This window comes from Schistocerca nitens, unplaced genomic scaffold (genome assembly GCF_023898315.1).
Source record: "Schistocerca nitens isolate TAMUIC-IGC-003100 unplaced genomic scaffold, iqSchNite1.1 HiC_scaffold_468, whole genome shotgun sequence".
In the NCBI taxonomy this organism is placed as follows: Eukaryota; Metazoa; Arthropoda; class Insecta; order Orthoptera; family Acrididae; genus Schistocerca; species Schistocerca nitens.
Window position 1 is genome coordinate 7369178 of NW_026046001.1, and position 134367 is coordinate 7503544.

Below are 134367 nucleotides of genomic sequence, written 5' to 3' on the forward strand. Positions count from 1 at the left end.
TGCGCAGCTGTTTCTGCGCAGCTGTTCCTGCGCAGCTGTTCCTGCGCAGCTGTTCCTGCGCAGCTGTTCCTGCGCAGCTGTTCCTGCGCAGCTGTTCCTGCGCAGCTGTTCCTGCGCAGCTGCTTCTGCGCAGCTGTTCCTGCGCAGCTGCTTCTGCGCAGCTGCTTCTGCGCAGCTGCTTCTGCGCAGCTGCTTCTGCGCAGCTGCTTCTGCGCAGCTGCTTCTGCGCAGCTGCTTCTGCGCAGCTGTTTCTGCGCAGCTGTTTCTGCGCAGCTGCTCCTGCGCAGCTGCTTCTGCGCAGCTGCTTCTGCGCAGCTGCTTCTGCGCAGCTGTTTCTGCGCAGCTGTTCCTGCGCAGCTGTTTCTGCGCAGCTGTTCCTGCCTAGCTGTTCCTGCGCAGCTGTTTCTGCGCAGCTGTTCCTGCGCAGCTGTCCCTGCGCAGCTGTTTCGGCGCAGCTGTTTCTGCGCAGCTGTTTCGGCGCAGCCGTTTCTGCGCAGCCGTTTCTGCGCAGCCGTTTCTGCGCAGCCGTTTCGGCGCAGCCGTTTCGGCGCAGCCGTTCCTGCGCAGCCGTTCCTGCGCAGCCGTTCCTGCGCAGCCGTTCCTGCGCAGCCGTTCCTGCGCAGCCGTTCCTGCTCAGCCGTTCCTGCGCAGCCGTTCCTGCGCAGCTGTTCCTGCGCAGCTGCTTCTGCGCAGCTGTTCCTGCGCAGCTGCTTCTGCGCAGCTGCTTCTGCGCAGCTGCTTCTGCGCAGCTGCTTCTGCGCAGCTGCTTCTGCGCAGCTGCTTCTGCGCAGCTGCTTCTGCGCAGCTGTTTTTGCGCAGCTGTTCCTGCGCAGCTGTTCCTGCGCAGCTGCTTCTGCGCAGCTGTTTCTGCGCAGCTGTTTCTGCGCAGCTGTTCCTGCGCAGCTGTTTCTGCGCAGCTGTTTCTGCGCAGCTGTTCCTGCGCAGCTGTCCCTGCGCAGCTGTCCCTGCGCAGCTGTTTCGGCGCAGCCGTTTCGGCGCAGCCGTTTCTGCGCAGCCGTTTCTGCGCAGCCGTTTCGGCGCAGCCGTTTCGGCGCAGCCGTTTCGGCGCAGCCGTTTCGGCGCAGCCGTTTCGGCGCAGCCGTTTCGGCGCAGCCGTTTCGGCGCAGCCGTTTCTGCGCAGCCGTTCCTGCGCAGCCGTTTCTGCGCAGCCGTTTCTGCGCAGCCGTTCCTGCGCAGCCGTTCCTGCGCAGCCGTTCCTGCGCAGCCGTTCCTGCGCAGCCGTTCCTGCTCAGCCGTTCCTGCGCAGCCGTTCCTGCTCAGCCGTTCCTGCGCAGCCGTTCCTGCGCAGCCGTTCCTGCGCAGCCGTTCCTGCGCAGCTGCTTCTGCGCAGCTGTTCCTGCGCAGCTGCTTCTGCGCAGCTGCTTCTGCGCAGCTGCTTCTGCGCAGCTGTTTCTGCGCAGCTGCTTCTGCGCACCTGCTTCTGCGCAGCTGCTTCTGCGCAGCTGTTTCTGCGCAGCTGCTTCTGCGCAGCTGTTTCTGCGCAGCTGTTTCTGCGCAGCTGTTTCTGCCTAGCTGTTTCTGCGCAGCCGTTTCTGCGCAGCCGTTTCTGCGCAGCCGTTCCTGCGCAGCCGTTTCTGCGCAGCCGTTTCTGCGCAGCCGTTTCGGCGCAGCCGTTTCGGCGCAGCCGTTTCGGCGCAGCCGTTTCGTCGCAGCCGTTTCTGCGCAGCCGTTTCGGCGCAGCCGTTTCTGCGCAGCCGTTTCGGCGCAGCCGTTTCGACGCAGCCGTTTCGGCGCAGCCGTTTCGGCGCAGCCGTTTCTGCGCAGCCGTTTCGGCGCAGCCGTTTCGGCGCAGCCGTTTCCGCGCAGCCGTTTCCGCGCAGCCGTTTCCGCGCAGCCGTTTCCGCGCAGCCGTTTCCGCGCAGCCGTTCCCGCGCAGCCGTTCCCGCGCAGCCGTTCCCGCGCAGCCGTTCCCGCGCAGCCGTTCCCGCGCAGCCGTTCCCGCGCAGCCGTTCCCGCGCAGCCGTTGCCGCGCAGCCGTTGCCGCGCAGCCGTTCCTGCGCAGCCGTTCCTGCGCAGCCGTTCCTGCGCAGCCGTTCCTGCGCAGCCGTTCCTGCGCAGCCGTTCCTGCGCAGCCGTTCATGCGCAGCCGTTCATGCGCAGCCGTTTATGCGCAGCCGTTTATGCGCAGCCGCTTCTGCGCAGCCGCTTCTGCGCAGCCGCTTCTGCGCAGCCGCTTCTGCGCAGCCGCTTCTGCGCAGCCGCTTCTGCGCAGCCGCTTCTGCGCAGCCGCTTCTGCGCAGCCGCTTCTGCGCAGCCGCTTCTGCGCAGCCGCTTCTGCGCAGCCGCTTCTGCGCAGCCGCTTCTGCGCAGCCGCTTCTGCGCAGCCGCTTCTGCGCAGCCGTTCCTGCGCAGCCGTTCCTGCGCAGCCGTTCCTGCGCAGCCGTTCCTGCGCAGCCGTTCCTGCGCAGCCGTTCCTGCGCAGCCGTTCCTGCGCAGCCGTTCCTGCGCAGCCGTTCCTGCGCAGCCGTTCCTGCGCAGCCGTTCCTGCGCAGCCGTTCCTGCGCAGCCGTTCCTGCGCAGCCGTTCCTGCGCAGCCGTTCCTGCGCAGCCGTTCCGGCGCAGCCGTTTCTGCGCAGCCGTTTCTGCGCAGCCGTTTCGGCGCAGCCGTTTCGGCGCAGCCGTTTCGGCGCAGCCGTTTCGGCGCAGCCGTTTCTGCGCAGCCGTTTCGGCGCAGCCGTTTCGGCGCAGCCGTTTCGGCGCAGCCGTTTCGGCGCAGCCGTTTCGGCGCAGCCGTTTCGGCGCAGCCGTTTCGGCGCAGCCGTTTCGGCGCAGCCGTTTCGGCGCAGCCGTTGCTGCGCAGCCGTTGCTGCGCAGCCGTTCCTGCGCAGCCGTTCCTGCGCAGCCGTTCCTGCGCAGCCGTTCCTGCGCAGCCGTTCCTGCGCAGCCGTTCCTGCGCAGCCGTTCCTGCGCAGCCGTTCCTGCGCAGCCGTTCCTGCGCAGCCGTTCCTGCGCAGCCGTTCCTGCGCAGCCGTTCCTGCGCAGCCGTTCCTGCGCAGCCGTTCCTGCGCAGCCGTTCCTGCGCAGCCGTTCCTGCGCAGCCGTTCCTGCGCAGCCGTTCCTGCGCAGCCGTTATTGCGCAGCTGTTCCTGCGCAGCTGTTCCTGCGCAGCTGTTCCTGCGCAGCTGCTTCTGCGCAGCTGCTTCTGCGCAGCTGCTTCTGCGCAGCTGCTTCTGCGCAGCTGTTTCTGCGCAGCCGTTCCTGCGCAGCCGTTCCTGCGCAGCCGTTCCTGCGCAGCCGTTCCTGCGCAGCCGTTTCGGCGCAGCCGTTTCGGCGCAGCCGTTTCTGCGCAGCCGTTTCGGCGCAGCCGTTTCGTCGCAGCCGTTTCGTCGCAGCCGTTTCGTCGCAGCCGTTTCTGCGCAGCCGTTTCTGCGCAGCCGTTTCTGCGCAACCGTTTCTGCGCAGCCGCTTCTGCGCAGCCGCTTCTGCGCAGCCGCTTCTGCGCAGCCGCTTCTGCGCAGCCGCTTCTGCGCAGCCGCTTCTGCGCAGCCGCTTCTGCGCAGCCGCTTCTGCGGAGCCGCTTCTGCGCAGCCGCTTCTGCGCAGCCGCTTCTGCGCAGCCGCTTCTGCGCAGCCGCTTCTGCGCAGCCGCTTCTGCGCAGCCGCTTCTGCGCAGCCGCTTCTGCGCAGCCGCTTCTGCGCAGCCGCTTCTGCGCAGCCGCTTCTGCGCAGCCGCTTCTGCGCAGCCGCTTCTGCGCAGCCGCTTCTGCGCAGCCGCTTCTGCGCAGCCGCTTCTGCGCAGCCGCTTCTGCGCAGCCGTTTCTGCGCAGCCGCTTCTGCGCAGCCGTTTCTGCGCAGCCGCTTCTGCGCAGCCGCTTCTGCGCAGCCGTTTCTGCGCAGCCGTTTCTGCGCAGCCGTTTCTGCGCAGCCGTTTCTGCGCAGCCGTTTCTGCGCAGCCGTTCCTGCGCAGCCGTTCCTGCGCAGCCGTTCCTGCGCAGCCGTTCCTGCGCAGCCGTTCCTGCGCAGCCGTTACTGCGCAGCCGTTACTGCGCAGCCGTTTCTGCGCAGCCGTTTCTGCGCAGCCGTTCCTGCGCAGCCGTTCCTGCGCAGCCGTTCCTGCGCAGCCGTTCCTGCGCAGCCGTTCCTCCGCAGCCGTTCCTGCGCAGCCGTTCCTGCGCAGCCGTTCCTGCGCAGCCGTTGTTGCGCAGCCGTTCCTGCGCAGCCGTTCCTGCGCAGCCGTTCCGGCGCAGCCGTTCCTGCGCAGCCGTTCCTGCGCAGCCGTTCCTGCGCAGCCGTTCCTGCGCAGCCGTTCCTGCGCAGCCGTTCCTGCGCAGCCGTTCCTGCGCAGCCGTTTCTGCGCAGCCGCTTCTGCGCAGCCGCTTCTGCGCAGCCGCTTCTGCGCAGCCGCTTCTGCGCAGCCGCTTCTGCGCAGCCGCTTCTGCGCAGCCGCTTCTGCGCAGCCGTTTCTGCCTAGCTGTTTCTGCGCAGCTGTTTCGGCGCAGCCGTTTCGGCGCAGCCGTTTCGGCGCAGCCGTTTCGGCGCAGCCGTTTCGGCGCAGCCGTTTCGGCGCAGCCGTTTCGGCGCAGCCGTTCCTGCGCAGCCGTTCCTGCGCAGCCGTTCCTGCGCAGCCGTTCCTGCGCAGCCGTTCCTGCGCAGCCGTTCCTGCGCAGCCGTTCCTGCGCAGCCGTTCGTGCGCAGCCGTTTGTGCGCAGCCGTTTGTGCGCAGCCGTTTGTGCGCAGCCGTTTGTGCGCAGCCGTTTGTGCGCAGCCGTTTGTGCGCAGCCGTTTGTGCGCAGCCGTTTCTGCGCAGCCGTTTCTGCGCAGCCGTTTCTGCGCAGCCGTTTCTGCGCAGCCGTTTCTGCGCAGCCGTTTGTGCGCAGCCGCTTCTGCGCAGCCGCTTCTGCGCAGCCGCTTCTGCGCAGCCGCTTCTGCGCAGCCGCTTCTGCGCAGCCGCTTCTGCGCAGCCGCTTCTGCGCAGCCGCTTCTGCGCAGCCGCTTCTGCGCAGCCGCTTCTGCGCAGCCGCTTCTGCGCAGCCGCTTGTGCGCAGCCGCTTGTGCGCAGCCGCTTCTGCGCAGCCGCTTCTGCGCAGCCGTTTCTGCGCAGCCGTTTCTGCGCAGCCGTTTGTGCGCAGCCGCTTCTGCGCAGCCGCTTCTGCGCAGCCGCTTCTGCGCAGCCGCTTCTGCGCAGCCGCTTCTGCGCAGCCGCTTCTGCGCAGCCGCTTCTGCGCAGCCGCTTCTGCGCAGCCGCTTCTGCGCAGCCGCTTCTGCGCAGCCGCTTCTGCGCAGCCGCTTCTGCGCAGCCGCTTCTGCGCAGCCGCTTGTGCGCAGCCGCTTGTGCGCAGCCGCTTCTGCGCAGCCGCTTCTGCGCAGCCGCTTCTGCGCAGCCGCTTCTGCGCAGCCGCTTCTGCGCAGCCGCTTCTGCGCAGCCGCTTCTGCGCAGCCGTTTCTGCCGAGCTGTTTCTGCGCAGCTGCTTCTGCGCAGCTGCTTCTGCGCAGCTGCTTCTGCGCAGCTGCTTCTGCGCAGCTGCTTCTGCGCAGCTGCTTCTGCGCAGCTGCTTCTGCGCAGCTGTTTCTGCGCAGCTGTTTCTGCGCAGCTGTTTCTGCGCAGCCGTTTCTGCGCAGCCGTTTCTGCGCAGCCGTTTCTGCCTAGCCGTTTCTGCGCAGCCGTTTCTGCGCAGCCGTTCCTGCGCAGCCGTTCCTGCGCAGCCGTTCCTGCGCAGCCGTTGCTGCGCAGCCGTTGCTGCGCAGCCGTTCCTGCGCAGCCGTTCCTGCGCAGCCGTTCCTGCGCAGCCGTTCCTGCGCAGCCGTTCCTGCGCAGCCGTTCCTGCGCAGCCGCTTCTGCGCAGCCGCTTCTGCGCAGCCGCTTCTGCGCAGCCGCTTCTGCGCAGCCGCTTCTGCGCAGCCGTTTCTGCGCAGCCGTTTCTGCGCAGCCGCTTCTGCGCAGCCGCTTCTGCGCAGCTGTTTCTGCCTAGCTGTTTCTGCGCAGCTGTTTAGGCGCAACTGTTTCTGCGCAGCTGTTTCGGCGCAGCTGTTTCGGCGCAGCTGTTTCTGCGCAGCTGTTTCGGCGCAGCTGTTTCGGCGCAGCTGTTTCGGCGCAGCTGTTTCTGCGCAGCCGTTTCGGCGCAGCCGTTTCGGCGCAGCCGTTTCGGCGCAGCCGTTTCGGCGCAGCCGTTTCGGCGCAGCCGTTCATGCGCAGCCGTTCCTGCGCAGCCGTTCCTGCGCAGCCGTTCCTGCGCAGCCGTTCCTGCGCAGCCGTTCCTGCGCCGCCGTTTGTGCGCAGCCGTTTGTGCGCAGCCGTTTGTGCGCAGCCGTTTGTGCGCAGCCGTTTCTGCGCAGCCGTTTCTGCGCAGCCGTTTCTGCGCAGCCGTTTCTGCGCAGCCGCTTCTGCGCAGCCGCTTCTGCGCAGCCGCTTCTGCGCAGCCGCTTCTGCGCAGCCGCTTCTGCGCAGCCGCTTCTGCGCAGCCGCATCTGCGCAGCCGCTTCTGCGCAGCCGCTTCTGCGCAGCCGCTTCTGCGCAGCCGCTTCTGCGCAGCCGCTTCTGCGCAGCCGCTTCTGCGCAGCGCAGCCGTTTCTGCGCAGCCGCTTCTGCGCAGCCGCTTCTGCGCAGCCGTTTCTGCCTAGCTGTTTCTGCGCAGCTGTTTAGGCGCAACTGTTTCTGCGCAGCTGTTTCGTCGCAGCTGTTTCGGCGCAGCTGTTTCTGCGCAGCTGTTTCGGCGCAGCTGTTTCGGCGCAGCTGTTTCTGCGCAGCTGTTTCGGCGCAGCTGTTTCGGCGCAGCTGTTTCGGCGCAGCTGTTTCGGCGCAGCCGTTCATGCGCAGCCGTTCCTGCGCAGCCGTTCCTGCGCAGCCGTTCCTGCGCAGCCGTTCCTGCGCAGCCGTTCCTGCGCAGCCGTTCCTGCGCAGCCGTTTCTGCGCCGCCGTTTGTGCGCAGCCGTTTGTGCGCAGCCGTTTGTGCGCAGCCGTTTGTGCGCAGCCGTTTGTGCGCAGCCGTTTGTGCGCAGCCGTTTCTGCGCAGCCGTTTCTGCGCAGCCGTTTCTGCGCAGCCGTTTCTGCGCAGCCGTTTCTGCGCAGCCGTTTCTGCGCAGCCGTTTCTGCGCAGCCGTTTCTGCGCAGCCGTCTTCTGCGCAGCCGCTTCTGCGCAGCCGCTTCTGCGCAGCCGCTTCTGCGCAGCCGCTTCTGCGCAGCCGCTTCTGCGCAGCCGCTTCTGCGCAGCCGCTTCTGCGCAGCCGCTTCTGCGCAGCCGCTTCTGCGCAGCCGCTTCTGCGCAGCCGCTTCTGCGCAGCCGCTTCTGCGCAGCCGCTTCTGCGCAGCCGCTTCTGCGCAGCCGCTTCTGCGCAGCCGCTTCTGCGCAGCCGCTTCTGCGCAGCCGCTTCTGCGCAGCCGCTTCTGCGCAGCCGTTTCTGCGCAGCCGCTTCTGCGCAGCCGCTTCTGCGCAGCCGTTTCTGCGCAGCCGTTTCTGCGCAGCCGTTTCTTCTGCGCAGCCGTTTCTGCGCAGGCCGTTCCTGCGCAGCCGTTTCTGCGCAGCCGTTCCTGCGCAGCCGTTACTGCGCAGCCGTTTCTGCGCAGCCGTTTCTGCGCAGCCGTTTGTGCGCAGCCGTTTGTGCGCAGCCGCTTCTGCGCAGCCGCTTCTGCGCAGCCGCTTCTGCGCAGCCGCTTCTGCGCAGCCGCTTCTGCGCAGCCGCTTCTGCGCAGCCGCTTCTGCGCAGCCGCTTCTGCGCAGCCGCTTCTGCGCAGCCGCTTCTGCGCAGCCGCTTCTGCGCAGCCGCTTCTGCGCAGCCGCTTCTGCGCAGCCGCTTCTGCGCAGCCGCTTCTGCGCAGCCGCTTCTGCGCAGCCGCTTGTGCGCAGCCGCTTGTGCGCAGCCGCTTCTGCGCAGCCGCTTCTGCGCAGCCGCTTCTGCGCAGCCGCTTCTGCGCAGCCGCTTCTGCGCAGCCGCTTCTGCGCAGCCGCTTCTGCGCAGCCGCTTCTGCGCAGCCGTTTCTGCCGAGCTGCTTCTGCGCAGCTGCTTCTGCGCAGCTGCTTCTGCGCAGCTGCTTCTGCGCAGCTGCTTCTGCGCAGCTGCTTCTGCGCAGCTGCTTCTGCGCAGCTGCTTCTGCGCAGCTGTTCTGCGCAGCTGTTTCTGCGCAGCTGTTTCTGCCTAGCCGTTTCTGCGCAGCCGTTTCTGCGCAGCCGTTCCTGCGCAGCCGTTCCTGCGCAGCCGTTCCTGCGCAGCCGTTCCTGCGCAGCCGTTCCTGCGCAGCCGTTGCTGCGCAGCCGTTGCTGCGCAGCCGTTCCTGCGCAGCCGTTCCTGCGCAGCCGTTCCTGCGCAGCCGTTCCTGCGCAGCCGTTCCTGCGCAGCCGTTCCTGCGCAGCCGCTTCTGCGCAGCCGCTTCTGCGCAGCCGCTTCTGCGCAGCCGCTTCTGCGCAGCCGCTTCTGCGCAGCCGCTTCTGCGCAGCCGCTTCTGCGCAGCCGCTTCTGCGCAGCGCTTCTGCGCAGCCGCTTCTGCGCAGCCGCTTCTGCGCAGCCGTTTCTGCGCAGCTGTTTCTGCGCAGCTGTTTAGGCGAAACTGTTTCTGCGCAGCTGTTTCGGCGCAGCTGTTTCGGCGCAGCTGTTTCGGCGCAGCTGTTTCGGCGCAGCTGTTTCGGCGCAGCTGTTTCGGCGCAGCCGTTTCGGCGCAGCCGTTTCGGCGCAGCCGTTTCGGCGCAGCCGTTCATGCGCAGCCGTTCCTGCGCAGCCGTTCCTGCGCAGCCGTTCCTGCGCAGCCGTTCCTGCGCCGCCGTTTGTGCGCAGCCGTTTGTGCGCAGCCGTTTGTGCGCAGCCGTTTGTGCGCAGCCGTTTGTGCGCAGCCGTTTCTGCGCAGCCGTTTCTTCTGCGCAGCCGTTTCTGCGCAGCCGTTTCTGCGCAGCCGCTTCTGCGCAGCCGCTTCTGCGCAGCCGCTTCTGCGCAGCCGCTTCTGCGCAGCCGCTTCTGCGCAGCCGCTTCTGCGCAGCCGCTTCTGCGCAGCCGCTTCTGCGCAGCCGCTTCTGCGCAGCCGCATCTGCGCAGCCGCTTCTGCGCAGCCGCTTCTGCGCAGCCGCTTCTGCGCAGCCGCTTCTGCGCAGCCGCTTCTGCGCAGCCGCTTCTGCGCAGCCGTTTCTGCGCAGCCGTTTCTGCGCAGCCGCTTCTGCGCAGCCGCTTCTGCGCAGCCGCTTCTGCGCAGCCGCTTCTGCGCAGCCGTTTCTGCGCAGCCGTTTCTGCGCAGCCGCTTCTGCGCAGCCGTTCTGCCTAGCTGTTTCTGCGCAGCTGTTAGGCGCAACTGTTTCTGCGCAGCTGTTTCTGCGCAGCTGTTTCGGCGCAGCTGTTTCGGCGCAGCTGTTTCGGCGCAGCTGTTTCTGCGCAGCTGTTTCGGCGCAGCTGTTTCGGCGCAGCTGTTTCGGCGCAGCTGTTTCGGCGCAGCTGTTTCGGCGCAGCCGTTCATGCGCAGCCGTTCCTGCGCAGCCGTTCCTGCGCAGCCGTTCCTGCGCAGCCGTTCCTGCGCAGCCGTTCCTGCGCAGCCGTTCCTGCGCAGCCGTTTCTGCGCCGCCGTTTGTGCGCAGCCGTTTGTGCGCAGCGTTTGTGCGCAGCCGTTTGTGCGCAGCCGTTTGTGCGCAGCCGTTTGTGCGCAGCCGTTTCTGCGCAGCCGTTTCTGCGCAGCCGTTTCTGCGCAGCCGTTTCTGCGCAGCCGCTTCTGCGCAGCCGCTTCTGCGCAGCCGCTTCTGCGCAGCCGCTTCTGCGCAGCCGCTTCTGCGCAGGCCGCTTCTGCGCAGCCGCTTCTGCGCAGCCGCTTCTGCGCAGCCGCTTCTGCGCAGCCGCATCTGCGCAGCCGCTTCTGCGCAGCCGCTTCTGCGCAGCCGCTTCTGCGCAGCCGCTTCTCTGCGCAGCCGTTTCTGCGCAGCCGCTTCTGCGCAGCCGCTTCTGCGCAGCCGCTTCTGCGCAGCCGTTTCTGCGCAGCCGTTTCTGCGCAGCCGTTTCTGCGCAGCCGTTTCTGCGCAGCCGTTTCTGCGCAGCCGTTTCTGCGCAGCCGCTCCTGCGCAGCCGTTCCTGCGCAGCCGTTTCTGCGCAGCCGTTACTGCGCAGCCGTTCTTCTGCGCAGCCGTTTTCTGCGCAGCCGTTTCTGCCTAGCTGTTTCTGCGCAGCCGTTTCTGCGCAGCCGTTTCTGCGCAGCCGTTTCTGCGCAGCTGTTTCTGCGCAGCTGTTTCTGCCTAGCTGTTTATGCGCAGCTGTTTATGCGCAGCTGTTTATGCGCAGCTGTTTCTGCGCAGCTGTTTCTGCGCAGCTGTTTCTGCGCAGCTGTTTCTGCGCAGCTGTTTCTGCGCAGCTGTTTCTGCCTAGCTGTTTCTGCGCAGCCGTTTCTGCGCAGCCGTTCCTGCGCAGCCGTTCCTGCGCAGCCGTTTCGGCGCAGCCGTTTCGGCGCAGTCGTTTCGTCGCAGCCGTTTCGGCGCAGCCGTTTCGGCGCAGCCGTTTCTGCGCAGCCGTTTCTGCGCAGCCGCTTCTGCGCAGCCGCTTCTGCGCAGCCGCTTCTGCGCAGCCGCTTCTGCGCAGCTGCTTCTGCGCAGCCGCTTCTGCGCAGCCGCTTCTGCGCAGCCGCTTCTGCGCAGCCGCTTCTGCGCAGCCGCTTCTGCGCAGCCGCTTCTGCGCAGCCGCTTCTGCGCAGCCGCTTCTGCGCAGCCGCTTCTGCGCAGCCGCTTCTGCGCAGCCGCTTCTGCGCAGCCGCTTCTGCGCAGCCGCTTCTGCGCAGCCGCTTCTGCGCAGCCGCTTCTGCGCAGCCGCTTCTGCGCAGCCGCTTCTGCGCAGCCGTTTCTGCGCAGCCGCTCCTGCGCAGCCGCTCCTGCGCAGCCGCTCCTGCGCAGCCGTTCCTGCGCAGCCGTTCCTGCGGAGCCGTTCCTGCGCAGCCGTTCCTGCGCAGCCGTTCCTGCGCAGCCGTTCCTGCGCAGCCGTTCCTGCGCAGCCGTTCCTGCGCAGCCGCTTCTGAGCAGCCGCTTCTGCGCAGCCGCTTCTGCGCAGCCGTTTCTGCGCAGCCGCTTCTGCGCAGCCGCTTCTGCGCAGCCGCTTCTGCGCAGCCGCTTCTGCGCAGCCGCTTCTGCGCAGCCGTTTCTGCGCAGCCGTTTCTGCGCAGCCGTTTCTGCGCAGCCGCTTCTGCGCAGCCGCTTCTGCGCAGCTGTTTCTGCCTAGCTGTTTCTGCGCAGCTGTTTAGGCGCAACTGTTTCTGCGCAGCTGTTTCTGCGCAGCTGTTTCGGCGCAGCTGTTTCTGCGCAGCTGTTTCGGCGCAGCTGTTTCGGCGCAGCTGTTTCGGCGCAGCTGTTTCTGCGCAGCCGTTTCGGCGCAGCCGTTTCGGCGCAGCCGTTTCGGCGCAGCCGTTTCGGCGCAGCCGTTCATGCGCAGCCGTTCCTGCGCAGCCGTTCCTGCGCAGCCGTTCCTGCGCAGCCGTTCCTGCGCAGCCGTTCCTGCGCAGCCGTTCCTGCGCAGCCGTTCCTGCGCAGCCGTTCCTGCGCAGCCGTTCCTGCGCAGCCGTTCCTGCGCCGCCGTTTGTGCGCAGCCGTTTGTGCGCAGCCGTTTGTGCGCAGCCGTTTGTGCGCAGCCGTTTCTGCGCAGCCGCTTCTGCGCAGCCGCTTCTGCGCAGCCGCTTCTGCGCAGCCGCTTCTGCGCAGCCGCTTCTGCGCAGCCGCTTCTGCGCAGCCGCTTCTGCGCAGCCGCTTCTGCGCAGCCGCATCTGCGCAGCCGCTTCTGTGCAGCCGCTTCTGCGCAGCCGCTTCTGCGCAGCCGCTTCTGCGCAGCCGCTTCTGCGCAGCCGCTTCTGCGCAGCCGCTTCTGCGCAGCCGCTTCTGCGCAGCCGCTTCTGCGCAGACGCTTCTGCGCAGCCGTTTCTGCTCAGCCGTTCCTGCGCAGCCGTTTCTGCGCAGCCGTTCCTGCGCAGCCGTTCCTGCGCAGCCGTTGCTGCGCAGCCGTTCCTGCGCAGCCGTTCCTGCGCAGCCGTTCCTGCGCAGCCGTTCCTGCGCAGCCGTACCTGCGCAGCTGTTCCTGCGCAGCTGTTCCTGCGCAGCTGTTCCTGCGCAGCTGTTCCTGCGCAGCTGTTCCTGCGCAGCTGTTCCTGCGCAGCTGTTCCTGCGCAGCTGTTCCTGCGCAGCTGCTTCTGCGCAGCTGTTCCTGCGCAGCTGCTGCTGCGCAGCTGTTCCTGCGCAGCTGTTCCTGCGCAGCTGTTCCTGCGCAGCTGCTCCTGCGCAGCTGCTCCTGCGCAGCTGCTCCTGCGCAGCTGTTTCTGCGCAGCTGTTTCTGCGCAGCTGTTTCGGCGCAGCTGTTTCGGCGCAGCTGTTTCGGCGCAGCTGTTTCGGCGCAGCCGTTCATGCGCAGCCGTTCCTGCGCAGCCGTTCCTGCGCAGCCGTTCCTGCGCAGCCGTTCCTGCGCAGCCGTTCCTGCGCAGCCGTTCCTGCGCAGCCGTTTCTGCGCCGCCGTTTGTGCGCAGCCGTTTGTGCGCAGCCGTTTGTGCGCAGCCGTTTGTGCGCAGCCGTTTGTGCGCAGCCGTTTGTGCGCAGCCGTTTCTGCGCAGCCGTTTCTGCGCAGCCGTTTCTGCGCAGCCGTTTCTGCGCAGCCGTTTCTGCGCAGCCGTTTCTGCGCAGCCGTTTCTGCGCAGCCGCTTCTGCGCAGCCGCTTCTGCGCAGCCGCTTCTGCGCAGCCGCTTCTTCTGCGCAGCCGCTTCTGCGCAGCCGCTTCTGCGCAGCCGCTTCTGCGCAGCCGCTTCTGCGCAGCCGCTTCTGCGCAGCCGCTTCTGCGCAGCCGCATCTGCGCAGCCGCTTCTGCGCAGCCGCTTCTGCGCAGCCGCTTCTGCGCAGCCGCTTCTGCGCAGCCGCTTCTGCGCAGCCGCTTCTGCGCAGCCGCTTCTGCGCAGCCGTTTCTGCGCAGCCGCTTCTGCGCAGCCGTTTCTGCGCAGCCGCTTCTGCGCAGCCGCTTCTGCGCAGCCGTTTCTGCGCAGCCGTTTCTGCGCTGCCGTTTCTGCGCAGCCGTTTCTGCGCAGCCGTTTCTGCGCAGCCGTTCCTGCGCAGCCGTTTCTGCGCAGCCGTTCCTGCGCAGCCGTTACTGCGCAGCCGTTTCTGCGCAGCCGTTTCTGCGCAGCCGTTTGTGCGCAGCCGTTTGTGCGCAGCCGCTTCTGCGCAGCCGCTTCTGCGCAGCCGCTTCTGCGCAGCCGCTTCTGCGCAGCCGCTTCTGCGCAGCCGCTTCTGCGCAGCCGCTTCTGCGCAGCCGCTTCTGCGCAGCCGCTTCTGCGCAGCCGCTTCTGCGCAGCCGCTTCTGCGCAGCCGCTTCTGCGCAGCCGCTTCTGCGCAGCCGCTTCTGCGCAGCCGCTTCTGCGCAGCCGCTTGTGCGCAGCCGCTTGTGCGCAGCCGCTTGTGCGCAGCCGCTTGTGCGCAGCCGCTTCTGCGCAGCCGCTTCTGCGCAGCCGCTTCTGCGCAGCCGCTTCTGCGCAGCCGCTTCTGCGCAGCCGCTTCTGCGCAGCCGCTTCTGCGCAGCCGTTTCTGCCGAGCTGCTTCTGCGCAGCTGCTTCTGCGCAGCTGCTTCTGCGCAGCTGCTTCTGCGCAGCTGCTTCTGCGCAGCTGCTTCTGCGCAGCTGCTTCTGCGCAGCTGCTTCTGCGCAGCTGCTTCTGCGCAGCTGTTTCTGCGCAGCTGTTTCTGCGCAGCTGTTTCTGCGCAGCTGTTTCTGCCTAGCTGTTTCTGCGCAGCCGTTCCTGCGCAGCCGTTCCTGCGCAGCCGTTCCTGCGCAGCCGTTGCTGCGCAGCCGTTCCTGCGCAGCCGTTCCTGCGCAGCCGTTCCTGCGCAGCCGTTCCTGCGCAGCCGTTCCTGCGCAGCCGTTCCTGCGCAGCCGTTCCTGCGCAGCCGTTCCTGCGCAGCCGCTTCTGCGCAGCCGCTTCTGCGCAGCCGCTTCTGCGCAGCCGCTTCTGCGCAGCCGCTTCTGCGCAGCCGCTTCTGCGCAGCCGCTTCTGCGCAGCCGCTTCTGCGCAGCCGCTTCTGCGCAGCCGCTTCTGCGCAGCCGCTTCTGCGCAGCCGCTTCTGCGCAGCCGTTTCTGCCTAGCTGTTTCTGCGCAGCTGTTTAGGCGAAACTGTTTCTGCGCAGCTGTTTCGGCGCAGCTGTTTCGGCGCAGCTGTTTCGGCGCAGCTGTTTCGGCGCAGCTGTTTCGGCGCAGCTGTTTCGGCGCAGCTGTTTCGGCGCAGCCGTTTCGGCGCAGCCGTTCATGCGCAGCCGTTCCTGCGCAGCCGTTCCTGCGCAGCCGTTCCTGCGCAGCCGTTCCTGCGCCGCCGTTTGTGCGCAGCCGTTTGTGCGCAGCCGTTTGTGCGCAGCCGTTTGTGCGCAGCCGTTTGTGCGCAGCCGTTTGTGCGCAGCCGTTTCTGCGCAGCCGTTTCTGCGCAGCCGTTTCTGCGCAGCCGTTTCTGCGCAGCCGTTTCTGCGCAGCCGTTTCTGCGCAGCCGCTTCTGCGCAGCCGCTTCTGCGCAGCCGCTTCTGCGCAGCCGCTTCTGCGCAGCCGCTTCTGCGCAGCCGCTTCTGCGCAGCCGCTTCTGCGCAGCCGCTTCTGCGCAGCCGCATCTGCGCAACCGCTTCTGCGCAGCCGCTTCTGCGCAGCCGCTTCTGCGCAGCCGCTTCTGCGCAGCCGCTTCTGCGCAGCCGCTTCTGCGCAGCCGCTTCTGCGCAGCCGCTTCTGCGCAGCCGCTTCTGCGCAGCCGTTTCTGCGCAGCCGCTTCTGCGCAGCCGCTTCTGCGCAGCCGCTTCTGCGCAGCCGCTTCTGCGCAGCCGCTTCTGCGCAGCCGCTTCTGCGCAGCCGTTTCTGCGCAGCCGCTTCTGCGCAGCCGCTTCTGCGCAGCCGTTTCTGCCTAGCTGTTTCTGCGCAGCTGTTTAGGCGCAACTGTTTCTGCGCAGCTGTTTCGGCGCAGCTGTTTCGGCGCAGCTGTTTCTGCGCAGCTGTTTCGGCGCAGCTGTTTCGGCGCAGCTGTTTCTGCGCAGCTGTTTCGGCGCAGCTGTTTCGGCGCAGCTGTTTCGGCGCAGCTGTTTCGGCGCAGCCGTTCATGCGCAGCCGTTCCTGCGCAGCCGTTCCTGCGCAGCCGTTCCTGCGCAGCCGTTCCTGCGCAGCCGTTCCTGCGCAGCCGTTTCTGCGCCGCCGTTTGTGCGCAGCCGTTTGTGCGCAGCCGTTTGTGCGCAGCCGTTTGTGCGCAGCCGTTTGTGCGCAGCCGTTTGTGCGCAGCCGTTTCTGCGCAGCCGTTTCTGCGCAGCCGTTTCTGCGCAGCCGTTTCTGCGCAGCCGTTTCTGCGCAGCCGCTTCTGCGCAGCCGCTTCTGCGCAGCCGCTTCTGCGCAGCCGCTTCTGCGCAGCCGCTTCTGCGCAGCCGCTTCTGCGCAGCCGCTTCTGCGCAGCCGCTTCTGCGCAGCCGCATCTGCGCAGCCGCTTCTGCGCAGCCGCTTCTGCGCAGCCGCTTCTGCGCAGCCGCTTCTGCGCAGCCGCTTCTGCGCAGCCGTTTCTGCGCAGCCGCTTCTGCGCAGCCGCTTCTGCGCAGCCGCTTCTGCGCAGCCGTTTCTGCGCAGCCGTTTCTGCGCAGCCGTTTCTGCGCAGCCGTTTCTGCGCAGCCGTTTCTGCGCAGCCGCTCCTGCGCAGCCGTTCCTGCGCAGCCGTTTCTGCGCAGCCGTTTCTGCGCAGCCGTTACTGCGCAGCCGTTTCTGCGCAGCCGTTTCTGCGCAGCCGTTTTCTGCCGAGCTGTTTCTGCGCAGCTGTTTCTGCGCAGCTGTTTCTGCGCAGCTGTTTCTGCGCAGCTGTTTCTGCGCAGCTGTTTCTGCCTAGCTGTTTATGCGCAGCTGTTTATGCGCAGCTGTTTATGCGCAGCTGTTTCTGCGCAGCTGTTTCTGCGCAGCTGTTTCTGCGCAGCTGTTTCTGCGCAGCTGTTTCTGCGCAGCTGTTTCTGCCTAGCTGTTTCTGCGCAGCCGTTTCTGCGCAGCCGTTCCTGCGCAGCCGTTCCTGCGCAGCCGTTTCGGCGCAGCCGTTTCGGCGCAGCCGTTTCGTCGCAGCCGTTTCGGCGCAGCCGTTTCGGCGCAGCCGTTTCTGCGCAGCCGCTTCTGCGCAGCCGCTTCTGCGCAGCCGCTTCTGCGCAGCCGCTTCTGCGCAGCCGCTTCTGCGCAGCCGCTTCTGCGCAGCCGCTTCTGCGCAGCCGCTTCTGCGCAGCCGCTTCTGCGCAGCCGCTTCTGCGCAGCCGCTTCTGCGCAGCCGCTTCTGCGCAGCCGCTTCTGCGCAGCCGCTTCTGCGCAGCCGCTTCTGCGCAGCCGCTTCTGCGCAGCCGCTTCTGCGCAGCCGCTTCTGCGCAGCCGCTTCTGCGCAGCCGCTTCTGCGCAGCCGCTTCTGCGCAGCCGCTTCTGCGCAGCCGTTTCTGCGCAGCCGCTTCTGCGCAGCCGCTCCTGCGCAGCCGCTCCTGCGCAGCCGTTCCTGCGCAGCCGTTCCTGCGCAGCCGTTCCTGCGCAGCCGTTCCTGCGCAGCCGTTCCTGCGCAGCCGTTCCTGCGCAGCCGTTCCTGCGCAGCCGTTCCTGCGCAGCCGCTTCTGAGCAGCCGCTTCTGCGCAGCCGCTTCTGCGCAGCCGTTTCTGCGCAGCCGCTTCTGCGCAGCCGCTTCTGCGCAGCCGCTTCTGCGCAGCCGCTTCTGCGCAGCCGCTTCTGCGCAGCCGTTTCTGCGCAGCCGTTTCTGCGCAGCCGCTTCTGCGCAGCCGCTTCTGCGCAGCTGTTTCTGCCTAGCTGTTTCTGCGCAGCTGTTTAGGCGCAACTGTTTCTGCGCAGCTGTTTCTGCGCAGCTGTTTCGGCGCAGCTGTTTCTGCGCAGCTGTTTCGGCGCAGCCGTTTCTGCGCAGCCGTTTCGGCGCAGCCGTTTCGGCGCAGCCGTTTCGGCGCAGCCGTTTCGGCGCAGCCGTTCCTGCGCAGCCGTTCCTGCGCAGCCGTTCCTGCGCAGCCGTTCCTGCGCAGCCGTTCCTGCGCAGCCGTTCCTGCGCAGCCGTTCCTGCGCAGCCGTTCCTGCGCAGCCGTTCCTGCGCAGCCGTTCCTGCGCAGCCGTTCCTGCGCAGCCTTTTCTGCGCCGCCGTTTGTGCGCAGCCGTTTGTGCGCAGCCGTTTGTGCGCAGCCGTTTCTGCGCAGCCGCTTCTGCGCAGCCGCTTCTGCGCAGCCGCTTCTGCGCAGCCGCTTCTGCGCAGCCGCTTCTGCGCAGCCGCTTCTGCGCAGCCGCTTCTGCGCAGCCGCTTCTGCGCAGCCGCTTCTGCGCAGCCGCATCTGCGCAGCCGCTTCTGCGCAGCCGCTTCTGCGCAGCCGCTTCTGCGCAGCCGCTTCTGCGCAGCCGCTTCTGCGCAGCCGCTTCTGCGCAGCCGCTTCTGCGCAGACGCTTCTGCGCAGCCGTTTCTGCTCAGCCGTTCCTGCGCAGCCGTTTCTGCGCAGCCGTTCCTGCGCAGCCGTTCCTGCGCAGCCGTTGCTGCGCAGCCGTTCCTGCGCAGCCGTTCCTGCGCAGCCGTTCCTGCGCAGCCGTTCCTGCGCAGCCGTACCTGCGCAGCCGTTCCTGCGCAGCTGTTCCTGCGCAGCTGTTCCTGCGCAGCTGTTCCTGCGCAGCTGTTCCTGCGCAGCTGTTCCTGCGCAGCTGTTCCTGCGCAGCTGTTCCTGCGCAGCTGTTCCTGCGCAGCTGTTCCTGCGCAGCTGCTTCTGCGCAGCTGTTCCTGCGCAGCTGTTCCTGCGCAGCTGTTCCTGCGCAGCTGCTCCTGCGCAGCTGCTCCTGCGCAGCTGCTCCTGCGCAGCTGTTTCTGCGCAGCTGTTTCTGCGCAGCTGCTTCTGCGCAGCTGTTTCTGCGCAGCTGTTTCTGCGCAGCTGTTTCTGCGCAGCTGTTTCTGCGCAGCTGTTTCGGCGCAGCCGTTTCGGCGCAGCCGTTTCGGCGCAGCCGTTTCCTCGCAGCCGTTTCGGCGCAGCCGTTTCGGCGCAGCCGTTTCGGCGCAGCCGTTTCGGCGCAGCCGTTTCGGCGCAGCCGTTTCGGCGCAGCCGTTTCGGCGCAGCCGTTTCGGCGCAGCCGTTTCTGCGCAGCCGTTTCTGCGCAGCCGTTTCTGCGCAGCCGCTTCTGCGCAGCCGCTTCTGCGCAGCCGCTTCTGCGCAGCCGCTTCTGCGCAGCCGCTTCTGCGCAGCCGCTTCTGCGCAGCCGCTTCTGCGCAGCCGCTTCTGCGCAGCCGCATCTGCGCAGCCGCTTCTGCGCAGCCGCTTCTGCGCAGCCGCTTCTGCGCAGCCGCTTCTGCGCAGCCGCTTCTGCGCAGCCGCTTCTGCGCAGCCGCTTCTGCGCAGCCGCTTCTGTGCAGCCGCTTCTGCGCAGCCGCTTCTGCGCAGCCGCTTCTGCGCAGCCGTTTCTGCGCAGCCGTTTCTGCGCAGCCGCTTCTGCGCAGCCGCTTCTGCGCAGCCGTTTCTGCCTAGCTGTTTCTGCGCAGCTGTTTAGGCGCAACTGTTTCTGCGCAGCTGTTTCGGCGCAGCTGTTTCGGCGCAGCTGTTTCTGCGCAGCTGTTTCGGCGCAGCTGTTTCGGCGCAGCTGTTTCTGCGCAGCTGTTTCGGCGCAGCTGTTTCGGCGCAGCTGTTTCGGCGCAGCCGTTTCGGCGCAGCCGTTTCGGCGCAGCCGTTAATGCGCAGCCGTTCCTGCGCAGCCGTTCCTGCGCAGCCGTTCCTGCGCAGCCGTTCCTGCGCAGCCGTTCCTGCGCAGCCGTTCCTGCGCAGCCGTTTCTGCGCCGCCGTTTGTGCGCAGCCGTTTGTGCGCAGCCGTTTGTGCGCAGCCGTTTGTGCGCAGCCGTTTGTGCGCAGCCGTTTCTGCGCAGCCGTTTCTGCGCAGCCGTTTCTGCGCAGCCGTTTCTGCGCAGCCGTTTCTGCGCAGCCGTTTCTGCGCAGCCGTTTCTGCGCAGCCGTTTCTGCGCAGCCGCTTCTGCGCAGCCGCTTCTGCGCAGCCGCTTCTGCGCAGCCGCTTCTGCGCAGCCGCTTCTGCGCAGCCGCTTCTGCGCAGCCGCTTCTGCGCAGCCGCTTCTGCGCAGCCGCTTCTGCGCAGCCGCTTCTGCGCAGCCGCATCTGCGCAGCCCCTTCTGCGCAGCCGCTTCTGCGCAGCCGCTTCTGCGCAGCCGCTTCTGCGCAGCCGCTTCTGCGCAGCCGCTTCTGCGCAGCCGCTTCTGCGCAGCCGTTTCTGCGCAGCCGTTTCTGCGCAGCCGTTTCTGCGCAGCCGTTTCTGCGCAGCCGTTTCTGCGCAGCCGCTCCTGCGCAGCCGTTTCTGCGCAGCCGTTCCTGCGCAGCCGTTACTGCGCAGCCGTTTCTGCGCAGCCGTTTCTGCCTAGCTGTTTCTGCGCAGCTGTTTATGCGCAGCTGTTTCTGCGCAGCTGTTTCTGCGCAGCTGTTTCTGCGCAGCTGTTTCTGCCTAGCTGTTTATGCGCAGCTGTTTATGCGCAGCTGTTTCTGCGCAGCTGTTTCTGCGCAGCTGTTTCTGCGCAGCTGTTTCTGCGCAGCTGTTTCTGCGCAGCTGTTTCTGCCTAGCTGTTTCTGCGCAGCCGTTTCTGCGCAGCCGTTCCTGCGCAGCCGTTCCTGCGCAGCCGTTTCGGCGCAGCCGTTTCGGCGCAGCCGTTTCGTCGCAGCCGTTTCGGCGCAGCCGTTTCCGCGCAGCCGCTTCTGCGCAGCCGTTTCCGCGCAGCCGCTTCCGCGCAGCCGCTTCCGCGCAGCCGCTTCTGCGCAGCCGCTTCTGCGCAGCCGCTTCTGCGCAGCCGCTTCTGCGCAGCCGCTTCTGCGCAGCCGCTTCTGCGCAGCCGCTTCTGCGCAGCCGCTTCTGCGCAGCCGCTTCTGCGCAGCCGCTTCTGCGCAGCCGCTTCTGCGCAGCCGCTTCTGCGCAGCCGCTTCTGCGCAGCCGCTTCTGCGCAGCCGTTTCTGCGCAGCCGTTTCTGCGCAGCCGCTTCTGCGCAGCCGCTTCTGCGCAGCCGCTCCTGCGCAGCCGTTCCTGCGCAGCCGTTCCTGCGCAGCCGTTCCTGCGCAGCCGTTCCTGCGCAGCCGTTCCTGCGCAGCCGTTCCTGCGCAGCCGTTCCTGCGCAGCCGTTCCTGCGCAGCCGTTCCTGCGCAGCCGTTCCTGCGCAGCCGTTCCTGCGCAGCCGCTTCTGAGCAGCCGCTTCTGCGCAGCCGCTTCTGCGCAGCCGTTTCTGCGCAGCCGCTTCTGCGCAGCCGCTTCTGCGCAGCCGCTTCTGCGCAGCCGTTTCTGCGCAGCCGCTTCTGCGCAGCCGCTTCTGCGCAGCCGCTTCTGCGCAGCCGTTTCTGCGCAGCCGTTTCTGCCTAGCTGTTTCTGCGCAGCTGTTTATGCGCAGCTGTTTCTGCGCAGCTGTTTCTGCGCAGCTGTTTCTGCGCAGCTGTTTCTGCGCAGCTGTTTCTGCCTAGCTGTTTATGCGCAGCTGTTTATGCGCAGCTGTTTCTGCGCAGCTGTTTCTGCGCAGCTGTTTCTGCGCAGCTGTTTCTGCGCAGCTGTTTCTGCGCAGCTGTTTCTGCCTAGCTGTTTCTGCGCAGCCGTTTCTGCGCAGCCGTTCCTGCGCAGCCGTTCCTGCGCAGCCGTTTCGGCGCAGCCGTTTCGGCGCAGCCGTTTCGTCGCAGCCGTTTCGGCGCAGCCGTTTCCGCGCAGCCGCTTCTGCGCAGCCGTTTCCGCGCAGCCGCTTCCGCGCAGCCGCTTCTGCGCAGCCGCTTCTGCGCAGCCGCTTCTGCGCAGCCGCTTCTGCGCAGCCGCTTCTGCGCAGCCGCTTCTGCGCAGCCGCTTCTGCGCAGCCGCTTCTGCGCAGCCGCTTCTGCGCAGCCGCTTCTGCGCAGCCGCTTCTGCGCAGCCGCTTCTGCGCAGCCGCTTCTGCGCAGCCGCTTCTGCGCAGCCGCTTCTGCGCAGCCGTTTCTGCGCAGCCGCTTCTGCGCAGCCGCTTCTGCGCAGCCGCTCCTGCGCAGCCGTTCCTGCGCAGCCGTTCCTGCGCAGCCGTTCCTGCGCAGCCGTTCCTGCGCAGCCGTTCCTGCGCAGCCGTTCCTGCGCAGCCGTTCCTGCGCAGCCGTTCCTGCGCAGCCGTTCCTGCGCAGCCGTTCCTGCGCAGCCGTTCCTGCGCAGCCGCTTCTGAGCAGCCGCTTCTGCGCAGCCGCTTCTGCGCAGCCGTTTCTGCGCAGCCGCTTCTGCGCAGCCGCTTCTGCGCAGCCGCTTCTGCGCAGCCGTTTCTGCGCAGCCGCTTCTGCGCAGCCGCTTCTGCGCAGCCGCTTCTGCGCAGCCGTTTCTGCGCAGCCGTTTCTGCGCAGCCGCTTCTGCGCAGCTGCTTCTGCGCAGCTGCTCCTGCGCAGCTGCTCCTGCGCAGCTGCTCCTGCGCAGCTGCTCCTGCGCAGCTGCTCCTGCGCAGCTGTTCCTGCGCAGCTGTTCCTGCGCAGCTGTTCCTGCGCAGCTGTTTCTGCGCAGCTGTTTCTGCCTAGCTGTTTCTGCGCAGCCGTTTCTGCGCAGCCGTTTCTGCGCAGCCGTTCCTGCGCAGCCGTTTCGGCGCAGCCGTTTCTGCGCAGCCGTTTCGGCGCAGCCGTTTCTGCGCAGCCGTTTCGGCGCAGCCGTTTCTGCGCAGCCGTTTCGGCGCAGCCGTTTCGGCGCAGCCGTTTCGGCGCAGCCGTTTCGGCGCAGCCGTTTCGGCGCAGCCGTTTCGGCGCAGCCGTTTCGGCGCAGCCGTTTCGGCGCAGCCGTTTCGGCGCAGCCGTTTCGGCGCAGCCGTTTCGGCGCAGCCGTTTCGGCGCAGCCGTTTCGGCGCAGCCGTTTCGGCGCAGCCGTTTCTGCGCAGCCGTTCCTGCGCAGCCGTTTCTGCGCAGCCGTTCCTGCGCAGCCGTTCCTGCGCAGCCGTTCCTGCGCAGCCGTTCCTGCGCAGCCGTTCCTGCGCAGCCGTTCCTGCGCAGCCGTTCCTGCGCAGCCGTTCCTGCGCAGCCGTTCCTGAGCAGCCGTTTCTGCGCAGCCGTTTCTGCGCAGCCGTTTCTGCGCAGCCGTTCCTGCGCAGCCGTTCCTGCGCAGCCGTTCCTGCGCAGCCGTTTCGGCGCAGCCGTTCCGGCGCAGCCGTTTCGGCGCAGCCGTTCCGGCGCAGCCGTTCCTGCGCAGCCGTTCCTGCGCAGCTGTTCCTGCGCAGCTGTTCCTGCGCAGCTGCTTCTGCGCAGCTGCTTCTGCGCAGCTGCTTCTGCGCAGCTGCTTCTTGCCAGCTGCTTCTGCGCAGCTGCTTCTGCGCAGCTGTTTCTGCGCAGCTGTTCCTGCGCAGCTGCTTCTGCGCAGCTGTTTCTGCGCAGCTGTTTCTGCGCAGCTGTTTCTGCCTAGCTGTTTCTGCGCAGCTGTCCCTGCGCAGTTGTCCCTGCGCAGCCGTTTCGGCGCAGCCGTTTCGGCGCAGCCGTTTCGGCGCAGCCGTTTCGGCGCAGCCGTTTCGGCGCAGCCGTTTCGGCGCAGCCGTTTCGGCGCAGCCGTTTCGGCGCAGCCGTTTCGGCGCAGCCGTTTCGGCGCAGCCGTTTCGGCGCAGCCGTTTCGGCGCAGCCGTTTCGGCGCAGCCGTTTCGGCGCAGCCGTTTCGGCGCAGCCGTTTCGGCGCAGCCGTTTCTGCGCAGCCGTTTCTGCGCAGCCGTTCCTGCGCAGCCGTTCCTGCGCAGCCGTTCCTGAGCAGCCGTTTCTGCCTAGCTGTTTCTGCGCAGCTGTTTCTGCGCAGCTGTCCCTGCGCAGCTGTCCCTGCGCAGCCGTTTCGGCGCAGCCGTTTCGGCGCAGCCGTTTCGGCGCAGCCGTTTCGGCGCAGCCGTTTCTGCGCAGCCGTTTCTGCGCAGCCGTTTCTGCGCAGCCGTTTCTGCGCAGCCGTTCCTGCGCAGCCGTTTCTGCGCTGCCGTTCGTGCGCAGCCGTTTCTGCGCAGCCGTTTCTGCGCAGCCGTTTCTGCGCAGCCGTTTCTGCGCAGCCGTTTCTGCGCAGCCGTTTCTGCGCAGCCGTTTCTGCGCAGCCGTTCCTGCGCAGCCGTTCCTGCGCAGCCGTTTCTGCGCAGCCGTTCCTGCGCAGCCGTTCCTGCGCAGCCGTTCCTGCGCAGCCGTTCCTGCGCAGCCGTTCCTGCGCAGCCGTTCCTGCGCAGCCGTTCCTGCGCAGCCGTTCCTGCGCAGCCGTTTCGGCGCAGCTGTTTCGGCGCAGCTGTTTCTGCGCAGCTGTTTCTGCGCAGCTGTTTCTGCGCAGCTGTTCCTGCGCAGCTGTTCCTGCGCAGCTGTTCCTGCGCAGCTGTTCCTGCGCAGCTGTTCCTGCGCAGCTGTTCCTGCGCAGCTGTTCCTGCGCAGCTGTTCCTGCGCAGCTGTTCCTGCGCAGCTGTTCCTGCGCAGCTGTTCCTGCGCAGCTGCTTCTGCGCAGCTGTTCCTGCGCAGCTGCTTCTGCGCAGCTGCTTCTGCGCAGCTGCTTCTGCGCAGCTGCTTCTGCGCAGCTGCTTCTGCGCAGCTGCTTCTGCGCAGCTGCTTCTGCGCAGCTGCTTCTGCGCAGCTGTTTCTGCGCAGCTGTTTCTGCGCAGCTGTTCCTGCGCAGCTGCTTCTGCGCAATGCTTCTGCGCAGCTGTTTCTGCGCAGCTGTTCCTGCCTAGCTGTTCCTGCGCAGCTGTTTCTGCGCAGCTGTTCCTGCGCAGCTGTCCCTGCGCAGCTGTTTCGGCGCAGCTGTTTCTGTGCAGCCGTTTCGGCGCAGCCGTTTCTGCGCAGCCGTTTCTGCGCAGCCGTTTCGGCGCAGCCGTTTCGGCGCAGCCGTTTCGGCGCAGCCGTTTCGGCGCAGCCGTTTCGGCGCAGCCGTTTCTGCGCAGCCGTTCCTGCGCAGCCGTTCCTGCGCAGCCGTTTCTGCGCAGCCGTTCCTGCGCAGCCGTTCCTGCGCAGCCGTTCCTGCGCAGCCGTTCCTGCGCAGCCGTTCCTGCGCAGCCGTTCCTGCTCAGCCGTTCCTGCGCAGCCGTTCCTGCGCAGCCGTTCCTGCGCAGCCGTTCCTGCGCAGCCGTTCCTGCGCAGCCGCTTCTGCGCAGCTGTTCCTGCGCAGCTGCTTCTGCGCAGCTGCTTCTGCGCAGCTGCTTCTGCGCAGCTGCTTCTGCGCAGCTGTTTCTGCGCAGCTGTTTCTGCGCAGCTGTTTCTGCGCAGCTGTTCCTGCGCAGCTGTTTCTGCGCAGCTGTTTCTGCGCAGCTGTTTCTGCGCAGCTGTTCCTGCGCAGCTGTTTCTGCGCAGCTGTTTCTGCGCAGCTGTTCCTGCGCAGCTGTTCCTGCGCAGCTGTCCCTGCGCAGCCGTTTCGGCGCAGCCGTTTCGGCGCAGCCGTTTCTGCGCAGCCGTTTCTGCGCAGCCGTTTCGGCGCAGCCGTTTCGGCGCAGCCGTTTCGGCGCAGCCGTTTCGGCGCAGCCGTTTCGGCGCAGCCGTTTCGGCGCAGCCGTTTCGGCGCAGCCGTTTCTGCGCAGCCGTTTCTGCGCAGCCGTTCCTGCGCAGCCGTTCCTGCGCAGCCGTTCCTGCGCAGCCGTTCCTGCGCAGCCGTTCCTGCGCAGCCGTTCCTGCGCAGCCGTTCCTGCGCAGCCGCTTCTGCGCAGCCGTTCCTGCGCAGCCGCTTCTGCGCAGCCGCTTCTGCGCAGCCGCTTCTGCGCAGCCGCTTCTGCGCAGCCGCTTCTGCGCAGCTGCTTCTGCGCAGCTGCTTCTGCGCAGCTGCTTCTGCGCAGCTGCTTCTGCGCAGCTGTTTCTGCGCAGCCGTTTCTGCGCAGCCGTTTCTGCGCAGCCGTTTCTGCGCAGCCGTTCCTGCGCAGCCGTTCCTGCGCAGCCGTTTCTGCGCAGCCGTTTCTGCGCAGCCGTTTCGGCGCAGCCGTTTCGGCGCAGCCGTTTCGGCGCAGCCGTTTCGGCGCAGCCGTTTCGTCGCAGCCGTTTCTGCGCAGCCGTTTCTGCGCAGCCGTTTCGGCGCAGCCGTTTCGGCGCAGCCGTTTCGGCGCAGCCGTTTCCGCGCAGCCGTTTCCGCGCAGCCGTTTCCGCGCAGCCGTTTCCGCGCAGCCGTTTCCGCGCAGCCGTTTCCGCGCAGCCGTTCCCGCGCAGCCGTTCCCGCGCAGCCGTTCCCGCGCAGCCGTTCCCGCGCAGCCGTTCCCGCGCAGCCGTTCCCGCGCAGCCGTTCCCGCGCAGCCGTTCCCGCGCAGCCGTTCCCGCGCAGCCGTTCCCGCGCAGCCGTTCCCGCGCAGCCGTTCCCGCGCAGCCGTCCCGCGCAGCCGTTCCCGCGCAGCCGTTCCCGCGCAGCCGTTCCCGCGCAGCCGCTCCCGCGCAGCCGCTCCCGCGCAGCCGCTCCCGCGCACCCGCTCCCGCGCACCCGCTCCCGCGCACCCGCTCCCGCGCACCCGCTCCCGCGCACCCGCTCCCGCGCACCCGCTCCCGCGCACCCGCTTCCGCGCACCCGCTTCCGCGCAGCCGCTTCCGCGCAGCCGCTTCCGCGCAGCCGCTTCCGCGCAGCCGCTTCCGCGCAGCCGTTCCTGCGCAGCCGTTCCTGCGCAGCCGTTCCTGCGCAGCCGTTCCTGCGCAGCCGTTCCTGCGCAGCCGTTCCTGCGCAGCCGTTTCTGCGCAGCCGTTTCTGCGCAGCCGTTTCTGCGCAGCCGTTTCTGCGCAGCCGTTTCTGCGCAGCCGTTTCGGCGCAGCCGTTTCTGCGCAGCCGTTTCGGCGCAGCCGTTTCTGCGCAGCCGTTTCTGCGCAGCCGTTTCGGCGCAGCCGTTTCGGCGCAGCCGTTTCGGCGCAGCCGTTTCGGCGCAGCAGTTTCTGCGCAGCCGTTCCTGCGCAGCCGTTCCTGCGCAGCCGTTCCTGCGCAGCCGTTCCTGCGCAGCCGTTCCTGCGCAGCCGCTGTTGCGCAGCTGTTCATGCGCAGCTGTTCCTGCGCAGCTGTTCCTGCGCAGCTGTTCCTGCGCAGCTGTTCCTGCGCAGCTGCTTCTGCGCAGCTGCTTCTGCGCAGCTGCTTCTGCGCAGCTGCTTCTGCGCAGCTGCTCCTGCGCAGCTGCTCCTGCGCAGCTGCTCCTGCGCAGCTGCTCCTGCGCAGCTGCTCCTGCGCAGCTGTTCCTGCGCAGCTGTTCCTGCGCAGCCGTTTCTGCGCAGCCGTTTCTGCCTAGCTGTTTCTGCGCAGCCGTTTCTGCGCAGCCGTTTCTGCGCAGCCGTTCCTGCGCAGCCGTTCCTGCGCAGCCGTTTCGGCGCAGCCGTTTCTGCGCAGCCGTTTCGGCGCAGCCGTTTCTGCGCAGCCGTTTCGGCGCAGCCGTTTCGGCGCAGCCGTTTCGGCGCAGCCGTTTCGGCGCAGCCGTTTCGGCGCAGCCGTTTCGGCGCAGCCGTTTCGGCGCAGCCGTTTCGGCGCAGCCGTTTCGGCGCAGCCGTTTCGGCGCAGCCGTTTCGGCGCAGCCGTTTCTGCGCAGCCGTTTCTGCGCAGCCGTTTCTGCGCAGCCGTTCCTGCGCAGCCGTTCCTGCGCAGCCGTTCCTGCGCAGCCGTTTCTGCGCTGCCGTTCCTGCGCAGCCGTTCCTGAGCAGCCGTTTCTGCGCAGCCGTTTCTGCGCAGCCGTTTCTGCGCAGCCGTTCCTGCGCAGCCGTTCCTGCGCAGCCGTTCCTGCGCAGCCGTTCCTGCGCAGCCGTTCCTGCGCAGCTGTTTCGGCGCAGCTGTTTCGGCGCAGCTGTTTCGGCGCAGCTGTTTCGGCGCAGCTGTTCCTGCGCAGCTGTTCCTGCGCAGCTGTTCCTGCGCAGCTGTTCCTGCGCAGCTGTTCCTGCGCAGCTGTTCCTGCGCAGCTGCTGCTGCGCAGCTGTTCCTGCGCAGCTGCTTCTGCGCAGCTGCTTCTGCGCAGCTGCTTCTGCGCAGCTGCTTCTGCGCAGCTGCTTCTGCGCAGCTGCTTCTGCGCAGCTGCTTCTGCGCAGCTGCTTCTGCGCAGCTGTTTCTGCGCAGCTGTTTCTGCGCAGCTGTTTCTGCGCAGCTGTTCTTGCGCAGCTGCTTCTGCGCAGCTGCTTCTGCGCAGCTGTTTCTGCGCAGCTGTTTCTGCGCAGCTGTTCCTGCGCAGCTGTTTCTGCGCAGCTGTTTCTGCCTAGCTGTTTCTGCGAAGCTGTTTCTGCGCAGCTGTCCCTGCTCAGTTGTCCCTGCGCAGCCGTTTCGGCGCAGCCGTTTCTGCGCAGTCGTTTCGGCGCAGCCGTTTCTGCGCAGCCGTTTCTGCGCAGCCGTTTCGGCGCAGCCGTTTCGGCGCAGCCGTTTCGGCGCAGCCGTTTCGGCGCAGCCGTTTCGGCGCAGCCGTTTCTGCGCAGCCGTTTCTGCGCAGCCGTTCCTGCGCAGCCGTTCCTGCGCAGCCGCTCCTGCGCAGCCGTTCCTGCGCAGCTGTTTCTGCCTAGCTGTCTCTGCGCAGCTGTTTCTGCGCAGCTGTCCCTGCGCAGCTGTCCCTGCGCAGCCGTTTCGGCGCAGCCGTTTCGGCGCAGCCGTTTCGGCGCAGCCGTTTCGGCGCAGCCGTTTCTGCGCAGCCGTTTCTGCGCAGCCGTTTCTGCGCAGCCGTTTCTGCGCAGCCGTTCCTGCGCAGCCGTTTCTGCGCTGCCGTTTCTGCGTAGCCGTTCCTGCGCAGCCGTTTCTGCGCTGCCGTTCCTGCGCAGCCGTTTCTGCGCAGCCGTTTCTGCGCAGCCGTTTCTGCGCAGCCGTTTCTGCGCAGCCGTTTCTGCGCAGCCGTTCCTGCGCAGCCGTTCCTGCGCAGCCGTTTCTGCGCAGCTGTTCCTGCGCAGCTGTTCCTGCGCAGCTGTTCCTGCGCAGCTGTTCCTGCGCAGCTGTTCCTGCGCAGCTGTTCCTGCGCAGCTGTTCCTGCGCAGCTGTTCCTGCGCAGCTGTTTCGGCGCAGCTGTTTCTGCGCAGCTGTTTCTGCGCAGCTGTTTCTGCGCAGCTGTTGCTGCGCAGCTGTTTCTGCGCAGCTGTTCCTGCGCAGCTGTTCCTGCGCAGCTGTTCCTGCGCAGCTGTTCCTGCGCAGCTGCTTCTGCGCAGCTGTTCCTGCGCAGCTGCTTCTGCGCAGCTGCTTCTGCGCAGCTGCTTCTGCGCAGCTGCTTCTGCGCAGCTGCTTCTGCGCAGCTGCTTCTGCGCAGCTGTTCCTGCGCAGCTGCTTCTGCGCAGCTGCTTCTGCGCAGCTGTTCCTGCGCAGCTGCTTCTGCGCAGCTGCTTCTGCGCAGCTGTTTCTGCGCAGCTGTTCCTGCGCAGCTGTTTCTGCGCAGCTGTTCCTGCCTAGCTGTTTCTGCGCAGCTGTTTCTGCGCAGCTGTTCCTGCGCAGCTGTCCCTGCGCAGCCGTTTCGGCGCAGCTGTTTCTGCGCAGCCGTTTCGGCGCAGCCGTTCCTGCGCAGCCGTTTCTGCGCAGCCGTTTCTGCGCAGCCGTTTCGGCGCAGCCGTTTCGGCGCAGCCGTTTCGGCGCAGCCGTTTCGGCGCAGCCGTTTCGGCGCAGCCGTTTCGGCGCAGCCGTTTCGGCGCAGCCGTTTCTGCGCAGCCGTTCCTTCGCAGCCGTTTCTGCGCAGCCGTTTCTGCGCAGCCGTTCCTGCGCAGCCGTTCCTGCGCAGCCGTTCCTGCTCAGCCGTTCCTGCGCAGCCGTTCCTGCGCAGCCGTTCCTGCGCAGCCGTTCCTGCGCAGCCGTTCCTGCGCAGCCGCTTCTGCGCAGCTGTTCCTGCGCAGCTGCTTCTGCGCAGCTGCTTCTGCGCAGCTGCTTCTGCGCAGCTGCTTCTGCGCAGCTGCTTCTGCGCAGCTGCTTCTGCGCAGCTGCTTCTGCGCAGCTGCTTCTGCGCAGCTGCTTCTGCGCAGCTGCTTCTGCGCAGCTGCTTCTGCGCAGCTGCTTCTGCGCAGCTGTTTCTGCGCAGCTGCTTCTGCGCAGCTGTTTCTGCGCAGCTGTTTCTGCGCAGCTGTTTCTGCGCAGCCGTTTCTGCGCAGCCGTTCCTGCGCAGCCGTTCCTGCGCAGCCGTTCCTGCGCAGCCGTTCCTGCGCAGCCGTTCCTGCGCAGCCGTTCCTGCGCAGCCGTTTCGGCGCAGCCGTTTCGGCGCAGCCGTTTCGGCGCAGCCGTTTCGGCGCAGCCGTTTCGTCGCAGCCGTTTCGTCGCAGCCGTTTCTGCGCAGCCGTTTCTGCGCAGCCGTTTCGGCGCAGCCGTTTCGGCGCAGCCGTTTCGGCGCAGCCGTTTCGGCGCAGCCGTTTCGGCGCAGCCGTTTCCGCGCAGCCGTTTCCGCGCAGCCGTTCCCGCGCAGCCGTTCCCGCGCAGCCGTTCCCGCGCAGCCGTTCCCGCGCAGCCGTTCCCGCGCAGCCGTTCCCGCGCAGCCGTTCCCGCGCAGCCGTTCCCGCGCAGCCGTTCCCGCGCAGCCGTTCCCGCGCACCCGCTTCCCGCGCAGCCGTTCCCGCGCAGCCGTTCCCGCGCACCCGCTTCCCGCGCACCCGCTTCCCGCGCACCCGCTTCCCGCGCACCCGCTTCCCGCGCACCCGCTTCTGCGCACCCGCTTCTGCGCACCCGCTTCTGCGCACCCGCTTCTGCGCAGCCGCTTCTGCGCAGCCGCTTCTGCGCAGCCGCTTCTGCGCAGCCGTTCCTGCGCAGCCGTTCCTGCGCAGCCGTTCCTGCGCAGCCGTTCCTGCGCAGCCGTTCATGCGAAGCCGTTCCTGCGCAGCCGTTCCTGCGCAGCCGTTCCTGCGCAGCCGTTTCTGCCTAGCCGTTTCTGCGCAGCCGTTTCTGCGCAGCCGTTTCGGCGCAGCCGTTTCTGCGCAGCCGCTTCTGCGCAGCCGCTTCTGCGCAGCCGCTTCTGCGCAGCCGCTTCTGCGCAGCCGCTTCTGCGCAGCCGCTTCTGCGCAGACGCTTCTGCGCAGACGCTTCTGCGCAGACGCTTCTGCGCAGACGCTTCTGCGCAGCCGCTTCTGCGCAGCCGCTTCTGCGCAGCCGCTTCTGCGCAGCCGTCTCTGCGCAGCCGTCTCTGCGCAGCCGTCTCTGCGCAGCCGCTTCTGCGCAGCCGCTTCTGCGCAGCCGCTTCTGCGCAGCCGTTTCTGCGCAGCCGTTTCTGCGCAGCCGCTTCTGCGCAGCCGCTTCTGCGCAGCCGCTTCTGCGCAGCCGCTTCTGCGCAGCCGCTTCTGCGCAGCCGCTTCTGCGCAGCCGCTTCTGCGCAGCCGCTTCTGCGCAGCCGGTTGTGCGCAGCCGCTTCTGCGCAGCCGCTTCTGCGCAGCCGTTTCTGCGCAGCCGTTTCTGCGCAGCCGTTCCTGCGCAGCCGTTCCTGCGCAGCCGTTCCTGCGCAGCCGTTCCTGCGCAGCCGCTTCTGCGCAGCGGCTGTTGCGCAGCTGTTCCTGCGCAGCTGTTCCTGCGCAGCTGCTCCTGCGCAGCTGCTTCTGCGCAGCTGCTCCTGCGCAGCTGTTTCTGCGCAGCTGCTCCTGCGCAGCTGCTCCTGCGCAGCTGTTCCTGCGCAGCTGTTCCTGTGCAGCTGTTCCTGCGCAGCTGTTCCTGCGCAGCTGTTCCTGCGCAGCTGTTCCTGCGCAGCTGTTCCTGCGCAGCTGTTCCTGCGCAGCCGTTTCTGCGCAGCCGTTTCTGCGCAGCCGTTTCTGCGCAGCCGTTTCGGCGCAGCCGTTTCGGCGCAGCCGTTTCGGCGCAGCCGTTTCTGCGCAGCCGTTTCGGCGCAGCCGTTTCGGCGCAGCCGTTTCTGCGCAGCCGTTTCGGCGCAGCCGTTTCGGCGCAGCCGTTTCGGCGCAGCCGTTTCGGCGCAGCCGTTTCGGCGCAGCCGTTTCTGCGCAGCCGTTTCTGCGCAGCCGTTTCTGCGCAGCCGTTCCTGCGCAGCCGTTCCTGCGCAGCCGTTCCTGCGCAGCCGTTCCTGCGCAGCCGTTTCTGCGCTGCCGTTCCTGCGCAGCCGTTCCTGCGCAGCCGTTCCTGCGCAGCCGTTTCTGCGCAGCCGTTCCTGCGCAGCCGTTCCTGCGCAGCCGTTCCTGCGCAGCCGTTCCTGCGCAGCCGTTCCTGCGCAGCCGTTTCGGCGCAGCCGTTTCGGCGCAGCCGTTTCTGCGCAGCCGTTCCTGCGCAGCCGTTCCTGCGCAGCTGTTCCTGCGCAGCTGCTTCTGCGCAGCTGCTTCTGCGCAGCTGCTTCTGCGCAGCTGCTTCTGCGCAGCTGCTTCTGCGCAGCTGTTTCTGCGCAGCTGCTTCTGCGCAGCTGCTTCTGCGCAGCTGTTTCTGCGCAGCTGTTCCTGCGCAGCTGCTTCTGCGCAGCTGCTTCTGCGCAGCTGTTTCTGCGCAGCTGTTTCTGCGCAGCTGTTCCTGCGCAGCTGTTTCTGCGCAGCTGTTTCTGCCTAGCTGTTTCTGCGCAGCTGTTTCTGCGTAGCTGTCCCTGCGCAGCTGTCCCTGCGCAGCCGTTTCGGCGCAGCCGTTTCTGCGCAGTCGTTTCGGCGCAGCCGTTTCTGCGCAGCCGTTTCGGCGCAGCCGTTTCGGCGCAGCCGTTTCGGCGCAGCCGTTTCGGCGCAGCCGTTTCGGCGCAGCCGTTTCGGCGCAGCCGTTTCGGCGCAGCCGTTTCGGCGCAGCCGTTTCGGCGCAGCCGTTTCGGCGCAGCCGTTCCTGCGCAGCCGTTCCTGCGCAGCCGTTCCTGCGCAGCCGTTCCTGCCTAGCTGTTCCTGCGCAGCTGTTTCTGCGCAGCTGTCCCTGCGCAGCTGTCCCTGCGCAGCCGTTTCGGCGCAGCCGCTTCTGCGCAGCCGCTTCTGCGCAGCCGCTTCTGCGCAGCCGCTTCTGCGCAGCCGCTTCTGCGCAGCCGCTTCTGCGCAGCCGCTTCTGCGCAGCCGCTTCTGCGCAGCCGCTTCTGCGCAGCCGCTTCTGCGCAGCCGCTTCTGCGCAGCCGCTTCTGCGCAGCCGCTTCTGCGCAGACGCTTCTGCGCAGACGCTTCTGCGCAGACGCTTCTGCGCAGCCGTCTCTGCGCAGCCGTCTCTGCGCAGCCGTCTCTGCGCAGCCGCTTCTGCGCAGCCGCTTCTGCGCAGCCGCTTCTGCGCAGCCGCTTCTGCGCAGCCGTTTCTGCGCAGCCGCTTCTGCGCAGCCGCTTCTGCGCAGCCGCTTCTGCGCAGCCGCTTCTGCGCAGCCGGTTGTGCGCAGCCGCTTCTGCGCAGCCGCTTCTGCGCAGCCGTTTCTGCGCAGCCGTTTCTGCGCAGCCGTTTCTGCGCAGCCGTTCCTGCGCAGCCGTTCCTGCGCAGCCGTTCCTGCGCAGCCGTTTCTGCGCAGCCGTTCCTGCGCAGCCGTTCCTGCGCAGCCGTTCCTGCGCAGCCGTTCCTGCGCAGCCGTTCCTGCGCAGCCGTTCCTGCGCAGCCGTTCCTGCGCAGCCGTTCCTGCGCAGCCGCTTCTGCGCAGCCGCTTCTGCGCAGCCGCTTCTGCGCAGCCGCTTCTGCGCAGCCGCTTCTGCGCAGCCGCTTCTGCGCAGCTGTTTCTGCGCAGCTGCTTCTGCGCAGCTGCTTCTGCGCAGCTGTTTCTGCGCAGCTGTTCCTGCGCAGCTGCTTCTGCGCAGCTGTTCCTGCGCAGCTGTTCCTGCGCAGCTGTTTCTGCGCAGCTGTTTCTGCCTAGCTGTTTCTGCGCAGCCGTTTCTGCGCAGCCGTTCCTGCGCAGCCGTTTCGGCGCAGCCGTTTCGGCGCAGCCGTTTCTGCGCAGCCGTTTCTGCGCAGCCGTTTCGGCGCAGCCGTTTCGGCGCAGCCGTTTCGGCGCAGCCGTTTCGGCGCAGCCGTTTCGGCGCAGCCGTTTCGGCGCAGCCGTTTCGGCGCAGCCGTTTCGGCGCAGCCGTTTCGGCGCAGCCGTTTCTGCGCAGCCGTTTCTGCGCAGCCGTTTCTGCGCAGCCGTTTCTGCGCAGCCGTTCCTGCGCAGCCGTTCCTGCGCAGCCGTTTCTGCGCTGCCGTTCCTGCGCAGCCGTTCCTGAGCAGCCGTTCCTGAGCAGCCGTTTCTGCGCAGCCGTTTCTGCGCATCCGTTTCTGCGCAGCCGTTTCTGCGCAGCCGTTCCTGCGCAGCCGTTCCTGCGCAGCCGTTCCTGCGCAGCCGTTCCTGCGCAGCCGTTCCTGCGCAGCCGTTCCTGCGCAGCCGTTTCGGCGCAGCCGTTTCTGCGCAGCCGTTTCTGCGCAGCCGTTTCTGCGCAGCCGTTTCTGCGCAGCCGTTCCTGCGCAGCCGTTCCTGCGCAGCCGTTCCTGCGCAGCCGTTCCTGCGCAGCCGTTCCTGCGCAGCCGCTTCTGCGCAGCTGTTCCTGCGCAGCTGCTTCTGCGCAGCTGCTTCTGCGCAGCTGCTTCTGCGCAGCTGCTTCTGCGCAGCTGCTTCTGCGCAGCTGCTTCTGCGCAGCTGTTTCTGCGCAGCTGTTCCTGCGCAGCTGCTTCTGCGCAGCTGCTTCTGCGCAGCTGTTTCTGCGCAGCTGTTCCTGCGCAGCTGTTTCTGCGCAGCTGTTTCTGCGCAGCTGTTTCTGCGCAGCTGTTTCTGCCTAGCTGTTTCTGCGCAGCTGTTTCTGCGCAGCTGTTCCTGCGCAGCTGTCCCTGCGCAGCCGTTTCGGCGCAGCCGTTTCTGCGCAGCCGTTTCGGCGCAGCCGTTTCTGCGCAGCCGTTTCTGCGCAGCCGTTTCGGCGCAGCCGTTTCGGCGCAGCCGTTTCGGCGCAGCCGTTTCGGTGCAGCCGTTTCGGCGCAGCCGTTTCGGCGCAGCCGTTTCTGCGCAGCCGTTCCTGCGCAGCCGTTTCTGCGCAGCCGTTTCTGCGCAGCCGTTCCTGCGCAGCCGTTCCTGCGCAGCCGTTCCTGCGCAGCCGTTCCTGCGCAGCCGTTCCTGCTCAGCTGTTCCTGCGCAGCTGTTCCTGCGCAGCTGCGTCTGCGCAGCTGCGTCTGCGCAGCTGTTCCTGCGCAGCTGTTCCTGCGCAGCTGCTTCTGCGCAGCTGCTTCTGCGCAGCTGCTTCTGCGCAGCTGCTTCTGCGCAGCTGCTTCTGCGCAGCTGCTTCTGCGCAGCTGATTCTGCGCAGCTGATTCTGCGCAGCTGATTCTGCGCAGCTGCTTCTGCGCAGCTGCTTCTGCGCAGCTGCTTCTGCGCAGCTGCTTCTGCGCAGCTGTTTCTGCGCAGCTGCTTCTGCGCAGCGGTTTCTGCGCAGCCGTTCCTGCGCAGCCGTTCCTGCGCAGCCGTTCCTGCGCAGCCGTTCCTGCGCAGCCGTTTCGGCGCAGCCGTTTCGGCGCAGCCGTTTCGGCGCAGCCGTTTCGGCGCAGCCGTTTCGGCGCAGCCGTTTCGGCGCAGCCGTTTCGGCGCAGCCGTTTCGGCGCAGCCGTTTCGGCGCAGCCGTTTCGGCGCAGCCGTTTCTGCGCAGCCGTTTCGGCGCAGCCGTTTCGGCGCAGCCGTTTCGGCGCAGCCGTTTCGGCGCAGCCGTTTCGGCGCAGCCGTTTCCGCGCAGCCGTTTCCGCGCAGCCGTTTCCGCGCAGCCGTTTCCGCGCAGCCGTTCCTGCGCAGCCGTTCCTGCGCAGCCGTTTCTGCGCTGCCGTTCCTGCGCAGCCGTTCCTGCGCAGCCGTTCCTGAGCAGCCGTTTCTGCGCAGCCGTTTCTGCGCAGCCGTTTCTGCGCAGCCGTTTCTGCGCAGCCGTTCCTGCGCAGCCGTTCCTGCGCAGCCGTTCCTGCGCAGCCGTTCCTGCGCAGCCGTTCCTGCGCAGCTCTTCCTGCGCAGCTGTTTCGGCGCAGCTGTTTCGGCGCAGCTGTTTCGGCGCAGCTGTTTCTGCGCAGCTGTTCCTGCGCAGCTGTTCCTGCGCAGCTGTTCCTGCGGAGCTGTTCCTGCGCAGCTGTTCCTGCGCAGCTGCTGCTGCGCAGCTGTTCCTGCGCAGCTGCTTCTGCGCAGCTGCTTCTGCGCAGCTGCTTCTGCGCAGCTGTTTCTGCGCAGCTGTTTCTGCGCAGCTGCTTCTGCGCAGCTGCTTCTGCGCAGCTGTTTCTGCGCAGCTGTTTCTGCGCAGCTGCTTCTGCGCAGCTGTTTCTGCGCAGCTGTTTCTGCGCAGCTGTTCCTGCGCAGCTGTTTCTGCGCAGCTGTTTCTGCCTAGCTGTTTCTGCGCAGCTGTTTCTGCGCAGCTGTCCCTGCGCAGTTGTCCCTGCGCAGCCGTTTCTGCGCAGCCGTTTCTGCGCAGTCGTTTCGGCGCAGCCGTTTCTGCGCAGCCGTTTCTGCGCAGCCGTTTCGGCGCAGCCGTTTCGGCGCAGCCGTTTCGGCGCAGCCGTTTCGGCGCAGCCGTTTCGGCGCAGCCGTTTCGGCGCAGCCGTTTCGGCGCAGCCGTTTCTGCGCAGCCGTTCCTGCGCAGCCGTTCCTGCGCAGCCGTTCCTGCGCAGCCGTTCCTGCGCAGCCGTTCCTGCGCAGCCGTTTCTGCCTAGCTGTTTCTGCGCAGCTGTTTCTGCGCAGCTGTCCCTGCGCAGCTGTCCCTGCGCAGCTGTTTCGGCGCATCCGTTTCGGCGCATCCGTTTCGGCGCAGCCGTTTCGGCGCAGCCGTTTCGGCGCAGCCGTTTCGGCGCAGCCGTTTCTGCGCAGCCGTTTCTGCGCAGCCGTTTCTGCGCAGCCGTTTCTGCGCAGCCGTTCCTCCGCAGCCGTTTCTGCGCTGCCGTTTCTGCGCAGCCGTTCCTGAGCAGCCGTTTCTGCGCAGCCGTTTCTGCGCAGCCGTTTCTGCGCAGCCGTTCCTGCGCAGCCGTTCCTGCGCAGCCGTTCCTGCGCAGCCGTTCCTGCGCAGCCGTTCCTGCGCAGCCGTTCCTGCGCAGCCGTTCCTGCGCAGCCGTTCCTGCGCAGCCGTTCCTGCGCAGCCGTTCCTGCGCAGCCGTTTCTGCGCAGCCGTTCCTGCGCAGCTGTTCCTGCGCAGCTGTTCCTGCGCAGCTGCTTCTGCGCAGCTGTTCCTGCGCAGCTGCTTCTGCGCAGCTGCTTCTGCGCAGCTGCTTCTGCGCAGCTGCTTCTGCGCAGCTGTTTCTGCGCAGCTGTTCCTGCGCAGCTGCTTCTGCGCAGCTGTTTCTGCGCAGCTGTTTCTGCGCAGCTGTTCCTGCGCAGCTGTTCCTGCGCAGCTGTTTCTGCCTAGCTGTTTCTGCGCAGCTGTTTCTGCGCAGCTGTTCCTGCGCAGCTGTCCCTGCGCAGCTGTTTCGGCGCAGCTGTTTCTGCGCAGCTGTTTCGGCGCAGCTGTTTCTGCGCAGCCGTTTCTGCGCAGCCGTTTCTGCGCAGCCGTTTCGGCGCAGCCGTTTCGGCGCAGCCGTTTCGGCGCAGCCGTTTCGGCGCAGCCGTTTCGGCGCAGCCGTCCCTGCGCAGCCGTTCCTGCGCAGCCGTTCCTGCGCAGCCGTTCCTGCGCAGCCGTTCCTGCGCAGCCGTTCCTGCGCAGCCGCTTCTGCGCAGCCGCTTCTGCGCAGCCGCTTCTGCGCAGCCGCTTCTGCGCAGCCGCTTCTGCGCAGCCGCTTCTGCGCAGCCGCTTCTGCGCAGCCGCTTCTGCGCAGCCGCTTCTGCGCAGCTGTTTCTGCGCAGCTGCTTCTGCGCAGCTGTTTCTGCGCAGCTGTTTCTGCGCAGCTGTTTCTGCGCAGCTGTTTCTGCGCAGCCGTTTCTGCGCAGCCGTTTCTGCGCAGCCGTTTCTGCGCAGCCGTTTCTGCGCAGCCGTTCCTGCGCAGCCGTTCCTGCGCAGCCGTTCCTGCGCAGCCGTTTCGGCGCAGCCGTTTCGGCGCAGCCGTTTCGGCGCAGCCGTTTCGGCGCAGCCGTTTCGTCGCAGCCGTTTCGGCGCAGCCGTTTCTGCGCAGCCGTTTCGGCGCAGCCGTTTCCGCGCAGCCGTTTCCGCGCAGCCGTTTCCGCGCAGCCGTTTCCGCGCAGCCGTTTCCGCGCAGCCGTTCCCGCGCAGCCGTTCCCGCGCAGCCGTTCCCGCGCAGCCGTTCCCGCGCAGCCGTTCCCGCGCAGCCGTTCCCGCGCAGCCGTTCCCGCGCAGCCGCTTCTGCGCACCCGCTTCTGCGCAGCCGTTTCTGCGCAGCTGTTTCTGCGCAGCTGTTTATGCGCAGCTGTTTCTGCCTAGCTGTTTCTGCGCAGCTGTTTCTGCGCAGCTGTTCCTGCGCAGCTGTTTCGGCGCAGCCGTTTCGGCGCAGCCGTTTCGGCGCAGCCGTTTCGGCGCAGCCGTTTCGGCGCAGCCGTTTCTGCGCAGCCGTTTCGGGTCAGCCGTTTCGGCGCAGCCGTTTCGGCGCAGCCGTTTCGGCGCAGCCGTTTCGGCGCAGCCGTTTCTGCGCAGCCGTTTCTGCGCAGCCGTTTCTGCGCAGCCGTTTCTGCGCAGCCGTTCATGCGCAGCCGTTCCTGCGCAGCCGTTCCTGAGCAGCCGTTCCTGCGCAGCCGTTTCTGCGCAGCCGTTCCTGCGCAGCCGTTCCTGCGCAGCCGTTCCTGCGCAGCCGTTCCTGCGCAGCCGTTCCTGCGCAGCCGTTCCTGCGCAGCCGTTCCTGCGCAGCCGTTCCTGCGCAGCCGTTCCTGCGCAGCCGTTCCTGCGCAGCCGTTTCTGCGCAGCCGTCTCTGCGCAGCCGTTTCTGCGCAGCCGTTTATGCGCAGCCGTTTCTGCGCAGCCGTTTCTGCGCAGCCGTTTCTGCGCAGCCGTTTCTGCGCAGCCGTTTCTGCGCAGCCGCTTCTGCGCAGCCGCTTCTGCGCAGCCGTTTCTGCGCAGCCGCTTCTGCGCAGCCGCTTCTGCGCAGCCGCTTCTGCGCAGCCGCTTCTGCGAAGCCGCTTCTGCGCAGCCGCTTCTGCGCAGCCGCTTCTGCGCAGCCGCTTCTGCGCAGCCGCTTCTGCGCAGCCGCTTCTGCGCAGCCGCTTCTGCGCAGCCGCTTCTGCGCAGCCGCTTCTGCGCAGCCGCTTCTGCGCAGCCGCTTCTGCGCAGCCGCTTCTGCGCAGCCGCTTCTGCGCAGCCGCTTCTGCGCAGCCGCTTCTGCGCAGCCGTTTCTGCGCAGCCGCTTCTGCGCAGCCGCTTCTGCGCAGCCGCTTCTGCGCAGCCGCTTCTGCGCAGCCGTTTCTGCGCAGCCGTTTCTGCGCAGCCGTTCCTGCGCAGCCGTTCCTGCGCAGCCGTTACTGCGCAGCCGTTACTGCGCAGCCGTTACTGCGCAGCCGTTACTGCGCAGCCGTTTCTGCGCAGCCGTTTCTGCGCAGCCGTTCCTGCGCAGCCGTTCCTGCGCAGCCGTTCCTGCGCAGCCGTTCCTGCGCAGCCGTTGCTGCGCAGCCGTTGCTGCGCAGCCGTTCCTGCGCAGCCGTTCCTGCGCAGCCGTTCCTGCGCAGCCGTTCCTGCGCAGCCGCTTCTGCGCAGCCGCATCTGCGCAGCCGCTTCTGCGCAGCCGCTTCTGCGCAGCCGCTTCTGCGCAGCCGCTTCTGCGCAGCCGTTTCTGCGCAGCCGCTTCTGCGCAGCCGCTTCTGCGCAGCCGTTTCTGCCTAGCTGTTTCTGCGCAGCTGTTTAGGCGCAACTGTTTCTGCGCAGCTGTTTCGGCGCAGCTGTTTCGGCGCAGCTGTTTCTGTGCAGCTGTTTCGGCGCAGCTGTTTCTGCGCAGCTGTTTCGGCGCAGCTGTTTCGGCGCAGCTGTTTCGGCGCAGCTGTTTCGGCGCAGCTGTTCATGCGCAGCTGATCCTGCGCAGCCGTTCCTGCGCAGCCGTTCCTGCGCAGCCGTTCCTGCGCAGCCGTTCCTGCGCAGCCGTTCCTGCGCAGCCGTTCCTGCGCAGCCGTTTCTGCGCCGCCGTTTGTGCGCAGCCGTTTGTGCGCAGCCGTTTGTGCGCAGCCGTTTGTGCGCAGCCGTTTGTGCGCAGCCGTTTGTGCGCAGCCGTTTCTGCGCAGCCGTTTCTGCGCAGCCGTTTCTGCGCAGCCGCTTCTGCGCAGCCGCTTCTGCGCAGCCGCTTCTGCGCAGCCGCTTCTGCGCAGCCGCTTCTGCGCAGCCGCTTCTGCGCAGCCGCTTCTGCGCAGCCGCTTCTGCGCAGCCGCTTCTGCGCAGCCGCTTCTGCGCAGCCGCTTCTGCGCAGCCGCTTCTGCGCAGCCGCTTCTGCGCAGCCGCTTCTGCGCAGCCGCTTCTGCGCAGCCGCTTCTGCGCAGCCGCTTCTGCGCAGCCGCTTCTGCGCAGCCGCTTCTGCGCAGCCGCTTCTGCGCAGCCGTTTCTGCGCAGCCGTTCCTGCGCAGCCGTTCCTGCGCAGCCGTTCCTGCGCAGCCGTTTCTGCGCAGCCGTTCCTGCGCAGCCGTTACTGCGCAGCCGTTTCTGCGCAGCCGTTTCTGCGCAGCCGTTTCTGCGCAGCCGTTCCTGCGCAGCCGTTCCTGCGCAGCCGTTCCTGCGCAGCCGTTCCTGCGCAGCCGTTCCTGCGCGGCTTTTCCTGCGCGGCTTTTCCTGCGCAGCCGTTCCTGCGCAGCCGTTCCTGCGCAGCCGTTCCTGCGCAGCCGCTTCTGCGCAGCCGTTCCTGCGCAGCCGCTTCTGCGCAGCTGTTCCTGCGCAGCTGCTTCTGCGCAGCTGCTTCTGCGCAGCTGCTTCTGCGCAGCTGCTTCTGCGCAGCTGCTTCTGCGCAGCTGCTTCTGCGCAGCTGTTTCTGCGCAGCTGTTTCTGCGCAGCTGTTTCTGCGCAGCTGTTTCTGCGCAGCTGTTCCGGCGCAGCCGTTCCGGCGCAGCCGTTTCGGCGCAGCCGTTTCTGCGCAGCCGTTTCTGCGCAGCCGTTTCGGCGCAGCCGTTTCGGCGCAGCCGTTTCGTCGCAGCCGTTTCGGCGCAGCCGTTTCGGCGCAGCCGTTTCGGCGCAGCCGTTTCGGCGCAGCCGTTTCGGCGCAGCCGTTTCGGCGCAGCCGTTTCGGCGCAGCCGTTTCTGCGCAGCCGTTTCTGCGCAGCCGTTTCTGCGCAGCCGTTCCTGCGCAGCCGTTCCTGAGCAGCCGTTCCTGAGCAGCCGTTCCTGCGCAGCCGTTCCTGCGCAGCCGTTCCTGCGCAGCCGTTCCTGCGCAGCCGTTCCTGCGCAGCCGTTGCTGCGCAGCCGTTGCTGCGCAGCCGTTGCTGCGCAGCCGTTGCTGCGCAGCCGTTGCTGCGCAGCCGTTCCTGCGCAGCCGTTCCTGCGCAGCCGTTCCTGCGCAGCCGTTCCTGCGCAGCCGTTTCTGCGCAGCCGCTTCTGCGCAGCCGCTTCTGCGCAGCCGCTTCTGCGCAGCCGCTTCTGCGCAGCCGCTTCTGCGCAGCCGCTTCTGCGCAGCCGCTTCTGCGCAGCCGTTCCTGCGCAGCCGTTCCTGCGCAGCCGTTTCTGCCTAGCTGTATCTGCGCAGCCGTTTCTGCGCAGCCGTTTCTGCGCAGCCGTTTATGCGCAGCCGTTTATGCGCAGCCGTTTATGCGCAGCCGTTTATGCGCAGCCGTTTCTGCGCAGCCGTTTCTGCGCAGCCGTTTCTGCTCAGCCGCTTCTGCGCAGCCGCTTCTGCGCAGCCGTTTCTGCGCAGCCGTTCCTGCGCAGCCGTTCCTGCGCAGCCGTTCCTGCGCAGCCGTTTCTGCCTAGCTGTTTCTGCGCAGCCGTTTCTGCGCAGCCGTTTCGGCGCAGCCGTTTCTGCGCAGCCGTTTCTGCGCAGCCGTTTCTGCGCAGCCGTTTCTGCGCAGCCGTTTATGCGCAGCCGTTTATGCGCAGCCGTTTCTGCGCAGCCGCTTCTGCGCAGCCGCTTCTGCGCAGCCGCTTCTGCGCAGCCGCTTCTGCGCAGCCGCTTCTGCGCAGCCGCTTCTGCGCAGCCGCTTCTGCGCAGCCGCTTCTGCGCAGCCGCTTCTGCGCAGCCGCTTCTGCGCAGCCGCTTCTGCGCAGCCGCTTCTGCGCAGCCGCTTCTGCGCAGCCGCTTCTGCGCAGCCGCTTCTGCGCAGCCGCTTCTGCGCAGCCGCTTCTGCGCAGCCGCTTCTGCGCAGCCGTTCCTGCGCAGCCGTTCCTGCGCAGCCGTTCCTGCGCAGCCGTTCCTGCGCAGCCGTTACTGCGCAGCCGTTTCTGCGCAGCCGTTTCTGCGCAGCCGTTTCTGCGCAGCCGTTCCTGCGCAGCCGTTCCTGCGCAGCCGTTCCTGCGCAGCCGTTCCTGCGCAGCCGTTCCTGCGCAGCCGTTCCTGCGCAGCCGTTCCTGCGCAGCCGTTCCTGCGCAGCCGTTCCTGCGCAGCCGTTCCTGCGCAGCCGTTCCTGCGCAGCCGTTCCTGCGCAGCCGTTCCTGCGCAGCCGTTCCTGCGCAGCCGTTCCTGCGCAGCCGTTCCTGCGCAGCCGTTCCTGCGCAGCCGTTCCTGCGCAGCCGTTCCTGCGCAGCCGTTCCTGCGCAGCCGTTTATGCGCAGCCGTTTATGCGCAGCCGTTTCTGCGCAGCCGTTTCTGCGCAGCCGTTTCTGCGCAGCCGTTTCTGCGCAGCCGTTTATGCGCAGCCGTTTATGCGCAGCCGCTTCTGCGCAGCCGCTTCTGCGCAGCCGCTTCTGCGCAGCCGTTTATGCGCAGCCGTTTATGCGCAGCCGTTTATGCGCAGCCGTTTATGCGCAGCCGTTCCTGCGCAGCCGTTACTGCGCAGCCGTTCCTGCGCAGCCGTTCCTGCGCAGCCGTTCCTGCGCAGCCGTTCCTGCGCAGCCGTTCCTGCGCAGCCGTTCCTGCGCAGCCGTTCCTGCGCAGCCGTTCCTGCGCAGCCGTTCCTGCGCAGCCGTTCCTGCGCAGCCGTTCCTGCGCAGCCGTTCCTGCGCAGCCGTTCCTGCGCAGCCGTTCCTGCGCAGCCGTTCCTGCGCAGCCGTTCCTGCGCAGCCGTTCCTGCGCAGCCGTTCCTGCGCAGCCGTTCCTGCGCAGCCGTTCCTGCGCAGCCGTTCCTGCGCAGCCGTTCCTGCGCAGCCGTTCCTGCGCAGCCGCTTCTGCGCAGCCGTTCCTGCGCAGCCGTTCCTGCGCAGCCGTTCCTGCGCAGCCGTTTCTGCGCAGCCGTTTCTGCGCAGCCGTTTCTGCGCAGCCGTTTCTGCGCAGCCGTTTATGCGCAGCCGTTTATGCGCAGCCGCTTCTGCGCAGCCGCTTCTGCGCAGCCGTTTATGCGCAGCCGTTTATGCGCAGCCGTTTATGCGCAGCCGCTTCTGCGCAGCCGCTTCTGCGCAGCCGCTTCTGCGCAGCCGCTTCTGCGCAGCCGCTTCTGCGCAGCCGCTTCTGCGCAGCCGCTTCTGCGCAGCCGCTTCTGCGCAGCCGCTTCTGCGCAGCCGTTTCTGCGCAGCCGCTTCTGCGCAGCCGCTTCTGCGCAGCCGTTTCTGCGCAGCCGTTCCTGCGCAGCCGTTCCTGCGCAGCCGTTCCTGCGCAGCCGTTCCTGCGCAGCCGTTACTGCGCAGCCGTTACTGCGCAGGCGTTCCTGCGCAGCCGTTCCTGCGCAGCCGTTCCTGCGCAGCCGTTCCTGCGCAGCCGTTCCTGCGCAGCCGTTCCTGCGCAGCCGTTCCTGCGCAGCAGTTCCTGCGCAGCTGTTCCTGCGCAGCTGTTCCTGCGCAGCTGTTCCTGCGCAGCTGTTCCTGCGCAGCTGTTCCTGCGCAGCTGTTCCTGCGCAGCTGTTCCTGCGCAGCTGCTTCTGCGCAGCCGTTCCTGCGCAGCCGTTCCTGCGCAGCCGCTTCTGCGCAGCCGCTTCTGCGCAGCCGCTTCTGCGCAGCCGTTTCTGCGCAGCCGTTTATGCGCAGCCGTTTATGCGCAGCCGTTTATGCGCAGCCGTTTATGCGCAGCCGTTTATGCGCAGCCGTTTCTGCGCAGCCGTTTCTGCCTAGCCGTTTCCGCGCAGCCGTTTCCGCGCAGCCGTTTCCGCGCATCCGTTTCCGCGCAGCCGCTTCCGCGCAGCCGCTTCCGCGCAGCCGCTTCAGCGCAGCCGCTTCAGCGCAGCCGCTTCTGCGCAGCCGCTTCTGCGCAGCCGCTTCTGCGCAGCCGCTTCTGCGCAGCCGCTTCTGCGCAGCCGCTTCTGCGCAGCCGCTTCTGCGCAGCCGCTTCTGCGCAGCCGCTTCTGCGCAGCCGCTTCTGCGCAGCCGCTTCTGCGCAGCCGTTTCTGCGCAGCCGTTTCTGCGCAGCCGCTTCTGCGCAGCCGCTTCTGCGCAGCCGCTTCTGCGCAGCCGCTTCTGCGCAGCCGCTTCTGCGCAGCCGCTTCTGCGCAGCCGCTTCTGCGCAGCCGTTCCTGCGCAGCCGTTCCTGCGCAGCCGTTCCTGCGCAGCCGTTCCTGCGCAGCCGTTCCTGCGCAGCCGTTCCTGCGCAGCCGTTCCTGCGCAGCCGTTCCTGCGCAGCCGTTCCTGCGCAGCCGTTCCTGCGCAGCCGTTCCTGCGCAGCCGTTCCTGCGCAGCCGTTCCTGCGCAGCCGTTCCTGCGCAGCCGTTCCTGCGCAGCCGTTCCTGCGCAGCCGTTCCTGCGCAGCCGTTCCTGCGCAGCAGTTCCTGCGCAGCTGTTCCTGCGCAGCTGTTCCTGCGCAGCTGTTCCTGCGCAGCCGTTCCTGCGCAGCCGTTCCTGCGCAGCCGTTCCTGCGCAGCCGTTCCTGCGCAGCCGTTCCTGCGCAGCCGTTCCTGCGCAGCCGTTCCTGCGCAGCCGTTCCTGCGCAGCCGTTCCTGCGCAGCCGTTCCTGCGCAGCCGTTCCTGCGCAGCCGTTCCTGCGCAGCCGTTCCTGCGCAGCCGTTCCTGCGCAGCCGTTCCTGCGCAGCCGTTCCTGCGCAGCCGTTCCTGCGCAGCCGCTTCTGCGCAGCCGCTTCTGCGCAGCCGCTTCTGCGCAGCCGCTTCTGCGCAGCCGCTTCTGCGCAGCCGCTTCTGCGCAGCCGCTTCTGCGCAGCCGCTTCTGCGCAGCCGCTTCTGCGCAGCCGCTTCTGCGCAGCCGCTTCTGCGCAGCCGCTTCTGCGCAGCCGCTTCTGCGCAGCCGCTTCTGCGCAGCCGCTTCTGCGCAGCCGTTCCTGCGCAGCCGTTCCTGCGCAGCCGTTCCTGCGCAGCCGTTCCTGCGCAGCCGTTCCTGCGCAGCCGTTCCTGCGCAGCCGTTCCTGCGCAGCCGTTCCTGCGCAGCCGTTCCTGCGCAGCCGTTCCTGCGCAGCCGTTACTGCGCAGCCGTTACTGCGCAGCCGTTACTGCGCAGCCGTTACTGCGCAGCCGTTACTGCGCAGCCGTTCCTGCGCAGCCGTTCCTGCGCAGCCGTTCCTGCGCAGCCGTTCCTGCGCAGCCGTTCCTGCGCAGCCGTTCCTGCGCAGCCGTTCCTGCGCAGCCGTTCCTGCGCAGCCGTTCCTGCGCAGCCGTTCCTGCGCAGCCGTTCCTGCGCAGCCGTTCCTGCGCAGCCGTTCCTGCGCAGCCGTTCCTGCGCAGCCGTTCCTGCGCAGCCGTTCCTGCGCAGCCGTTCCTGCGCAGCCGTTCCTGCGCAGCCGTTCCTGCGCAGCCGTTCCTGCGCAGCCGTTCCTGCGCAGCCGTTCCTGCGCAGCCGCTTCTGCGCAGCCGCTTCTGCGCAGCCGCTTCTGCGCAGCCGCTTCTGCGCAGCCGCTTCTGCGCAGCCGCTTCTGCGCAGCCGCTTCTGCGCAGCCGCTTCTGCGCAGCCGCTTCTGCGCAGCCGCTTCTGCGCAGCCGCTTCTGCGCAGCCGCTTCTGCGCAGCCGCTTCTGCGCAGCCGCTTCTGCGCAGCCGCTTCTGCGCAGCCGCTTCTGCGCAGCCGCTTCTGCGCAGCCGCTTCTGCGCAGCCGCTTCTGCGCAGCCGCTTCTGCGCAGCCGCTTCTGCGCAGCCGCTTCTGCGCAGCCGCTTCTGCGCAGCCGTTCCTGCGCAGCCGTTCCTGCGCAGCCGCTTCTGCGCAGCCGTTCCTGCGCAGCCGCTTCTGCGCAGCCGCTTCTGCGCAGCCGCTTCTGCGCAGCCGCTTCTGCGCAGCCGCTTCTGCGCAGCCGCTTCTGCGCAGCCGCTTCTGCGCAGCCGCTTCTGCGCAGCCGCTTCTGCGCAGCCGCTTCTGCGCAGCCGTTTCTGCGCAGCCGTTTCTGCGCAGCCGTTTCTGCGCAGCCGTTTCTGCGCAGCCGTTTCTGCGCAGCCGTTCCTGCGCAGCCGTTCCTGCGCAGCCGTTCCTGCGCAGCCGTTCCTGCGCAGCCGTTTCGGCGCAGCCGTTTCGGCGCAGCCGTTTCGTCGCAGCCGTTTCTGCGCAGCCGTTTCGGCGCAGCCGTTTCCGCGAAGCCGTTTCCGCGCAGCCGTTTCCGCGCAGCCGTTTCCGCGCAGCCGTTTCCGCGCAGCCGTTTCCGCGCAGCCGTTTCCGCGCAGCCGTTCCCGCGCAGCCGTTCCCGCGCAGCCGTTCCCGCGCAGCCGTTCCCGCGCAGCCGTTCCCGCGCAGCCGTTCCCGCGCAGCCGCTTCTGCGCAGCCGCTTCTGCGCAGCCGCTTCTGCGCAGCCGCTTCTGCGCAGCCGCTTCTGCGCAGCCGCTTCTGCGCAGCCGCTTCTGCGCAGCCGCTTCTGCGCAGCCGCTTCTGCGCAGCCGCTTCTGCGCAGCCGCTTCTGCGCAGCCGCTTCTGCGCAGCCGCTTCTGCGCAGCCGCTTCTGCGCAGCCGCTTCTGCGCAGCCGCTTCTGCGCAGCCGCTTCTGCGCAGCCGCTTCTGCGCAGCCGCTTCTGCGCAGCCGCTTCTGCGCAGCCGCTTCTGCGCAGCCGCTTCTGCGCAGCCGCTTCTGCGCAGCCGCTTCTGCGCAGCCGCTTCTGCGCAGCCGTTCCTGCGCAGCCGCTTCTGCGCAGCCGTTCCTGCGCAGCCGCTTCTGCGCAGCCGCTTCTGCGCAGCCGCTTCTGCGCAGCCGCTTCTGCGCAGCCGCTTCTGCGCAGCCGCTTCTGCGCAGCCGCTTCTGCGCAGCCGCTTCTGCGCAGCCGCTTCTGCGCAGCCGCTTCTGCGCAGCCGCTTCTGCGCAGCCGTTTCGGCGCAGCCGTTTCGGCGCAGCCGTTTCTGCGCAGCCGTTTCGGCGCAGCCGTTTCGGCGCAGCCGTTTCGGCGCAGCCGTTTCTGCGCAGCCGTTTCTGCGCAGCCGTTTCGGCGCAGCCGTTTCGGCGCAGCCGTTTCGGCGCAGCCGTTTCGGCGCAGCCGTTTCGGCGCAGCCGTTCCTGCGCAGCCGTTCCTGCGCAGCCGTTCCTGCGCAGCCGCTTCTGCGCAGCCGCTTCTGCGCAGCCGTTCCTGCGCAGCCGTTCCTGCGCAGCCGCTTCTGCGCAGCCGTTCCTGCGCAGCTGCTTCTGCGCAGCTGCTTCTGCGCAGCTGCTTCTGCGCAGCTGCTTCTGCGCAGCTGCTTCTGCGCAGCTGCTTCTGCGCAGCTGCTTCTGCGCAGCTGCTTCTGCGCAGCTGTTTCTGCGCAGCTGTTTCTGCGCAGTCGTTTCTGCGCAGCCGTTTCTGCGCAGCCGCTTCTGCGCAGCCGCTTCTGCGCAGCCGCTTCTGCGCAGCCGCTTCTGCGCAGCCGTTTCTGCGCAGCCGCTTCTGCGCAGCCGTTTCTGCGCAGCCGTTCCTGCGCAGCCGTTCCTGCGCAGCCGTTCCTGCGCAGCCGTTCCTGCGCAGCCGTTCCTGCGCAGCCGTTACTGCGCAGCCGTTTCTGCGCAGCCGTTCCTGCGCAGCCGTTCCTGCGCAGCCGTTCCTGCGCAGCCGTTCCTGCGCAGCCGTTCCTGCGCAGCCGTTCCTGCGCAGCCGTTCCTGCGCAGCCGTTCCTGCGCAGCCGTTTCTGCGCAGCCGTTCCTGCGCAGCCGTTCCTGCGCAGCCGTTCCTGCGCAGCCGTTCCTGCGCAGCCGTTCCTGCGCAGCCGTTCCTGCGCAGCCGTTCCTGCGCAGCCGTTCCTGCGCAGCCGTTCCTGCGCAGCAGTTCCTGCGCAGCTGTTCCTGCGCAGCTGCTTCTGCGCAGCTGTTCCTGCGCAGCTGTTCCTGCGCAGCTGCTTCTGCGCAGCTGCTTCTGCGCAGCTGCTTTTGCGCAGCTGCTTCTGCGCAGCTGCTTCTGCGCAGCTGCTTCTGCGCAGCTGCTTCTGCGCAGCTGCTTCTGCGCAGCTGCTTCTGCGCAGCTGCTTCTGCGCAGCTGCTTCTGCGCAGCTGTTTCTGCGCAGCTGTTTCTGCGCAGCCGTTTCTGCGCAGCCGTTTCTGCGCAGCCGTTTCTGCGCAGCCGCTTCTGCGCAGCCGCTTCTGCGCAGCCGCTTCTGCGCAGCCGCTTCTGCGCAGCCGCTTCTGCGCAGCCGCTTCTGCGCAGCCGTTTCTGCGCAGCCGTTCCTGCGCAGCCGTTCCTGCGCAGCCGTTCCTGCGCAGCCGTTCCTGCGCAGCCGTTCCTGCGCAGCCGTTCCTGCGCAGCCGTTCCTGCGCAGCCGTTCCTGCGCAGCCGTTCCTGCGCAGCCGTTCCTGCGCAGCCGTTCCTGCGCAGCCGTTCCTGCGCAGCCGTTCCTGCGCAGCCGTTCCTGCGCAGCCGTTCCTGCGCAGCCGTTCCTGCGCAGCCGCTTCTGCGCAGCCGTTCCTGCGCAGCCGCTTCTGCGCAGCTGTTATTGCGCAGCTGTTCCTGCGCAGCTGCTTCTGCGCAGCTGCTTCTGCGCAGCTGCTTCTGCGCAGCCGTTTCTGCGCAGCCGTTTCTGCGCAGCCGTTCCTGCGCAGCCGTTCCGGCGCAGCCGTTTCGGCGCAGCCGTTTCGGCGCAGCCGTTTCTGCGCAGCCGTTTCGGCGCAGCCGTTTCGGCGCAGCCGTTTCGTCGCAGCCGTTTCTGCGCAGCCGTTTCTGCGCAGCCGTTTCGGCGCAGCCGTTTCTGCGCAGCCGCTTCTGCGCAGCCGCTTCTGCGCAGCCGCTTCTGCGCAGCCGCTTCTGCGCAGCCGCTTCTGCGCAGCCGCTTCTGCGCAGCCGCTTCTGCGCAGCCGCTTCTGCGCAGCCGCTTCTGCGCAGCCGCTTCTGCGCAGCCGCTTCTGCGCAGCCGCTTCTGCGCAGCCGCTTCTGCGCAGCCGCTTCTGCGCAGCCGCTTCTGCGCAGCCGCTTCTGCGCAGCCGCTTCTGCGCAGCCGCTTCTGCGCAGCCGCTTCTGCGCAGCCGCTTCTGCGCAGCCGCTTCTGCGCAGCCGCTTCTGCGCAGCCGCTTCTGCGCAGCCGCTTCTGCGCAGCCGCTTCTGCGCAGCCGCTTCTGCGCAGCCGCTTCTGCGCAGCCGCTTCTGCGCAGCCGCTTCTGCGCAGCCGCTTCTGCGCAGCCGCTTCTGCGCAGCCGTTTCTGCGCAGCCGCTTCTGCGCAGCCGCTTCTGCGCAGCCGCTTCTGCGCAGCCGCTTCTGCGCAGCCGCTTCTGCGCAGCCGTTTCTGCGCAGCCGTTTCTGCGCAGCCGTTCCTGCGCAGCCGTTCCTGCGCAGCCGTTCCTGCGCAGCCGTTCCTGCGCAGCCGTTCCTGCGCAGCCGTTCCTGCGCAGCCGTTGCTGCGCAGCCGTTCCTGCGCAGCCGTTCCTGCGCAGCCGTTCCTGCGCAGCCGTTCCTGCGCAGCCGTTCCTGCGCAGCCGTTCCTGCGCAGCCGTTCCTGCGCAGCCGCTTCTGCGCAGCCGCTTCTGCGCAGCCGCTTCTGCGCAGCCGCTTCTGCGCAGCCGCTTCTGCGCAGCCGCTTCTGCGCAGCCGTTTCTGCGCAGCCGTTTCTGCCTAGCTGTTTCTGCGCAGCTGTTTCTGCGCAGCTGTTTCGGCGCAGCTGTTTCGGCGCAGCTGTTTCGGCGCAGCTGTTTCGGCGCAGCTGTTTCGGCGCAGCTGTTCCGGCGCAGCCGTTCCTGCGCAGCCGTTCCTGCGCAGCCGTTCCTGCGCAGCCGTTCCTGCGCAGCCGTTCCTGCGCAGCCGTTCCTGCGCAGCCGTTCCTGCGCAGCCGTTCCTGCGCAGCCGTTCCTGCGCAGCCGTTTGTGCGCAGCCGTTTGTGCGCAGCCGTTTGTGCGCAGCCGTTTGTGGGCAGCCGTTTCTGCGCAGCCGTTTCTGCGCAGCCGTTTCTGCGCAGCCGCTTCTGCGCAGCCGCTTCTGCGCAGCCGCTTCTGCGCAGCCGCTTCTGCGCAGCCGCTTCTGCGCAGCCGCTTCTGCGCAGCCGCTTCTGCGCAGCCGCTTCTGCGCAGCCGCTTCTGCGCAGCCGCTTCTGCGCAGCCGCTTCTGCGCAGCCGCTTCTGCGCAGCCGCTTGTGCGCAGCCGCTTGTGCGCAGCCGCTTGTGCGCAGCCGCTTCTGCGCAGCCGCTTCTGCGCAGCCGCTTCTGCGCAGCCGCTTCTGCGCAGCCGCTTCTGCGCAGCCGCTTCTGCGCAGCCGCTTCTGCGCAGCCGCTTCTGCGCAGCCGTTTCTGCGCAGCCGCTTCTGCGCAGCCGCTTCTGCGCAGCCGCTTCTGCGCAGCCGCTTCTGCGCAGCCGCTTCTGCGCAGCCGCTTCTGAGCAGCCGCTTCTGCGCAGCCGCTTCTGCGCAGCCGTTTCTGCGCAGCCGCTTCTGCGCAGCCGCTTCTGCGCAGCCGCTTCTGCGCAGCCGTTTCTGCGCAGCCGTTTCTGCGCAGCCGCTTCTGCGCAGCCGCTTCTGCGCAGCTGTTTAGGCGCAGCTGTTTCTGCGCAGCTGTTTCTGCGCAGCTGTTTCGGCGCAGCTGTTTCTGCGCAGCTGTTTCTGCGCAGCCGTTTCGGCGCAGCCGTTTCGGCGCAGCCGTTTCGGCGCAGCCGTTTCGGCGCAGCCGTTCATGCGCAGCCGTTCCTGCGCAGCCGTTCCTGCGCAGCCGTTCCTGCGCAGCCGTTCCTGCGCAGCCGTTCCTGCGCAGCCGTTCCTGCGCAGCCGTTCCTGCGCAGCCGTTCCTGCGCAGCCGTTCCTGCGCAGCCGTTCCTGCGCAGCCGTTTGTGCGCAGCCGTTTGTGCGCAGCCGTTTGTGCGCAGCCGTTTGTGCGCAGCCGTTTGTGCGCAGCCGTTTCTGCGCAGCCGTTTCTGCGCAGCCGTTTCTGCGCAGCCGCTTCTGCGCAGCCGCTTCTGCGCAGCCGCTTCTGCGCAGCCGCTTCTGCGCAGCCGCTTCTGCGCAGCCGCTTCTGCGCAGCCGCTTCTGCGCAGCCGCTTCTGCGCAGCCGCTTCTGCGCAGCCGCTTCTGCGCAGCCGCTTCTGCGCAGCCGCATCTGCGCAGCCGCTTCTGCGCAGCCGCTTCTGCGCAGCCGCTTCTGCGCAGCCGCTTCTGCGCAGACGCTTCTGCGCAGACGCTTCTGCGCAGCCGTTTCTGCTCAGCCGTTCCTGCGCAGCCGTTTCTGCGCAGCCGTTCCTGCGCAGCCGTTCCTGCGCAGCCGTTGCTGCGCAGCCGTTGCTGCGCAGCCGTTCCTGCGCAGCCGTTCCTGCGCAGCCGTTCCTGCGCAGCCGTTCCTGCGCAGCCGTACCTGCGCAGGTGTTCCTGCGCAGCTGTTCCTGCGCAGCTGTTCCTGCGCAGCTGTTCCTGCGCAGCTGTTCCTGCGCAGCTGTTCCTGCGCAGCTGCTTCTGCGCAGCTGTTCCTGCGCAGCTGCTTCTGCGCAGCTGTTCCTGCGCAGCTGTTCCTGCGCAGCTGTTCCTGCGCAGCTGCTTCTGCGCAGCTGCTTCTGCGCAGCTGTTTCTGCGCAGCTGTTTCTGCGCAGCTGTTTCTGCGCAGCTGTTTCTGCGCAGCTGTTTCTGCGCAGCTGTTTCTGCGCAGCTGTTTCTGCGCAGCTGTTTCTGCCTAGCTGTTTCTGCGCAGCTGTTCCTGCGCAGCTGTTCCTGCGCAGCCGTTCCTGCGCAGCCGTTTCGGCGCAGCCGTTTCGGCGCAGCCGTTTCGGCGCAGCCGTTTCGGCGCAGCCGTTTCGGCGCAGCCGTTTCGGCGCAGCCGTTTCGGCGCAGCCGTTTCGGCGCAGCCGTTTCGGCGCAGCCGTTTCTGCGCAGCCGTTTCTGCGCAGCCGTTTCTGCGCAGCCGTTCCTGCGCAGCCGTTCCTGCGCAGCCGTTCCTGCGCAGCCGTTCCTGCGCAGCCGTTCCTGAGCAGCCGTTCCTGCGCAGCCGTTCCTGCGCAGCCGTTTCTGCGCAGCCGTTCCTGCGCAGCCGTTCCTGCGCAGCCGTTCCTGCGCAGCCGTTCCTGCGCAGCCGTTCCTGCGCAGCCGTTCCTCCGCAGCCGTTCCTGCGCAGCCGTTCCTGCGCAGCCGTTCCTGCGCAGCCGTTCCTGCGCAGCCGTTCCTGCGCAGCCGTTCCTGCGCAGCCGTTCCTGCGCAGCCGTTCCTGCGCAGCCGTTCCTGCGCAGCCGTTCCTGCGCAGCCGTTCCTGCGCAGCCGTTCCTGCGCAGCCGTTCCTGCGCAGCCGTTTCTGCGCAGCCGTTTATGCGCAGCCGTTTATGCGCAGCCGTTTATGCGCAGCCGTTTATGCGCAGCCGTTTATGCGCAGCCGTTTCTGCGCAGCCGTTTCGGCGCAGCCGTTTCGGCGCAGCCGTTTCTGCGCAGCCGTTTCGGCGCAGCCGTTTCGGCGCAGCCGTTTCGGCGCAGCCGTTTCTGCGCAGCCGTTCCTGCGCAGCCGTTCCTGCGCAGCCGTTCCTGCGCAGCCGTTCCTGCGCAGCCGTTCCTGCGCAGCCGTTCCTGCGCAGCCGTTCCTGCGCAGCCGTTCCTGCGCAGCCGTTCCTGCGCAGCCGTTCCTGCTCAGCCGTTCCTGCGCAGCCGTTCCTGCGCAGCCGTTCCTGCGCAGCCGTTCCTGCGCAGCCGTTCCTGCGCAGCCGTTCCTGCGCAGCCGCTTCTGCGCAGCTGTTCCTGCGCAGCTGCTTCTGCGCAGCTGCTTCTGCGCAGCTGCTTCTGCGCAGCTGCTTCTGCGCAGCTGCTTCTGCGCAGCTGCTTCTGCGCAGCTGCTTCTGCGCAGCTGTTTCTGCGCAGCTGCTTCTGCGCAGCTGCTTCTGCGCAGCTGCTTCTGCGCAGCTGTTTCTGCGCAGCTGTTTCTGCGCAGCCGTTTCTGCGCAGCCGTTTCTGCGCAGCCGTTCCTGCGCAGCCGTTCCTGCGCAGCCGTTTCTGCGCAGCCGTTTCGGCGCAGCCGTTTCGGCGCAGCCGTTTCGGCGCAGCCGTTTCGTCGCAGCCGTTTCCGCGCAGCCGTTTCCGCGCAGCCGTTTCCGCGCAGCCGTTTCCGCGCAGCCGTTTCCGCGCAGCCGTTCCCGCGCAGCCGTTCCCGCGCAGCCGTTCCCGCGCAGCCGTTCCCGCGCAGCCGTTCCCGCGCAGCCGTTCCCGCGCAGCCGTTCCCGCGCAGCCGCTCCCGCGCACCCGCTCCCGCGCAGCCGCTCCCGCGCACCCGCTCCCGCGCACCCGCTCCCGCGCACCCGCTCCCGCGCACCCGCTCCCGCGCACCCGCTCCCGCGCACCCGCTCCCGCGGACCCGCTCCCGCGCAGCCGCTCCCGCGCAGCCGCTCCCGCGCAGCCGCTCCCGCGCAGCCGCTCCCGCGCAGCCGTTCCTGCGCAGCCGTTCCTGCGCAGCCGTTCCTGCGCAGCCGTTCCTGCGCAGCCGTTCCTGCGCAGCCGTTCCTGCGCAGCCGTTCCTGCCTAGCCGTTTCTGCGCAGCCGTTTCTGCGCAGCCGTTTCTGCGCAGCCGTTTCGGCGCAGCCGTTTCGGCGCAGCCGTTTCGGCGCAGCCGTTTCGGCGCAGCCGTTTCTGCGCAGCCGTTTCTGCGCAGCCGTTCCTGCGCAGCCGTTCCTGCGCAGCCGTTCCTGCGCAGCCGTTCCTGCGCAGCCGTTCCTGCGCAGCCGTTCCTGCGCAGCCGCTGTTGCGCAGCCGCTGTTGCGCAGCTGTTCCTGCGCAGCTGCTCCTGCGCAGCTGCTCCTGCGCAGCTGCTCCTGCGCAGCTGCTCCTGCGCAGCTGCTCCTGCGCAGCTGCTCCTGCGCAGCTGCTCCTGCGCAGCTGTTCCTGCGCAGCTGTTCCTGCGCAGCTGTTCCTGCGCAGCTGTTCCTGCGCAGCTGTTTCTGCCTAGCTGTTTCTGCGCAGCCGTTTCTGCGCAGCCGTTCCTGCGCAGCCGTTCCTGCGCAGCCGTTTCGGCGCAGCCGTTTCTGCGCAGCCGTTTCGGCGCAGCCGTTTCTGCGCAGCCGTTTCGGCGCAGCCGTTTCTGCGCAGCCGTTTCGGCGCAGCCGTTTCTGCGCAGCCGTTTCGGCGCAGCCGTTTCGGCGCAGCCGTTTCGGCGCAGCCGTTTCGGCGCAGCCGTTTCGGCGCAGCCGTTTCGGCGCAGCCGTTTCTGCGCAGCCGTTCCTGCGCAGCCGTTTCTGCGCAGCCGTTCCTGCGCAGCCGTTCCTGCGCAGCCGTTCCTGCGCAGCCGTTCCTGAGCAGCCGTTGCTGCGCAGCCGTTCCTGCGCAGCCGTTCCTGCGCAGCCGTTCCTGCGCTGCCGTTCCTGCGCAGCCGTTTCGGCGCAGCCGTTCCTGCGCAGCTGTTCCTGCGCAGCTGTTCCTGCGCAGCTGTTCCTGCGCAGCTGTTCCTGCGCAGCTGCTTCTGCGCAATCGATATCTCGATACTTATCGATATAATGATACTTTTCGATATATCGATACTTATCGATATATCGATATATCGATACTTATTGATACATGGATACTTATTGATATATGGATATTTATCGATATGTCGATACTTATCGATATATCGATACTTATCGATATATCGATACTTATCGATATATCGATACTTTTCGATATATCGATACTTTTCGATATATCGATACTTTTCGATATATCGATACTTTTCGATATATCGATACTTATCGATATATCGATACTTATCGATATATCGATACTTATCGATATATATCGATACTTTTCATTATATATCGATACTTTTCATTATATATCGATACTTTTCCTTATATATCGATACTTTTCCTAATATATAGATACTTTTCGATATATATCGATACTTTTCGATATATATCGATACCTTTCGATATCTTTTCGATACTTATCGATATCTTTTCGATACTTTTCGATATCTTTTCGGTACTTTTCGATATCTTTTCGGTACTTTTCGATTTCTTTTCGGTACTTTTCGATATCTTTTCGGCACTTTTCGATATCTTTTCGGTACTTATCGATATCTTTTCGATACTTATCGATTTTTTTACGATACTTTTCGATATATCGATATATATCGATATATCGATACTTTTCGATATATCGATACTTTTCGATATATCGATACTTTTCGATATATCGGTACTTTTCGATATATCGGTACTTTTCGATATATCGGTACTTTTCGATTTATCGGTACTTTTCGATATATCGGTACTTTCCGATATATCGGCACTTTTCGATATATCGGTACTTATCGATATATCGGTACTTATCGATATATCGATACTTATCGATATATCGATACTTATCGATATATCGATACTTATCGATATATCGATACTTATCGATATATCGATCGATATCTTTTCGGTACTTATCGATATCTTTTCGATACTTTTCGATATATCGATACTTAACGATATATCGATACTTTTCGATATACCGGTACTTTTCGATATATCGGTACTTTTCGATATATCGGTACTTTTCTATATATCGGTACTTTTCGATATATCGGCACTTTTCGATATATCGGTACTTATCGATATATCGGTACTTATCGATATATTGATACTTTTCGATATATCGGTACTTATCGATATATCGGTACTTTTCGATATATCGGTACTTATCGATATATCGGTTCATTTCGATATATCTGTACTTTTCGATATATCGGTACTTTTCGAAATATCGGTACTTTTCGAAATATCGGTACTTATCGATATATCGGTACTTTTCGATATATCGGTACTTTTCGATATATCGATACTTATCGATATATCGATACTTATCGATATATCGATACTTACGATATATCGATACTTATCGATATATCGACACTTATCGATATATCGATACTTATCGATATATCGATCGATATCTTTTCGGTACTTATCGATATCTTTTCGATACTTTTCGATATATCGATACTTATCGATATATCGATACTTATCGATATATCGATACTTTTCGATATATCGATACTTTTCGATATATCGATACTTTTCGATATATCGATACTTTTCGATATATCGATACTTTTCGATATATAGATACTTTTCGATATATAGATACTTTTCGATATATCGATACTTTTCGATATCTTTTCGATACTTTTCGATATCTTTTCGATACTTATTGATATATCGATACTTTTCGATATCTTTTCGATACTTTTCGATATCTTTTCGATACTTTTCGATATCTTTTCGGTACTTTTCGATATCTTTTCGGTACTTTTCGATATCTTTTCGGTACTTATATATCGATACTTATAATTATATATCGATACTTATCATTATATATCGATACTTTTCATTATATATCGATACTTTTAATTATATATCGATACTTTTCATTATATATAGATACTTTTCATTATATATAGATACTTTTCGATATATATAGATACTTTTCGATATATATAGATACTTTTCGATATATATAGATACTTTTCGATATCTTTTCGTTACTTTTCGATATCTTTTCGAATCTTTTCGATATCTTTTCGATACTTTTCGATATCTTTTCGATATCTTTTCGATACTTTTCGATGTCTTTTCGATACTTTTCGATATCTTTTCGATACTTATCGATATCTTTTCGATACTTATCGATATCTTTTCGATACTTATCTATATCTTTTCGATACTTATCGATATCTTTTCGATACTTATCGATATCTTTTCGATACTTTTCATTATATATCGATACTTTTCATTATATATCGATACTTTTTATTATATATAGATACTTTTCATTATATATAGATACTTTTCAATATATATAGATACTTTTCGATATCTTTTCGATACTTTTCGATATCTTTTCGGTACTTTTCGATCTCTTTTCGGTACTTTTGGATATCTTTTCGGTACTTTTCGATATCTTTTCGGTACTTTTCGATATCTTTTCGGTACTTTTCGATATCTTTTCGGTACTTTTCGATATATCGGTACTTTTCTATATATCGATACTTTACGATACATCGATACTTTTCGATATATCGATACTTATCGATATATCGATACTTATCGATATATAGATACTTATCGATATATCGATACTTATCGATATATCGATACTTATCGATATATCGATACTTTTCGATAAATCGATACTTTTCGATAAATCGATACTTATCGATATATCGATACTTTTCGATAAATCGATACTTTTCGATATCTTTTCGATATCTTTTCGATACTTTTCGATATCTTTTCGATACTTTTCGATATCTTTTCCATACTTTTCGATATCTTTTCCATACTTTTTGATATCTTTTCGATACTTTTCGATATCTTTTCGATACTTTTCGATATCTTTTCGATACTTTTCATTATATAATGATACTTTTCATTATATATCGATACTTTTCATTATATATCGATACTTTTCATTATATATCGATACTTTTCCTTATATATCGATACTTTTTCTTATATATAGATACTTTTCGATATATATCGATACTTTTCGATATCTTTTCGGTACTTATCGATATCTTTTCGGTACTTATCGATATCTTTTCGGTACTTATCGATATCTTTTCGGTACTTATCGATATCTTTTCGATACTTTTCGATATATCGATACTTATCGATATATCGGATATATCGATACTTATCGATATATCGATACTTTTCGATATATCGATACTTATCGATATATCGATCCTTTTCGATATCTTTTCTTCGATCTTTTCGATACTTTTCGATATCTTTTCGATACTTTTCGATATCTTTTCGATACTTTTCGATATCTTTTCGACACTTTTCATTATATATCGATACTTTTTATTATATATCGATACCTTTCATTATATATCGATACTTATCATTATATATCGATACTTATCATTATATATCGATACTTATCATTATATATCCATACTTATCATTATATATCGATACTTTTCATTATATATCGATACTTTTCATTATATATCGATACTTTTCCTTATATATAGATACTTTTCGATATATATCGATACTTTTCGATATATATCGATACTATTCGATATACATCGATACTTTTCGATATCTTTTCGATACGTTTCGATATCTTTTCGGTACTTTTCGATATCTTATCGATACTTACCGATATATCGATACTTTTCGATATATCGATACTTTTCGATATATCGATACTTTTCGATATATCGATACTTTTCGATATAAAGATACTTTTCGATATATCGATACTTTTCGATATATCGATACTTTTCGATATATCGATAATTATCGATTTATCGATACTTGTCGATTTATCGATACTTATCGATATATCGATTCTTTTCGATATATCGATACTTATCGATATATCGGATATATCGATACTTATCGATATATCGATACTTTTCGATATGTCGATACTTATCGATATATCGATACTTTGCGATATCTTTTCGATACTTTTCGATCTTTTCGATACATTTCGATATCTTTTCGATACTTTCGATATAACGATACTTTTCGATATATCGATTCTTATCGATATATCGATACTTATCGATATATCGATACTTATCGATATATCGATACTTATCGATATATCGATACTTATCGATATATCGATACTTTTCGATATATCGATACTTATCGATATATCGATACTTATCGATATATCGATACTTATCGATATATCGATACTTATCGATATATCGATACTTATCGATATATCGATACTTATCGATATATCGATACTTTTCGATATCTTTTCCATACTTTTCGATATCTTTTCGATACTTTTCGATATCTTTTCGATACTTTTCGATATCTTTTCGGTACTTTTCGATATCTTTTCGGTACTTGTCGATATCTTTTCGGTACTTGTCGATATCTTTTCGGTACTTTTCGATATCTTTTCGGTACTTTTCGATATCTTTTCGGTACTTTTCGATATTTTTTCGGTACTTTTCGATATCTTTTCGGTACTTTTCGATATCTTTTCGGTACTTTTCGATATATTTTCGGTACTTTTCGATATCTTTTCGGTACTTTTCGATATCTTTTCGGTACTTTTCGATATATTTTCGGTACTTTTCGATATCTTTTCGGTACTTTTCGATATCTTTTCGGTACTCTTCGATATCTTTTCTGTACTTATCGATATAGCGATACTTATCGATATATCGATACTTATCGATATATCGATACTTTGCGATATATCGATACTTTGCGATATATCGATACTTATCGATATATCGATACGAATCAATATATCGATGCTTATCGATATATCGATACTTATCGATGTATCGATACTTATCGACATATCGATACTTTTCGATATATCGATACTTTTCGATATATCGATACTTTTCGATATATCGATACTTTTCGATACATCGATACTTATCGATAAATCGATACTTTTCGATATGTCGATACTTTTCGATATCTTTTCGATACTTTTCGATCTTTTCGATACTTTTCGATCTTTTCGATACTTTTCGATATCTTTTCGATACTTTTCGATATCTTTTCGATACTTTTCATTATATATCGATACTTTTTATTATATATCGATACTTATCATTATATATCGATACTTATCATTATATATCGATACTTATCATTATATATCGATACTTATCATTATATATCGATACTTATCATTATATATCCATACTTATCATTATATATCGATACTTTTCATTATATATCGATACTTTTCCTTATATATCGATACTTTTCCTTATATATAGATACTTTTCGATATATATCGATACTTTTCGATATATATCGATACTATTCGATATATATCGATACTATTCGATATATATCGATACTATTCGATATATATCGATACTATTCGATATATATCGATACTTTTCGATATCTTTTCGGTACTTTTTGATATCTTTTCGGTACTTTTCGATATCTTATCGGTACTTTTCGATATCTTATCGATACTTTTCGATATCTTATCGATACTTTTCGATATCTTATCGATACTTTTCGATATCTTATCGATACTTTTCGATATATCGATACTTTTCGATATATCGATACTTTTCGATATATCGATACTTTTCGGTATATCGATACTTATCGATATATCGATACTTATCGATATATCGGATATATCGATATATCGGATATATCGATACTTTTCGATATATCGATACTTTTCGATATATCGATACTTTTAGATATATCGATACTTATCGATATATCGGTACTTATCGATATATCGATACTTATCGATATATCGATACCTATCGATATATCGATACCTATCGATAGATCGATACTTTTAGATATATCGATACTTTTAGATATATCGATACTTATCGATATATCGATACATATCGATATATCGATACATATCGATATATCGATACATATCGATATATCGATACATGGATACTTATCGATATATCGATACTTTTCGATATATCGATACTTATCGATATATCGATACTTTTCGATATATCGATACTTTTCGATATATCGATACTTTTCGATATATCGATACTTATCGATACATCGATACTTTTCGATATCTTTACGATATTTTTCGATATCTTTTCGATACTTTTCGATATCTTTTCGGTACTTTTCGATATCTTTTCGGTACTTGTCGATATCTTTTCGGTACTTGTCGATATCTTTTCGGTACTTGTCGATATCTTTTCGGTACTTGTCGATATCTTTTCGGTACTTGTCGATATCTTTTCGGTACTTGTCGATATCTTTTCGGTACTTTTCGATATCTTTTCGGTACTTTTCGGTACTTTTCGATATCTTTTCGGTACTTTTCGATATCTTTTCGGTACTTTTCGATATCTTTTCGGTACTTTTCGATATCTTTTCGGTACTTTTCGATATCTTTTCGGTACTTTTCGATATCTTTCCGGTACTTTTCGATATCTTTTCGGTACTTTTCGATATCTTTCCGGTACTTTTCGATATCTTTTCGGTACTTATCGATATCCTTTCGGTACTTATCGATATCTTTTCGGTACTTATCGATATCTTTTCGGTACTTATCGATATCTTTTCGGTACTTATCGATATCTTTTCGGTACTTATCGATATATCGATACTTATCGATATATCGATACTTATCGATATATCGATACTTATCGATATATCGATACTTATCGATATATCGATACTTTTCGATATATCGATACTTATCGATATATCGATACTTATCGATATATCGATACTTATCGATATATCGATACTTATCGATATATCGATACTTATCGATATATCGATACTTATCGATACATCGATACTTTTTGATATATCGATACTTTTCGATATATCGATAGATATATCGATACTTTTCGATATATCGATACTTATCGATATATAGATACCTTTCGATATATCGATACTTTTCGTTATATCGATACTTTTCGTTATATCGATATTTTTCGATATATCGATACTTTTCGATATATCGATACTTTTTCGATATATCGATACTTTTCGATATATCGATACTTATTGATATATCGATACTTTTCGATATCTTTTCGATACTTATCGATATATCGATACTTTTCGATATATTTTCGATACTTATCGATATATCGATACTTTTCGATATATTTTCGATACTTTTCGATATCTTTTCGGTACTTTTCGATATCTTTTCGGTACTTTTCGATATCTTCTCGGTACTTATATATCGATACTTATCATTATATATCGATACTTATCATTATATATCGATACTTTTAATTATATATCGATACTTTTAATTATATATCGATACTTTTAATTGTATATCGATACTTTTCATTATATATAGATACTTTTCGATATATATAGATACTTTTCGATATATATAGATACTTTTCGATATATATAGATACTTTTCGATATCTTTTCGATGTCTTTTCGATACTTTTCGATATCTTTTCGATACTTTTCGATATCTTTTCGATACTTATCGATATCTTTTCGATACTTATCTATATCTTTTCGATACTTATCGATATCTTTTCGATACTTATCTATATCTTTTCGATATCTTTTCGATATCTTTTCGATATCTTTTCGATATCTTTTCGATATCTTTTCGATACTTTTCGAAATCTTTTCGGTACTTTTCGATATCGTTTCGGTACTTTTCGATATCTTTTCGGTACTTTTCGATATCTTTTCGGTACTTTTCGATATCTTTTCGGTACTTTTCGATATCTTTTCGGTACTTTTCGATATCTTTTCGGTACTTTTCGATATCTTTTCGGTACTTTTCGATATCTTTCCGGTACTTTTCGATATCTTTCCGGTACTTTTCGATATCTTTTCGGTACTTTTCGATATCTTTTCGGTACTTTTCGATATCTTTTCGGTACTTATCGATATATCGATACTTTGCGATATAACGATACTTTGCGATATAACGATACTTTGCGATATAACGATACTTATCGATATATCGATACTTTTCGATATATCGATACTTTTCGATATATCGATACATATCGATATATCTTTACTTTTCGATCGATATATCGATACTTTTCGATCGATATATCGATACTTATCGATATATCGATACTTTTCGATATATCGATACTTTTCGATATATCGATACTTATCGATACTTATCGATATATCGACACTTTTCGATATCTTTTCGATACTTTTCGATATCTCTTCGATACTTTTCGATATCTTTTCGATACTTTCCGATATCTTTTCGATACTTTTCGATATCTTTTCGATACTTTTCGATATCTTTTCGATACTTTTCGATATCTTTTCGATACTTTTCATTATATATCGATACTTTTCATTATATATCGATACTTTTCATTATATATCGATACTTTTCGAAATATAATGATACTTTTCGATATATATCGATATTATTCGATATATATCGATACTATTCGATATATATCGATACTTTTCGATATCATTTCGGTACTTTTCGATATCTTATCGGTACTTTTCGATATCTTATCGATACTTATCGATATATCGATACTTTTCGATAAATCGATACTTTTCGATATATCGGTACTTTTCGATATATCGATACTTTCCGATATATCGATACTTTTCGATATATCGATACTTATCGATATATCGGATATATCGTTATATCGGATATATCGATACTTTTCGATATATCGATACTTTTCGATATATCGATACTTATCGTAATATCGATACTTATCGATATATCGATACTTATCGATACTTATTGATATATGGATACTTATCGATATATCGATACTTTTCCATATATCGATACTTATCGATATATCGATACTTTTCGATATATCGATACTTTTCGATATATCGATACTTTTCGATATATCGATACTTATCGATATATCGATACTTATCGATATATCGATACTTTTCGATATCTTTTCGATACTTTTCGATATCTCTACGATACTTTTCGATATCTTTTCGGTACTTTTCGATATCTTTTCGGTACTTTTCGATATCTTTTCGGTACTTTTCGATATCTTTTCGGTACTTTTCGATATCTTTTCGGTACTTGTCGATATCTTTTCGGTACTTGTCGATATCTTTTCGGTACTTGTCGATATCTTTTCGGTACTTGTCGATATCTTTTCGGTACTTGTCGATATCTTTTCGGTACTTTTCGGTACTTTTCGGTACTTTCCGGTACTTTTCGGTACTTTTCGGTACTTTTCGATATCTTTTCGGTACTTTTCGATATCTTTTCGATACTTATCGATATCTTTTCGATACTTATCTATATCTTTTCGATACTTATCGATATCTTTTCGATACTTATCTATATCTTTTCGATACTTATCGATATCTTTTCGATACTTATCTATATCTTTTCGATACTTTTCGATATCTTTTCGATACTTTTCGAAATCTTTTCGGTACTTTTCGAAATCTTTTCGGTACTTTTCGATATCGTTTCGGTACTTTTCGATATCTTTTCGGTACTTTTCGATATCTTTTCGGTACTTTTCGATATCTTTTCGGTACTTTTCGATATCTTTCCGGTACTTTTCGATATCTTTTCGGTACTTTTCGATATCGTTTCGGTACTTTTCGATATCGTTTCGGTACTTTTCGATATCTTTTCGGTACTTTTCGATATCTTTTCGGTACTTTTCGATATCTTTTCGGTACTTTTCGATATCTTTTCGGTACTTTTCGATATCTTTTCGGTACTTTTCGATATCTTTTCGGTACTTTTCGATATCTTTCCGGTACTTTTCGATATCTTTTCGGTACTTTTCGATATCTTTTCGGTACTTTTCGATATCTTTTCGGTACTTTGCGATATATCGATACTTTGCGATATATCGATACTTATCGATATACCGATACTTTTCGATATATCGATACTTTTCGATATATCGATACTTTCAGACATATCGATACATATCGATATACCGATACTTTTATATCGATATATCGATACTTATCGATATATCGATACTTTTCGATATATCGATACTTTTCGATATATCGATACTTATCAATATATCGATACTTATCGATATATCGACACTTTTCGATATCTTTTCGATACTTTTCGATATCTTTTCGATACTTTTCGATATCTTTTCGATACTTTTCATTATATATCGATACTTTTCATTATATATCGATACTTTTCATTATATATCGATACTTTTCCTTATATATCGATACTTTTCCTTATATATAGATACTTTTCGATATATATCGATACTTTTCGATATATATAGATACTTTTCGATATCTTTTCGATACTTTTCGATATCTTTTCGATACTTTTCGATATCTTTTCGGTACTTTTCGATATCTTCTCGGTACTTTTCGATATCTTTTCGGTACTTATCGATATCTTTTCGGTACTTATCGATATCTTTTCGATACTTTTCGATATATCGATATTTATCGATATATCGATACTTTTCGATATATCGATACTTTTCGATATATCGGTACTTTTCGATATATCGGTACTTTTCGATATATCGGTACTTTTCGATATATCTGTTCTTTTCGATATATCGGTACTTTTCGATATATCGGTACTTTTCGATATATCGGCACTTTTCGGTATATCGGTACTTATCGATATATCGGTACTTATCGATATATCGATACTTTTCGATATATCGGCACTTATCGATTTATCGGTACTTATCGATATATCGGTACTTTTCGATATATCGGTACTTTTCGATATATCGGCACTTTTCGATATATCGGTACTTATCGATATATCGGTACTTATCGATATATCGGTACTTTTCGATATATCGGTACTTTTCGATATATCGGTACTTTTCGATATATCGGTACTTTTCGATATATCGGTACTTTTCGATATATCGGTACTTATCGATATATCGGTACTTTTCGATATACCGGTACTTTTCGATATATCGGTACTTTTCGATATATCGGTACATTTCGATATATCGATACTTACCGATATATCGATACTTATCGATATATCGGTACTTATCGATATATCGGTACTTTTCGATATGTCGGTACTTTTCGATATATCGGTACTTATCGATATATCGATACTTATCGATATATCGATACTTATCGATATATCGACACTTATCGATATATCGATACTTATCGATATATCGATCGATATCTTTTCGGTACTTATCGATATCTTTTCGATACTTTTCGATATATCGATACTTTTCGATATCTTTTCGATACTTTTCGATATCTCTACGATACTTTTCGATATCTTTTCGATACTTTTCGATATCTTTTCGGTACTTTTCGATATCTTTTCGGTACTTTTCGATATCTTTTCGGTACTTTTCGATATCTTTTCGATACTTATCGATATCTTTTCGATACTTATCTATATCTTTTCGATACTTATCGATATCTTTTCGATACTTATCTATATCTTTTCGATACTTATCGATATCTTTTCGATACTTATCTATATCTTTTCGATACTTTTCGATATCTTTTCGATACTTTTCGAAATCTTTTCGGTACTTTTCGAAATCTTTTCGGTACTTTTCGATATCGTTTCGGTACTTTTCGATATCTTTTCGGTACTTTTCGATATCTTTTCGGTACTTTTCGATATCTTTTCGGTACTTTTCGATATCTTTCCGGTACTTTTCGATATCTTTTCGGTACTTTTCGATATCGTTTCGGTACTTTTCGATATCGTTTCGGTACTTTTCGATATCTTTTCGGTACTTTTCGATATCTTTTCGGTACTTTTCGATATCTTTTCGGTACTTTTCGATATCTTTTCGGTACTTTTCGATATCTTTTCGGTACTTTTCGATATCTTTCCGCTACTTTTCGATATCTTTTCGGTACTTTTCGATATCTTTTCGGTACTTTTCGATATCTTTTCGGTACTTTGCGATATATCGATACTTTGCGATATATCGATACTTATCGATATACCGATACTTTTCGATATATCGATACTTTTCGATATATCGATACTTTCAGACATATCGATACATATCGATATACCGATACTTTTATATCGATATATCGATACTTATCGATATATCGATACTTTTCGATATATCGATACTTTTCGATATATCGATACTTATCAATATATCGATACTTATCGATATATCGACACTTTTCGATATCTTTTCGATACTTTTCGATATCTTTTCGATACTTTTCGATATCTTTTCGATACTTTTCGATATCTTTTCGATACTTTTCGATATCTTTTCGATACTTTTCATTATATATCGATACTTTTCATTATATATCGATACTTTTCATTATATATCGATACTTTTCCTTATATATCGATACTTTTCCTTATATATCGATACTTTTCGATATATATAGATACTTTTCGATATCTTTTCGATACTTTTCGATATCTTTTCGATACTTTTCGATATCTTTTCGGTACTTTTCGATATCTTCTCGGTACTTTTCGATATCTTTTCGGTACTTATCGATATCTTTTCGGTACTTATCGATATCTTTTCGATACTTTTCGATATATCGATATTTATCGATATATCGATACTTTTCGATATATCGATACTTTTCGATATATCGGTACTTTTCGATATATCGGTACTTTTCGATATATCGGTACTTTTCGATATATCTGTTCTTTTCGATATATCGGTACTTTTCGATATATCGGTACTTTTCGATATATCGGCACTTTTCGGTATATCGGTACTTATCGATATATCGGTACTTATCGATATATCGATACTTTTCGATATATCGGCACTTATCGATTTATCGGTACTTATCGATATATCGGTACTTTTCGATATATCGGTACTTTTCGATATATCGGTACTTATCGATATATCGGTACTTATCGATATATCGGTACTTATCGATATATCGGTACTTTTCGATATATCGATACTTTACGATATATCGATACTTTTCGATATATCGATACTTTTCGATATATCGATACTTTTCGATATATCGATACTTTTCGATATCTTTTCGATACTTGTCGATATATCGATACTTTTCGATACCTTTTCGATACTTTTCGATATCTTTTCGATACTTTTCGATATCTTTTCGGTACTTTTCGATATCTTTTCGGTACTTATATATCGATACTTATCATTATATATCGATACTTATCATTATATATCGATACTTTTCATTATATATCGATACTTTTAATTATATATCGATACTTCTCATTATATATAGATACTTTTCGATATATATAGATACTTTTCGATATCTTTTCGTTACTTTTCGATATCTTTTCGATACTTTTCGATATCTTTTCGATATCTTTTCGATACTTTTCGATGTCTTTTCGATACTTTTCGATGTCTTTTCGATACTTTTCGACATCCCTTCGATACTTATCGATATCTTTTCGATACTTATCAATATCTCTTCGATACTTATCGATATCTTTTCAATAATTTTCATTATATATCGATACTTTTCATTATATATCGATACTTTTCATTATATATAGATACTTTTCGATATCTTTTCGATACTTTTCGATATCTTTTCGATACTTTTCGATATCTTTTCGATACTTTTCGATATCTTTTCGGTACTTTTCGATATCTTTTCGGTACTTTTCGATATCTTTTCGGTACTTTTCGATATCTTTTCGGTACTTTTCGATATCTTTTCGGTACTTTTCGATATCTTTTCGGTACTTTTCGATATCTTTTCGGTACTTTACGATATATCGATACTTTTCGATATATCGATACTTTTCGATATATCTATACTTTTCGATATATCTATACTTATCGATATATCGATACTTATCGATATATCGATACTTATCGATATATCGATACTTATCGATATATCTATACTTATCGATATATCGATACTTATCGATATATCGATACTTATCGATATATCGATACTTATCGATATATCGATATATCGATACTTTTCGATATATCGATACTTTTCGATATATCGATACTTGTCGATATATCGATACTTATCGATAAATCGATACTTTTCGATATCTTTTCGATACTTTTCGATATCTTTTCGATACTTTTCGATATCTTTTCGATACTTTTTGATATCTTTTCGGTACTTATCGATATCTTTTCGGTACTTATTGATATCTTTTCGGTACTTATCGATATCTTTTCGATACATTTCGATATATCGATACTTATCGATATATCGGTTATATCGATACTTATCGATATATCGGATATATCGATACTTATCTATATATCGATACTTATTGATATATCGATACTTTTCGATATCTTTTCTTCGATCTTTTCGATACTTTTCGATATCTTTTCGATACTTTTCGATACTTTTCGATATCTTTTCGATACTTTTCGATATCTTTTCGATACTTTTCGATATCTTTTCGATACTTTTCATTATATATCGATACTTATCATTATATATCGATACTTATCATTATATATCGATACTTATCTTTATATATCGATACTTATCATAATATATCGATACTTATCATTATATATCGATACTTTTCATTATATATCGATACTTTTCCTTATATATAGATACTTTTCGATATATATCGATACTTTTCGATATATATCGATACTATTCGATATACATCGATACTGTTCGATATCTTTTCGGTACTTTTCGATATCTTTTCGGTACTTTTCGATATCTTATCGATACTTATCGATATATCGATACTTTTCGATATATCGATACTTTTCGATATATCTATACTTTTCGATAAATCGATACTTTTCGATATATCGATACTTTTCGATATATCGATACTTTTCGATATTTCGATACTTTTCGATATATCGATACTATTCGATATATCGATACTTTTCGATATATCGATACTTTTCGATATATCGATACTTTTCGATATATCGATACTTATCGATATGTCGATACTTATCGATTTATCGATACTTTTCGATATATCGATACTTATCGATATATCGGATATATCGATACTTATCGATATATCGATACTTTTCGATATGTCGATACTTTTCGATATGTCGATACTTTTCGATATGTCGATACTTATCGATATATCGATACTTTGCGATATCTTTTCGATACTTTTAAATCTTTTCGATACTTTTCGATATCTTTTCGATACTTATCGAAATAACGATACTTTTCGATATATCGATACCTATCGATATATCGATACTTATCGATATATCGATACTTATCGATATATCGATACTTATCGATATATCGATACTTTTCGATATATCGATACTTATCGATATATCGATACTTATCCATATATCGATACATTTCGATGTATCGATACTTATCGATATATCGATACTTATCGATATATCGATACTTATCGATATATCGATATATGGATACTTATTGATATATGGATACTTATCGATATATCGATACTTATCGATATATCGATACTTATCGATATATCGATACTTTTCGTTATCTTTTCGATACTTTTCGATATCTTTACGATACTTTTCGATATCTTTTCGGTACTTTTCGATATCTTTTCGGTACTTGTCGATATCTTTTCGGTACTTGTCGATATCTTTTCGGTACTTTTCGATATCTTTTCGGTACTTTTCGATATATTTTCGGTACTTTTCGATATATTTTCGGTACTTTTCGATATATTTTCGGTACTTTTCGATATCTTTTCGGTACTTTTCGATATCTTTTCGGTACTTTTCGAAATCTTTTCGGTACTTTTCGATATCTTTTCGGTACTTTTCGATATCTTTTCGGTACTTTTCGATATCTTTTCGGTACTTTTCGATATCTTTTCTGTACTTTTCGATATCTTTTCTGTACTTTTCGATATCTTTTCTGTACTTATCGATATGTCGGTACTTATCGATATATCGATACTTTGCGATATATCGATACTTATCGATATATCGATACTTATCGATATATCGATACTTATCGATATATCGATACTTATCGATATATCGATACTTTTCGATATATCGATACTTATCGATATATCGATACTTATCGATATATCGATACTTATCGATATATCGATACGTATCGATCTATCGATACTTATCGATATATCGATATATCGATACTTTTCGATATATCGATACTTGTCGATATATCGATACTTGTCGATATATCGATACTTATCGATAAATCGATACTTTTCGATATCTTTACGATACTTTTCGATATCTTTTCGATACTTTTCGATACTTTTCGATATCTTTTCGATACTTTTTGATATCTTTTCGATACTTTTCGATATCTTTTCGATACTTTTCGATATCTTTTCGATACTTTTCATTATATATCGATACTTTTCATTATATATCGATACTTTTCATTATATATCGATACTTTTCATTATATATCGATACTTTTTCTTATATATAGATACTTTTTCTTATATATAGATACTTTCCGATATATATCGATACTTTTCGATATCTTTTCGATACTTTTCGATATCTTTTCGGTACTTATCGATATCTTTTCGGTACTTATCGATATCTTTTCGGTACTTATCGATATCTTTTCGATACATTTCGATATATCGATACTTATCGATATATCGGATATATCGATACTTATCGATATATCGGATATATCGATACTTATTGATATATCGATACTTTTCGATATCTTTTCTTCGATCTTTTCGATACTTTTCGATATCTTTTCGATTATTTTCGATATCTTTTCGATACTTTTCGATATCTTTTCGATACTTTTCGATATCTTTTCGATACTTTTCGATATCTTATCGATACTTATCATTATATATCGATACTTATCATTATATATCGATACTTATCATTATATATCGATACTTATCATTATATATCGATACTTATCATTATATATCGATAGTTTTCATTATATATCGATACTTTTCCTTATATATAGATACTTTTCGATATATATCGATACTTTTCGATATATATCGATACTATTCGATATACATCGGTACTTTTCGATATCTTTTCGGTACTTTTCGATATCTTTTCGGTACTTTTCGATATCTTATCGATACTTATCGATATATCGATACTTTTCGATATATCGATACTTTTCGATATATCTACTTTTCGATATATCGATACTTTTCGATATATCGATACTTTTCGATATATCGATACTTTTCGATATTTCGATACTTTTCGATATATCGATACTTTTCGATATATCGATACTTTTCGATATATCGATACTTTTCGATATATCGATACTTTTCGATATATCGATACTTTTCGATATATCGATACTTTTCGATATATCGATACTTATCGATATGTCGATACTTTTCGATATATCGATACTTATCGATATATCGGATATATCGATACTTATCGATATATCGATACTTTTCGATATGTCGATACTTATCGATATATCGATACTTTGCGATATCTTTTCGATACTTTTAAGTCTTTTCGATACTTTTCGATATCTTTTCGATACTTACCGAAATAACGATACTTTTCGATATACCGATACCTATCGATATATCGATACTTATCGATATATCGATACTTATCGATATATCGATATTTATCGATATATCGATACTTTTCGATATATCGATACTTATCGATATATCGATACTTATCCATATATCGATACATTTCGGTATATCGATACTTATCGATATATCGATACTTATCGATATATCGATATATGGATACTTATTGATATATGGATACTTATCGATATATCGATACTTATCGATATATCGATACTTATCGATTTATCGATACTTTTCGCTATCTTTTCGATACTTTTCGATATCTTTACGATACTTTTCGATATCTTTTCGGTACTTGTCGATATCTTTTCGGTACTTGTCGATATCTTTTCGGTATTTGTCGATATCTTTTCGGTACTTTTCGATATCTTTTCGGTACTTTTCGATATCTTTTCGGTACTTTTCGATATCTTTTCGGTACTTTTCGATATATTTTCGGTACTTTTCGATATATTTTCGGTACTTTTCGATATATTTTCGGTACTTTTCGATATCTTTTCGGTACTTTTCGAAATCTTTTCGGTACTTTTCGATATCTTTTCGATACTTTTCGATATCTTTTCGATACTTTTCGATATCTTTTCGATACTTTTCGATGTGTTTTCGATACTTTTCGATGTCTTTTCGATACTTTTCGATATCTTTTCGATACTTTTCGATATCTTTTCGATACTTATCGATATCTTTTCGATACTTATCTATATCTTTTCGATACTTATCGATATCTTTTCGATACTTTTCATTATATATCGATACTTTTCATTATATATCGATACTTTTTATTATATATAGATACTTTTCATTATATATAGATACTTTTCGATATCTTTTCGATACTTTTCGATATCTTTTCGATACTTTTCGATATCTTTTCGATGCTTTTCGATATCTTTTCGATACTTTTCGATATCTTTTCGATACTTTTCGATATCTTTTCGATACTTTTCGATATCTTTTCGGTACTTTTCGATACTTTTCGATATCTTTTCGGTACTTTTCGATATCTTTTCGGTACTTTTGGATATCTCTTCGGTACTTTTCGATATCTTTTCGGTACTATTCGATATCTTTTCGGTACTTTTCGATATCTTTTCGATACTTTTCGATATCTTTTCGGTACTTTTCGATATCTTTTCGGTACTTTACGATATATCGGTACTTGTAGATATATCGGTACTTTTCGATATATCGATACTTTTCGATATATCGATACTTTTCGATATATCGAAACTTTTCGATATATCGAAACTTTTCGATATATCGATACTTTTCGATATATCGATACTTTTCGATATATCGATACTTATAGATATACCGACACTAATCGATATATCGATACTTACCGATATATCGATACTTATCGATATATCGATACTTATCGATATATCGATACTTATCGATATATCGATACTTATCGATACTTATCGATATATCGATACTTATCGATATATCGATACTTTTCGATATATCGATACTTATCGATATATCGATACTTATCGATATATCGATACTTATCGATATACCGATACTTATCGATATCTCGATACTTATCGATATAATGATACTTTTCGATATATCGATACTTATCGATATATCGATATATCGATACTTATTGATATATGGATACTTATTGATATATGGATACTTATCGATATGTCGATACTTATCGATATATCGATACTTATCGATATATCGATACTTATCGATATATCGATACTTTTCGATATATCGATACTTTTCGATATATCGATACTTTTCGATATATCGATACTTTTCGATATATCGATACTTATCGATATATCGATACTTATCGATATATATCGATACTTTTCATTATATATCGATACTTTTCATTATATATCGATACTTTTCCTTATATATCGATACTTTTCCTAATATATAGATACTTTTCGATATATATCGATACTTTTCGATATATATCGATACCTTTCGATATCTTTTCGATACTTATCGATATCTTTTCGATACTTTTCGATATCTTTTCGGTACTTTTCGATATCTTTTCGGTACCTTTCGATTTCTTTTCGGTACTTTTCGATATCTTTTCGGCACTTTTCGATATCTTTTCGGTACTTATCGATATCTTTTCGATACTTATCGATTTTTTTACGATACTTTTCGATATATCGATATATATCGATATATCGATACTTTTCGATATATCGATACTTTTCGATATATCGATACTTTTCGATATATCGGTACTTTTCGATATATCGGTACTTTTCGATATATCGGTACTTTTCGATTTATCGGTACTTTTCGATATATCGGTACTTTCCGATATATCGGCACTTTTCGATATATCGGTACTTATCGATATATCGGTACTTATAGATATATCGATACTTTTCGATATATCGGCACTTATCGATATATCGGTACTTATCGATATATCGGTACTTTTCGATACATCGGAACTTTTCGATATATCGGTACTTTTCGATATATCGGTACTTATCGATATATCGGTACTTTTCGATATATCGGTACTTTTCGATATATCGGTACTTTTCGATACATCGGTACTTTTCGATATATCGGTACTTTTCGATATATCGGTACTTTTCGATATACCGGTACTTTTCGATATATCGGTACTTTTCGATATATCGGTACATTTCGATACATCGATACTTACCGATATATCGATACTTATCGATATATCGATACTTATCGATATATCGACACTTATCGATATATCGACACTTATCGATATATCGACACTTATCGATATATCGACACTTATCGATATATCGATACTTATCGATATATCGATACTTATCGATATATCGATACTTATCGATATATCGATCGACATCTTTTCGGTACTTATCGATATCTTTTCGATACTTTTCGATATATCGATACTTAACGATATATCGATACTTTCCGATATACCGGTACTTTTCGATATATCGGTACTTTTCGATATATCGGTACTTTTCTATATATCGGTACTTTTCGATATATCGGCACTTTTCGATATATCGGTACTTATCGATATATCGGTACTTATCGATATATTGATACTTTTCGATATATCGGTACTTATCGATATATCGGTACTTATCGATATATCGGTACTTTTCGATATATCGGTACTTATCGATATATCGGTTCATTTCGATATATCTGTACTTTTCGATATATCGGTACTTTTCGAAATATCGGTACTTATCGATATATCGGTACTTTTCGATATATCGGTACTTATCGATATATCGATACTTATCGATATATCGACACTTATCGATATATCGATACTTATCGATATATCGATCGATATCTTTTCGGTACTTATCGATATCTTTTCGATACTTTTCGATATATCGATACTTATCAATATATCGATACTTTTCGATATATCGATACTTTTCGATATATCGATACTTTTCGATATATCGATACTTTTCGATATATAGATACTTTTCGATATATAGATACTTTTCGATATATCGATACTTTTCGATATATCGATACTTTTCGATATCTTTTCGACACTTTTCGATATCTTTTCGATACTTTTCGATATCTTTTCGACACTTTTCGATATCTTTTCGATACTTTTCGATATCTTTTCGATACTTATTGATATATCGATACTTTTCGATATCTTTTCGATACTTTTCGATATCTTTTCGGTACTTTTCGATATCTTTTCGGTACTTTTCGATATCTTTTCGGTACTTATATATCGATACTTATAATTATATATCGATACTTATCATTATACATCGATACTTTTCATTATATATCGATACTTTTCATTATATATAGATACTTTTCGATATATATAGATACTTTTCGATATATATAGATACTTTTCGATATATATAGATACTTTTCGATATATATAGATACTTTTCGATATATATAGATACTTTTCGATATCTTTTCGTTACTTTTCGATATCTTTTCGAATCTTTTCGATATCTTTTCGATACTTTTCGATATCTTTTCGATATCTTTTCGATACTTTTCGATATCTTTTCGATATCTTTTCGATACTTTTCGATGTCTTTTCGATACTTTTCGATATCTTTTCGATACTTATCGATATCTTTTCGATACTTATCTATATCTTTTCGATACTTATCGATATCTTTTCGATACTTATCAATATCGTTTCGATACTTACCGATATCTTTTCGATACTTTTCATTATATATCGATACTTTTCATTATATATCGATACTTTTTATTATATATAGATACTTTTCATTATATATAGATACTTTTCGATATCTTTTCGATACTTTTCGATATCTTTTCGATACTTTTCGATATCTTTTCGATACTTTTCGATATCTTTTCGATACTTTTCGATATCTTTTCGGTACTTTTCGATATCTTTTCGGTACTTTTCGATCTCTTTTCGGTACTTTTCGATGTCTTTTCGGTACTTTTGGATATCTTTTCGGTACTTTTCGATATCTTTTCGGTACTTTTCGATATCTTTTCGGTACTTTTCGATATCTTTTCGGTACTTTTCGATATATCGGTACTTTTCGATATATCGATACTTTACGATACATCGATACTTTTCGATATATCGATACTTATCGATATATCGATACTTATCGATATATAGATACTTATCGATATATAGATACTTATAGATATATCGATTCTTATCGATATATCTATACTTATCGATATATCGATACTTATCGATATATCGATACTTATCGATATATCGATACTTATCGATATATCGATATATCGATACTTTTCGATATATCGATACTTTTCGATATATCGATACTTGTCGATATATCGATACTTATCGATAAATCGATACTTTTCGATATCTTTTCGATACTTTTCGATATCTTTTCGATACTTTTCGATATCTTTTCGATACTTTTTGATATCTTTTCGGTACTTATCGATATCTTTTCGGTACTTATTGATATCTTTTCGGTACTTATCGATATCTTTTCGATACATTTCGATATATCGATACTTATCGATATATCGGTTATATCGATACTTATCGATATATCGGATATATCGATACTTATCTATATATCGATACTTATTGATATATCGATACTATTCGATATCTTTTCTTCGATCTTTTCGATACTTTTCGATATCTTTTCGATACTTTTCGATACTTTTCGATATCTTTTCGATACTTTTCGATATCTTTTCGATACTTTTCGATATCTTTTCGATACTTTTCATTATATATCGATACTTATCATTATATATCGATACTTATCATTATATATCGATACTTATCATTATATATCGATACTTATCATTATATATCGATACTTATCATTATATATCGATACTTTTCATTATATATCGATACTTTTCCTTATATATAGATACTTTTCGATATATATCGATACTTTTCGATATATATCGATACTATTCGATATACATCGATACTTTTCGATATCTTTTCGGTACTTTTCGATATATTTTCGGTACTTTTCGATATCTTATCGATACTTATCGATATATCGATACTTTTCGATATATCGATACTTTTCGATATATCTATACTTTTCGATAAATCGATACTTTTCGATATATCGATACTTTTCGATATATCGATACTTTTCGATATTTCGATACTTTTCGATATATCGATACTATTCGATATATCGATACTTTTCGATATATCGATACTTTTCGATATATCGATACTTTTCGATATATCGATACTTATCGATATGTCGATACTTATCGATTTATCGATACTTTTCGATATATCGATACTTATCGATATATCGGATATATCGATACTTATCGATATATCGATACTTTTCGATATGTCGATACTTTTCGATATGTCGATACTTTTCGATATGTCGATACTTATCGATATATCGATACTTTGCGATATCTTTTCGATACTTTTAAATCTTTTCGATACTTTTCGATATCTTTTCGATACTTATCGAAATAACGATACTTTTCGATATATCGATACCTATCGATATATCGATACTTATCGATATATCGATACTTATCGATATATCGATACTTATCGATATATCGATACTTTTCGATATATCGATACTTATCGATATATCGATACTTATCCATATATCGATACATTTCGATGTATCGATACTTATCGATATATCGATACTTATCGATATATCGATACTTATCGATATATCGATATATGGATACTTATTGATATATGGATACTTATCGATATATCGATACTTATCGATATATCGATACTTATCGATATATCGATACTTTTCGTTATCTTTTCGATACTTTTCGATATTTTTACGATACTTTTCGATATCTTTTCGGTACTTTTCGATATCTTTTCGGTACTTGTCGATATCTTTTCGGTACTTTTCGATATCTTTTCGGTACTTTTCGATATATTTTCGGTACTTTTCGATATATTTTCGGTACTTTTCGATATATTTTCGGTACTTTTCGATATCTTTTCGGTACTTTTCGATATCTTTTCGGTACTTTTCGAAATCTTTTCGGTACTTTTCGATATCTTTTCGGTACTTTTCGATATCTTTTCGGTACTTTTCGATATCTTTTCGGTACTTTTCGATATCTTTTCGGTACTTTTCGATATCTTTTCGGTACTTTTCGATATCTTTTCGGTACTTTTCGATATCTTTTCTGTACTTTTCGATATCTTTTCTGTACTTATCGATATGTCGGTACTTATCGATATATCGATACTTTGCGATATATCGATACTTATCGATATATCGATACTTATCGATATATCGATACTTATCGATATATCGATACTTATCGATATATCGATACTTATCGATATATCGATACTTTTCGATATATCGATACTTATCGATATATCGATACTTATCGATATATCGATACTTATCGATATATCGATACGTATCGATCTATCGATACTTATCGATATATCGATATATCGATACTTTTCGATATATCGATACTTGTCGATATATCGATACTTGTCGATATATCGATACTTATCGATAAATCGATACTTTTCGATATCTTTACGATACTTTTCGATATCTTTTCGATACTTTTCGATACTTTTCGATATCTTTTCGATACTTTTTGATATCTTTTCGATACTTTTCGATATCTTTTCGATACTTTTCGATATCTTTTCGATACTTTTCATTATATATCGATACTTTTCATTATATATCGATACTTTTCATTATATATCGATACTTTTCATTATATATCGATACTTTTTCTTATATATAGATACTTTTTCTTATATATAGATACTTTCCGATATATATCGATACTTTTCGATATCTTTTCGATACTTTTCGATATCTTTTCGGTACTTATCGATATCTTTTCGGTACTTATCGATATCTTTTCGGTACTTATCGATATCTTTTCGATACATTTCGATATATCGATACTTATCGATATATCGGATATATCGATACTTATCGATATATCGGATATATCGATACTTATTGATATATCGATACTTTTCGATATCTTTTCTTCGATCTTTTCGATACTTTTCGATATCTTTTCGATTATTTTCGATATCTTTTCGATACTTTTCGATATCTTTTCGATACTTTTCGATATCTTTTCGATACTTTTCGATATCTTATCGATACTTATCATTATATATCGATACTTATCATTATATATCGATACTTATCGTTATATATCGATACTTATCATTATATATCGATACTTATCATTATATATCGATAGTTTTCATTATATATCGATACTTTTCCTTATATATAGATACTTTTCGATATATATCGATACTTTTCGATATATATCGATACTATTCGATATACATCGGTACTTTTCGATATCTTTTCGGTACTTTTCGATATCTTTTCGGTACTTTTCGATATCTTATCGATACTTATCGATATATCGATACTTTTCGATATATCGATACTTTTCGATATATCTACTTTTCGATATATCGATACTTTTCGATATATCGATACTTTTCGATATATCGATACTTTTCGATATTTCGATACTTTTCGATATATCGATACTTTTCGATATATCGATACTTTTCGATATATCGATACTTTTCGATATATCGATACTTTTCGATATATCGATACTTTTCGATATATCGATACTTTTCGATATATCGATACTTATCGATATGTCGATACTTTTCGATATATCGATACTTATCGATATATCGGATATATCGATACTTATCGATATATCGATACTTTTCGATATGTCGATACTTATCGATATATCGATACTTTGCGATATCTTTTCGATACTTTTAAGTCTTTTCGATACTTTTCGATATCTTTTCGATACTTACCGAAATAACGATACTTTTCGATATACCGATACCTATCGATATATCGATACTTATCGATATATCGATACTTATCGATATATCGATACTTATCGATATATCGATACTTTTCGATATATCGATACTTATCGATATATCGATACTTATCCATATATCGATACATTTCGGTATATCGATACTTATCGATATATCGATACTTATCGATATATCGATATATGGATACTTATTGATATATGGATACTTATCGATATATCGATACTTATCGATATATCGATACTTATCGATTTATCGATACTTTTCGCTATCTTTTCGATACTTTTCGATATCTTTACGATACTTTTCGATATCTTTTCGGTACTTGTCGATATCTTTTCGGTATTTGTCGATATCTTTTCGGTACTTTTCGATATCTTTTCGGTACTTTTCGATATCTTTTCGGTACTTTTCGATATCTTTTCGGTACTTTTCGATATATTTTCGGTACTTTTCGATATATTTTCGGTACTTTTCGATATATTTTCGGTACTTTTCGATATCTTTTCGGTACTTTTCGAAATCTTTTCGGTACTTTTCGATATCTTTTCGATACTTTTCGATATCTTTTCGATACTTTTCGATATCTTTTCGATACTTTTCGATGTGTTTTCGATACTTTTCGATGTCTTTTCGATACTTTTCGATATCTTTTCGATACTTTTCGATATCTTTTCGATACTTATCGATATCTTTTCGATACTTATCTATATCTTTTCGATACTTATCGATATCTTTTCGATACTTTTCATTATATATCGATACTTTTCATTATATATCGATACTTTTTATTATATATAGATACTTTTCATTATATATAGATACTTTTCGATATCTTTTCGATACTTTTCGATATCTTTTCGATACTTTTCGATATCTTTTCGATGCTTTTCGATATCTTTTCGATACTTTTCGATATCTTTTCGATACTTTTCGATATCTTTTCGATACTTTTCGATATCTTTTCGGTACTTTTCGATATCTTTTCGGTACTTTTCGATACTTTTCGATATCTTTTCGGTACTTTTCGATATCTTTTCGGTACTTTTGGATATCTCTTCGGTACTTTTCGATATCTTTTCGGTACTATTCGATATCTTTTCGGTACTTTTCGATATCTTTTCGATACTTTTCGATATCTTTTCGGTACTTTTCGATATCTTTTCGGTACTTTACGATATATCGGTACTTGTAGATATATCGGTACTTTTCGATATATCGATACTTTTCGATATATCGATACTTTTCGATATATCGAAACTTTTCGATATATCGAAACTTTTCGATATATCGATACTTTTCGATATATCGATACTTTTCGATGTATCGATACTTATAGATATACCGACACTAATCGATATATCGATACTTACCGATATATCGATACTTATCGATATATCGATACTTATCGATATATCGATACTTATCGATATATCGATACTTATCGATACTTATCGATATATCGATACTTATCGATATATCGATACTTTTCGATATATCGATACTTATCGATATATCGATACTTATCGATATATCGATACTTATCGATATACCGATACTTATCGATATCTCGATACTTATCGATATAATGATACTTTTCGATATATCGATACTTATCGATATATCGATATATCGATACTTATTGATATATGGATACTTATTGATATATGGATACTTATCGATATGTCGATACTTATCGATATATCGATACTTATCGATATATCGATACTTATCGATATATCGATACTTTTCGATATATCGATACTTTTCGATATATCGATACTTTTCGATATATCGATACTTATCGATATATCGATACTTATCGATATATCGATACTTATCGATATATATCGATACTTTTCATTATATATCGATACTTTTCATTATATATCGATACTTTTCCTTATATATCGATACTTTTCCTAATATATAGATACTTTTCGATATATATCGATACTTTTCGATATATATCGATACCTTTCGATATCTTTTCGATACTTATCGATATCTTTTCGATACTTTTCGATATCTTTTCGGTACTTTTCGATATCTTTTCGGTACTTTTCGATTTCTTTTCGGTACTTTTCGATATCTTTTCGGCACTTTTCGATATCTTTTCGGTACTTATCGATATCTTTTCGATACTTATCGATTTTTTTACGATACTTTTCGATATATCGATATATATCGATATATCGATACTTTTCGATATATCGATACTTTTCGATATATCGATACTTTTCGATATATCGGTACTTTTCGATATATCGGTACTTTTCGATATATCGGTACTTTTCGATTTATCGGTACTTTTCGATATATCGGTACTTTCCGATATATCGGCACTTTTCGATATATCGGTACTTATCGATATATCGGTACTTATAGATATATCGATACTTTTCGATATATCGGCACTTATCGATATATCGGTACTTATCGATATATCGGTACTTTTCGATATATCGGAACTTTTCGATATATCGGTACTTTTCGATATATCGGTACTTTTCGATATATCGGTACTTTTCGATACATCGGTACTTTTCGATATATCGGTACTTTTCGATATATCGGTACTTTTCGATATACCGGTACTTTTCGATATATCGGTACTTTTCGATATATCGGTACATTTCGATACATCGATACTTACCGATATATCGATACTTATCGATATATCGATACTTATCGATATATCGACACTTATCGATATATCGACACTTATCGATATATCGACACTTATCGATATATCGACACTTATCGATATATCGATACTTATCGATATATCGATACTTATCGATATATCGATACTTATCGATATATCGATCGACATCTTTTCGGTACTTATCGATATCTTTTCGATACTTTTCGATATATCGATACTTAACGATATATCGATACTTTCCGATATACCGGTACTTTTCGATATATCGGTACTTTTCGATATATCGGTACTTTTCTATATATCGATACTTTTCGATATATCGGCACTTTTCGATATATCGGTACTTATCGATATATCGGTACTTATCGATATATTGATACTTTTCGATATATCGGTACTTATCGATATATCGGTACTTATCGATATATCGGTACTTTTCGATATATCGGTACTTATCGATATATCGGTTCATTTCGATATATCTGTACTTTTCGATATATCGGTACTTTTCGAAATATCGGTACTTATCGATATATCGGTACTTTTCGATATATCGGTACTTATCGATATATCGATACTTATCGATATATCGACACTTATCGATATATCGATACTTATCGATATATCGATCGATATCTTTTCGGTACTTATCGATATCTTTTCGATACTTTTCGATATATCGATACTTATCGATATATCGATACTTTTCGATATATCGATACTTTTCGATATATCGATACTTTTCGATATATCGATACTTTTCGATATATAGATACTTTTCGATATATAGATACTTTTCGATATATCGATACTTTTCGATATATCGATACTTTTCGATATCTTTTCGACACTTTTCGATATCTTTTCGATACTTTTCGATATCTTTTCGACACTTTTCGATATCTTTTCGATACTTTTCGATATCTTTTCGATACTTATTGATATATCGATACTTTTCGATATCTTTTCGATACTTTTCGATATCTTTTCGGTACTTTTCGATATCTTTTCGGTACTTTTCGATATCTTTTCGGTACTTATATATCGATACTTATAATTATATATCGATACTTATCATTATACATCGATACTTTTCATTATATATCGATACTTTTCATTATATATAGATACTTTTCGATATATATAGATACTTTTCGATATATATAGATACTTTTCGATATATATAGATACTTTTCGATATATATAGATACTTTTCGATATATATAGATACTTTTCGATATCTTTTCGTTACTTTTCGATATCTTTTCGAATCTTTTCGATATCTTTTCGATACTTTTCGATATCTTTTCGATATCTTTTCGATACTTTTCGATGTCTTTTCGATACTTGTCGATATCTTTTCGATACTTATCGATATCTTTTCGATACTTATCTATATCTTTTCGATACTTATCGATATCTTTTCGATACTTATCAATATCGTTTCGATACTTATCGATATCTTTTCGATACTTTTCATTATATATCGATACTTTTCATTATATATCGATACTTTTTATTATATATAGATACTTTTCATTATATATAGATACTTTTCGATATCTTTTCGATACTTTTCGATATCTTTTCGATACTTTTCGATATCTTTTCGATACTTTTCGATATCTTTTCGATACTTTTCGATATCTTTTCGGTACTTTTCGATATCTTTTCGGTACTTTTCGATCTCTTTTCGGTACTTTTCGATGTCTTTTCGGTACTTTTGGATATCTTTTCGGTACTTTTCGATATCTTTTCGGTACTTTTCGATATCTTTTCGGTACTTTTCGATATCTTTTCGGTACTTTTCGATATATCGGTACTTTTCGATATATCGATACTTTACGATACATCGATACTTTTCGATATATCGATACTTATCGATATATCGATACTTATCGATATATAGATACTTATCGATATATAGATACTTATAGATATATCGATTCTTATCAATATATCGATACTTATCGATATATCGATACTTATCGATATATCGATACTTATCGATATATCGATACTTATCGATATATCATTACTGTTCGATAAATCGATACTTATCGATATATCGATACTTTTCGATAAATCGATACTTTTCGATATCTTTTCGATATCTTTTCGATACTTTTCGATATCTTTTCGATACTTTTCATTATATAATGATACTTTTCATTATATATCGATACTTTTCATTATATATCGATACTTTTCATTATATATCGATACTTTTCATTATATATCGATACTTTCCATTATATATCGATACTTTTCCTTATATATCGATACTTTTTCTTATATATAGATACTTTTCGATATATATCGATACTTTTCGATATCTTTTCGGTACTTATCGATATCTTTTCGGTACTTATCGATATCTTTTCGGTACTTATCGATATCTTTTCGGTACTTATCGATATCTTTTCGATACTTTTCGATATATCGATACTTATCGATATATCGGATATATCGATACTTATCGATATATCGATACTTTTCGATATATCGATACTTATCGATATATCGATCCTTTTCGATATCTTTTCTTCGATCTTTTCGATACTTTTCGATATCTTTTCGATACTTTTCGATATCTTTTCGATACTTTTCGATATCTTTTCGACACTTTTCATTATATATCGATACTTTTTATTATATATCGATACCTTTCATTATATATCGATACTTATCATTATATATCGATACTTATCATTATATATCGATACTTATCATTATATATCCATACTTATCATTATATATCGATACTTTTCATTATATATCGATACTTTTCATTATATATCGATACTTTTCCTTATATATAGATACTTTTCGATATATATCGATACTTTTCGATATATATCGATACTATTCGATATACATCGATACTTTTCGATATCTTTTCGATACGTTTCGATATCTTTTCGGTACTTTTCGATATCTTTTCGGTACTTTTCGATATCTTATCGATACTTACCGATATATCGATACTTTTCGATATATCGATACTTTTCGATATATCGATACTTTTCGATATATCGATACTTTTCGATATATCGATACTTTTCGATATATCGATACTTTTCGATATATCGATACTTTTCGATATGTCGATACTTTTCGATATATCGATAATTATCGATTTATCGATACTTATCGATATATCGATTCTTTTCGATATATCGATGCTTATCGATATATCGGATATATCGATACTTATCGATATATCGATACTTTTCGATATGTCGATACTTATCGATATATCGATACTTTGCGATATCTTTTCGATACTTTTCGATCTTTTCGATACATTTCGATATCTTTTCGATACTTATCGATATATCGATACTTATCGATATATCGATACTTATCGATATATCGATACTTATCGATATATCGATACTTATTGATATATGGATACTTATCGATATATCGATACTTATCGATATATCGATACTTATCGATATATCGATACTTTTCGATATCTTTTCGATACTTTTCGATATCTTTACGATACTTTTCGATATCTTTTCGATACTTTTCGATATCTTTTCGGTACTTTTCGATATCTTTTCGGTACTTTTCGATATCTTTTCGGTACTTTTCGATATCTTTTCGGTACTTGTCGATATCTTTTCGGTACTTTTCGATATCTTTTCGGTACTTTTCGATATCTTTTCGGTACTTTTCATTATATAATGATACTTTTCATTATATATCGATACTTTTCATTATATATCGATACTTTTCATTATATATCGATACTTTTCATTATATATCGATACTTTTTCTTATATATAGATACTTTTCGATATATATCGATACTTTTCGATATATATCGATACTTTTCGATATCTTTTCGGTACTTATCGATATCTTTTCGGTACTTATCGATACCTTTTCGGTACTTTTCGATATCTTTTCCATACTTTTTGATATCTTTTCGATACTTTTCGATATCTTTTCGATACTTTTCGATATCTTTTCGATACTTTTCATTATATAATGATACTTTTCATTATATATCGATACTTTTCATTATATATCGATACTTTTCATTATATATCGATACTTTTCCTTATATATCGATACTTTTTCTTATATATAGATACTTTTCGATATATATCGATACTTTTCGATATCTTTTCGGTACTTTTCGATATCTTTTCGGTACTTTTCGATATCTTTTCGGTACTTGTCGATATCTTTTCGGTACTTGTCGATATCTTTTCGGTACTTGTCGATATCTTTTCGGTACTTGTCGATATCTTTTCGGTACATTTCGATATATTTTCGGTACTTTTCGATATATTTTCGGTACTTTTCGATATATTTTCGGTACTTTTCGATATCTTTTCGGTACTTTTCGATATCTTTTCGGTACTTTTCGATATCTTTTCGGTACTTTTCGATATCTTTTCGGTACTTTTCGATATCTTTTCGGTACTCTTCGATATCTTTTCTGTACTTATCGATATAGCGATACTTATCGATATATCGATACTTATCGATATATCGATACTTATCGATATATCGATACTTATCGATATATCGATACTTATCGATATATCGATACTTATCGATGTATCGATAGTTATCGATATATCGATACTTATCGATATATCGATACTTTTCGATATATCGATACTTTTCGATATATCGATACTTTTCGATATATCGATACTTATCGATAAATCGATACTTTTCGATATATCGATACTTTTCGATATCTTTTCGATACTTTTCGATCTTTTCGATACTTTTCGATATCTTTTCGATACTTTTCGATATCTTTTCGATACTTTTCATTATATATCGATACTTTTTATTATATATCGATACTTTTTATTATATATCGATACTTATCATTATATATCGATACTTATCATTATATATCGATACTTATCATTATATATCGATACTTATCATTATATATCGATACTTATCATTATATATCCATACTTATCATTATATATCGATACTTTTCATTATATATCGATACTTTTCCTTATATATCGATACTTTTCGATATATATCGATACTATTCGATATATATCGATACATTTCGATATCTTTTCGGTACTTTTCGATATCTTTTCGGTACTTTTCGATATCTTTTCGGTACTTTTTGATATCTTATCGGTACTTTTCGATATCTTATCGATACTTTTCGATATATCGATACTTTTCGATATATCGATACTTTTCGATATATCGATACTTTTCGATATATCGATACTTTTCGATATATCGAAACTTTTCGATATATCGATACTTTTCGCTATATCGATACTTATCGATATATCGATACTTATCGATATATCGGATATATCGATATATCGGATATATCGATACTTTTCGATATATCGATACTTTTCGATATATCGATACTTATCGATATATCGATACTTTTCGATATATCGACACTTTTCGATAAATCGATACTTCTCGATATATCGGTACTTATCGATATATCGGTACTTATCGATATATCGATACTTATCGATATATCGATACCTATCGATATATCGATACCTATCGATATATCGATACTTTTCGATAGATCGATACTTTTAGATATATCGATACTTATCGATATATCGATACATATCGATATATCGATACATATCGATATATCGATACATATCGATATATCGATATATGGATACTTATCGATATATCGATACTTTTCGATATATCGATACTTATCGATATATCGATACTTTTCGATATATCGATACTTTTCGATATATCGATACTTATCGATACATCGATACTTTTCGATATCTTTACGATACTTTTCGATATCTTTTCGATACTTTTCGATATCTTTTCGATACTTTTCGATATCTTTTCGGTACTTTTCGATATCTTTTCGGTACTTTTCGATATCTTTTCGGTTCTTGTCGATATCTTTTCGGTACTTGTCGATATCTTTTCGGTACTTGTCGATATCTTTTCGGTACTTGTCGATATCTTTTCGGTACTTGTCGATATCTTTTCGGTACTTGTCGATATCTTTTCGGTACTTGTCGATATCTTTTCGGTACTTGTCGATATCTTTTCGGTACTTGTCGATATCTTTTCGGTACTTGTCGATATCTTTTCGGTACTTTTCGGTACTTTTCGGTACTTTTCGGTACTTTTCGATATCTTTTCGGTACTTTTCGGTACTTTTCGTTTTCTTTTCGGTACTTTTCGATATCTTTTCGGTACTTTTCGAAATCTTTTCGGTACTTTTCGATATCTTTTCGGTACTTTTCTATATCTTTTCGGTACTTTTCGATATCTTTTCGGTACTTTTCGATATCTTTTCGGTACTTTTCGATATCTTTTCGGTACTTTTCGATATCTTTTCGGTACTTATCGATATCTTTTCGGTACTTATCGATATATCGATACTTATCGATATATCGATACTTATCGATATATCGATACTTATCGATATATCGATACTTATCGATATATCGATACTTTTCGATATATCGATACTTATCAATATATCGATACTTTTCGATATATCGATACTTTTCGATATATCGATACTTATCGATATATCGATACTTATCGATATATCTATACTTATCGATACATCGATACTTATCGATACATCGATACTTTTTGATATATCGATACTTTTCGATATATCGATAGATATATCAATACTTTTCGATACATCGATACTTATCGATATATCGATACTTTTCGATATATCGATACTTTTCGTTATATCGATACTTTTCGTTATATCGATACTTTTCGATATATCGATACTTTTCGATATATCGATACTTTTCGATATATCGATACTTTTCGATAAATCGATACTTTTCGATAAATCGATACTTTTCGATATATCGATACTTATTGATATATCGATACTATTCGATATCTTTTCGATACTTATCGATATATCGATACTTTTCGATATATTTTCGATACTTTTCGATATCTTTTCGGTACTTTTCGATATCTTTTCGGTACTTTTCGATATCTTCTCGGTACTTATATATCGATACTTATCATTATATATCGATACTTATCATTATATATCGATACTTTTAATTATATATCGATACTTTTAATTATATATCGATACTTTTCATTATATATAGATACTTTTCGATATATATAGATACTTTTCGATATATATAGATACTTTTCGATATCTTTTCGATACTTTTCGATATCTTTTCGATACTTTTCGATATCTTTTCGATATCTTTTCGATACTTTTCGATGTCTTTTCGATACTTTTCATTATATATCGATACTTTTCATTATATATCGATACTTTTCATTATATATCGATACTTTTTCTTATATATAGATACTTTTTCTTATATATAGATACTTTCCGATATATATCGATACTTTTCGATATCTTTTCGATACTTTTCGATACTTTTCGATATCTTTTCGGTACTTATCGATATCTTTTCGGTACTTATCGATATCTTTTCGGTACTTATCGATATCTTTTCGATACATTTCGATATATCGATACTTATCGATATATCGGATATATCGATACTTATCGATATATCGGATATATCGATACTTATTGATATATCGATACTTTTCGATATCTTTTCTTCGATCTTTTCGATACTTTTCGATATCTTTTCGATTATTTTCGATATCTTTTCGATACTTTTCGATATCTTTTCGATACTTTTCGATATCTTTTCGATACTTTTCGATATCTTATCGATACTTATCATTATATATCGATACTTATCATTATATATCGATACTTATCATTATATATCGATACTTATCATTATATATCGATACTTATCATTATATATCGATAGTTTTCATTATATATCGATACTTTTCCTTATATATAGATACTTTTCGATATATATCGATACTTTTCGATATATATCGATACTATTCGATATACATCGGTACTTTTCGATATCTTTTCGGTACTTTTCGATATCTTTTCGGTACTTTTCGATATCTTATCGATACTTATCGATATATCGATACTTTTCGATATATCGATACTTTTCGATATATCTACTTTTCGATATATCGATACTTTTCGATATATCGATACTTTTCGATATATCGATACTTTTCGATATTTCGATACTTTTCGATATATCGATACTTTTCGATATATCGATACTTTTCGATATATCGATACTTTTCGATATATCGATACTTTTCGATATATCGATACTTTTCGATATATCGATACTTTTCGATATATCGATACTTTTCGATATATCGATACTTTTCGATATATCGATACTTATCGATATGTCGATACTTTTCGATATATCGATACTTATCGATATATCGGATATATCGATACTTATCGATATATCGATACTTTTCGATATGTCGATACTTATCGATATATCGATACTTTGCGATATCTTTTCGATACTTTTAAGTCTTTTCGATACTTTTCGATATCTTTTCGATACTTACCGAAATAACGATACTTTTCGATATACCGATACCTATCGATATATCGATACTTATCGATATATCGATACTTATCGATATATCGATACTTATCGATATATCGATACTTATCGATATATCGATACTTATCCATATATCGATACATTTCGGTATATCGATACTTATCGATAAATCGATACTTATCGATATATCGATATATGGATACTTATCGATATATCGATACTTATCGATATATCGATACTTATCGATATATCGATACTTATCGATATATCGATACTTTTCGTTATCTTTTCGATACTTTTCGATATCTTTACGATACTTTTCGATATCTTTTCGGTACTTGTCGATATCTTTTCGGTACTTGTCGATATCTTTTCGGTACTTGTCGATATCTTTTCGGTACTTGTCGATATCTTTTCGGTACTTTTCGATATCTTTTCGGTACTTTTCGATATATTTTCGGTACTTTTCGATATATTTTCGGTACTTTTCGATATATTTTCGGTACTTTTCGATATCTTTTCGGTACTTTTCGAAATCTTTTCGGTACTTTTCGATATCTTTTCGATACTTTTCGATATCTTTTCGATACTTTTCGATGTGTTTTCGATACTTTTCGATGTCTTTTCGATACTTTTCGATATCTTTTCGATACTTTTCGATATCTTTTCGATACTTATCGATATCTTTTCGATACTTATCTATATCTTTTCGATACTTATCGATATCTTTTCGATACTTTTCATTATATATCGATACTTTTCATTATATATCGATACTTTTTATTATATATAGATACTTTTCATTATATATAGATACTTTTCGATATCTTTTCGATACTTTTCGATATCTTTTCGATGCTTTTCGATATCTTTTCGATACTTTTCGATATCTTTTCGATACTTTTCGATATCTTTTCGATACTTTTCGATATCTTTTCGGTACTTTTCGATATCTTTTCGGTACTTTTCGATACTTTTCGATATCTTTTCGGTACTTTTCGATATCTTTTCGGTACTTTTGGATATCTCTTCGGTACTTTTCGATATCTTTTCGGTACTATTCGATATCTTTTCGGTACTTTTCGATATCTTTTCGGTACTTTACGATATATCGGTACTTGTAGATATATCGGTACTTTTCGATATATCGATACTTTTCGATATATCGATACTTTTCGATATATCGAAACTTTTCGATATATCGAAACTTTTCGATATATCGATACTTTTCGATATATCGATACTTATAGATATACCGACACTTATAGATATACCGACACTAATCGATATATCGATACTTACCGATATTTCGATACTTATCGATATATCGATACTTATCGATATATCGATACTTATCGATATATCGATACTTATCGATACTTATCGATATATCGATACTTATCGATATATCGATACTTTTCGATATATCGATACTTATCGATATATCGATACTTATCGATATATCGATACTTATCGATATACCGATACTTATCGATATCTCGATACTTATCGATATAATGATACTTTTCGATATATCGATACTTATCGATATATCGATATATCGATACTTATTGATACATGGATACTTATTGATATATGGATATTTATCGATATGTCGATACTTATCGATATATCGATACTTATCGATATATCGATACTTATCGATATATCGATACTTTTCGATATATCGATACTTTTCGATATATCGATACTTTTCGATATATCGATACTTTTCGATATATCGATACTTTTCGATATATCGATACTTATCGATATATCGATACTTATCGATATATCGATACTTATCGATATATATCGATACTTTTCATTATATATCGATACTTTTCATTATATATCGATACTTTTCCTAATATATAGATACTTTTCGATATATATCGATACCTTTCGATATATATCGATACCTTTCGATATCTTTTCGATACTTTTCGATATCTTTTCGGTACTTTTCGATATCTTTTCGGTACTTTTCGATTTCTTTTCGGTACTTTTCGATTTCTTTTCGGTACTTTTCGATATCTTTTCGGTACTTATCGATATCTTTTCGATACTTATCGATTTTTTTACGATACTTTTCGATATATCGATATATATCGATATATCGATACTTTTCGATATATCGATACTTTTCGATATATCGATACTTTTCGATATATCGGTACTTTTCGATATATCGGTACTTTTCGATATATCGGTACTTTTCGATTTATCGGTACTTTTCGATATATCGGTACTTTCCGATATATCGGCACTTTTCGATATATCGGTACTTATCGATATATCGGTACTTATCGATATATCGATACTTATCGATATATCGATACTTTTCGATATATCGGCACTTATCGATATATCGGTACTTATCGATATATCGGTACTTTTCGATATATCGGAACTTTTCGATATATCGGTACTTATCGATATATCGGTACTTTTCGATATATCGGTACTTTTCGATATATCGGTACTTTTCGATACATCGGTACTTTTCGATATATCGGTACTTTTCGATATATCGGTACTTTTCGATATACCGGTACTTTTCGATATATCGGTACTTTTCGATATATCGGTACTTTTCGATATATCGGTACATTTCGATATATCGATACATACCGATATATCGATACTTACCGATATATCGACACTTATCGATATATCGACACTTATCGATATATCGACACTTATCGATATATCGACACTTATCGATATATCGACACTTATCGATATATCGACACTTAACGATATATCGATACTTATCGATATATCGATACTTATCGATATATCGATACTTATCGATATATCGATACTTATCGATATATCGATCGATATCTTTTCGGTACTTATCGATATCTTTTCGATACTTTTCGATATATCGATACTTAACGATATATCGATACTTTTCGATATACCGGTACTTTTCGATATATCGGTACTTTTCGATATATCGGTACTTTTCTATATATCGGTACTTTTCGATATATCGGCACTTTTCGATATATCGGTACTTATCGATATATCGGTACTTATCGATATATTGATACTTTTCGATATATCGGTACTTATCGATATATCGGTACTTTTCGATATATCGGTACTTATCGATATATCGGTTCATTTCGATATATCTGTACTTTTCGATATATCGGTACTTTTCGAAATATCGGTACTTTTCGAAATATCGGTACTTATCGATATATCGGTACTTTTCGATATATCGGTACTTTTCGATATATCGATACTTATCGATATATCGATACTTATCGATATATCGATACTTATCGATATATCGATACTTATCGATATATCGACACTTATCGATATATCGATACTTATCGATATATCGATCGATATCTTTTCGGTACTTATCGATATCTTTTCGATACTTTTCGATATATCGATACTTATCGATATATCGATACTTATCGATATATCGATACTTTTCGATATATCGATAATTTTCGATATATCGATACTTTTCGATATATCGATACTTTTCGATATATCGATACTTTTCGATATATAGATACTTTTCGATATATAGATACTTTTCGATATATCGATACTTTTCGATATCTTTTCGATACTTTTCGATATCTTTTCGATACTTATTGATATATCGATACTTTTCGATATCTTTTCGATACTTATTGATATATCGATACTTTTCGATATCTTTTCGATACTTTTCGATATCTTTTCGATACTTTTCGATATCTTTTCGGTACTTTTCGATATCTTTTCGGTACTTTTCGATATCTTTTCGGTACTTATATATCGATACTTATAATTATATATCGATACTTATCATTATATATCGATACTTTTCATTATATATCGATACTTTTAATTATATATCGATACTTTTCATTATATATAGATACTTTTCGATATATATAGATACTTTTCGATATATATAGATACTTTTCGATATCTTTTCGTTACTTTTCGATATCTTTTCGAATCTTTTCGATATCTTTTCGATACTTTTCGATATCTTTTCGATATCTTTTCGATACTTTTCGATGTCTTTTCGATACTTTTCGATATCTTTTCGATACTTATCGATATCTTTTCGATACTTATCGATATCTTTTCGATACTTATCTATATCTTTTCGATACTTATCGATATCTTTTCGATACTTATCGATATCTTTTCGATACTTTTCATTATATATCGATACTTTTCATTATATATCGATACTTTTTATTATATATAGATACTTTTCATTATATATAGATACTTTTCGATATCTTTTCGATACTTTTCGATATCTTTTCGATACTTTTCGATATCTTTTCGATACTTTTCGATATCTTTTCGGTACTTTTCGATATCTTTTCGGTACTTTTCGATATCTTTTCGGTACTTTTCGATGTCTTTTCGGTACTTTTGGATATCTTTTCGGTACTTTTCGATATCTTTTCGGTACTTTTCGATATCTTTTCGGTACTTTTCGATATCTTTTCGGTACTTTTCGATATATCGGTACTTTACGATACATCGATACTTTTCGATATATCGATACTTATCGATATATCGATACTTATCGATATATAGATACTTATCGATATATCGATACTTATCGATATATCGATACTTATCGATATATCGATACTTATCGATATATCGATACTTTTCGATAAATTGATAGTTATCGATATATCGATACTTTTCGATAAATCGATACTTTTCGATATCTTTTCGATATCTTTTCGATACTTTTCGATTTCTTTTCGAAAGTATCGAAAAGACATCGAAAAGTATCGAAAAGATATCGAAAAGATATCGAAAAGTATCGAAAAGATATCGAAAAGTATCGAAAAGATATCGAAAAGTACCGAAAAAATATCGAAAAGTATCGATATATCGAAAAGTATCGATATATCGAAAAGTATCGATATATCGATAAGTATCGATATATCGAAAAGTATCGATGTATCGAAAAGTATCGATATATCGATAAGTATCGATACATCGAAAAGTATCGATATATCGATAAGTATCGATATATCGAAAAGTATCGATGTATCGAATAGTATCGATATATCGATAAGTATCGATATATCGAAAAGTATCGATATATCGAAAAGTAACGATGTATCGAAAAGTATCGATATATCGATAAGTATCGATATATCGAAAAGTATCGATATATCGAAAAGTATCGATATATCTAATAGTATCGATATATCAAGAAGTATCGATATATCGAAAAGTATCGATATATCGAAAAGTATCGATATATCAAAAAGAATCGATATATCGATAAATATCGATATATCGAAAAGTACCGAAAAGATATCGATAAGTACCGAAAAGATATCGATAAGTACCGAAAAGATATCGATAAGTACCGAAAAGATACCTAAAAGTACCGAAAAGATATCTAAAAGTACCGAAAAAATATCGAAAAGTACCGAAAAGATATCGAAAAGTACCGAGAAGATATCGAAAAGTACCGAAAAGATATCGAAAAGTATCGAAAAGATATCGAAAAGTATCGAAAAGATATCGAATAGTATCGATATATATCGAAAAGCATCGATATATATCGAAAAGTATCTATATATAAGGAAAAGTATCGATATATAAGGAAAAGTATCGATATATAATGAAAAGTATCGATATATAATGAAAAGTATCGAATATAATGAAAAGTATCGAAAAGATATCGAAAAGTATCGAAAAGATATCAAAAAGTATCGAAAAGATATCGAAAAGTATCGAAAAGATATCGAAAAGTATCGATATATCGATAAGTATCGATATATCGATAAGTATCGACATATCGATAAGTATCGATATATCGATAAGTATCGACATATCGATAAGTATCGATATATCGATAAGTATCGATGTATCGAAAAGTATCGATATATCGATAAGTATCGATATATCGAAAAGTATCAATATATCAATATCGATGTATCGAAAAATATCGATATATCGATAAGTATCGATATATCGAAAAGTATCGATATATCGATAAGTATCCATATATCGATAAGTATCGATATATCGAGAAGTATCGATATATCGTAAAGTATCGATATATCGAAAAGTACCGATATATCGAAAAGTACCGAAAAGTTATCGAAAAGTATCGAAAAGATATCGAAAAGTGCCGAAAAGATATCCAAAAGTACCGAAAAGATATCCAAAAGTACCGAAAAGATATAGAAAAGTACCGAAAAGATATCGAAAAGTACCGAAAAGATATCGAAAAGTACCGAAAAGATATCGAAAAGTATCGAAAAGATATCGAAAAGTATCGATATATCGATAAGTATCGATATATCGATAAGTATCGATATATCGAAAAGTATCGATATATCGAAAAGTATCGATATATCGATAAGTACCGATATATCGAATAGTATCGATATATCGAAAAGTATCGACATATCGATAAGTATCGATATATCGATAAGTATCGTTATATCGATAAGAGTCGATAAGTATCGATATATCGATAAGTATCGATATATCGATAAGTATCGATATATCGATAAGTATCGATATATCGATAAGTGTCGATATATCGATAAGTATCGATATATCGATAAGTATCGATGTATCGAAAAGTATCGATATATCGAAAAGTATCGATGCATCGAAAAGTATCGATATATCGATACTTATCGATATATCGAAAAGTATCGATATATCGAAAAGTATCGATATATCGAAAAGTACCGATATATCGATAAGTACCGATATATCGAAAAGTACCGAAAAGATATCGAAAAGTATCGAAAAGATATCGAAAAGTATCGAAAAGATATCGAAAAGTAGCGAAATAATATCGAAAAGTATCGAAAAGATATCGAAAAGTATCGAAAAGATATCGAAAAGTGTCTATATATAGTGAAAAGTATCTATATATAATAAAAAGTATCGATATATAATGAAAAGTATCGATATATAATGTGAAAAGTATCGAAAAGATATCGATAAGTATCGAAAAGATATCGATAAGTGTCGAAAAGATATCGATAAGTATCGAAAAGATATCGATAAATATCGAAAAGATATAGATAAGTTTCGAAAAGATATCGAAAAGTATCGAAAAGACATCGAAAAGTATCGAAAAGATATCGAAAAGTATCGAAAAGTTATCGAAAAGTATCGAAAAGATATCGAAAAGTATCGAAAAGATATCGAAAAGTATCGAAAAGATATCGAAAAGTATCGAAAAGATATCGAAAAGTATCGAAAAGATATCGAAAAGTATCTATATATATCGAAAAGTATCTATATATATCGAAAAGTATCTATATATATCGAAAAGTATCTATATATAATGAAAAGTATCGATATATAATTAAAAGTATCGATATATAATGAAAAGTATCGATATATAATGATAAGTATCGATATATAATGATAAGTATCGATATATAAGTACCGAAAAGATATCGAAAAGTACCGAAAAGATATCGAAAAGTACCGAAAAGATATCGAAAAGTATCGAAAAGATATCGAAAAGTATCGAAAATATATCGAAAATTATCGAAAAGATATCAAAAAGTATCGATATATCGATAAGTATCGAAAAGATATCGAAAAGTATCGATATATCGATAAGTATCGATATATCGAAAAGTATCGATATATCGAAAAGTATCATTATAACGAAAAGTATCGATATATCGAAAAGTATCGATATATCGATAAGTATCGAAATATCGAAAAGTATCGATATATCGATAAGTATCGATTTCTCGAAAAGTATCGATATATCGATAAGTATCCATATATCGATAAGTATCGATATATCGATAAGTATCGGTATATCGATCGATAAGTATCGATATATCGAAAAGTATCGATATATCGATAAGTATCCATATATCAATAAGTATCGATATATCGATATATCGATAAGTATCGATAAATCGATAAGTATCGATATATCGAAAAGTATCGATATATCGAAAAGTATCGATATATCGATAAGTATCGATATATCGGTAAGTATCGATATATCGGTAAGTATCGATATATCGAGAAGTATCGATTTATCGAAAAGTATCGATATATCGAAAAGTATCGATATATCGAGAAGTATCGATTTATCGAAAAGTATCGATATATAGAAAAGTATCGATATATCGAAAAGTATCGATATATCCGATATATCGATAAGAATCGATACATCGAAAACTATCGATATATTGAAAAGTATCGATATATCAAAAAGTATCGATATATCGAAAAGTATCGATATATCGATAAGTATCGATAAGATATCGAAAAGTACCGATAAGATATCGAAAAGTACCGAAAAGATATCGAAAAGTATCGATATATATCGAATAGTATCGATATATATCGAAAAGTATTGATATATATCGAAAAGTATCTATATATAAGGAAAAGTATCGATATATAAGGAAAACTATCGATATATAATGAAAAGTATCGATATATAATGAAAAGTATCGATATATACTGATAATTATGGATATATAATGATAAGTATCGATATATAATGATAAGTATCGATATATAATGATAAGTATCGATATATAAAGATAAGTATCGATATATAATAAAATGTATCGATATATAATGAAAAGTATCGAAAAGATATCGGAAAGTATCGAAAAGATATCGAAAAGTATCGAAAAGATATCGAAAAGTATCATAAAGATCGAAAAGTATCGAAAAGATATCGAAAAGTATCGATATATCGAAAAGTATCGATATATCGAAAAGTATCGATATATCGATAAGTATCGATATATCCGATATATCGATAAGTATCGATATATCGAAAACTATCGATATATCGAAAAGTATTGATATATCGAAAAGTATCGATATATCGAAAAGTATCGATATATCGAAAAGTATCGATATATCGGTAAGTATCGATATATCGATAAGTATCGATATATCGAAAAGTATCGATATATCGAAAAGTATCGATATATCGATAAGTATCGATATATCGATAAGTATCGATCTATCGAAAAGTATCGATATATCGATAAGTATCGATATATCGCAAAGTATCGATATATCGATAAGTATCGATACATCGATAAGTATCGATATGTCGATAAGTATCTATATATCGATAAGTACAGAAAAGGTATCGAAAAGTACAGAAAAGATATCGAAAAGTACCGGAAAGATATCGAAAAGTACCGAAAAGATATCGAAAAGTACCGAAAAGATATCGAAAAGTACCGAAAAGATATCGAAAAGTATCGAAAAGATATCGAAAAGTATCGAAAAGATATCGAAAAGTATCGAAATGATATCGAAAAGTATCGAAAAGATATCGAAATGTATCGATATATCGAATAGTATCGATATATCGAATAGTATCATTATATCGATAAGTATCGATATATCGAAAAGTACCGATATATCGAAGAGTACCGATATATCGATAAGTATCGATATATCGTTAAGTATCGATAAGTATCGATATATCGATATGTATCGATATTTCGATAAGTATCGATATATCGATAAGTATCGATATATCGATAAGAAACGATATGTCGATAAGTATCGATATATCGATAAGTATCGATATATCGAAAAGTATCGATATATCGAAAAGTATCGATATATCGTAAAGAATCGATATATCGTAAAGTATCGATATATCGAAAAGTACCGATATATCGAAAAGTACCGAAAAGATATCGAAAAGTATCGAAAAGATATCGAAAAGTAGCGAAATAATATCGAAAAGTATCGAAAAGATATCGAAAAGTATCGAAAAGATATCGAAAAGTATCGAAAAGATATCGAAAAGTGTCTATATATAATGAAAAGTATCTATATATAATAAAAAGTATCGATATATAATGAAAAGTATCGATATATAATGTGAAAAGTATCGAATAGATATCGATAAGTATCGAAAAGATATCGATAAGTATCGAAAAGATATCGATAAGTATCGAAAAGATATCGATAAATATCGAAAAGATATAGATAAGTTTCGAAAAGATATCGAAAAGTATCGAAAAGACATCGAAAAGTATCGAAAAGTTATCGAAAAGTATCGAAAAGATATCGAAAAGTATCGAAAAGTTATCGAAAAGTATCGAAAAGATATCGAAAAGTATCGAAAAGATATCGAAAAGTATCGAAAAGATATCGAAAAGTATCGAAAAGATATCGAAAAGTATCTATATATATCGAAAAGTATCTATATATATCGAAAAGTATCTATATATATCGAAAAGTATCTATATATAATGAAAAGTATCGATATATAATTAAAAGTATCGATATATAATGAAAAGTATCGATATATAATGATAAGTATCGATATATAAGTACCGAAAAGATATCGAAAAGTACCGAAAAGATATCGAAAAGTACCGAAAAGATATCGAAAAGTATCGAAAAGAGATCGAAAAGTATCGAAAATATATCGAAAATTATCGAAAAGATATCAAAAAGTATCGATATATCGATAAGTATCGAAAAGATATCGAAAAGTATCGATATATCGATAAGTATCGATATATCGAAAAGTATCGATATATCGAAAAGTATCGATATAACGAAAAGTATCGATATATCGAAAAGTATCGATATATCGATAAGTATCGAAATATCGAAAAGTATCGATATATCGATAAGTATCGATATATCGAAAAGTATCGATATATCGATAAGTATCCATATATCGATAAGTATCGATATATCGATAAGTATCGGTATATCGATCGATAAGTATCGATATATCGAAAAGTATCGATATATCGATAAGTATCCATATATCAATAAGTATCGATATATCGATAAATCGATAAGTATCGATAAATCGATAAGTATCGATATATCGAAAAGTATCGATATATCGAAAAGTATCGATATATCGATAAGTATCGATATATCGGTAAGTATCGATATATCGATAAGAATCGATATATCGAGAAGTATCGATTTATCGAAAAGTATCGATATATCGAAAAGTATCGATATATCGAGAAGTATCGATTTATCGAAAAGTATCGATATATAGAAAAGTATCGATATATCGAAAAGTATCAATATATCCGATATATCGATAAGAATCGATACATCGAAAACTATCGATATATTGAAAAGTATCGATATATCGAAAAGTATCGATTTATCGAAAAGTATCGATATATCGAAAAGTATCGATATATCGATAAGTATCGATAAGATATCGAAAAGTACCGATAAGATATCGAAAAGTACCGAAAAGATATCGAAAAGTATCGATATATATCGAATAGTATCGATATATATCGAAAAGTATTGATATATATCGAAAAGTATCTATATATAAGGAAAAGTATCGATATATAAGGAAAACTATCGATATATAATGAAAAGTATCGATATATAATGAAAAGTATCGATATATACTGATAATTATGGATATATAATGATAAGTATCGATATATAATGATAAGTATCGATATATAATGATAAGTATCGATATATAAAGATAAGTATCGATATATAATAAAATGTATCGATATATAATGAAAAGTATCGAAAAGATATCGAAAAGTATCGAAAAGATATCGAAAAGTATCGAAAAGATATCGAAAAGTATCATAAAGATCGAAAAGTATCGAAAAGATATCGAAAAGTATCGATATATCGAAAAGTATCGATATATCGAAAAGTATCGATATATCGATAAGTATCGATATATCCGATATATCGATAAGTATCGATATATCGAAAACTATCGATATATCGAAAAGTATTGATATATCGAAAAGTATCGATATATCGAAAAGTATCGATATATCGAAAAGTATCGATATATCGGTAAGTACCGATATATCGATAAGTATCGATATATCGAAAAGTATCGATATATCGAAAAGTATCGATATATCGAAAAGTATCGATATATCGATAAGTATCGATATATCGATAAGTATCGATCTATCGAAAAGTATCGATATATCGATAAGTATCGATATATCGCAAAGTATCGATATATCGATAAGTATCGATACATCGATAAGTATCGATATGTCGATAAGTATCTATATATCGATAAGTACAGAAAAGGTATCGAAAAGTACAGAAAAGATATCGAAAAGTACCGGAAAGATATCGAAAAGTACCGAAAAGATATCGAAAAGTACCGAAAAGATATCGAAAAGTACCGAAAAGATATCGAAAAGTATCGAAAAGATATCGAAAAGTATCGAAATGATATCGAAAAGTATCGAAAAGATATCGAAATGTATCGATATATCGAATAGTATCGATATATCGAATAGTATCATTATATCGATAAGTATCGATATATCGAAAAGTACCGATATATCGAAAAGTACCGATATATCGATAAGTATCGATATATCGTTAAGTATCGATAAGTATCGATATATCGATATGTATCGATATTTCGATAAGTATCGATATATCGATAAGTATCGATATATCGAAAAGTATCGATATATCGATAAGTATCGATATGTCGATAAGTATCGATATATCGATAAGTATCGATATATCGAAAAGTATCGATATATCGAAAAGTATCGATATATCGTAAAGAATCGATATATCGTAAAGTATCGATATATCGAAAAGTACCGATATATCGAAAAGTACCGAAAAGATATCGAAAAGTATCGAAAAGATATCGAAAAGTACCGAAAAGATATCGAAAAGTACCGAAAAGATTTCCAAAAGTACCGAAAAGATATCGAAAAGTACCGAAAAGATATCGAAAAGTACCGAAAAGATATCGAAAAGTACCGAAAAATTTTCGAAAAGTATCGAAAAGATATCGATAAGTATCGAAAAGATATCGATAAGTATTTATATATAATGAAAAGTATCTATATATAATAAAAAGTATCGATATATAATGAAAAGTATCGATATATAATGAAAAGTATCGAAAAGATATCGATATGTATCGAAAAGATATCGATAAGTATCGAAAAGATATCGACAAGTATCGAAAAGTTATCGATAAGTATCGAAATTTTATAGATAAGTATCGAAAAGATATCGAAAAGTATCGAAAAGATATCGAAAAGTATCGAAAAGACATCGAAAAGTATCGAAAAGATATCGAAAAGATATCGAAAAGTATCGAAAAGATATCGAAAAGTATCGAAAAGATATGGAAAAGTACCGAAAAAATATCGAAAAGTATCGATATATCGAAAAGTATCGATAAATCGAAAAGTATCGATATATCGATAAGTATCGATATATCGAAAAGTATCGATGTATCGAAAAGTATCGATACTATTCGATATATCGATACATTTCGATATCTTTTCGATACTTTTCGATATCATTTCGATACTTTTCGATATCTTTTCGATACTTTTCGATATCTTTTCGATACTTTTCGATATCTTTTCGGTACTTTTCGATATCTTTTCGGTACTTTTCGATATCTTTTCGGTACTTTTCGATATCTTTCCGGTACTTTTCGATATCTTTTCGGTACTTTTCGATACCTTTTCTGTACTTATCGATATATAGATACTTATCGACATATCGATACTTATCGATGTATCGATACTTATCGATATATCGATACTTTGCGATATATCGATACTTATCGATATATCGATACTTTTCGATATATCGATACTTATCGATATATCGATACTTATCGATATATCGATACTTTTCGATATATCGATACTTTTCGATGTATCGATACTTATCGATATATCGATACTTACCGATATATCGATACTTTTCGATATATCGATACTTTTCGATATATCGATACTTTTCGATATATCAATACTTTTCGATATATCGATAGTTTTCGATATATCGATACTTATCGATATATCGGATATATCGATACTTATCGATATATCGATACTTTTCGATATATCGATACTTTTCGATATATCGATACTTTTCGATATCTTTTCGATACTTTTCGATCTTTATGATACTTTTCGATATCTTTTCGATACTTTTCGATATCTTTTCGATACTTTTCGATATCTTTTCGATACTTTTCATTATATATCGATACATTTTATTATATATCGATACTTATCTTTATATATCGATACTTATCATTATATATCGATACTTATCATTATATATCGATACTTATCATTATATATCCATACTTATCATTATATATCGATACTTTTCATTATATATCGATACTTTTCATTATATATCGATAGTTTTCCTTATATATCGATACTTTTCCTTATATATAGATACTTTTCGATATATATCAATACTTTTCGATATATATCGATACTATTCGATATATATCGATACTTTTCGATATCTTTTCGGTACTTTTCGATATCTTATCGGTACTTTTCGATATCTTATCGATACTTATCGATATATCGATACTTTTCGATATATCGATACTTTTCGATATATCGATCTTTTCGATACTTTTCGATATCTTTTCGGTACTTTTCGATATCTTTTCGGTACTTTTCGATATCTTTTCGGTAGTTTTCTATATCTTTTCGGTACTTTTGGATATCTTTTCGGTACTTTTGGATATCTTTTCGGCACTTTTCGATATCTTTTCGATACTTTTCGATATCTTTTCGGTACTTTTCGATATATCGGTACTTTTCGATATATCGATACTTTACGATATATCGATACTTCTCGATATATCGATACTTATCGATATATGGATACTTATCGATATATCGATACTTTTCGATAAATCGATACTTATCGATATATCGATATTTTTCGATACATCGATATTGATATATTGATACTTTTCGATATATCGATACTTATCGATATATCGATACTTTTCGATACATCGATACTTATCGATATATCGATACTTATCGATATGTCGATACTTATCGATATATCGATACTTATCGATATGTCGATACTTATCGATATATCGATACTTATCGATATATCGATACTTTTCGATATCTTTTCGATACTTTTCGATATCTTTTCGATACTTTTTGATATCTTTTCGATACTTTTCGATATCTTTTCGATACTTTTCATTATATTCGATACTTTTCATTATATATCGATACTTTTCATTATATATCGATACTTTTCCTTATATATCGATACTTTTCCTTATATATAGATACTTTTCGATATATATCGATGCTTTTCGATATATATCGATACTATTCGATATCTTTTCGATACTTTTCGATATCTTTTCGATACTTTTCGATATCTTTTCGGTACTTTTCGATATCTTCTCGGTACTTTTCGATATCGAATAGTATCATTATATCGATAAGTATCGATATATCGAAAAGTACCGATATATCGAAAAGTACCGATATATCGATAAGTATCGATATATCGTTAATTATCGATAAGTATCGATATATCGATATGTATCGATATTTCGATAAGTATCGATATATCGATAAGTATCGATATATCGATAAGAATCGATATGTCGATAAGTATCGATATATCGATAAGTATCGATATATCGAAAAGTATCGATATATCGAAAATTATCGATATATCGTAAAGAATCGATATATCGTAAAGTATCGATATATCGAAAAGTACCGATATATCGAAAAGTACCGAAAAGATATCGAAAAGTATCGATAAGATATCGAAAAGTACCGAAAAGATATCGAAAAGTACCGAAAAGATATCCAAAAGTACCGAAAAGATATCGAAAAGTACCGAAAAGATATCGAAAAGTACCGAAAAATTTTCGAAAAGTATCGAAAAGATATCGATAAGTATGGAAAAGATATCGATAAGTATTTATATATAATGAAAAGTATCTATATATAATAAAAAGTATCGATATATAATGAAAAGTATCGAATATAATGAAAAGTATCGAAAAGATATCGAAAAGTATCGAAAAGATATCAAAAAGTATCGAAAAGATATCGAAAAGTATCGAAAAGATATCGAAAAGTATCGATATATCGATAAGTATCGATATATCGATAAGTATCGACATATCGATAAGTATCGATATATCGATAAGTATCGACATATCGATAAGTATCGATATATCGATAAGTATCGATGTATCGAAAAGTATCGATATATCGATAAGTATCGATATATCGAAAAGTATCAATATATCAATATCGATGTATCGAAAAATATCGATATATCGATAAGTATCGATATATCGAAAAGTATCGATATATCGATAAGTATCCATATATCGATAAGTATCGATATATCGAGAAGTATCGATATATCGTAAAGTATCGATATATCGAAAAGTACCGATATATCGAAAAGTACCGAAAAGATATCGAAAAGTATCGAAAAGATATCGAAAAGTGCCGAAAAGATATCCAAAAGTACCGAAAAGATATCCAAAAGTACCGAAAAGATATAGAAAAGTACCGAAAAGATATCGAAAAGTACCGAAAAGATATCGAAAAGTACCGAAAAGATATCGAAAAGTATCGAAAAGATATCGAAAAGTATCGATATATCGATAAGTATCGATATATCGATAAGTATCGATATATCGAAAAGTATCGATATATCGAAAAGTATCGATACATCGATAAGTATCGATATATCGAATAGTATCGATATATCGAAAAGTATCGACATATCGATAAGTATCGATATATCGATAAGTATCGTTATATCGATAAGAGTCGATAAGTATCGATATATCGATAAGTATCGATATATCGATAAGTATCGATATATCGATAAGTATCGATATATCGATAAGTGTCGATATATCGAAAAGTACCGAAAAGATATCGAAAAGTATCGAAAAGATATCGCAAAGTATCGATATATCGATAAGTATCGATATATCGAAAAGTATCGATATATCGATAAGTATCGATATGTCGATAAGTATCGATATATCGATAAGTATCGATATATCGAAAAGTATCGATATATCGAAAAGTATCGGTATATCGTAAAGAATCGATATATCGTAAAGTATCGATATATCGAAAAGTACCGATATATCGAAAAGTACCGAAAAGATATCGAAAAGTATCGAAAAGATATCGAAAAGTACCGAAAAGATATCGAAAAGTACCGAAAAGATTTCCAAAAGTACCGAAAAGATATCGAAAAGTACCGAAAAGATATCGAAAAGTACCGAAAAGATATCGAAAAGTACCGAAAAATTTTCGAAAAGTATCGAAAAGATATCGATAAGTATCGAAAAGATATCGATAAGTATTTATATATAATGAAAAGTATCTATATATAATAAAAAGTATCGATATATAATGAAAAGTATCGATATATAATGAAAAGTATCGAAAAGATATCGATAAGTATCGAAAAGATATCGATAAGTATCGAAAAGATATCGACAAGTATCGAAAAGTTATCGATAAGTATCGAAATTTTATAGATAAGTATCGAAAAGATATCGAAAAGTATCGAAAAGATATCGAAAAGTATCGAAAAGACATCGAAAAGTATCGAAAAGATATCGAAAAGATATCGAAAAGTATCGAAAAGATATCGAAAAGTATCGAAAAGATATCGAAAAGTACCGAAAAAATATCGAAAAGTATCGATATATCGAAAAGTATCGATATATCGAAAAGTATCGATATATCTAATAGTATCGATATATCAAGAAGTATCGATATATCGAAAAGTATCGATATATCGAAAAGTATCGATATATCGAAAAGAATCGATATATCGATAATTATCGATATATCGAAAAGTACCGAAAAGATATCGATAAGTACCGAAAAGATATCGATAAGTACCGAAAAGATATCGATAAGTACCGAAAAGATATCTAAAAGTACCGAAAAGATATCTAAAAGTACCGAAAAAATATCGAAAAGTACCGAAAAGATATCGAAAAGTACCGAGAAGATATCGAAAAGTACCGAAAAGATATCGAAAAGTATCGAAAAGATATCGAAAAGTATCGAAAAGATATCGAATAGTATCGATATATATCGAAAAGCATCGATATATATCGAAAAGTATCTATATATAAGGAAAAGTATCGATATATAAGGAAAAGTATCGATATATAATGAAAAGTATCGATATATAATGAAAAGTATCGAATATAATGAAAAGTATCGAAAAGATATCGAAAAGTATCGAAAAGATATCAAAAAGTATCGAAAAGATATCGAAAAGTATCGAAAAGATATCGAAAAGTATCGATATATCGATAAGTATCGATATATCGATAAGTATCGACATATCGATAAGTATCGATATATCGATAAGTATCGACATATCGATAAGTATCGATATATCGATAAGTATCGATGTATCGAAAAGTATCGATATATCGATAAGTATCGATATATCGAAAAGTATCAATATATCAATATCGATGTATCGAAAAATATCGATATATCGATAAGTATCGATTTATCGAAAAGTATCGATATATCGATAAGTATCCATATATCGATAAGTATCGATATATCGAGAAGTATCGATATATCGTAAAGTATCGATATATCGAAAAGTACCGATATATCGAAAAGTACCGAAAAGATATCGAAAAGTATCGAAAAGATATCGAAAAGTGCCGAAAAGATATCCAAAAGTACCGAAAAGATATCCAAAAGTACCGAAAAGATATAGAAAAGTACCGAAAAGATATCGAAAAGTACCGAAAAGATATCGAAAAGTACCGAAAAGATATCGAAAAGTATCGAAAAGATATCGAAAAGTATCGATATATCGATAAGTATCGATATATCGATAAGTATCGATATATCGAAAAGTATCGATATATCGAAAAGTATCGATATATCGATAAGTATCGATATATCGAATAGTATCGATATATCGAAAAGTATCGACATATCGATAAGTATCGATATATCGATAAGTATCGTTATATCGATAAGAGTCGATAAGTATCGATATATCGATAAGTATCGATATATCGATAAGTATCGATATATCGATAAGTATCGATATATCGATAAGTATCGATGTATCGAAAAGTATCGATATATCGAAAAGTATCGATATATCGAAAAGTATCGATATATCGAAAAGTACCGATATATCGATAAGTACCGATATATCGAAAAGTACCGAAAAGATATCGAAAAGTATCGAAAAGATATCGAAAAGTATCGAAAAGATATCGAAAAGTAGCGAAATAATATCGAAAAGTATCGAAAAGATATCGAAAAGTATCGAAAAGATATCGAAAAGTATCGAAAAGAAATCGAAAAGTGTCTATATATAATGAAAAGTATCTATATATAATAAAAAGTATCGATATATAATGAAAAGTATCGATATATAATGTGAAAAGTATCGAAAAGATATCGATAAGTATCGAAAAGATATCGATAAGTATCGAAAAGATATCGATAAGTATCGAAAAGATATCGATAAATATCGAAAAGATATAGATAAGTTTCGAAAAGATATCGAAAAGTATCGAAAAGACATCGAAAAGTATCGAAAAGTTATCGAAAAGTATCGAAAAGATATCGAAAAGTATCGAAAAGTTATCGAAAAGTATCGAAAAGATATCGAAAAGTATCGAAAAGATATCGAAAAGTATCGAAAAGATATCGAAAAGTATCGAAAAGATATCGAAAAGTATCGAAAAGATATCGAAAAGTATCTATATATATCGAAAAGTATCTATATATATCGAAAAGTATCTATATATATCGAAAAGTATCTATATATAATGAAAAGTATCGATATATAATTAAAAGTATCGATATATAATGAAAAGTATCGATATATAATGATAAGTATCGATATATAATGATAAGTATCGATATATAAGTACCGAAAAGATATCGAAAAGTACCGAAAAGATATCGAAAAGTACCGAAAAGATATCGAAAAGTATCGAAAAGATATCGAAAAGTATCGAAAATATATCGAAAATTATCGAAAAGATATCAAAAAGTATCGATATATCGATAAGTATCGAAAAGATATCGAAAAGTATCGATATATCGATAAGTATCGATATATCGAAAAGTATCGATATATCGAAAAGTATCGATATAACGAAAAGTATCGATATATCGAAAAGTATCGATATATCGATAAGTATCGATATATCGAAAAGTATCGATATATCGATAAGTATCGATATATCGAAAAGTATCGATATATCGATAAGTATCCATATATCGATAAGTATCGATATATCGATAAGTATCGGTATATCGATCGATAAGTATCGATATATCGAAAAGTATCGATATATCGATAAGTATCCATATATCAATAAGTATCGATATATCGATATATCGATAAGTATCGATAAATCGATAAGTATCGATATATCGAAAAGTATCGATATATCGAAAAGTATCGATATATCGATAAGTATCGATATATCGGTAAGTATCGATATATCGATAAGTATCGATATATCGAGAAGTATCGATTTATCGAAAAGTATCGATATATCGAAAAGTATCGATATATCGAGAAGTATCGATTTATCGAAAAGTATCGATATATAGAAAAGTATCGATATATCGAAAAGTATCGATATATCCGATATATCGATAAGAATCGATACATTGAAAACTATCGATATATTGAAAAGTATCGATATATCGAAAAGTATCGATATATCGAAAAGTATCGATATATCGAAAAGTATCGATATATCGATAAGTATCGATAAGATATCGAAAAGTACCGATAAGATATCGAAAAGTACCGAAAAGATATCGAAAAGTATCGATATATATCGAATAGTATCGATATATATCGAAAAGTATTGATATATATCGAAAAGTATCTATATATAAGGAAAAGTATCGATATATAAGGAAAACTATCGATATATAATGAAAAGTATCGATATATAATGAAAAGTATCGATATATACTGATAATTATGGATATATAATGATAAGTATCGATATATAATGATAAGTATCGATATATAATGATAAGTATCGATATATAAAGATAAGTATCGATATATAATAAAATGTATCGATATATAATGAAAAGTATCGAAAAGATATCGAGAAGTATCGAAAAGATATCGAAAAGTATCGAAAAGATATCGAAAAGTATCATAAAGATCGAAAAGTATCGAAAAGATATCGAAAAGTATCGATATATCGAAAAGTATCTTTATATCGAAAAGTATCGATATATCGATAAGTATCGATATATCCGATATATCGATAAGTATCGATATATCGAAAACTATCGATATATCGAAAAGTATTGATATATCGAAAAGTATCGATATATCGAAAAGTATCGATATATCGAAAAGTATCGATATATCGGTAAGTATCGATATATCGATAAGTATCGATATATCTAAAAGTATCGATATATCGAAAAGTATCGATATATCGATAAGTATCGATATATCGATAAGTATCGATCTATCGAAAAGTATCGATATATCGATAAGTATCGATATATCGCAAAGTATCGATATATCGATAAGTATCGATACATCGATAAGTATCGATATGTCGATAAGTATCTATATATCGATAAGTACAGAAAAGGTATCGAAAAGTACAGAAAAGATATCGAAAAGTACCGGAAAGATATCGAAAAGTACCGAAAAGATATCGAAAAGTACCGAAAAGATATCGAAAAGTACCGAAAAGATATCGAAAAGTATCGAAAAGATATCGAAAAGTATCGAAATGATATCGAAAAGTATCGAAAAGATATCGAAATGTATCGATATATCGAATAGTATCGATATATCGAATAGTATCATTATATCGATAAGTATCGATATATCGAAAAGTACCGATATATCGAAAAGTACCGATATATCGATAAGTATCGATATATCGTTAAGTATCGATAAGTATCGATATATCGATATGTATCGATATTTCGATAAGTATCGATATATCGATAAGTATCGATATATCGATAAGAAACGATATGTCGATAAGTATCGATATATCGATAAGTATCGATATATCGAAAAGTATCGATATATCGAAAAGTATCGATATATCGTAAAGAATCGATATATCGTAAAGTATCGATATATCGAAAAGTACCGATATATCGAAAAGTACCGAAAAGATATCGAAAAGTATCGAAAAGATATCGAAAAGTAGCGAAATAATATCGAAAAGTATCGAAAAGATATCGAAAAGTATCGAAAAGATATCGAAAAGTATCGAAAAGATATCGAAAAGTGTCTATATATAATGAAAAGTATCTATATATAATAAAAAGTATCGATATATAATGAAAAGTATCGATATATAATGTGAAAAGTATCGAAAAGATATCGATAAGTATCGAAAAGATATCGATAAGTATCGAAAAGATATCGATAAGTATCGAAAAGATATCGATAAATATCGAAAAGATATAGATAAGTTTCGAAAAGATATCGAAAAGTATCGAAAAGACATCGAAAAGTATCGAAAAGTTATCGAAAAGTATCGAAAAGATATCGAAAAGTATCGAAAAGTTATCGAAAAGTATCGAAAAGATATCGAAAAGTATCGAAAAGATATCGAAAAGTATCGAAAAGATATCGAAAAGTATCGAAAAGATATCGAAAAGTATCTATATATATCGAAAAGTATCTATATATATCGAAAAGTATCTATATATATCGAAAAGTATCTATATATAATGAAAAGTATCGATATATAATTAAAAGTATCGATATATAATGAAAAGTATCGATATATAATGATAAGTATCGATATATAATGATAAGTATCGATATATAAGTACCGAAAAGATATCGAAAAGTACCGAAAAGATATCGAAAAGTACCGAAAAGATATCGAAAAGTATCGAAAAGATATCGAAAAGTATCGAAAATATATCGAAAATTATCGAAAAGATATCAAAAAGTATCGATATATCGATAAGTATCGAAAAGATATCGAAAAGTATCGATATATCGATAAGTATCGATATATCGAAAAGTATCGATATATCGAAAAGTATCGATATAACGAAAAGTATCGATATATCGAAAAGTATCGATATATCGATAAGTATCGAAATATCGAAAAGTATCGATATATCGATAAGTATCGATATATCGAAAAGTATCGATATATCGATAAGTATCCATATATCGATAAGTATCGATATATCGATAAGTATCGGTATATCGATCGATAAGTATCGATATATCGAAAAGTATCGATATATCGATAAGTATCCATATATCAATAAGTATCGATATATCGATATATCGATAAGTATCGATAAATCGATAAGTATCGATATATCGAAAAGTATCGATATATCGAAAAGTATCGATATATCGATAAGTATCGATATATCGGTAAGTATCGATATATCGATAAGTATCGATATATCGAGAAGTATCGATTTATCGAAAAGTATCGATATATCGAAAAGTATCGATATATCGAGAAGTATCGATTTATCGAAAAGTATCGATATATAGAAAAGTATCGATATATCGAAAAGTATCGATATATCCGATATATCGATAAGAATCGATACATCGAAAACTATCGATATATTGAAAAGTATCGATATATCGAAAAGTATCGATATATCGAAAAGTATCGATATATCGAAAAGTATCGATATATCGATAAGTATCGATAAGATATCGAAAAGTACCGATAAGATATCGAAAAGTACCGAAAAGATATCGAAAAGTATCGATATATATCGAATAGTATCGATATATATCGAAAAGTATTGATATATATCGAAAAGTATCTATATATAAGGAAAAGTATCGATATATAAGGAAAACTATCGATATATAATGAAAAGTATCGATATATAATGAAAAGTATCGATATATACTGATAATTATGGATATATAATGATAAGTATCGATATATAATGATAAGTATCGATATATAATGATAAGTATCGATATATAAAGATAAGTATCGATATATAATAAAATGTATCGATATATAATGAAAAGTATCGAAAAGATATCGAAAAGTATCGAAAAGATATCGAAAAGTATCGAAAAGATATCGAAAAGTATCATAAAGATCGAAAAGTATCGAAAAGATATCGAAAAGTATCGATATATCGAAAAGTATCGATATATCGAAAAGTATCGATATATCGATAAGTATCGATATATCCGATATATCGATAAGTATCGATATATCGAAAACTATCGATATATCGAAAAGTATTGATATATCGAAAAGTATCGATATATCGAAAAGTATCGATATATCGAAAAGTATCGATATATCGGTAAGTATCGATATATCGATAAGTATCGACATATCGAAAAGTATCGATATATCGAAAAGTATCGATATATCGATAAGTATCGATATATCGATAAGTATCGATCTATCGAAAAGTATCGATATATCGATAAGTATCGATATATCGCAAAGTATCGATATATCGATAAGTATCGATACATCGATAAGTATCGATATGTCGATAAGTATCTATATATCGATAAGTACAGAAAAGGTATCGAAAAGTACAGAAAAGATATCGAAAAGTACCGGAAAGATATCGAAAAGTACCGAAAAGATATCGAAAAGTACCAAAAAGATATCGAAAAGTACCGAAAAGATATCGAAAAGTATCGAAAAGATATCGAAAAGTATCGAAATGATATCGAAAAGTATCGAAAAGATATCGAAATGTATCGATATATCGAATAGTATCGATATATCGAATAGTATCATTATATCGATAAGTATCGATATATCGAAAAGTACCGATATATCGAAAAGTACCGATATATCGATAAGTATCGATATATCGTTAAGTATCGATAAGTATCGATATATCGATATGTATCGATATTTCGAAAAGTATCGATATATCGATAAGTATCGATATATCGATAAGAAACGATATGTCGATAAGTATCGATATATCGATAAGTATCGATATATCGAAAAGTATCGATATATCGAAAAGTATCGATATATCGTAAAGAATCGATATATCGTAAAGTATCGATATATCGAAAAGTACCGATACATCGAAAAGTACCGAAAAGATATCGAAAAGTATCGAAAAGATATCGAAAAGTAGCGAAATAATATCGAAAAGTATCGAAAAGATATCGAAAAGTATCGAAAAGATATCGAAAAGTATCGAAAAGATATCGAAAAGTGTCTATATATAATGAAAAGTATCTATATATAATAAAAAGTATCGATATATAATGAAAAGTATCGATATATAATGTGAAAAGTATCGAAAAGATATCGATAAGTATCGAAAAGATATCGATAAGTATCGAAAAGATATCGGTAAGTATCGAAAAGATATCGATAAATATCGAAAAGATATAGATAAGTTTCGAAAAGATATCGAAAAGTATCGAAAAGACATCGAAAAGTATCGAAAAGATATCGAAAAGTATCGAAAAGATATCGAAAAGTATCGAAAAGATATCGAAAAGTATCGAAAAGATATCGAAAAGTATCGAAAAGATATCGAAAAGTATCTATATATATCGAAAAGTATCTATATATATCGAAAAGTATCTATATATATCGAAAAGTATCTATATATAATGAAAAGTATCGATATATAATTAAAAGTATCGATATATAATGAAAAGTATCGATATATAATGATAAGTATCGATATATAATGATAAGTATCGATATATAAGTACCGAAAAGATATCGAAAAGTACCGAAAAGATATCGAAAAGTACCGAAAAGATATCGAAAAGTATCGAAAAGATATCGAAAAGTATCGAAAATATATCGAAAATTATCGAAAAGATATCAAAAAGTATCGATATATCGATAAGTATCGAAAAGATATCGAAAAGTATCGATATATCGATAAGTATCGATATATCGAAAAGTATCGATATATCGAAAAGTATCGATATAACGAAAAGTATCGATATATCGAAAAGTATCGATACATCGATAAGTATCGATATATCGATAAGTATCGATATATCGAAAAGTATCGTTATATCGATAAGTATCGAAAAGATATCGAAAAGTATCGAAAAGATCGAAAAGTATCGAAAAGATATCGCAAGGTATCGATATATCGAAAAGTATCAATATATCGAAAAGTATCGAGCAGATATCGAAAAGTATCGATATATCGAAAAGTATCAATATGTCGAAAAGTATCGATATATCGATAAGTATCGATATATCGATAAGTATCGATATATCGATAAGTATCGATATATCGATAAGTATCGATATATCGAAAAGTATCGATATATCGATAAGTATCGATATATCGATAAGTATCGATATATCGAGAAGTATCGAAATATCGAAAAGTATCGATATATCGATAAGTATGGATATATCGAATAGTATCGATATATCGAAAAGTATCGATATATCGATAAGTATCCATATATCGATAAGTATCTATATATCGATATAACGATAAGTATCGATATATCGATAAGTATCGATATATCGAAAAGTATCGATATATCGATAAGTATCGATATATCGATAAGTATCGATATATCGAAAAGTATCGTTATATCGATAAGTATCGAAAAGATATCGAAAAGTATCGAAAAGATCGAAAAGTATCGAAAAGATATCGCAAAGTATCGATATATCGATAAGTATCGATATATCGAAAAGTATCGATATATCGATAAGTATCGATATGTCGATAAGTATCGATATATCGATAAGTATCGATATATCGAAAAGTATCGATATATCGAAAAGTATCGATATATCGTAAAGAATCGATATATCGTAAAGTATCGATATATCGAAAAGTACCGATATATCGAAAAGTACCGAAAAGATATCGAAAAGTATCGAAAAGATATCGAAAAGTACCGAAAAGATATCGAAAAGTACCGAAAAGATTTCCAAAAGTACCGAAAAGATATCGAAAAGTACCGAAAAGATATCGAAAAGTACCGAAAAGATATCGAAAAGTACCGAAAAATTTTCGAAAAGTATCGAAAAGATATCGATAAGTATCGAAAAGATACCGATAAGTATTTATATATAATGAAAAGTATCTATATATAATAAAAAGTATCGATATATAATGAAAAGTATCGATATATAATGAAAAGTATCGAAAAGATATCGATAAGTATCGAAAAGATATCGATAAGTATCGAAAAGATATCGACAAGTATCGAAAAGTTATCGATAAGTATCGAAATTTTATAGATAAGTATCGAAAAGATATCGAAAAGTATCGAAAAGATATCGAAAAGTATCGAAAAGACATCGAAAAGTATCGAAAAGATATCGAAAAGATATCGAAAAGTATCGAAAAGATATCGAAAAGTATCGAAAAGATATCGAAAAGTACCGAAAAAATATCGAAAAGTATCGATATATCGAAAAGTATCGATATATCGAAAAGTATCGATATATCGATAAGTATCGATATATCGAAAAGTATCGATGTATCGAAAAGTATCGATATATCGATAAGTATCGATACATCGAAAAGTATCGATATATCGATAAGTATCGATATATCGAAAAGTATCGATGTATCGAATAGTATCGATATATCGATAAGTATCGATATATCGAAAAGTATCGATATATCGAAAAGTAACGATGTATCGAAAAGTATCGATATATCGAAAAGTATCGATATATCGAAAAGAATCGATATATCGATAATTATCGATATATCGAAAAGTACCGAAAAGATATCGATAAGTACCGAAAAGATATCGATAAGTACCGAAAAGATATCGATAAGTACCGAAAAGATATCTAAAAGTACCGAAAAGATATCTAAAAGTACCGAAAAAATATCGAAAAGTACCGAAAAGATATCGAAAAGTACCGAGAAGATATCGAAAAGTACCGAAAAGATATCGAAAAGTATCGAAAAGATATCGAAAAGTATCGAAAAGATATCGAATAGTATCGATATATATCGAAAAGCATCGATATATATCGAAAAGTATCTATATATAAGGAAAAGTATCGATATATAAGGAAAAGTATCGATATATAATGAAAAGTATCGATATATAATGAAAAGTATCGAATATAATGAAAAGTATCGAAAAGATATCGAAAAGTATCGAAAAGATATCAAAAAGTATCGAAAAGATATCGAAAAGTATCGAAAAGATATCGAAAAGTATCGATATATCGATAAGTATCGATATATCGATAAGTATCGACATATCGATAAGTATCGATATATCGATAAGTATCGACATATCGATAAGTATCGATATATCGATAAGTATCGATGTATCGAAAAGTATCGATATATCGATAAGTATCGATATATCGAAAAGTATCAATATATCAATATCGATGTATCGAAAAATATCGATATATCGATAAGTATCGATATATCGAAAAGTATCGATATATCGATAAGTATCCATATATCGATAAGTATCGATATATCGAGAAGTATCGATATATCGTAAAGTATCGATATATCGAAAAGTACCGATATATCGAAAAGTACCGAAAAGATATCGAAAAGTATCGAAAAGATATCGAAAAGTGCCGAAAAGATATCCAAAAGTACCGAAAAGATATCCAAAAGTACCGAAAAGATATAGAAAAGTACCGAAAAGATATCGAAAAGTACCGAAAAGATATCGAAAAGTACCGAAAAGATATCGAAAAGTATCGAAAAGATATCGAAAAGTATCGATATATCGATAAGTATCGATATATCGATAAGTATCGATATATCGAAAAGTGTCGATATATCGAAAAGTATCGATATATCGATAAGTATCGATATATCGAATAGTATCGATATATCGAAAAGTATCGACATATCGATAAGTATCGATATATCGATAAGTATCGTTATATCGATAAGAGTCGATAAGTATCGATATATCGATAAGTATCGATATATCGATAAGTATCGATATATCGATAAGTATCGATATATCGATAAGTGTCGATATATCGATAAGTATCGATATATCGATAAGTATCGATGTATCGAAAAGTATCGATATATCGAAAAGTATCGATGTATCGAAAAGTATCGATATATCGATACTTATCGATATATCGAAAAGTATCGATATATCGAAAAGTATCGATATATCGAAAAGTACCGATATATCGATAAGTACCGATATATCGAAAAGTACCGAAAAGATATCGAAAAGTATCGAAAAGATATCGAAAAGTATCGAAAAGATATCGAAAAGTAGCGAAATAATATCGAAAAGTATCGAAAAGATATCGAAAAGTATCGAAAAGATATCGAAAAGTGTCTATATATAATGAAAAGTATCTATATATAATAAAAAGTATCGATATATAATGAAAAGTATCGATATATAATGTGAAAAGTATCGAAAAGATATCGATAAGTATCGAAAAGATATCGATAAGTATCGAAAAGATATCGATAAGTATCGAAAAGATATCGATAAATATCGAAAAGATATAGATAAGTTTCGAAAAGATATCGAAAAGTATCGAAAAGACATCGAAAAGTATCGAAAAGTTATCGAAAAGTATCGAAAAGATATCGAAAAGTATCGAAAAGTTATCGAAAAGTATCGAAAAGATATCGAAAAGTATCGAAAAGATATCGAAAAGTATCGAAAAGATATCGAAAAGTATCGAAAAGATATCGAAAAGTATCTATATATATCGAAAAGTATCTATATATATCGAAAAGTATCTATATATATCGAAAAGTATCTATATATAATGAAAAGTATCGATATATAATTAAAAGTATCGATATATAATGAAAAGTATCGATATATAATGATAAGTATCGATATATAATGATAAGTATCGATATATAAGTACCGAAAAGATATCGAAAAGTACCGAAAAGATATCGAAAAGTACCGAAAAGATATCGAAAAGTATCGAAAAGATATCGAAAAGTATCGAAAATATATCGAAAATTATCGAAAAGATATCAAAAAGTATCGATATATCGATAAGTATCGAAAAGATATCGAAAAGTATCGATATATCGATAAGTATCGATATATCGAAAAGTATCGATATATCGAAAAGTATCGATATAACGAAAAGTATCGATATATCGAAAAGTATCGATATATCGATAAGTATCGAAATATCGAAAAGTATCGATATATCGATAAGTATCGATATATCGAAAAGTATCGATATATCGATAAGTATCCATATATCGATAAGTATCGATATATCGATAAGTATCGGTATATCGATCGATAAGTATCGATATATCGAAAAGTATCGATATATCGATAAGTATCCATATATCAATAAGTATCGATATATCGATATATCGATAAGTATCGATAAATCGATAAGTATCGATATATCGAAAAGTATCGATATATCGAAAAGTATCGATATATCGATAAGTATCGATAAGATATCGAAAAGTACCGATAAGATATCGAAAAGTACCGAAAAGATATCGAAAAGTATCGATATATATCGAATAGTATCGATATATATCGAAAAGTATTGATATATATCGAAAAGTATCTATATATAAGGAAAAGTATCGATATATAAGGAAAACTATCGATATATAATGAAAAGTATCGATATATAATGAAAAGTATCGATATATACTGATAATTATGGATATATAATGATAAGTATCGATATATAATGATAAGTATCGATATATAATGATAAGTATCGATATATAAAGATAAGTATCGATATATAATAAAATGTATCGATATATAATGAAAAGTATCGAAAAGATATCGAAAAGTATCGAAAAGATATCGAAAAGTATCGATATATCGAAAAGTATCGATATATCGAAAAGTATCGATATATCGATAAGTATCGATATATCGATAAGTATCGATCTATCGAAAAGTATCGATATATCGATAAGTATCGATATATCGCAAAGTATCGATATATCGATAAGTATCGATACATCGATAAGTATCGATATGTCGATAAGTATCTATATATCGATAAGTACAGAAAAGGTATCGAAAAGTACAGAAAAGATATCGAAAAGTACCGGAAAGATATCGAAAAGTACCGAAAAGATATCGAAAAGTACCGAAAAGATATCGAAAAGTACCGAAAAGATATCGAAAAGTATCGAAAAGATATCGAAAAGTATCGAAAAGATATCGAAAAGTATCGAAATGATATCGAAAAGTATCGAAAAGATATCGAAATGTATCGATATATCGAATAGTATCGATATATCGAATAGTATCATTATATCGATAAGTATCGATATATCGAAAAGTACCGATATATCGAAAAGTACCGATATATCGATAAGTATCGATATATCGTTAAGTATCGATAAGTATCGATATATCGATATGTATCGATATTTCGATAAGTATCGATATATCGATAAGTATCGATATATCGATAAGAAACGATATGTCGATAAGTATCGATATATCGATAAGTATCGATATATCGAAAAGTATCGATATATCGAAAAGTATCGATATATCGTAAAGAATCGATATATCGTAAAGTATCGATATATCGAAAAGTACCGATATATCGAAAAGTACCGAAAAGATATCGAAAAGTATCGAAAAGATATCGAAAAGTAGCGAAATAATATCGAAAAGTATCGAAAAGATATCGAAAAGTATCGAAAAGATATCGAAAAGTATCGAAAAGATATCGAAAAGTGTCTATATATAATGAAAAGTATCTATATATAATAAAAAGTATCGATATATAATGAAAAGTATCGATATATAATGTGAAAAGTATCGAAAAGATATCGATAAGTATCGAAAAGATATCGATAAGTATCGAAAAGATATCGATAAGTATCGAAAAGATATCGATAAATATCGAAAAGATATAGATAAGTTTCGAAAAGATATCGAAAAGTATCGAAAAGACATCGAAAAGTATCGAAAAGTTATCGAAAAGTATCGAAAAGATATCGAAAAGTATCGAAAAGTTATCGAAAAGTATCGAAAAGATATCGAAAAGTATCGAAAAGATATCGAAAAGTATCGAAAAGATATCGAAAAGTATCGAAAAGATATCGAAAAGTATCTATATATATCGAAAAGTATCTATATATATCGAAAAGTATCTATATATATCGAAAAGTATCTATATATAATGAAAAGTATCGATATATAATTAAAAGTATCGATATATAATGAAAAGTATCGATATATAATGATAAGTATCGATATATAATGATAAGTATCGATATATAAGTACCGAAAAGATATCGAAAAGTACCGAAAAGATATCGAAAAGTACCGAAAAGATATCGAAAAGTATCGAAAAGATATCGAAAAGTATCGAAAATATATCGAAAATTATCGAAAAGATATCAAAAAGTATCGATATATCGATAAGTATCGAAAAGATATCGAAAAGTATCGATATATCGATAAGTATCGATATATCGAAAAGTATCGATATAACGAAAAGTATCGATATATCGAAAAGTATCGATATATCGATAAGTATCGAAATATCGAAAAGTATCGATATATCGATAAGTATCGATATATCGAAAAGTATCGATATATCGATAAGTATCCATATATCGATAAGTATCGATATATCGATAAGTATCGGTATATCGATCGATAAGTATCGATATATCGAAAAGTATCGATATATCGATAAGTATCCATATATCAATAAGTATCGATATATCGATATATCGATAAGTATCGATAAATCGATAAGTATCGATATATCGAAAAGTATCGATATATCGAAAAGTATCGATATATCGATAAGTATCGATATATCGGTAAGTATCGATATATCGATAAGTATCGATATATCGAGAAGTATCGATTTATCGAAAAGTATCGATATATCGAAAAGTATCGATATATCGAGAAGTATCGATTTATCGAAAAGTATCGATATATAGAAAAGTATCGATATATCGAAAAGTATCGATATATCCGATATATCGATAAGAATCGATACATCGAAAACTATCGATATATTGAAAAGTATCGATATATCGAAAAGTATCGATATATCGAAAAGTATCGATATATCGAAAAGTATCGATATATCGATAAGTATCGATAAGATATCGAAAAGTACCGATAAGATATCGAAAAGTACCGAAAAGATATCGAAAAGTATCGATATATATCGAATAGTATCGATATATATCGAAAAGTATTGATATATATCGAAAAGTATCTATATATAAGGAAAAGTATCGATATATAAGGAAAACTATCGATATATAATGAAAAGTATCGATATATAATGAAAAGTATCGATATATACTGATAATTATGGATATATAATGATAAGTATCGATATATAATGATAAGTATCGATATATAATGATAAGTATCGATATATAAAGATAAGTATCGATATATAATAAAATGTATCGATATATAATGAAAAGTATCGAAAAGATATCGAAAAGTATCGAAAAGATATCGAAAAGTATCGAAAAGATATCGAAAAGTATCATAAAGATCGAAAAGTATCGAAAAGATATCGAAAAGTATCGATATATCGAAAAGTATCGATATATCGAAAAGTATCGATATATCGATAAGTATCGATATATCCGATATATCGATAAGTATCGATATATCGAAAACTATCGATATATCGAAAAGTATTGATATATCGAAAAGTATCGATATATCGAAAAGTATCGATATATCGAAAAGTATCGATATATCGGTAAGTATCGATATATCGATAAGTATCGATATATCGAAAAGTATCGATATATCGAAAAGTATCGATATATCGGTAAGTATCGATATATCGATAAGTATCGATCTATCGAAAAGTATCGATATATCGAAAAGTATCGATATATCGCAAAGTATCGATATATCGATAAGTATCGATACATCGATAAGTATCGATATGTCGATAAGTATCTATATATCGATAAGTACAGAAAAGGTATCGAAAAGTACAGAAAAGATATCGAAAAGTACCGGAAAGATATCGAAAAGTACCGAAAAGATATCGAAAAGTACCGAAAAGATATCGAAAAGTACCGAAAAGATATCGAAAAGTATCGAAAAGATATCGAAAAGTATCGAAAAGATATCGAAAAGTATCGAAATGATATCGAAAAGTATCGAAAAGATATCGAAATGTATCGATATATCGAATAGTATCGATATATCGAATAGTATCATTATATCGATAAGTATCGATATATCGAAAAGTACCGATATATCGAAAAGTACCGATATATCGATAAGTATCGATATATCGTTAAGTATCGATAAGTATCGATATATCGATATGTATCGATATTTCGATAAGTATCGATATATCGATAAGTATCGATATATCGATAAGAAACGATATGTCGATAAGTATCGATATATCGATAAGTATCGTTATATCGATAAGAGTCGATAAGTATCGATATATCGATAAGTATCGATATATCGATAAGTATCGATATATCGATAAGTATCGATATATCGATAAGTGTCGATATATCGATAAGTATCGATATATCGATAAGTATCGATGTATCGAAAAGTATCGATATATCGAAAAGTATCGATGTATCGAAAAGTATCGATATATCGATACTTATCGATATATCGAAAAGTATCGATATATCGAAAAGTATCGATATATCGAAAAGTACCGATATATCGATAAGTACCGATATATCGAAAAGTACCGAAAAGATATCGAAAAGTATCGAAAAGATATCGAAAAGTATCGAAAAGATATCGAAAAGTAGCGAAATAATATCGAAAAGTATCGAAAAGATATCGAAAAGTATCGAAAAGATATCGAAAAGTGTCTATATATAATGAAAAGTATCTATATATAATAAAAAGTATCGATATATAATGAAAAGTATCGATATATAATGTGAAAAGTATCGAAAAGATATCGATAAGTATCGAAAAGATATCGATAAGTATCGAAAAGATATCGATAAGTATCGAAAAGATATCGATAAATATCGAAAAGATATAGATAAGTTTCGAAAAGATATCGAAAAGTATCGAAAAGACATCGAAAAGTATCGAAAAGTTATCGAAAAGTATCGAAAAGATATCGAAAAGTATCGAAAAGTTATCGAAAAGTATCGAAAAGATATCGAAAAGTATCGAAAAGATATCGAAAAGTATCGAAAAGATATCGAAAAGTATCGAAAAGATATCGAAAAGTATCTATATATATCGAAAAGTATCTATATATATCGAAAAGTATCTATATATATCGAAAAGTATCTATATATAATGAAAAGTATCGATATATAATTAAAAGTATCGATATATAATGAAAAGTATCGATATATAATGATAAGTATCGATATATAATGATAAGTATCGATATATAAGTACCGAAAAGATATCGAAAAGTACCGAAAAGATATCGAAAAGTACCGAAAAGATATCGAAAAGTATCGAAAAGATATCGAAAAGTATCGAAAATATATCGAAAATTATCGAAAAGATATCAAAAAGTATCGATATATCGATAAGTATCGAAAAGATATCGAAAAGTATCGATATATCGATAAGTATCGATATATCGAAAAGTATCGATATATCGAAAAGTATCGATATAACGAAAAGTATCGATATATCGAAAAGTATCGATATATCGATAAGTATCGAAATATCGAAAAGTATCGATATATCGATAAGTATCGATATATCGAAAAGTATCGATATATCGATAAGTATCCATATATCGATAAGTATCGATATATCGATAAGTATCGGTATATCGATCGATAAGTATCGATATATCGAAAAGTATCGATATATCGATAAGTATCCATATATCAATAAGTATCGATATATCGATATATCGATAAGTATCGATAAATCGATAAGTATCGATATATCGAAAAGTATCGATATATCGAAAAGTATCGATATATCGATAAGTATCGATAAGATATCGAAAAGTACCGATAAGATATCGAAAAGTACCGAAAAGATATCGAAAAGTATCGATATATATCGAATAGTATCGATATATATCGAAAAGTATTGATATATATCGAAAAGTATCTATATATAAGGAAAAGTATCGATATATAAGGAAAACTATCGATATATAATGAAAAGTATCGATATATAATGAAAAGTATCGATATATACTGATAATTATGGATATATAATGATAAGTATCGATATATAATGATAAGTATCGATATATAATGATAAGTATCGATATATAAAGATAAGTATCGATATATAATAAAATGTATCGATATATAATGAAAAGTATCGAAAAGATATCGAAAAGTATCGAAAAGATATCGAAAAGTATCGAAAAGATATCGAAAAGTATCGATATATCGAAAAGTATCGATATATCGAAAAGTATCGATATATCGATAAGTATCGATATATCGATAAGTATCGATCTATCGAAAAGTATCGATATATCGATAAGTATCGATATATCGCAAAGTATCGATATATCGATAAGTATCGATACATCGATAAGTATCGATATGTCGATAAGTATCTATATATCGATAAGTACAGAAAAGGTATCGAAAAGTACAGAAAAGATATCGAAAAGTACCGGAAAGATATCGAAAAGTACCGAAAAGATATCGAAAAGTACCGAAAAGATATCGAAAAGTACCGAAAAGATATCGAAAAGTATCGAAAAGATATCGAAAAGTATCGAAAAGATATCGAAAAGTATCGAAATGATATCGAAAAGTATCGAAAAGATATCGAAATGTATCGATATATCGAATAGTATCGATATATCGAATAGTATCATTATATCGATAAGTATCGATATATCGAAAAGTACCGATATATCGAAAAGTACCGATATATCGATAAGTATCGATATATCGTTAAGTATCGATAAGTATCGATATATCGATATGTATCGATATTTCGATAAGTATCGATATATCGATAAGTATCGATATATCGATAAGAAACGATATGTCGATAAGTATCGATATATCGATAAGTATCGATATATCGAAAAGTATCGATATATCGAAAAGTATCGATATATCGTAAAGAATCGATATATCGTAAAGTATCGATATATCGAAAAGTACCGATATATCGAAAAGTACCGAAAAGATATCGAAAAGTATCGAAAAGATATCGAAAAGTAGCGAAATAATATCGAAAAGTATCGAAAAGATATCGAAAAGTATCGAAAAGATATCGAAAAGTATCGAAAAGATATCGAAAAGTGTCTATATATAATGAAAAGTATCTATATATAATAAAAAGTATCGATATATAATGAAAAGTATCGATATATAATGTGAAAAGTATCGAAAAGATATCGATAAGTATCGAAAAGATATCGATAAGTATCGAAAAGATATCGATAAGTATCGAAAAGATATCGATAAATATCGAAAAGATATAGATAAGTTTCGAAAAGATATCGAAAAGTATCGAAAAGACATCGAAAAGTATCGAAAAGTTATCGAAAAGTATCGAAAAGATATCGAAAAGTATCGAAAAGTTATCGAAAAGTATCGAAAAGATATCGAAAAGTATCGAAAAGATATCGAAAAGTATCGAAAAGATATCGAAAAGTATCGAAAAGATATCGAAAAGTATCTATATATATCGAAAAGTATCTATATATATCGAAAAGTATCTATATATATCGAAAAGTATCTATATATAATGAAAAGTATCGATATATAATTAAAAGTATCGATATATAATGAAAAGTATCGATATATAATGATAAGTATCGATATATAATGATAAGTATCGATATATAAGTACCGAAAAGATATCGAAAAGTACCGAAAAGATATCGAAAAGTACCGAAAAGATATCGAAAAGTATCGAAAAGATATCGAAAAGTATCGAAAATATATCGAAAATTATCGAAAAGATATCAAAAAGTATCGATATATCGATAAGTATCGAAAAGATATCGAAAAGTATCGATATATCGATAAGTATCGATATATCGAAAAGTATCGATATAACGAAAAGTATCGATATATCGAAAAGTATCGATATATCGATAAGTATCGAAATATCGAAAAGTATCGATATATCGATAAGTATCGATATATCGAAAAGTATCGATATATCGATAAGTATCCATATATCGATAAGTATCGATATATCGATAAGTATCGGTATATCGATCGATAAGTATCGATATATCGAAAAGTATCGATATATCGATAAGTATCCATATATCAATAAGTATCGATATATCGATATATCGATAAGTATCGATAAATCGATAAGTATCGATATATCGAAAAGTATCGATATATCGAAAAGTATCGATATATCGATAAGTATCGATATATCGGTAAGTATCGATATATCGATAAGTATCGATATATCGAGAAGTATCGATTTATCGAAAAGTATCGATATATCGAAAAGTATCGATATATCGAGAAGTATCGATTTATCGAAAAGTATCGATATATAGAAAAGTATCGATATATCGAAAAGTATCGATATATCCGATATATCGATAAGAATCGATACATCGAAAACTATCGATATATTGAAAAGTATCGATATATCGAAAAGTATCGATATATCGAAAAGTATCGATATATCGAAAAGTATCGATATATCGATAAGTATCGATAAGATATCGAAAAGTACCGATAAGATATCGAAAAGTACCGAAAAGATATCGAAAAGTATCGATATATATCGAATAGTATCGATATATATCGAAAAGTATTGATATATATCGAAAAGTATCTATATATAAGGAAAAGTATCGATATATAAGGAAAACTATCGATATATAATGAAAAGTATCGATATATAATGAAAAGTATCGATATATACTGATAATTATGGATATATAATGATAAGTATCGATATATAATGATAAGTATCGATATATAATGATAAGTATCGATATATAAAGATAAGTATCGATATATAATAAAATGTATCGATATATAATGAAAAGTATCGAAAAGATATCGAAAAGTATCGAAAAGATATCGAAAAGTATCGAAAAGATATCGAAAAGTATCATAAAGATCGAAAAGTATCGAAAAGATATCGAAAAGTATCGATATATCGAAAAGTATCGATATATCGAAAAGTATCGATATATCGATAAGTATCGATATATCCGATATATCGATAAGTATCGATATATCGAAAACTATCGATATATCGAAAAGTATTGATATATCGAAAAGTATCGATATATCGAAAAGTATCGATATATCGAAAAGTATCGATATATCGGTAAGTATCGATATATCGATAAGTATCGATATATCGAAAAGTATCGATATATCGAAAAGTATCGATATATCGGTAAGTATCGATATATCGATAAGTATCGATATATCGAAAAGTATCGATATATCGAAAAGTATCGATATATCGATAAGTATCGATATATCGATAAGTATCGATCTATCGAAAAGTATCGATATATCGATAAGTATCGATATATCGCAAAGTATCGATATATCGATAAGTATCGATACATCGATAAGTATCGATATGTCGATAAGTATCTATATATCGATAAGTACAGAAAAGGTATCGAAAAGTACAGAAAAGATATCGAAAAGTACCGGAAAGATATCGAAAAGTACCGAAAAGATATCGAAAAGTACCGAAAAGATATCGAAAAGTACCGAAAAGATATCGAAAAGTATCGAAAAGATATCGAAAAGTATCGAAAAGATATCGAAAAGTATCGAAATGATATCGAAAAGTATCGAAAAGATATCGAAATGTATCGATATATCGAATAGTATCGATATATCGAATAGTATCATTATATCGATAAGTATCGATATATCGAAAAGTACCGATATATCGAAAAGTACCGATATATCGATAAGTATCGATATATCGTTAAGTATCGATAAGTATCGATATATCGATATGTATCGATATTTCGATAAGTATCGATATATCGATAAGTATCGATATATCGATAAGAAACGATATGTCGATAAGTATCGATATATCGATAAGTATCGATATATCGAAAAGTATCGATATATCGAAAAGTATCGATATATCGTAAAGAATCGATATATCGTAAAGTATCGATATATCGAAAAGTACCGATACATCGAAAAGTACCGAAAAGATATCGAAAAGTATCGAAAAGATATCGAAAAGTAGCGAAATAATATCGAAAAGTATCGAAAAGATATCGAAAAGTATCGAAAAGATATCGAAAAGTATCGAAAAGATATCGAAAAGTGTCTATATATAATGAAAAGTATCTATATATAATAAAAAGTATCGATATATAATGAAAAGTATCGATATATAATGTGAAAAGTATCGAAAAGATATCGATAAGTATCGAAAAGATATCGATAAGTATCGAAAAGATATCGGTAAGTATCGAAAAGATATCGATAAATATCGAAAAGATATAGATAAGTTTCGAAAAGATATCGAAAAGTATCGAAAAGACATCGAAAAGTATCGAAAAGTTATCGAAAAGTATCGAAAAGATATCGAAAAGTATCGAAAAGATATCGAAAAGTATCGAAAAGATATCGAAAAGTGTCGATATATCGATAAGTATCGATATATCGATAAGTATCGATATATCGATAAGTATCGATATATCGAAAAGTATCGATATATCGAATAGTATCGATATATCGATAAGTATCGATATATCGATCGAAAAGTATCGATATATCGATAAGTATCGATATGTCGAAAAGTATCGATATATCGAAAAGTATCGATATATCGAAAAGTATCGGTATATCGATAAGTATCGATATATCGCAAAGTATCGATATATCGATAAGTATCGATATATCGATAAGTACCGAAAAGATATCGAAAAGTACCGGAAAGATATCGAAAAGTACCGAAAAGATATCGAAAAGTACCGAAAAGATATCGAAAAGTACCGAAAAGATTTCGAAAAGTACCGAAAAGATTTCGAAAAGTACCGAAAAGATTTCGAAAAGTACCAAAAAGATATCGAAAAGTACCGAAAAGATATCGAAAAGTACCGAAAATATATCGAAAAGTACCGAAAAGATATCGAAAAGTACCGAAAAGATATCGAAAAGTACCGAAAAGATATCGAAAAGTACCGAAAAGATATCGACAAGTACCGAAAAGATATCGACAAGTACCGAAAAGATATCGACAAGTACCGAAAAGATATCGACAAGTACCGAAAAGATATCGAAAAGTACCGAAAAGATATCGAAAAGTATTCAAAAGATATCGAAAAGTATCGAAAAGATATCGAAAAGTATCGTAAAGATATCGAAAAGTATCGAAAAGATATCGAAAAGTATCGATATATCGATAAGTATCAATATATCGATAAGTATCGATATATCGAAAAGTATCGATATATCGATAAGTATCGATATATCGATAAGTATCGATATATCGATAAGTATCGATATATCGATAAGTATCGATAAATCGAAAAGTATCGTTATATCGATAAGTATCGAAAAGATATCGAAAAGTATCGAAAAGATCGAAAAGTATCGAAAAGATATCGCAAAGTATCGATATATCGATAAGTATCGACATATCGAAAAGTATCGATATATCGATAAGTATCGATATATCCGATATATCGATAAGTATCGATATATCGAAAAGTATCGATAAATCGATAAGTATCGATATATCGAAAAGTATCGATATATCGAAAAGTATCGATATATCGAAAAGTATCGATATATCGAAAAGTATCGATATATCGAAAAGTATCGATATATCGAAAAGTATCGATATATCGAAAAGTATCGATATATCGAAAAGTATCGATATATCGATAAGTATCGATATATCGTAACGTATCGATATATCGAAACATATCGAAAAGATATCGATAAGTACCGAAAAGATATCGATAAGTACCGAAAAGATATCGAAAAGTATCGAAAAGATATCAAAAAGTATCGAAAAGATATCGAAAAGTATGCGAGGTGCCGGGGCTAGCAGTGTATTGATCACTAAATTCTATTAGAATCCACATATGTCAATCATGCTCTAAGCCCCCCCTATTCTAACTCCGACTTTTGCTGTGGCACAAGGATAAAAGAAATACGCGAACTGACTCTAATCAACCCTGCTAGTGGAGTAGAAGAGAGTTTGGCACCTGCAATAATTTAATTTGATAAATAAGTTAAATAAACAAAGGTTTCATTAGCATAGTGAGGAATGATAGGGTTGCTCTATTGATTAACAGAAAGAAAGTTCTGTCCAAAATAACAATATGATTTATTAAGATTAAACGGAGAATAGTAAAAGAGACACAGGAAATATAAAACATCAAATTGGCTAAAATTGGAGATTCATACAAACACAGTAAAGGTGAAGTTGTCCCTAACTTAGATCGTGAGGTTTAAGACGAAGTGGTATGTGGAGCCAATTCCTTTCCACTCAAATCTCAAGAGAGACACACAGCTAACCCAATAGTAATTGCTGCTACCCGAAACTGAACAAAGTTAGAAAAGGATGAACAGGCGCGCTCTGCTGAGCTCTGATTATCACCTAGGAAAATCCCTATCTGCCGGTGCTGCGGACGTACATTACCAACAGTCTTCTTATCTCCCAGAACACGATCTGGCGTACCGCAGGCGAGGGCTGGTTGCTCGAACGTCCTCGACCGAAAGGCGACTGCCGACTACCCAGAGCACCCGCACAGGCCGAACACCGAACATTCCCGCCCCCACGACAGTGGCCGTGGTTACGTTCCAATCAGCAACTCGAAAACCGGCGGAAATTCCACTCCATTGCCGGAGCACTACCATTCCACCAATGGAGATTCTTGGCGCCAATTTCTGTGCTGATTTTGCAGAAAGTGCGGGAATTTTCCCGCCACAACTGCGTGGGTACACAAGTCATTCCCACGCCTCGCTGGTAGCCCGCCAGAAAGTGTTTTCGCAAGGTTTCTCTGAAGTAACGGAACCTCTAGCCCAGCCGCTACTTCACACCCCAGCGGGCGTGTCTCTTGACAATGTCGGCGTCTGAAAAGCATTCACTCGACTGCCTCACACACGTCGGCTTAACTCTCTCCTGTTCCACAGAGCCCGCCTGTCACCGGCCCACCCGGGTGACGAGAGACGCTGTGTGGGAAGTACGCGTGTAAAGGAAAAGCAACCCTCCACCGCATGCAACTAGAGAGGAGAATCGTAAGATAGAAATATGAGAGGGGGCTCATGCCACCTCTCATTGCCCCTACGCCATTTTAGATTGTAATTGGTGAGCGGTTGGCTCACTTAGGAGCAAGGTAGTGAGTCAATCGCCCAAGAACAATCTTACAAAGTGACTCCACATACCGCACTCTATAAAAAAGATCATTGCAACTGAAAAATGCAACTCATAGAGGGAGGATTATTTATGATGTAGCCAACTTCACCTTCTTAATATGGAACACTAACACTCACATCACACATCCATACCCAGGGAGCCCCTTCCAAACACCGATTCACGCAGACATTCACGCTCTAAACATGGCCCGGGCATCTGAGCCAAATATGGAGCAGTTTATTCTTTACAATCAGAGTTGGAGTGCTCCGCAATTAAATGCCCAAGATGTTACAACAATTTTAATCATTAAACTAACCTGACCTCACTCACACATGATAATATTTAAGTTAACAATCTCTTTGTGAGTTTTCAGAATCTAGTTACAACCTCCGATTCATTCTGTCTCCCTGCAGCAAGAATAACCTTTACAAAATGTTCCCTGAACTGATGGTCCATTCACAATGACAGTGGTGGTATCTGCTTCAGTTTATGGGGACTTCAGGCACACTGTTAGCATACACACAACAATAAACACAAAATACAAAAAAAAACATGATGTGGAGAACAATACAGTAATCTGTAATAAGAATTACAGTGTAAAACACAAACGCATACAAGGTATAACATACATTACAGAAACAACATAAGAGAAAGAAATTTAAGAAAAACGAAAAAAACAAGGTTCATGGGGCATCAAATTGTGCGTGCACATTGCACAAAGTTCACGACTGTGCTGAGAATGAGGCACTAAATCACATTGTTAGAAATATCCGTGGCACTTCACTGATTCCACTGTACTGACATCACATAAGGCTAAACGTCGGTTGTAGTTGCTACGTTGTGGCAACAGCAATCGGGAGTTCTGGAGTGTCTGCAGTACGCTGTTGAGATTGTAGTCAGACCCACGCATATGATCACGGCCGTATGGTAGGAAGACACAGTGATAGGCTCTCCTCACGTCGATTAATTGTCTCTGAGGTCTACTCGTTGGGATACATCACTAGTCTAGGTCTCTTCTCTCGCTGGACAGAACTTTACGTTTCCCAATATTGCAGTTCGACGAGGGATGATGGCACGTGGAGTGACTCCACAAGTGTGTGGGGTCATCCATACAGGATCGAACTAGGAGCGACTATTGTTAAAAACTGCTCTCTAATAGAGAGGAGAAGTAAGACATGAGACCATACATTTGTTAGTGTG

The 134367-nt window shown here is 44.4% G+C and overlaps 4 protein-coding genes across 4 annotated transcripts; all 4 read right to left on the reverse strand.

The window, feature by feature from the left end:
- Nucleotides 1-2111: 2111 nt before the first annotated feature.
- LOC126232315 (uncharacterized) lies at nt 2112-18161 on the reverse strand. The gene is made up of 7 exons (XM_049942595.1): nt 15828-18161; nt 13811-15757; nt 10168-13764; nt 7501-10036; nt 5959-7442; nt 4005-5893; nt 2112-3891 (listed from the first exon to the last, which is right to left on the reverse strand). The coding sequence occupies exons 1-7, from the start codon at nt 18159-18161 to the stop codon at nt 2112-2114; spliced, it is 15567 nt and encodes a 5188-aa protein (XP_049798552.1).
- A 1216-nt stretch (nt 18162-19377) lies between these two features.
- LOC126232316 (uncharacterized) lies at nt 19378-29562 on the reverse strand. Its single transcript, XM_049942596.1, has 5 exons — nt 28552-29562; nt 26102-28477; nt 23178-26027; nt 20378-23089; nt 19378-20247 (listed from the first exon to the last, which is right to left on the reverse strand). Exons 1-5 carry the CDS (start codon nt 29560-29562, stop codon nt 19378-19380), a joined length of 9819 nt encoding a protein of 3272 aa, XP_049798553.1.
- A 58-nt stretch (nt 29563-29620) lies between these two features.
- LOC126232317 (uncharacterized) lies at nt 29621-38184 on the reverse strand. The gene is made up of 4 exons (XM_049942597.1): nt 37990-38184; nt 37195-37932; nt 32561-37036; nt 29621-32452 (listed from the first exon to the last, which is right to left on the reverse strand). Exons 1-4 carry the CDS (start codon nt 38182-38184, stop codon nt 29621-29623), a joined length of 8241 nt encoding a protein of 2746 aa, XP_049798554.1.
- Nucleotides 38185-38300: 116 nt separating this feature from the next.
- LOC126232318 (uncharacterized) lies at nt 38301-103655 on the reverse strand. The gene is made up of 10 exons (XM_049942598.1): nt 103646-103655; nt 51111-53178; nt 49361-51036; nt 46348-49294; nt 43940-46262; nt 42649-43854; nt 41921-42482; nt 41378-41796; nt 40471-41292; nt 38301-40088 (listed from the first exon to the last, which is right to left on the reverse strand). Exons 1-10 carry the CDS (start codon nt 103653-103655, stop codon nt 38301-38303), a joined length of 13821 nt encoding a protein of 4606 aa, XP_049798555.1.
- Nucleotides 103656-134367: the final 30712 nt, after the last annotated feature.

Coding starts and splice junctions, on each gene's coding strand:
- LOC126232315 (XM_049942595.1), bottom strand. CDS start 18,161: ATGCGGCTGCGCAGAAGCGGCTGCGCAGAAGCGGCTGCGCAGAAGCGG. Junction 15,758..15,827: donor AGCTGCGCAGAAACAGCTGC/GCAGAAACAGCT, acceptor ATAAACAGCTAG/GCAGAAACAGCTGCGCAGAA. Junction 7,443..7,500: donor TGCGCAGAAACGGCTGCGCA/GTAACGGCTGCG, acceptor CGGCCTGCGCAG/AAACGGCTGCGCAGAAGAAA.
- LOC126232316 (XM_049942596.1), bottom strand. CDS start 29,562: ATGAACGGCTGCGCAGGAACGGCTGCGCAGGAACGGCTGCGCAGGAAC. Junction 26,028..26,101: donor GGCTGCGCAGGAACGGCTGC/GCAGAAACGGCT, acceptor ACGGCTGCGCAG/GAACAGCTGCGCAGGAACAG. Junction 20,248..20,377: donor AGCTGCGCATAAACAGCTGC/GCATAAACAGCT, acceptor ACGGCTGCGCAG/AAACGGCTGCGCAGAAGCGG.
- LOC126232317 (XM_049942597.1), bottom strand. CDS start 38,184: ATGCGGCTGCGCAGAAGCGGCTGCGCAGGAACGGCTGCGCAGGAACGG. Junction 37,037..37,194: donor GGCTGCTCAGGAACGGCTGC/GCAGGAACGGCT, acceptor ACGGCTGCGCAG/AAACGGCTGCGCCGAAACGG. Junction 32,453..32,560: donor GGCTGCGCAGAAACGGCTGC/GCAGAAACGGCT, acceptor GCGCAGAAACAG/CTGCGCAGGAACAGCTGCGC.
- LOC126232318 (XM_049942598.1), bottom strand. Junction 49,295..49,360: donor GGCTGCGCAGAAACAGCTGC/GCAGAAACAGCT, acceptor GCGCCTAAACAG/CTGCGCAGAAGCGGCTGCGC. Junction 41,293..41,377: donor TGCGCAGGAACGGCTGCGCA/GTAACGGCTGCG, acceptor ACGGCTGCGCAG/AAGCGGCTGCGCAGAAGCGG.